We start from the raw sequence: 144,179 nt of genomic DNA, 5'->3' as shown, positions 1-144,179 counted from the left end.
CTTTTAACGAGCGCTTTTTTTTTCATTTTTAACACCGGCTGCGTTTTATTTATTCAAAGTATTTGCATAAATCAAGCCTAAATATTAATCAAGTTAATAATACAAAAAAATAGAATTATGGAGATTTTTTTGTAAAATTTTTATCACCAATAATTTTTGACGAGTTTCTAATTTCAGCCTGTCATTGTCAGAGAATATTTAAATTCGTGAACGCTCAAAATTTAATTACGCAACTCTTTAACAAGGCATTTGGCCATTAATAACTTATTGTGTCGGCGGGGAGTTGTAGAGTTTTTATTGCCGGCGCGCGAAGAAGCAGCGCGGCGCAAAAGTTTATTTTGTGTCAGCTCCTCACGTCCTACGTGGCCCACCACTCGGACGTCGGAAACTTTTCTTTCTTCGGCTTGTTTTGCATCTGCTTATGCATAGTAATGCCCGGCGGACGGTCGGCTTCAACCGCCGACACCGCCGACGCTATAAATTTTTAAACGACATGTAACGAAGAAGGCGAGCAAAAATTTACATACAGACTGTTCTAACAATAGAAAAAATACTATAAAATCTTAGAATAACGTGTGAACAATATGTTTATTTAATTATTTTTCTTAAAAAAAATTTTCTTAAAATTTTTTTATTTTTTGTGGTTTTGAATTTATTGTCCTGTAGAAAAGTTAATATTTTCAAGCAGGGCTGAATGAAGAGCGCTCGTAATTCACTTTAGACGCGAGATTAGAAAAGAAGGCATGGAAGGCACTTTGCTTCCTATTGGATGGCCTAGGCCCCAGAGTCCTCCTAGACGCCGGAGAAAATTATAAACAGCGCACATCTGAGTAACTGGGTAAGATATTGCGTTCGCTAAGTGCCAGACGCGATGGATGGCTTCCATGGTTCCGATGCATTTGCGCCAACTTGCACCGATGCCTTGCAATCAGGAGATAAGTTCGTTAAGGGCCCGAAAATTAACTTTCGTCTATTACGGCGTCGTGTTGCCATGCAACATATGGCGGAACTGGTGTTTAGTGTCTCAGAGTTGCCGGGATCAGCCTGATCGGCGTTTAATTTTACACCAATTTACACGTAATTGACTATTAACATGAATATTAATTTCAGGATGACATAGATATACAACTTGGAATCAATATTGTATAACGATGTTTTATTTAGAAATAACGATATTTAGCTATGCAATATTTTTGATTGCTGTATTTTGATAGTGATTATCTCGGAAACTAAAAGTGATAGAAAGGAACGGATCGAAAATTTTGAATCTACAGTAAATTTTCTATAGAAAAAGGTATTAAAATATTGGGTGATAAAATAATTTGGGGGTCAAAAAAGGATTGCAATAAAAAATGCAAAAATGGTCTTAATATTTTTTGCAATATTTTGATAGTGATTATCTTGGAAACTAGAAGGGATATAAAGGAACGGATTGCATATTCTGAATCCTCGTGAAATTTTCTACAAAAAATGCATTAGAATCTTGACTATTACAATAATTTGAGGGTCAAATAATAATTTTATAAAAAAATGCAAAAATGGTCTCAATATTTTTTGCAATATTTTGATAGTGATTATCTCGGAAACTAAAAGTGATAGATAGAAATGGATTTCAAATTCTGAATCTTTGTGAAATTTACTATAAGAAAATGTATTAGAATATTGTATGGTAAAATAATATGGGGGTCAAAAAAGGATTGTAACAAAAAATGCAAAAATTGTCTTAAATATTTTGCAATATTTTGATTGTGATTATCACGGAAACTAAAAGCGATAGAAAGGAACGGATTGAAAATTATAAGAATAAAATAACGTTTAATTATTTTAATGCTCTGGTAATGCTCAATAGTCCTTGAAACTATTAATATTTATTTGTTAAATTTTGACATTATTGTAAAAATGCTAAAATTTAACCTCATTGTTAGTTGCACCAGAAATAAAGTCACGCATTAAAAGTACATCTGTAAATGCTGATGGGGCAACTGGAGTATGCGTACAGGTTGCAGATCCATAAGCAACAATCCCATTCTGCACTCCGTTGCAAACCAAAGCACCTCCAGAATCACCACGACAAGAACGATTGTTCTTGTCTCCCATAGCACAAATATACGGAGCACCAGATTTTTGCAAATTTATCATTTTCATCCACTCAAAAGTGCAACTATCGGAGTCTAATATTTTTACAGTAGTAGATTGTAGGTGGTCAGGCTTTGTGTCAATATTTATCAGTCCCCAACCTTGAACCTGACATTGGGTTCCAAGTCTTGGAAGATCATTATCACTTGGCAAGTGAATAGGTTGAGCACGATCAGTATATTCAATCGGTGATGTTAGTTCAATCAATGCAATATCATTAATTGTATATTTGCTTTTGATCGGACCTGGGTTCTTAATTACTTGGTAATTATTGTGTATTGTAACATTTTTGATTTGGTGTGAAATACCAGGTTCGGAGAGTTTTGTCATGCCTACGATCATTTTTATCTCTTTATTTTTTATGTGGTTAAGAGTCACTTTATGAACACAATGTCCTGCTGTTAATATCCAGGTAGGAGCTATGATGGATCCACCACAACCGTGAATAAATGCACGGGTGGTTTTATTGTAATATTGGAAAGATATCTGATAAGGCGCTTGAGTAATATCAATATCTACTCCGCGGAAAATCTTTCTCTGTGCTGTGATAAACATTTATTATTATTATTAATTGAATAGGGTAATGTGTATTAATATAGTTTTGCTTACCTTGAGATTCACACGCGAGGACAACTACTAATATGATAGTACCAAGTTGTTTCGACATTTTGGAACTGTTCTAGTATCGTGGTTGAGATCCGTATTTATAGGTAAACTGAATTTTAATGATCATAATTTATGATTTTCAAAAAACACTAAAAAAGCCATTTTGAATGCATGAACATATAAAATGAATTCTTTCTAGATTTTATGATCAAATTCTTATCAACAAAGTAAGCACATACAATTTGTATTCAAATGCATTTGAAATTTTGAAGTACTTTTTGTCTAGGTCCCTTTGTTCATGGCATAATTATAACTATGAGACCCTTGCAGTAAAAATCTTCCGATTGTAATTTAATTTTAATAAACAGGGTTCTTGTGTCAGCTCTCATTGTTATCACATTAAATTTGATATCTGCTTTCAGGATTGATTGTTTAGATCAAGGTATAACACAATAACTTTTCAAACGTTTGAATGCTCTTGTTATTCGCAATAGTGCATGATGCTATTGTTACATTAATATTTATTTCTGAAATTTCAACATTATAACATAAATGTTAAAATATAACTTCATTGTTAGTTGTAGTAGCAATAAAGTCACGCATTTGATAAACATCAGTATATGCTGACCATGGTTCTGTATACTCTCCACAGCGTGATCCCTGTGACACAACCCCACTCTGCACTCCGTTGCAAACTAAGGCACCTCCAGAATCACCTTGGCAAGAACCATTGTTGTCGTCCCCCAAAGCACAAATGTACGGAATTTCAGATAGTTCTGATTCAACTATTTCCTTCCAAAAATAAGAGCATGTATTTGGTTGTAATATTTTTACACCAGTAGATTGTAGGTGGTCAGGTAGTGTGATATTATTTATCAATCCCCAACCTTGAACCAGACAGTGCGTCCCAATTATTGAGGAGACATCTTTACCTGTCAATCGAATGGGTTTAGCACGATCAGTATATTCAATCGGAGATGTTAGTTCAATTATTGCAATATCGTTTAGTGTATACACATCCTTCTTCCGGATCTGGATGCTTAATTATTTGGTAATTAACGTGTATTGTAACATTTTTGATTTGGTGTGAAACACCAGGTTCAGAGAGTTTTGTCATGCCGACAACTACTTGCAGGTTTTCCTTTCTTAGACAATTAGAAACCCTCATATCAACACAATGTCCAGCGGTCAATATCCATGTAGGAGCAATGATTGATCCACCACACATGTGCGCATATTTACGGCTGGATGCATTGAAATATTGCAAAGATATTTGATAGGGTGCTTGCGTAATATCAATATCATTTCCACGAAAGATCTTCCTCTTTGCTGTTATAAACATGTATTAATTAAATGTTATAAAGGGTATCAATATAGTTTTGCTTACCATGAGATTCACACGCCAGCACAGCTACTACAATAATAGTACCGAGTAGTTTCGACATTTTGGAACTGTTCTAGTATCGTGGTCATGATCCGTATTTATAGGTAAACTGAATTTGATGGATCATAATTTATGTTTTCAACAAACACTAAAAAGCCATTTTGAAGGAAAATAAAATTTCTTTCTATTTTATGATCAAATTCTAAAACAAAGTAAACACTACAATTTGTATTCAAATTTTAAAGTACTTTTGTACGATGGCATAATATAATATGAGACCCTTTCTTCCGATTGTAATTTAATTTTAATAAACAGGTCTTGTGTCAGCTCTCACTTGATGCTGCTTTCAGGATTGATTGTTTAGATCAAGGTATAACACAATAACTTTTCAAACAATGCTCTGTATTCGAATAGTTCATGATGCTATTGTAATTAATATTTAACATTATAACATAATGTATAATTTCATAGTTAGTAGCAGTAGCAATAAAGTCACGCATTTGAAATACATCAGTAAATGCTGACCATGGTTCTGGTTCATCTGCACAATCCCCTGGTCCTTGCGACACAACCCCACTCTGCACTCCATTGCAAATTAAAGCACTTCCAGAATCACCAGAACAGGGACGATTTTCATTGTCCCCCATAGCACATATGTATGGAACCCCAGAATGTTGTAAATCTGTCATTTGCTTCCACTCGTTAGTACACTCATTGGAGTCTATTATTTCTACAGTAGCAGATTTTAGGTGGTCAGGTTTTGTGTTATTATTAGTCCGTCCCCAACCTTGAACCTGACATTTGGTCCCAAGAATTGAAGAGTTATTATCACTTGGCAATGGAATGGGTTTTGCACGATCAGTATATTCAATCGGTGATGTAAGTTCAATCAATGCAATATCGTCTACTGAATATTTTCTTCTTCCGGATTTGGATCATCAATTAGTTGGTAATTGTGGTGTATTGTAATATTTTTGATTTGGTGAGGAATGCCAGGTTCAGAGAGTTTTGTCATGCCGACAACTACTTGTATGTCTTCCATTTTTGTAAGATTAAAAATCACTTTATCAACACAATGTCCAGCTGTTAATATCCATGTGGGAGCTATGATTGATCCACCACAATAGTGCGCATATGTGCGGGAGGATGATATATATTTTTGCAAAGATACATGATAGGGCGCTTGGGTAATATCAATATCAACTCCGCGGAAAATTTTTCTGTGTGCTATTATAAACATTTATTGATTAATTGGTATAAAGAGTATGAATATATTTTTGCTTACCATAAGATTCACACGTCAGCACAATAACTAATATGATCGTACCGAGTAATTTTGACATTTTGGAACTGTTCTAGTATCGTGATCGTGATTCGTATTTATAGGAGAATTAAATTTGTAAGGATCATTTATAATTTACAAAGAACACTAAAACTGCGATTATGAAGGTACGTACTTATAAAATAAATTCCGATTAGATTTTATGACCAAATTACCACAAAGTAAACAAACACCTTTTGTATTCAATCACATTTGCGACAATTCAAGTATTTTTTATCTGGAACCTTGGGCTGTTGCGTAACTATAGGTATCATCCAAAGCTCGTAGCAAATTCTTTTAAAATTTTTGGATGCTAAGGTGATGCACAATAGTTCTTGAACTATTGTTACATTAAGATTTATTTCTTAAATGTTAACATTATTACAAAGAATTAAAATGTAACTTCATACTTAGTTGCAGCAGAAATAAAGTTTCGCATTTGATATACATCAGTATACGCTGACCATGGTTCTGCATACTCTCCACAATTTGATGCTTGAGACACAATCCCAGTCTGCACTCCATTACAAAGTAAAGCACTTCCAGAATCACCAGAACAAGGACGATTGTCATTGTCCCCCATAGCACAAATGTAGGGAATTTCAGATAGTTGTGATTCAATTACTTCCTTCCAAAGATACGAGCATGTATTGGGTTGTAAAATTTTTACACCAGTAGATTGTAGGTGATCAGGTAGTGTAGTATTATTTATCAGTCCCCAACCTTGAACCTGACATAAAGTCCCAAGTCTTGCAGAGATATTATTACTTGGTAAGCGAATAGGTTTAGCACGATCAGTATATTCAATCGGAGATGTTAGTTCAATTATTGCAATATCGTTTAGTGCGTATTGTCCTTCTTCCGAGAGTGGAATATTAATTATTCGGTAATTATCGTGTATTGTAATATTTTTGATTTGGTGTGGAATACCAGGTTCCGAGAGTTTTGTCGTGCCGACTAAAACGTGTGAGTTTTCCTTTCTTGTATGATTAAAAAACCCTCTATCAACACAATGTCCAGCTGTTAATATCCATGTAGGAGCAATGATTGATCCACCGCAGTTGTGGTAAAATGTATGGGTGAATGGATCATATTTTTGCAAAGATACATGGTAGGGCGCTTGGGTAATATCAATATTCAGTCCACGAAAGATTTTTCTGTTCGCTATTTAATTATAAACATGTATTAATTAATTGTTATAAAGGGTATCAATATAGTATTGCTTACCATGAGATTCACACGCAAGCACAGCTACTAATATGATAGTACCAAGTAGTTTTGACATATTGGAACTGTTCTAGTATCGTGGTAATGCTCCGTATTTATAGGTAAATTTAATTTGAAGGAAAATAATTTATGTTTTTCAAAAAACACTAAAATGGCAATTTTAAAGGTATAAACATATAAAATAAATTCTTTCTAAATTTTATGGTCAAATACTTTGTAACAAAATAAACAAAGTAAACAATTTGTATTCGAACACGTGAATACTAAAATGTAACTTCATAGTTAGTTGCAACAGAAATAAAATCACGCATTTGAAATACATCGGTATATGATGACCGTGGTTCTGGTTCATCTGCACAATCCCCTGATCCTTGTGACACAATCCCATTTTGCACTCCGTTGCAAACTAAAGCACTTCCTGAATCACCCGAACAAGGACGATTGTCATTGTCCCCCATAGCACATATGTACGGAATTCCATCTAATAGCAATTCTATCATTTCTTTCCACTCATTAGTACATCTATCAGAATCTATTATTTTTACAGTAGTAGATTGCAGATGGTCAGGAAGCGTTTTGTTATTATTTATCAATCCCCAACCTTGAACCTGACATTGGGTCCCAAGTATTGGAGAATCATTATCACTTGGCAATGGAATAGGTTGAGCACGTTCAGTATATTCAATCGGAGATGTTAATTCAATCAATGCAATATCATTTAATACATATTGTCCCACTTCCGGAAGTGAATCATCAATTAGTTGGTAATTATCGTGTAATGTAATATTTTTGATTTGGTGTGGAACACCTGGTTCTGAGAGTTTTGTCATGCCGACAACTATTTGTAGGTCTTCCTTTCTTGAACGATTAAAAATCACTTTAACAACACAATGCCCAGCTGTTAATATCCATGTTGGTGCTATTATTGATCCACCACAATAGTGCATAAATGTACCGGTGGATGAATAATATTTTTGCAAAGATACATGATAGGGCGCTTGGGTAATATCAATATCAACTCCGCGAAAGATTTTTCTCTCTGCTGTGATAAACATTTATTAATTAAATGTTATAAAGTGTATCAATATAATTTTGCTTACCATGAGATTCACACCTCAGCACAACTATTATTATGATAATACCGAGTAGTTTCGACATTTTGGAACTGTTCTAGTATCGTGGTCGTGATCCGTATTTATAGGTAAATTAAATTTGTATTATCAGAATTTATATTTTCCAAAAAAACACTAAAATTGTGATTTTATAGGTACGTGCATATAAAATTAATATCTATTGGATTTTATGGTCAAATTTATAGCTACAAAATAAATAAATACAAAAATAAATACAAAAACTGAAACATATTCTCTAGTAATTTGAAAAATATTTTTTTGGTAAAAAACAAACTTTGCACTTTTTGCCACATTAAACAAATTACGGTGGTGTTAAAGACCTTGACGCCTTCACGCGAAAGTGAGATTTTGTGTATTCAGGATGAGCGGATTATAAAAGAAGCATAATATGTACGTGCGTACTTTTACAGGATGTTTCCTCAAAAATCTCCAAATTTTCCCTTATTCCACACATAATAAAATTACAACTCCCTAGAAAACATCTTCAATAATTTAATATTTTAACCATATTATAATATAAAATCAATTCACCTGCTTTTATAAGTTTTCCTGCCTACTTGCAACCTCACTCTAAAGTCTCTCCTTCAACTTGAGTAGATATAGCATAACTTATAGAAGAGCTTTCGGTGTTGATTCAAGTTGAGTCTGCGAGTGTGGAATATAAAGCGTTCTTTTGTCATCTTTGTGCGCATTATATTTTATTAAAAAGAAAACCGCCGTCGTGTGCACTTCTATTATGCTCGCGCTTGTTTTTTTTTTCTACGTTTTGCTCTTTGAACCGCCGCATTTTGCTGCATTTTGTTTTTGTAAATTTCGCCATCGATGCAGTCTTCGCTCCCTCGAGTACGAGTACATCCCGCGCACTTGTCTATCTAGTTTCCTAGTTAAAAGTTGGCTCAAGTTAAAGCGTCGCTGGTAAGTATATAATAAATAATAACGCCGCACAATTACGACCTTCGCGAAAGCAAAAAGACATTGTGAACTTTACGCCACGGCGCTTGAATTCCGCGAAATGTACTTTTGACAAAACAGCTGAAAACAAGGCGTGTTGAACTTTCAACTTTTAATTGTAACTTAATGCTTATTTGAGGATATATTACATGATGGTATAATATAACAAACATTGCATTGTTATTATTATTTAAATAAATTCATTAAAATGCGGAATTAGTAGTAATAATTGATAACTGCAGCTGAAAAATAACTAAAATTGTGTATTTATTAAATAAAACTTTTTTTTGTACTTCTAGCTTTAAAATGTCACTTTTTTACGGTTTTTAGACACATAAAGTACTTTAGTCACGGCCTTGGCCATCCGTGTATAAAGTACCACTTTTCATGTCTCAAAACCATAGAAAAACTGGCAAAAATACAAAAAAATATATTTTTTTTCATTAATATTTCCCGTGACTAAAGTACTTTAGTCACAGCCAAATAAAAAACACAAAAAATTATTTTTTTTAAAATAAAGACAACTTAAACGTAATAAAACCAGTAATTAACGCCACTATCTTAGAAAAAACTTGTAGCTTCTTCTCTTCGGTAAAAAAAAGATTAATGAATGTGTTTAAATATTTAAAGTTCACAAGTCACATGAATTAAACGCCTCCCGTTCCGCTTTATTACCAACTATGTTCAACTCACTGCTCACTTGGCTACAAATACCAAGAGCGCATTCGGACACTTAGTAATTAATCACTGCATAATCCCTCTTAATATTCCGACTGGAGACGAGCACGAATAAAGTGAATAAAGATCGTAATTTTCTAATAAGCCTTGATTGTTACTTAATCTTCTCCGGAGTGCCATCCGCGTGAAATCGATACTCGTTTAACGCAGAAAAAGCAACGATTAATCATTCTCACGACAATTAATTGTCAAACTTAATTAATGAGCGTGATACCTGCTCTGCGCATAAATAAATAATAATTCATCCTCATAAATTATCATATGTATAAAAAAATATATAAAATTCGTGGATTTTATGTCCGTTTATAAAAGTTCTTGACGATGACATTTTAATCGTGACATAATATCTTTATTTACAAACACGAGTTAAGCGGTTGTCATCTCGACGTCTTCATGCATCGAAATTAATCATTTCGGGTCGAACGAGACATAAATAAATAAGAATAAGCGATGTGTCTGCATTTTCTGTATTATCTTTATTTGTCTATCTTTGTGCGCTTGTTTTCGCATCTTCTGCCTTCCAGAGCAGGCAAATATTTTCGTAACCTGAATCCTCTTGCCGGCGTCGCCGCGGTGTCCTATTCGATTCAGTCAACACGTACGCTAAGAAATACACGCCGCCGCCGCGGTGATATAAATTTTATTCGTTTATATAAATCGATTCGTCAATGTCGCATTTGCGAGGGGAATATACGCGTGATACTCGCGAATATCAATAGCGTTGTCTTATTTATTCGCGTTATTTTCGCGGCGGATATATTTTCAATTTTGTTTACGTCGTTTTTGCTTTTCAAAAATAAAACGGTTTCTCATGTTGTGTGCTTTTGTTTTGTACTTTTCCCCGGTGGATACATATTTTCAAATGTATTACGATTAGGAGTGTGAAATACCGGTATTTTTATTTTGTTTTTATTTGGCATACTTACAAAATTTATAAAAATTAAACAATGGATTAAATAATTTAATTTAAGGAATTTTAGGTTCAATACCGGTATTTTTTAACACAAAAACCGGTATACCGGTATTTTTATTTTCAAATACCGGTATTTTTCAATACGATATAAATTTATTTGGTGTTTAATTTGGTTTTGGGTAAAATAAATATTTTTTTAAAATACCAGTATTACCGGTATACCGGTTTTTGTTAAAAAATACCGGTATTGAACTGAAAATTCCTTTTTCACATTCCTAATAACAGTGTAACAATGTCACGTTGTATATGAATTTCGCATCTTGTATAACACTTTGTTGTTAACAACAAAAATAAACAAATTCCTATTTTTTGCGAACTGCGCAAGTCACACTAGTAGCTGATGTTGACGATGGCATTTAGCAAATATTGATATTCCTCTGCGAACATGAGCACATTATCCGCTATCATTTTACATTTGCTAACTAAACGCACAACACTAATGGTCATTTACTATTACAACCTACCTACACCGACATAACCTATAAATTTCTCTACTCGAACATGTGTTCATAATGCATTATGCATTATTAGCCTTCAGATGCGCTCATTTTTCATTTATTTTTTTATTTTTTATTTTTACATTTGGCATTGATATGTCTAACTGTTGACTGTTGAAAATGACAATAATGCGTGTCCAATGCTAGTTTGCAAGCGTGCATGTCGTATTTTATTTATAAATTACGAGCGGTTTGTTTATAGGTTGTTTTTCTTGCAGTTTAGATGTTGGTTAACTGAGTTTTAGCTCCGGTCGTGCGCTGAAAAGCCAAAAAGACTGCAAACCGCTACTTAATAAATGTTGCGCACACGCCGCAGCTGCATTCAGCTTGTGAGCGCACATGTGCAATTGCACGCGTTGTTTGTTCAAGTTAAAGTTGCGCGCTGAAGTTTAACGAATCGCCGCCAGCCGCAATTTTGTCAATATACAAGAGCGAAACTGTGTCAAACGCGCAACTTTGATTTTGATGCGTTCGAAAAGAATTTAAAAAAATAAATAGACTTCGATCCCATAACCTAGATTGGGAGATATACTTGGACAATGCTTTGAGTTGCGGTACAATGACCGAACATACGAGAAATAATACTAGAAAAATAATTAAATAAAAATATTTAGAAATATATAAGAATTTTGAAGTTTTTACAAAAAAATTCTTAGACAATGCTTTGAGTTGCGGTACAATGACCGAACATACGAGAAATAATAATAAATAATTAAATAAAAATATTAAAAAATATATAAGAATTTTGAAGTTTTTACAAAAAATATTTTTGGACAATGCTTTGAGTTGCCGTACACTCACCGAACATACAAGAAATAATTACATAAAATTATAAATAAATTATATACTTTGATGTTTTACCAAAAGTAACAAAAATTGTCCATAGTTATGCTAATAATGTGTGATTTTTTTCCTTTCGATAAAAACTTGTGTGATTATTATTCATACGCATAACTTGCGGACTTGTGCAAGTTCGACTTAGGAAATAAAACACATTACGAGTGCTATTCATGATAAAGTGCCCTGTGGCGGGCGCGTGAAAGTTGCTGCCCAAGAAACTTCTCTGAAAAAATACAAAAACTTGATTTATAGCCGAAAAAGCACACTTACGACACTTTGCATCACAAAAACACCAAGTACGAGTAAAAGCCACTTGGGATTTTTTACAAACGCACCAAAAACGAGAATATTTCAACATCAAATCAGAACACTCGGATAATTTAATAACACCATTTAAATTAACACCAATTATTCACTATTGCCAGCAATAATAGTTGATTAGTGCCATGCTGAAATCATGATACATGTATTTATAAATTGCAATTCGCATACATTTGGGCAGTGACCGACCACTGCATGGCGGAAGCGTGTTCCACTTTAATTCGTAAATGATTCGAGTGCCACCAGATTCCATTAGTATTAGTATTGCTATTACACTATTAGTTAGTCTATTGAATTCTATTACACATTGATTATTTCACTCGGTTAAACACATTTTACGAGGCAAGTTAGAAATGCAATTAAATTAAATGCATTTTTTTAACTTTCACTTTTATAACGTTAGTTTTTCATGTTTTGAGATACAAAAAGTAATCCCTACTAATATTATAAATGCGAAAGTCCTGATGTTTGTTACACTTTTCCGAAAAAACTACTTAACCGATCATCATGAAAATTTGTACACATATTCTTAGTGGTCCCCGAATGGTTATAGGCTACTTTTTATTTAATAAAAAAAATATTTTTTAAATAAAATAAAGAAATTGTTTAGCCAATAATACCTCTGCATCTGGCTATTTGACTACTTTAACGCCATCTAGCATTCCAGCAATGAAGCTCAAACCTAAGTACTATAGTACCATCACACTGTATTATCACACTGTATTACCGACAGCTACGTCAACATCAAATCCAATTGACTACACTATGGAGACTGTACACTATACTTCCATAGACTATACTTTCAGCCATTTTAAACTACCCGCCATTCTACTTCATTGCTACTGCTTCTGTGACTACAGACGCGTACGGAAGCAACTTCAATATTTTAGATATTCGCGAGCAAAGCCGCGGGTTAAAGCTAGTACATTATACACGGGACAGGCCAAGGTGTGACTAAAATACTTTAGTCAATGAGTTTTAGTCACGCGATAAAAGTTTGGAGATTTGAGTAAAAAAATAGCATAAGCTATGTTACTAAACGTTATTATACACCTTCCGATTGATTAAACGAATGTTATTAATCAATCCCGTGACTAAAATTGCAGTTTAACCACTTGATACGTAATATACTATTAAAAATCTAATGTTTAGGCGCGTATGTGTAGTTTACAATACAGCGGAATTGATTGAGAAATTGTGCCAATAATGCAATCGATACAAAATTTACGGAGGAGCATTTAAGTTACTTATTCAACTGGAAGTGAATGTAAAGAATGGAGAAATAGGTGAAGAGGTGAACCTGTAACGCACCTCTACGTGATTATATTTAAAAATATGAGTTAATATACTAACCGCCAATAAACGTATGCCATCGTTGGTCGTAAAAAATATCCATTGTGTTTCGAACACTTGTCTATTTTAAATTACTAGCTTTAACCCACGGCTTCGCTCGCCAATATCTAAAATAATGAAGTTGTTTCCGTACGCGTCTGTAGTCACAGAAGAAGTAACAATGAAGTAGAATGGCGGGAAGTTTAAAATGGCTGAAAGTATAGTCTATGGAAGTATAGTGTACAGTCTCCATAGTGTAGTCAATTGGATTTGATGTTGACGTAGCTGTCGGTAATACAGTGTGATAATACAGTGTGATGGTACTATAGTACTTAGGTTTGAGCTTCATTGCTGGAATGCTAGATGGCGTTAAAGTAGTCAAATAGCCAGATGCAGAGGTATTATTGGCTAAACAATTTCTTTATTTTATTTAAAAAATAATTTTTTTATTAAATAAAAAGTAGCCTATAACCATTCGGGGACCACTAAGAATATGTGTACAAATTTTCATGATGATCGGTTAAGTAGTTTTTGTGGGAAAGTGTAACAAACATCAGGACTTTCGCATTTATAATATTAGTAGGGATGTTACAACGCCATCTATCGGATTTATTTTTATTTCACGTGCAGTTGATTCGTTGATTTATTTTATCTGCGTGTAATTTAAATTCGCATGTGTTTGCGCTGACAAACGATCGCATTGTTCCATTAGTGCTGATTAAATAACAAAAACGTTTCCTGTCGGCCCCGCCCCTTCGCAATTTAACTGTATGCAACCGCGGAGCATGTAACTGCAACTATCTGCTTGCATATGGGTGGGGTGGGGGTGTGATGAGGGTGAGGGTGTGCCCGCGAGCACTAATTTGGTCAACTGAATGTGACAACCGAATTACAAGCGGTAAATAGCGTCGTCCAATTTAATTTTCTGTATAATTAAACTTTCCTCGTTTACGTACACCACAACGGGGAGAATTCAATGAATTTTTTACATTTTGAGAAGTTTTTTTGCTTGTCTTATTGCTGTAATTGAAGAAAAAGGAAAAAAATAAGTTTTTGGGGTTATAAATGAGGTTAAAGATAGAAATCAATATCTAGCGGAGGTAATATAATGTGGGACAGCGTCGGTAATGCAGTGAGTGTTAATTTACAACGAGAAAAGTAGTTAAAAAAGTAAATTTAAGTTATAAATCAGAAGAAACTAAGTTAAAATTATGTTGTCAAGGTTTTCAGATGTTTAGGAAGCTTACAATTGTTCATAAATCGTTTAAAATAAAATTTTGGGGTTATAAAACAGTTAAAACTAAAAATTAACACGTAGCGACATCTAACGTAGTAAATATAATGTAAAACAGCGTCGGTAATGCAGCGAGTGTCAATTTTCATCAAAAAAAGTGTTTGAAAACGTTGAATAATCAATTTAACCTACAAACAAACAAAAACTAAAATAAAGTAGTAATATCAAAGTTTTCAGACGTCTAGGCTTAGAAAGGAAGCTTACAATAGTTCATAAATTGTTTAAAACTAATTTTTGAGGTAATAAAACAGTTAAAACTAAAAATTAACACGTAGCGACATCTAACGTAGTAAATATAATGTAAAACAGCGTCGGTAATGCAGTGAGTGTCAATCATAATGAAATAAAATTTTTGCAGTCACTGGAAAGTTTATTTAACGTACGAATGAGCAAAAAAATGAAGTAAAGTTGTTGCCAGACGTTTATACCCACATGAAAACTTTACGATTATTGATATATCGTTTAAGCATTCGCAGATGTAAGTCAAGTCGCAAACAGTTTAATTTCGCATTCGACATGTTGCATCTCCGCGACGTGATTTGTTAGTACTTCCTACAATAAACTCTCCACCAACGTATTTGCTTGTGGGCGATATCCGTTTTGATTTTTTTATTCACTTCGAAACACATTTTATTTCACTGAAAGCGTCAAAAGCCAAACCTTAGTTTAACAAGACAAGTACATGTTGCGTTTTACTTTGTGTTTTGTATTTTACCTTTTTTGATATTGACTCCAGTGGAAAACGATTTGAATATTGTATGTGTGGATGGGTTGTGTTTGGTAGGTGATGGTCGGTGTTAATGTTAACAAAGAGCGCTCAACGTTCGTCCGCACGTCGATGAGTTGCAAGTGCAATAAATTAACGGCTGAATGCGAGACGCGATCGTTCATCACGACCCACCGACGGATTAACAATGCCGCCGTTCGATATCGACCCGCCGCTGCATCCGATCGGCTGCAAAGTCCATGGACGTCATAATCGTGTTTTATTGTCGGCGCACAAAGTGATTAAAATGTCGAAGGGCCGACGTGCAGAAATTATGATTCGCTGCCATCCAAAGCGCATAAAAAACGCGATTACTTTCGATGTATCAGAGATATAAAAATGATTTCAGTTGCGTTTGATAGATAATTAAATTTTACAATAAAATCAATCACAGTATGAATGATTTGATGTTTTTAAAAGCATGATAAAAGGTTTTGAAGTTGAAAAATTTTTTTTTTTCATTTTTATTTATTTTTGTTTTTAATTAATTACGGATTAAATAATAAAATTATTATAAATATTTTTGCATTACCTGAAAGACAATTAAATTCTCCGTAAACTAGTTTTTAATGTGTTTTAATATCATAATTAATACAGTCACAATTTACGTTTAAACATAAATATTTAACAGCAAATTCAAAAAATAAAATTTGTAGAAAATATGATTCGCTGCCATCCACAGCGCATAAAAAACGCGATTACTTTGGATGTATCAGAGATATAAAAATGATTTCAGTTGCGTTTGATAGATAATTAAATTTTACAACAAAATCAATCACTGTATGAATGATTTCATGTTTTTAAAAGCATGATAAAAGGTTTTGAAATTGAAAAAAATATTTTTTTCATTTTTATTTGTTTATGTTTTTAATTAATTACAGATTAAATAATAAAATTATAATAAATATTTTTGCATTACCTGAAAGATAATTAAATTCTCCATAAACTAGTTTTATTGTGTTTGAATATCATAATTAATACGTTCACAATTTCAGTTTAAACATAAACATTTAATAGCAAATTCTAAAAATAAAATTTTTATGTAATTCTTTGAGTTTTTTATTGATATTTCCTATAGTTATAAATAAATCATCCCGACATAAACATAATTTAATAGTCTATTAAATTACCTTTTAAATCATATATAATTTGACTATATCCATTTCACAGTAATCCAGTAATATTAATTTAAACACGAACAAAAATCTGTGCATCGATTAATGTTTACAAATTGATTCATACTTTCAACGATTTCCTTCTTGCGGCTGAATCGCAGCTGCAGATGTGAATTTCCATAATTTCCATATGCAATTAATCAAAGCAGTGTGCTTGAACGCCGAAAGGCTAATCGTTCCGATCGATTTGTTGCTCGATCAACGCCAGATCAATTAATCACTCCGACTGCGCTAACTGTAACGGAGTAATTTTTTCAAGTGCGTTTCACTGTGCGTTTGTATGTTATTTCAATTAAACTAATTTTCGGCGTGCTTTGGATGGACGTTTATCAAGATATAAAACTTTAGTTGAGTACTTAGTACTTGGATATGGACAATAAAAAATAAACAAGTATAGTTAGCTTTGTTAAATCATTAAAACATAAAGATTATAAACGCATTAAGTCATTAAGACACATGGGGAATATGATATATGTGTTTGTTGGTTAGTTAGTGTTAGTGAATTGAGGTTAAGTTGATCTTAAGTGAGAAAAAAGTTTACTTTAGGAATTATTGCTTATTATTTAGTTAAGTAAGTGCTAAATATTGCAATAAATATTACGAATATTATTTATTTTATTTTTAAGTTTATTTTGTGATAATAATATTAAGAAATATTTATTTTTGATAAAATTTTTGATAAATAAATTAATTTTTTATTTACACTTCTAAAACATCAGTTTTTCTTAGTTTTTAAACACAAAAAGTGGTATTTTAAACACGGACAGCCAAAACAGTGAATAAAGTACTTTAGTCACAGGCTTTAGTCACAGGATGGAGTTAAACTTACGTTTAACCCGTTGAAATTTAATATTTACTATTTAAAGTATTAAATAAAGTTAAATATTTTATATTTTCTTTGATTTAATGATTTTTATATAAAATTCCAAAAAATTAAATTTTCCGAATATTTCCAAAATTTTTTTGTACAATTCCAAAAATAATTCCACAAATACTTGCCTACAAATCAATAGGCTATACACACAATAAAAATTCCACTTTTGAATCGTGTTGTTACTCATTTTTATCGTTCATCAAAAAAAAAAATACAGCGAAAGAATGCCCTATTATACCCGCTTTTCGCCGTGTTATACGCAGTTTTCCATTTTCCACTCAGCCCAACTTCCAATATACCGGCTTTGATTAGTTCACTTCGGCCATAAAAGGCGCGAGCACACCGCCTCCGCACACCTCCGCGTTCTTGTCTATGTAAGCATGTTGTTTGACTAGCAGCCCAGCCACCCCTCCGGCGCCGCGTGTAAAATAACCTGCGCTATATACCTCTCGCTTTCTCTCTTTTACTCTTTTTTATTTTATCAAAACCGGGCGCAGCGCAACCGACCGATAATAAAAATAAAACGCAAACTAACGCGAAACGAGCGCGATGGTGGAGGCGCCGGGCGCGTAAAGTTGTTTTACGCGTTGTGTAAGCAAGTTATTAAATTGTTGCGCGCGAGGTTTTACAAATTCACGAAATTTACTACGGCCGGAGGTGAATTATGCATTATGCAAACATGTGAAAATGCATGAGAATGTTGATAGAGTAAAAGAGTTTATTATTATTATTATTATTATCGTTATTAATATGCAGTGGGTTAATATAATATTATGATCCATTTTAAATTTTAATGTTTTTGCGGGGTTTTGAGTTAATTTTCTTTATCAAACAAGATTTATCTGAGGCAGGTGATTGTGGTGGTGTTGGGTGAGGGTTTGCGGGTCAAAAAGGGCCGGAGACTGCGGCTGGTAGTGGCAGAAAACTACAGAAACTAGTCGTAAATGTCTATTGTGGCGACCGCCGCCAGTTTGTTGCAGGTTTTAATGTAGTGTGATTTTATGTCTGTTTGTTCTTTGTTTGTTTTAACAAATTTACTACACGCCCGAGATAATGTGATTTGAGTGCGTTTTATACGAGAATTTACAGGGTTTCTCTTCAAAGTTTACTCGATTTTATTTTTATAGGTTTTTAAGCTATTTTTAGACATAACTAACAGGATATACAAATTTTATTTTGCGCATGCGCAGTAGCAGATTCGTTGCAAATAATTTTTGTTAAAAAATTTTTTTGAAAAATTTTTTTTTATGATTAAATATAAAAAATTGTTATTTTGATTTAATTTGTTAGTACAACAATTTTTCTATTACCACTTTTACAACAGAAGTTTTTCTTAGTTTTTAGACACAAAAAGTGGTATTTTAAACACGGACAACCAAAACCGTGACTAAAGTACTTTAGTCACAGGCTTTAGTCACGGGTGGAGTAAAACTTGCATTTAATCACTAGAAAGTTAATATATACTATTTTAAGTATTAAATACAGTTAAATTTTGGATATATTCTTTGATTTAATGATTTTTTTTATATAAAATTCCGAAAAATTCAATTTTCTAAAAAAAATTTTGGGAAAAATTTCTTTTTTTTTATGAGTAAATATAAAAAATTGTTATTTTGATTTAATTTGTTAATACAACAATTTATCCTCTTTAATAACTAATATTTTCTTTTTGTGAATATAATTTGATAGTTTATATTGTCAAAAATACAAAATTCAATTTTTTTCTTAAAATTTTTGTTGTTTTTCTCTTAATGTTATCTAAACATTTATTATTCAATCTAATATAGGTTTGCTCACTGTTAAAACACAGAAATAACATCCGTAAGTAAACGCAAACCTTGCGCCAGCGTCCTTGCCACCGCGATCGTTTTTTCTTCGCCATCGCCCTTGCCCAAAAGAACAAAAGCACAGCGCATCGCGCGACATGAACTCGAGGACAAAAGAGATTCGAAAATACGTGCAAGGGCCAGAAGACAAAGACGCGCCAAGCACACAAAACACACAAAGAATGGCAAAAACGAGCAAATGTAAACATTTTTGCCACATTTCTCCACAAATGTAACACAAATGTAACAATTTTATTTATTTTTAATTCTTTTAGTTCGCGTTGAAATAACATTACACAAAACAATGTAGTTAGGTTAGGAGTATACTCGTACTAAGTTAATATTGTAATTTTACTAATGAAATTTTATTTTTGATTATTCTTTTGAGTATATTCGTAGATATTGTGTTTTTTTAGTTGGTGGTGTACTTTGTTGTATTAAAGTTTGAATGAGTTGCTCATTGCTCAGTGCGGCTGCTTTTAATAAGCTTTGGTCTAACTTTTATTATCCGACCGGAATCAAACGCTAAGCTAGCGCAAAGCGGATTTTATTCTTCTGCGTATAGGAGGTACTTTGTTGGAAACTTTTGCATAATACTAGGGAAAGAGGCGAAAAATAGCTGTAAGGAAAAATGTTACGGAATGTTTATGATGAAAGGTGCTCGACGTATCTTCATATTACACGTTACAGATAAAAATAACTTTATAATTAATAATAAATAAATTATTATGTATAAAATATTGTTATGCTGTAAATATTGTATGGGTCAGAATGGTTAATTATTTATTTTGGGGTGAAATAAAATTACATTTTTGTTTTTATTGTTATTTTTTATTTTATTGTTTTTTTCTTTTTGTTAAAGAGAACAATTTAAATAATTAATTATTTTTATTTTATGTAATATTAGAAATAAATATTTATTTTGGTTGAAAAAATTAAATTTTATTTGTAAATAATGATATTATAAATATTTTGCAATTTTTGTAACAAAAATTTAATAATTATTGATAATAAACAAGTATAAACACTTATTAAATAATCCACCCGTATTAGAGAGGATAAGTTCAAGTTTATGTAGGCCAATACGCATAATAAATTTGAAGGCAGACGGGATGCCGCAGGAGAAGGTTATAAACCAGGGTTTACCATCATGTATATTACAAATTTTCATCTTATATTTTACTTTCATTAAAATTACATTTTTGCACTAAAAAGTAGTCTATGTTATTTTCCAAAGTATAAACTGTTACTATACCAAAATTTATCAAAATTGGTTCAGTGGTTTTTGCGTGAAAGCATCACAAACATACAAATTGACATTTGCATTTATAATAAATAAATATAAGTGAGAATAGTATAATATTGGTATTTATAATACGATTAATAAAGGATGATGTAAGATGCAATTGCAAAAAAAATATTCGTTGGGAAACCCTGCTTGTTTGCAAGCGGCAACTAAGTGTGGGCGAAGGCGCATCGAACCTATTCAATTAATCACTTGACAATGGCGGCAATGGCGCGTGTTCAATTAGAGAATAATGAGGATGCGCCGCGTAAATTGCGCGCAACGTGCATCCATTACTATGTAACAATCTTTAAAATAATTGAAGAGTATATTTTTAATACCGAAGTTACACTGATTACAATTTAGTGGAGGTGCCGGGTTAATTTGTGGTTATATCCCTACTAATATTATAAATGCGAAAGTCCTGATGTTTGTTACACTTTCACGCAAAAACTACTTAACCGATCATCATGAAAATTTGTACACATATTCTTAGTGGTCCCCGAATGGTTATAGGCTACTTTTTATTTAATAAAAAATAATAATTTTTAAAATAAAATAAAGAAATTGTTTAGCCAATAATACCTCTGCATCTGGCTATTTGACTACTTTAACGCCATCTAGCATTCCAGCAATGAAGCTCAAACCTAAGTACTATAGCACCATCACACTGTATTATCACACTGTATTACCGACAGCTACGTCAACATTAAATCAATTGACTACACTATGGAGACTGTACACTATACTTCCATAGACTATACTTTCAGCCATTTTAAATTTCCCGCCATTCTACTTCATTGTTACTTCTTCTGTGACTACAGACGCGTACGGAAGCAACTTCATTATTTTAGATATTCGCGAGCGAAGCCAAGGGTTAAAGCTAGTATTTATATAGAAAATCATAGTATGAAAATAACTTGTTAGTTACAGCACTTATAACTCAAGATCTGTTGGACAGATTTTGATGATCTGTAATTTATTGGATTTGTATTTGACCCGAATAATAGAATAATTATTAAAATATTAAAAATTATGTCTTAAAGGGTGTTAAATAAGGGATAAAAAGTAATATTATTTTTCTTTTTAATAAAATTTATAATTTTATAGATAAAATTGAGTAAATAATAAATTTAATTACAATAATATTTACTTGTATTTATTTATTAATATTTGTTTGCATTATATTATAATGTTTTCTGTAAATCACAATTTTATTATTTTTCAATTGAATTTCCCTGCAACAACCCAAAGCTAAACGCACGGATTACGTCTACTTGAGAGCTGTTTGAGCTTTGATTACTTGATTATTTGATTATTCGGTTATTTAGTTAGCGAATTACAGAACGAGAACACGCATGTGAAATTGAAACGCGCACCCTCACCCGCCCCTCCGCCGCGTGTATTTGTTTGTGCTCGCGAGTGCGCGCCCGGATCGGCGTCGCCTATCCAAACACGATATGATTATGATTATAGATCCATTTGTACCGTCGAACATTCGTGCGTTTGAACATTCGAACATTAATACGAGTACTAATAGAACCGGCTGGGTTTATGTTCGACGTGGAGTGGAATGTGTGACTTTGTCGGCGGCGTAAGCTTCGGCCTCGATTTGCGGTCGCATTCTATTATCTATTATCTATCATTATGCGATCGAAGCTGCTGCCGTCGCAGCGCCGGCTACATTACTGTGTAAATAATAAGTGCGGGTGTAATGTGCTTTCCGGTTTGCATGATAATTATCCTGGGTATATCAAAACAGATATTAATGTTTTCGGTATGAACGTGCATATTCTGCGGGAGTGAGTTATTATTTTTTGTGAGGGAAGCATTGTTTTAAGCTTTTTGAATAGAAATTTCAACAATTTTTTGTTTTTCACGAAAATTGAATTTTTGTTATTTTTAAAAATAATGATTTATTTTGGGCTGAAAATTTTAATGGTACTAAAATTGCTATTAAAATATAGGATTTAAATTATTGGCCATTAAATTATTTGTGTTTCAGGTCCAATAAAAGTAAAAATATATCTGAAACGTGTTATTAAACACTTTTTATACAAAAAACGTAAAAAAAATATTAAAAAATTGTTTCAAAAAAAGCTTCATCCCGTGACTAAAGTCTGTGAATAAAGTACTTTAGTCACGGTATAAAAAAGTGATGTTTTATTCACGGGTGGCTAATACCGTGACTAAAGTACTTTAGTCACAGACTTTAGTCACGGTATTAGCCACCCGTGTATAAAACACCACTTTTGATGTCTTAAAATCATCAAAATTGTCACTGTAAAAATAAAAATAAAAATTGTGTTAATATTATTTTATTTAACAATTTTTGTCCAAAATTTAAGTCAATTTCTATTTTTTCCATTTAAATATACAATTATTCTAAAATATAATTAATTTTTCACAGTAAAAACAATATTTTTCACAATAATAATAAAATAAATAATTCTTTTATAAAACAACAACAAAAATTCAATCTGTATTATTTTTATAAAGCCGGAAAATCAAAACACAAAGTTGTGTTTTCATTGTGCATTGTATTTAAAGCAAATGCAGAACGTAGAATGTATTCAACGCTCATGATGATGTTAAAGCTGATGTAGGTGGAGGTGGTTTGGCGGCGGCATGCAGTCTCGCTTGCGTGGTCGCTGCCGCTGCCGCCGCCGCCGACTCCAGTCAGTATCCCGCGAGCATTCCGGGCGGCGGCGTGCACACCGGAAGCCGCAACTACTGCGCGACACGCACGTGTGCAACACAACCATTCAAACCAGAATAATATCTCCGCAAAAACTTTTTTATCTCTTCATACTCAATATCATAAATTTTTTTACATAAAATGTTTTTTATTAAATTATTGATTTAAATAAATAATAAATAATTTGTGGTTTTGAATAAAAATAATAATAATACCGTTCTTGGTGAGTATTTATTTTTTACTATATTTTGTGGAATATTAGATGAAAAAATAAGTGAAAAATTAAATACTTCAAGTTGGGAAATTTTATTCACTTGAAGTTTTCCACCGCAGCTCGATTTTTCACTCATCGCCGAACGCCGTTCGAGAATATTAATTTTCGCTCCGTTTCATCTCGCGCGCGCACTTTAATACTTTGCGGATTTTCGGCGGAGGGTAGGTAGGCAAATTCCCACGGATAAGCCGACCGGTCGAGGCCGACGATGAAGTTTTTCCATTTATACTTTTCGCCGAGTTTCCGAACGCGGCCGGAAAATACTTTTAAACTTTCGGCGAAAAGTGGAGGAGATTTTGCCGCAGAGTCACAAGCCGGAAGACTTGCGAAAAGTTGCTTGCAGCCATCCAATCGAATACGACATGTTGTGTGGTTGCATGGTTTCGTAATTTTTTTTTGCAGAAAAAAAAAATAAATTTTCACATACTCATTTTGAGAAAATTGTAGAAAATGTTGATTTGCATGGAAACCAGAAGAAATAAAAATGAAAAAAATTCAGGTTAGGAAAACAAATTATTACTCTATAAATGATGAAAATTTGTGTGCGCTACTGCGCATGCGCAGTGAATTATGATCTTTTTAAAATAAAATTGCAGATTTTTTTTGAAAAAAAAAATTTGGAGAAAATTGTAGAAAATGTTGATTTGCGTGGAAACAAGAAGAGATATAGTTATGAAAAAGTTAGGTTAGAAAAACAAATTATTACTCTATACATGACAAAATGAATGCGCAATGAATTATTCTCAATTTAAAATAAAATTGCAGATTTTTTTAGCAAAAAATCCAAAAATTTTGAATCACAATTTACTGTATAAAATTATTAAAATAATAATACCTGCCTAAATGAAATAATAAGTAGCTTAACCAAACTTTTATATAACGTATGACAAGTTATTCAACCACTACTTACTCCTAGATGGCGTCCGTTTGAACTTTGTCGCATGTCGCATGGTAAAGCACCTGCTCGCACCAAACGAGTTGAGTTTATAATGCATAAAACGACGACTTCCGGTTGGCGTTCACCCGGCGTTCCGCTATCAGACGCTGGAGAGGATGGGCAAACATCCGACGCGGCGACAAAATCACCCCGGCCCGCCTGAGCAAGCGACTTTTATGCGTTTTCGGGGATGGCGTCGATTCAGCAGTTCGCTTTATTTCGGCGAGTCTCTTAATGCCGGCTTAGCGTTCGGCGCATTTAACAGAAAAGCAACGACGGCGAGGGTGTAATGGAGTAATGGATGCCCGGGCAGCAAGTAGTCGAGTGTTACACGGTGTTCGTTTGCGTTCGGCGCGCTCGATTAAAACGAATCAACGCGCCAACGGCCGAATGGATAAGCATTTCGGGGGGCGCTGATAAATTAGGAACGCTACACGATAAGCGCGGATTAAGCGGTCGCTAAGCGGGAGGAATTTTTTTGTTCCACGGCGGTTTTATTGTCTAATTCAATTTTTTATCAGTAAATAATGATTTACAGGCGAATTTTGATAATTTAGTTTAAAATTTAAAAAATCAAAATTTTGTGTTTTGTGTTGATGGGAGAATAAATTGCGTGCGTATGTGGATTTATTAAAAATACGCTCACGTTTGTGTATGGCCATTATTCACGCCAGTCTCGTGAAAATCACACCCAGGCGATGAATTTTTAACTCCCACTTTTACAAATGCAAACACAAAAAATATATTCACAAGAGGAAAAAATCACAAAGGATTAAAAGGAATTAAAACTAGCGCTGAATATGAAAAATAAAAATAATAATAAAGCATATTTAACAACACCGGTTTATATTGTCAATGCAAATAAAAGAATAATTCGTCAGAAAAAAAAATTTTTTTTATTATTTTTTGTTAATTTTTTTGCAAATTTTGATTTTTTTCACATAAAAATCCGAATATTTACTTAAATAAAAGATAAATTAATATTTTTATCCCTCAATAACACTAATAATATTTTTCTTGCTTGTTTCAGGTATGTTCAACTAAATAAAAACCTTTAAAAGCATTTTTTCTAAATAATTTATAAAATTATTAATAAAAAATTTAAATAATCCTTAAAATGTACCAAACATATAAAAAAGTCTTCCTCTCACAATGGTGGTTAACGTAAACAACATATCAACCCCGCGTGCCAAATTAATCAACGGTAGCCCGGCGCCTCCACAATTACCAAATCAAACTTCAAACACTGCCAAATCAAATGTTTACGCACCAAACACCTTGGAAATGAAGTACAACGTTGACAGAAACAATCTAAATAATTTACCACCGCCGGATCAATATCAACAATATGGCGGTGTTAATAACCACGGCCGACAATCGGTGGCGAATCTAGTCGCCTCCTATGGAGTATACCATGAGGTGCACGAGATGGACGACGAGGACGGGTTTGTGCCAACGTTGAATTATCCCGAAATGGTGGTGAATACAAGCGGACGCACGACACTAGCGCCGTATAACGAAAATAGTGAACGCAATGACAGAAATTGCGCACAAGAGGATGAAAACACTGCGTGTGGGTGTGGCTGTAGCTGGTGTCATTCGACAAGTTCAACGAGTGCAACTCAAGAGACGACTGGATGGCTAGACTGTTGTAAACCGAGTGTTTTGATTCTTATACTCGTCCTGCTTATTGTCGTCTTTATTCTGGTGTCAGGAGTGCTAATCTACATTAATTGTATGTTGACTAATAATTATTTTTAATTATTTTATCAATGCATGAATTTTTTTTCTAAAAAATTTTATTTTTTTATTTTTAATTTCTTAACACCCTGTATAATAATTCAGGTGAAATATGTTGCACTCCACTGGCTTGTTTGTTGTCTTCTCGAAGGGCAACGAGCTTGAAATGAACGCGTCTGTAAAGGGATGACGGTGACTGTGACGGTGACGGAAAAGTTAGGGGTTGTTTTCAAGGGGTTGTAAGAGGTAGCCAGCCACTTCGAATTACTCGTAGAAAGCATGTCGCAATAACTGTGAAACGCGTGCACATCGCTGACGACAAATTATTTTTATCTTTTTAATTTAAAAGTGGCAATAGCCATGATTTTAGGTTAGTAAAACTTTTTGTATTGCTTTGTAGATGGCGTTACTGGACAGGAAAAATATTCCGTTTGCGACTAAATTAATTTTGCATAGTTTGAGTCAACTTGACGTTGGTGAACTTATATATTAACTGCGGAACTAAATTAATTTGCATACTTTGCCAACATTCCGTGCTCGTCAAAACATTCATCGTAATGTAATTATTAACTGAGTTTTGCTTTAAAATTCCAACTCGAAACTTCTCAAAAAGATAAATTTTATAATTAAAGATTGCGTTTTGATTTAAACTTTTGCTATAATCAGCAAACTTCATTGTTAGTTGTAATTTTTTAACTAGCTGGTAGAACAAAGCCGCCGCGTGTCAAAGCGACAGGAAGGCAATAATTACACATTATTTTCCAGGCGTTCAGGGGGTGGCTGGGTTAAGCGGCAGTGTAAATAATGAGCTAGTTATAATAAGCGTCCGCCGGCCATCGATCATTCTTATCACGGCGACGATCGGCTCGAGCAATATGCGCGACGTTGTCGGACATATATTATATCCTGGGGCAGGAAACTTGCGACAGGAATCACGGGACATAGTTCAAGTCTGATTACAACAAGTTAAACTAGGATCATGGGTTAGAGTAATGGAATTTAGGGGGTAATTAATAACTAATAACAAAATTAACTAAAACTCAATCAAATATGTTTTTTATTTTGGTATATTTTGTTGTTAAAGTACTTTAGTCACGGACTTTAGCCACGGCACGCATTTTACTTGATTTTTTCAGTGAAAAAATTTTTTTTTGCTCCGTTTCGTTTAAATTTGCAGGTTAAAAGACAATTTTTTTTAAATTAACGTTTTAGAGTGTTTTTAACCTCAAATACCAAAAATTTTACGGAAAACCGAAAATTTAAACATTTTTTAAGTTTTTGTCATTTGAGGTTAGAAAATCTCTAAAAATTACCAAAAAGATATTTTTCAATGAAAAATTAAAAAAATGCGTCTCGTGACTAAAGTACTTTAGTCACGACCTAGTGACTAAAAATACCACTTTTACGTATCAAAACCGCAGAACCAACCGTGATTAAAATATGTGACTTTTTACACGACTCTAAACCACAGAAAAAAATACCACTTTTACGCTTCAAAACCACCGAAAAACAACAAAGAAAAAATATTTTTTATTAATAGAAATTTTCCTATTAATGTAATTATAATTATCTCTTCATAAATCTGTATAAAAATTACCAACAATATTGCTTGAAATTATAACCCTAAGCATATTAAAAGCTCTGCTTAAGTTAAAACTTAGCGCTTTCATATTCATAACTCTGACCTGACCCTGGGCAGGTAACTTTCGCTAATCTCCGAAACTTTGCCATTCATATTTCACGAATCCTTCCGCGCGCCATAATCTCAGCGTAGACCCGCCGCGCCTTATTTACGAGATCCACGTTTCAACAACTTTCCGACGAAAGCCCCGCCTGGCAAAATACTTCACTAAACAAAGATTAAATGAGCAGCGCAAAGACTCAACACAACTCATTATAACTTCTTGTTGCGTATCATATCGCAACGTGTGGCAACAAGGACTCTTGTTGCGAATCCTTATTTTCTAACGAATTTAGATTAGATAGATGTTGGCAACTAGTAACTAGTCGATTAAGACCGGAGACTTATCGACTTAACTTTTGTCCTTTTCGTATTTTAGTCCTTGGGTCTTACGAAAGTGCTTAAAGGACCTTTTCGACGAGTTCAAGAGTTGATTTCCTAGGACTTTTGTTAATCACTTTTAGACTACTTCTTGAAACATGAGAAATATTTTTAATGTTTTTTTTTTTATTATTTTTATTGTATTTTTATCCTGAAACAACAAAAAATGTGTTTGGGATAAAAAAAATCTTGTCCTGGACCCTTGCGAGTATGTTACTGTTATAACTTGTAATCTCCAGAGCTTGAAAACGAGTTCAATAAAAGTCCGTAACCCAGTATACATTTGCGAGTGGGTTTGGTTGCCTATACCGCACAAAATAGCACAAAGTTCAGCATTTCAACACACAGAACTCGCCGATATATTCCTCCCAAGGGGTATTCACGCCTCTCTTTCTCAACGTGCCGGGGACCAAAAACGTTCCCACGCTTTTACCCCCCTCCCCTCCACCCTAGCCAAAAACGTCCCCCGTCATAATTTGATATTTTTATCGCTGGATGCTGTTATACTTTCAATATTTTTATACGTTTTATATCTTTATACATTTATTATTACTTAGTTTTTTTTTCTGTTTCGAAATTTGTTGCAGGTAGGGCCGAAACGTATGTATAACATTACCGGATGTAATGTTTTTGATGTTTTTGATAGATTCGCCGCCAGATGATGGAGGGCATTGTGTTGTTCCATCAATATTAATGGCGAATTCTTGTTCGTTTCAGACGTCGCCTACAGGCCGAAGCACTCCTACGTGGAAGGTAAGAATTTTACGCTCCGTTCCGGTGTGTCTTGACGCTTTCCGGGGAATTATTTATTAGGCACGCGGATGTTGCCGGAGACTGGATAAACATTGGCACTTCATTTTTCCTCAAAATGTCCGAACGAATTCATTGCAGACGACATAAATACATTGGTGGATTATTCTTTAATGCTGCGCGCGGTTTGTGAATTGACATTGAGGAGAATATAAAAATGACAGCGTATTGAAATTTATTGCTGTTTTAAGGTTATAAAATACGCCAAACGAAGAAGTAAAATATATTATTTTATTAGTAGTTAATAATAGATTAAATTTATTGAAATTAAGAGGAAAAATAAGAAATTTTTGTTTTTTAAATTTTTATCCCTTATTTTACACCTTTGTGATTATTCTTTTTAAACAAAAAGTAGCCTATGTTATTTTCCATAGTTTAAAATATTTTTACACCAAAATTTATTAAAATTGGTTTGGTGATTTTGACGTTAAAGCGTTACAAACATACAAAAAACTACAAATTGCTATTTTTTTATTATTTTTTTTCAGTAATTTGCAATTAAAACACGAAATAAATTACTACCAACCAATTTCCTTTATTTATAATATTTTTATAACAAAACAAATTTTTATTTTTTACAAAAAACGTTTTATTAATTAAATTAAACACTAATTAAACATACAATACACCCTCTACTATCAATTACCGCTCCTTTCATCTCTTTAAAATCTCCATTTTTTGTTTCTCTGCACTTTTATCCAAACAATAGCAAAATAATTTGTAAATCAAAACTGGTTACAAAAAACTTACAGCGGAGCGTTTATGTTTTCCTGTCGCGCACAGAGGGGCATGTTTGCGATGGCATGCTGCAGGAATAATTACCGGCCCGCATAACGCGCCTCACGTTTCCGCTATAAAACGTCGCGTTTTCGATGAAATATAGGTGGAGTGCGGGGCGCGGGGGCGGCGCGCAGACTACCCCTATCGGCGGGCGCGCGCGCGTTTTATTATACGCGCCATTGCCGAAATAATTGAGTTCGCGGGCAGAAAGAGAAAGCGGCGAACGCGCGATTTAACGTAATCCGATTTTGAGTTATCGTTATGGTTCAAATGTCCGAAATGTCCGGCAGAGGTACGAATGTGTGTGCACCGGTAACCGGAAGTAAAATATGATGGTATTTTACCAATGCAGCAATAAGGGATGCATTGAGGATATAAATATTTGCTAAATGGGTTGTATTCGTAAATTTTGTTGATTTTTTGATTTTTTGAAAAAAATGTTCAAAATTACGGCTAAAATGTTGCAAAAATTAGTTTTAGGATTAATTGTTTAATAAATTAATGAAGATAATTGATAAAAATATATTTATGCAACTAGTTATGCAAAAAATTTTTTAAAAAAAGTTAAAATTTGAAAAAAATATTTTTCATTTTTTATTTGTTAATAACAATCAAACTATTAACGCAAAAAATAAAATTTCTTCATAATTAGATGTCAAATTTAATCTATTTTCCAAATTGCAAAAATATTCACTCTATCACACAGGGTGTTCCCATAATCAACTATTTTCCATCAAAAACGTTTTTCTAACTTATCTTATTCTATTCAGAAACTACGAGTATGTGAAAAGTCAGAGTATAAAATCCATTTTCAGCATTTTAAAGAGAAGTTGAAACCGTTACAAAAAAATGAAAGAAAAACATCAGGTGAATTGATTAATCGATCGCCTATCAATCTGCATTAATGGATTCCGGATCCGCGAGATAGTCCACCCGCTCAACGTCGATGGCGGCAGTAGGCTAGAGGGGGGGGGGGGGGGGGGGGGCGTCTTTAACGCCATCTAGCATTCCAGCAATGAAGCTCAAACCTAAGTACTATAGTACCATCACACTGTATTATCACACTGTATTACCGACAGCTACGTCAACATCAAATCCAATTGACTACACTATGGAGACTGTACACTATACTTCCATAGACTATACTTTCAGCCATTTTAAACTACCCGCCATTCTACTTCATTGCTACTGCTTCTGTGACTACAGACGCGTACGGAAGCAACTTCAATATTTTAGATATTCGCGAGCAAAGCCGCGGGTTAAAGCTAGTACTTTATACACGGACAGGCAAAGGCGTGACTAAAATACTTTAGTCACGAGTTTTAGTCACGCGATAAAGTTTGGAGATTTGAAGTAAAAAAAATAGCATAAGCTATGTGACTAAACGTTATTATACACTCGATTGATTAAACGGTCGCTATTAATCAATACCGTGACTAAAATTCCAATTTAGCCACTTGATACTTAATGAACTATTAAAAATCTATGTTTAGGCGTATGTAGTTTACAATTACAGCAAAATTGATTGAGAAATTGTGCCAATAATGCAATCGATACAAAATTTACGGAGGAGTTACTTAAGTTACTTATTCAACTGGAAGTGAATGTAAAGAATGGTGAAATAGGTGAAGAGGTGAACCTGTAACGCACTCCTACGTGATTATATTTAAAAATATGAGTTAATAATAATAATACTAATCCGACAATAAACGTATGCTAATAACGGTCGTAAAAAATTCCTCATTGTGTTTCGAACACTTTCATTTCATCCGGTTATTTATATCAAGTTTCAAGGTTGTGCAATTTTTTATTTTTCGAATTTGAATGTTTTATGAGGTAAAATTTCTACATTTGTTTGAAACTTGATTAAAACCCGTCGTGGAAAAGTGCTTTTTAATTCGAATTACGCGTTTGAAAATTGAATATCCGGTGTGTTTGGCACATATACATATTCGAGGTTGAGTCGGTCTCGGAGTTGCTCGGTGATTGATAATCCAGCGGGAAATTTAGGCGCTCGCAGAGAGCGCATCAAGTGAAAACGCCAGGCACCCCCGACGGGACGCCGCCGATGCTGTTGCATCCATCCAGGACGTATAGGTAGGTGGTAATGGCGTCGTCGTGGCGTCCGGGGTCCTGGCCCATTCCGGGCGATCCCCGATCGGCTTGTCATTAGTCAAACTCGGCGCTCGCGCGCGTTTGCATAGTCGGTTTCGGCTGCGGTCCGCCGCGGGAAACTGGAAATTTCTAGCTTGCTGCTGCGTTCGTTTATAAGCCGATCCGGCGCTGAGAGGACTCGGGGACTTGTCGTCGTCGGTTTGCTATTTTCCTATAGTCGACTTTGGCGATTCGACAGATAGTTTGAGCGATTCGAATTTAATTCAAAAGTTTTAGGTTTAGCTTCTACCACCAGACACTAGACACCAGAGGATGGGGTGGAAAATGTGTGTATGGGATTAATTGACAATAAATTATCGATTCGTACATAAATTGGCTTAATTATATATGTATTATTAAGAAATAATCCCTACTAATATTATAAATGCGAAAGTCCTGATGTTTGTTACACTTTCACGCAAAAACTACTTAACCGATCATCATGAAAATTTGTACACATATTCTTAGTGGTCCCCGAATCGCGCCTCTCTCCACGCCGCCGCCGCGGTGTTATGACAATTACACACTTCGTTTATTAACACGCGTATTGCTGACGTATTAGTGCACGGACGCAACGAATTGGCATTCGCACTAATTACGTTCCGTTTTATTGCGCTAGGTTACGAGTATTACCAGTGACATTTCTCTGTTTTCATTGCAATAATGAAAATAACGCGAAATTTTCATAGAAAACTTTTTAATCAAGGATTAGTTTTATGATTAGTTAATTGAATTTATTTGTATAATAAGCAATTAATGTATGTGATAGGAATGTAGGTGTAACATAACCTTAGCCTTAACATTGAATAAAAATAAACATTATTTGCGCAGGTAAACAAGAATATAAAACGTGCGATTTACGAGTCTGGCGGTTACGCGATATTCTTGAATAAATATTATACAGGTGAATTGTTATATTTTCTACAATTGCTTGTTTGCAAAAGTTTGGAAACTCCAACTTTGTTTTATATTACGGCAGTTCCACGCCGACTGATTTATACGCAAATAAAATTTTCATCACACAAACAAAATAATTTTTTAAAAACTCCTCCTGACACTTTGTATATACATAATCATAAAATTTAATTTGCATACGATGTGTTGATACATATCAGTCGTTTCCACCTCATAGCCACACGATTTCCGTTCGTTGCATCATCAAATCCACATTTTCCTGCGTATTTGCGATAAAACCAACGATGAAGTAATGAAGTTCACATAAAATCTAAGAATAAAATTTAATTCCATGAAATTACACACCAGCGTATGACTAACTAAACATTTGTGAAACAAAACCGCAGTCTATCATTTACTTTCCATTCACATCCAGCGTGAAATACCAATTTCTATTTGTAGTTATTATTTATTTTATTATCCTGACGTCACCCGCGAACCTACTCCACTTTCCATCCGCTTTGTATGCGTTGTGAGAAATATCTTTATCGCCTTGGTCGAGTCCACGTTATGCATTAAGAATTTGACATGGAATTAATCTCGAATTTAATGTCGTAAGCAGTGACTTCACTCATGGACTCATGGATTCCACTTGCAGTCATAGAGTGAAAATTAATCGTAAATTTCATCTTTCATCTCGGATAGCAGTTCAATTTATAGATCCATGTCACTTCTATTATTAGCTTTTGTTATAGCGTCGGGCGTTTGCGAGGCGAGGATGGAAAATAGAAGAAAATAGCAAAACTCGATACAGATTGACAGTTACTGCTTGCCGGCTGCCGCTCGACCGGAAATGAATGAAAAATTCGATTTATATTGGTCCATGCATCAAGTCAATCAAATATCTGCGCACCATTGAACCTTATGTACTTAAGTACTGCAGGTTTATTTACGGTTGTGATGATATACAGGATGTGAGCGCTGTGATCGTAAATTTATTATTGGAGGTTATGTTATAACCTGTACAGGCGTCTAATACTCGTGGACGATAAAGTTTATTTATGGCTGTTTTATAGTAACGCAACAATAAAATTGGTCAGTGGATGATTTTATGACAAACCGCAATATTGTGGTCGTAAATAAGGAAATAATTTTCGCTAATAAATAGAAAATTTAGTGGAATAATCTTGTAGGGACCAGTGATTAATGGGCAATTTATTTTAAAATAAATTTTAGTGTTTTAAATGTCACATCTTATTTTATAACATATTTAGGATGAAATTTTACGTAAAAATCTGTAAAAATTAATTTGTTTTATTTTTTGAGACACAATTTTATAATATATTAAGTATTAGCTTTAACCCGCGGCTTTGCTCGCGAATATCTAAAATAATGAAGTTGCTTCCGTCGGCGTCTGTAGTCACAGAAGAAGTAACAATGAAGTAGAATGGCGGGAAGTTTAAAATGGCTGAAAGTATAGTCTATGGAAGTATAGTGTACAGTCTCCATAGTGTAGTCAATTGGATTTGATGTTGACGTAGCTGTCGGTAATACAGTGTGATAATACAGTGTGATGGTACTATAGTACTTAGGTTTGAGCTTCATTGCTGGAATGCTAGATGACGTTAAAGTAGTCAAATAGCCAGATGCAGAGGTATTATTGGCTAAACAATTTCTTTATTTTATTTAAAAAAATATTTTTTTTATTAAATAAAAAGTAGCCTATAACCATTCGGGGACCACTAAGAATATGTGTACAAATTTTCATGATGATCGGTTAAGTAGTTTTTGCCTGAAAGTGTAACAAACATCAGAACTTTCGCATTTGTAATATTAGTTGGGATTAAGCTCCACCCGTGACTAAAACCTGTGTATAAAGTATTTTAGTCACTGCTCTGACTGTCCGTGTATAAAGTAACACTTTATGTGTCTCAAAACCGTGAAAAAAAACTTAAAAAACAAAATTTTATGAAAAAATCTCCAAAAATTGATTAAAAATTCATTTTTTTGTAATTTTTAACTTTTTAACTTAATTTTTTCTTATTATATTTAATTTTTTTACAAAAATTTAACCAAATTCCAACTTAAACATTATCTTAAATTCATTTAATTATTAGAACCTAAGTGTTTAACCACTTAAACAGTTTCCAAGACGAATAGTTTTGTTTTAAACTCAACAAACAGCAACTTTCGCCGTATTGTCCCAGCATTGTATGCAAATGGATAACAGGGATTTCCCATTTCCACTGTACGCGCCAAATGTTGAATTTTGGCGGCGAAATTTCCGACTATAAAACCCGCGACGACGTTTTATGACAATCGTGAAATCACGAAAAGTTATAATTAACTTCTGATTTTCTACCAGCGCAGGAATCACATTTCCACAGCGCGCTTAGAAATGCGCCGCGTCAAATTCTAAGCAAACTGCATTTAAGCCGTGGATAAATAATGAATTTCTCGGTACCAGAAGCGAAAACTAGAGCGAAGGCCACGCCGAGTAAATACCAAGCAGTGTTAATTTATTAATTTATACTGCGGCGCGTCTTAAATGGATAATGTAGGGATTAATTAATCAAAGAGTTTCCTCTTTCGTTTTTCTCCTTTTTCCATCATCATTTGTGTGAATATAATTTCTATTTTATTCGATTCAGTAATGTAAAACATCAGATTTCAATTTCAATTAATCAACTCGAATTAATTAACTTTCATCAAGTGCTGGTGAAAGAACGTGAAAAAGTCTGGATGAGAAGAATTTCCTTTTCTCCTTTCGTAAGCGCGCGTTTGTTTCAGGATCAGGTATGCTTTTGTAATGGAATTAAGTGAAACAAGTAGGAAATAGGGAGAGGAAAAAAAAATAACACACAGATGCACAACTGGGCGGGATAAAAAGAGGACAAAACGATGAAACAAATTGCACGTTTCGGGGGCGCGCGCCGGCCTCGTTGTGATTTATCGCTTCGCAACATATTGTTGTAATTAACCCAGAAATAAGGTCGATTTGTAGCAAAAACATGTGAACAAAGTGCGCGCACGGTAGCCAAAGTGGGCCGGGAGTTGCCGGTGAGCACGAACATTACTCGAAACAATATTGTTAGCTCGAGGCGGGATATAATTGGACGTGAACTACCGAAATTCCGTCCGGAAATACACAAAACTTGATATCATCTAGGTGACTAATTTTAAAGTTGAAAATTTCAAGTGAAATATTAATTTATACTATTTTACAAACAATTAAAAAGTCATGTTTTAAGCTCTAGGGTAGAAAAAACGTTTTTCTTCACTTTTTCTGCGAAAAATTAGGAAAAAAATACAAAACTTGATATAAACGTTGAGACTGATATTTAATTTGAAAATGTGAAGTGAAATATTATTTTAAAATATGTTGCACACTTTTATAAAGTCGTTTTTTGCGCTCTAGAGCAGAAAACACGTTTTTTTTTTCACTTTTTATGCATAAAAATAGAAAAAAATAAACAAAATTTCATATAAACGTTGTAATAACTTTTAAACATAAAAATCTACAGAGAAATATTAATTTAAACTCATTTAAAAAGTGATACTTTACACCCTAGAACAGAAAACACGTTTTTCGTCACTTTTTATGCATAAAAATAGAAAAAAATAAACAAAACATTATATAAACATCGTAATAACTTTTAAACTTATAAATCTAGAGTGAAATATCAATTTAAACTCATTTAAAAAGTGATATTTTACGCCCTAGAGCAAAAAACACGTTTTTCCCCACTTTCCGTGCGTAAAGATCGAATTTTACACACCATGCGGAAACTTGAAACATGAAAACGAAGATAAGGGATGCAAATCACGCCGTCGAATGTTTCGACCGAGCAAACTGCTCAAAATGCAAATTAAATCTGTCACACACTATTTCGACGTCATAACTTGCGTGACAGGCAAACAAGTGCACTACTATACTATGCGTTTTATAATATTTTTATAACAATAAATTCATAGTTTAATATTAATGCTTTTTCTGCTTTTATTGGTCTGTTGACTTGTGTGGTATTTGCGTGAATTAGATTTTATTTGATATTTTTATTATCCTTGCTTTTTATGCGTTGAATTTCATTATTTCAGACTCGTCTCTTCAAAACACCCGAAACCGATGCTGATAGATGTATTGTATTCTGCAGTTGCTTTATTTTCGTGTTTATGTTTATGCTAAATGGTAATAAACATTTTTCCTCTGGCCATTCACAGTAGGTGCGTATTTTGATGGCTTTTGGTAGCCTTTTTTGCGGAAATGTTTTTATTATTCGGCCGTTTTAATGAACCTGTTATTTCTTTTATGGCATCATACCTACAATTTTAATGAGCGCGTAAAATCAAAAGTATTATAACCCAAGCTGCGAGATCAAAAGAAATATTTATTCGCATTTGTGGAAGTTAATCTAGAAAATAATAACGTTGCTCTGCCAAAGCGAATGAAGAAGATTGCACGTTTTCTGGTAACTGACACATTTATCTTGAATTCGCTCATGCGCAGCATTGTACGCGTAGTAAAACGTTGCTTGTCAGCGATTTTCATCTACATTTGCTCTATTTAACTTGTCACTTAACTAAATAGTTGTCAACATGACACATCATTAACTGAAACGCGCTCAAACACGATTTATCATCTAACTTTCAACTGCATTTCATATTTTCGGATGCAGGCTGTTTAAAAATACAAAAATAAATAAATATTCTGTCATAAATTTTTTCATATTTCATCTTTAGTTATACCAGCCGTGTTACTTTCGGTGGATTACGTTTCATATTTTTTCTTGCCATCGCATTGCAGCAGGAAGGCACAACTCTATCTCGTCCTGATCTGCGTACGGTGCTGCATTCGACGTGCGACGTGCTCATTGTATGCGCATTACGTCTGCCGCGGTGTCATTTTAATTTTAAAATCTGCGTGTTGGTGTGGGACTGCAGGATTGCAGTAAATGTGGTGTAGACTGGCGTTGCGATACGGTGCATTTCGCCTCTGTGCGCCCATCTGGTCGCCTCATTATTTTCGCATCGAAAAGCCCTCGTAACGTTCGTATTCCTGCACGCCTCGTGTTTCCAGCTCGTTCCGGCTGCCTGCCCGTCGTCCGTTTTCCAGTAATGCTGGAAAATTTTCTGTTACACACGGCGCTTTGCCGAATCCAAATGTGCCTGGGTTTTTGTTCTATGCTGTTTTTTTTTCGTTTGCAATGTGAATATGGAATGTATCACATAATTCAATTTCACACATATAAAAAACAAACATTTTAAAAATATATCCCTACTAATATTATAAATGCGAAAGTCCTGATGTTTGTTACACTTTCACGCAAAAACTACTTAACCGATCATCATGAAAATTTGTACACATATTCTTAGTGGTCCCCGAATGGTTATAGGCTACTTTTTATTTAATAAAAAAAATTATTTTTGAAATAAAATAAAGAAATTGTTTAGCCAATAATACCTCTGCATCTGGCTATTTGACTACTTTAACTCCATCTAGCATTCCAGCAATGAAGCTCAAACCTAAGTACTATAGTACCATTACACTGTATTATCACACTGTATTACCGACAGCTACGTCAACATCAAATCCAATTGACTACACTATGGAGGCTGTACACTATACTTCCATAGACTATTCTTTCAGCCATTTTAAACTTCCCGCCATTCTACTTCATTGTTACTTCTTCTGTGACTTCAGACGCGTACGGAAGCAACTTCATTATTTTAGATATTCGCGTTCGAAGCCGCGGATTAAAGCTAATACGTAATAATTTTATATTAATGCGTTCTTTTTTTTTTCAATTTTATTTATGCAGTGAAATACACTCGGTGTAAATTATGTCAAAGTGTGGATTTTAAATTTATGCGGTGTTATCTTTCACTTCCACATTTCAAATGGGATAATTGCATGTTTGTACTACATGAATAATTCACAATGCAAAAAATTACGTTTGCGCAAAAATTTCAAAAAATATTGGTTCCAACTGGTAATATCCCGAAAGCTCTCGGCAAGATGATAATCTCACAACGATCGTCGATTAAATGTATATTACGCTGTTCTAACTTTTATCAGGCTAACTGCAGCACAAAAGCTGTGAAATGAATGAGTTTATGCGCGCCTCCACACCGAACGGCGTTGCGATAAATGTGAAAACTGTGAAAACGTTGAAATTACTCATAAAGGGCCTCCTCGCCACCTCTTTCCGCCGACGAGGCCTTCCGTGCCTCTGAAGTAATGCGAAACCTTTCGGGTCAGAGGCGAAAAGTCGCAAAGTCGAAATTCGAAATTGGAGAAGCGGACGCTTATTATACGCCGTATCGTGGCGAGGCGCAACCGGCGGGCCTTTTTATTTCGATTAATTTCTTTAATGATTCCGCCTTTATTGTGGCAATATCGCACGTAGCGAATTTGCTTTTATATTTCCGACCCGTCGCGGCCCGGACTCATGAATGTATGGCAATCAGGCGCACTTCGTGCTTTTTGCCGGCTTCTGATTTATACGTACGTGAATTTCATATTCATTAGCGTTTTCGCTGCGCTTTAAACTTGCAAGTTTTAATGCTTTCGTTTGTGGCTCTTGCACTTTTGCATCGGGGAAAATTATTTAGTGCACTAACGGAAAATACGTAAATATTAAACTTTTAAAAAGCAAAAAATTAAATTTTTAAGTAAAAATTTAATACCAAAATTAAAACTGTTGATATTTCAAAATTTCTATTGACAGATTTTAATCTTGTCACACTTTCAATATTGAACCTTTCATGGGAAGCTTGTTTGCGACCCTAAATATTTAAAATTCTTTACCCAACGCGTCTATTTTTGCATTAACTTGAAATTCATCGGCTGGGCGTCGATGGTTTGCATGCGCGACGTTGTTTCGCGCTGAGATTTTCCCCAATAAACTCGTTCGGGTTTGAATTTTCGGGGCCTCGAACCTGATCGCCGTCGCAGCGTGCCGCATCATCGCCGGGGCCACTCAATAATAAATCACGCTTGATGGCCGTGCGAATTGAATTAACGATTCGCGAGCGCCAAAATAACGACGTCATACATTACGCGAGAACGCCACTCTATTGCCACCGACGGCAATATCGAAATGGCCATTCATTGCCGTTTATAGCATTATCAATTTCCTTATGATCGGGCGCGCAACTATAAAGGCAAATTTTTTGAAATTTTCGCTTTGAAATATGTCGCACCATTTAACAACCGCTTGAAATTCTGACGTGTTAGGTGCGTACAATGTTATGATTCATAACTTTTATTATGTCATTGCTTACCTAGCAAATGTTAATTTGTTATGCTAATTTGTGTGATAATATTTGAGATAACACAGAAGGTTATTTCACTAGAAATATTTCTATTTCTCAACACCTTGAGATATTTGTGTTTTGTCAATAATAAAATGAATTATTTCCGTAATAAATATCAATTTTATTGACACAATTTATCGAAATTGTATTTTATTAGGTATATTCATCGATAATTCAGTGTTTATCATTTTCTCGCTTTGTGTGACATCCGGCGCAAGAAAAACAAAAGCTAATAAACGTAATAAATAGCTCATGTGGCACGGCTCGTTGCGCTTTGATGTGTCGGCGCGTCGGTTTTGCGCATTTTGATAAATGCAGGCAGGAAATTAAATTTACACTCTTTGCAACTCTTCTTCTTTCGGCTTTCGGGCGCGCCGAGCGCAATAGATTCAATAGTAGTCTGTAACGTATGGCAAGGACTCTCTAGAGAAACTAATACTGGTGTACTTAATGCACGCCTGCTTGCCGGACGATAAAATAGGAAATTTGCATTTTAAAAAAGGTTATTTATAAAATGCCTCGGCGACAAGCGGCGAGGAAAGCGAAAATCGTAAAAACTTAAAGCGAACTTGGCGAACAACCGGGATGTGTGTAAAAAGTGCATTATTATGTTAACGAAGGACATTTGTCATCGTCACGATTTCAACAGACGACATGTCACTCCAGGTTTCATATTAATAATGAAAAGACATTAAAATCTCATTGACGTAAATATTATTCATTAAAAATTTTTAAAAATAAAAAAAATTAAATTTAAAAACTTACCAATTATTTGTAGAAAATAAATTCAATCTTCAAATCCCAATTAGTTTATTTTTATTTTTATTTTTATTTTCTTCTCCGGGTAAAAAAGTTTTAATTAACGACAGTTCGTCCCGCTGATGAAACTTAATCAACTCGTATAGTTTTGTTTCAGTATTTTAAACAAGCACTAACGAATCGCAAACTTTTTCGTTGCCGGAAGTGAAAAAAACTTCGCAACTCGCGAATTATCCTCTCAGAAGGATCCGCACACGCTGCGACGCGCCGCGGTCAGAGCTTATATGCACGTCTTGACGCCGACTGTTATCGAAGCACACTGGCGACTGGCCCGCGAAGATTCCTGCGCGAGGCCTTTGGCATCGCGGCTCGATTCACGCCAACGGTATTGTGTGCACCAGATCAGACACATTCGTGCTTTGCGGGCGCTACCGTACGCTCGACACTGTTGAGGCGACAACGCGTTTGCGTTCATTCAGTGAATTTCATCACTTGCAGCAAGAGTTTTTGATGATGGAGTCTGGTCCAGGTTCAGGTCAAAGCCACTGGGATTTTACCAAAGCGCAAGATTCACGCTGTTTGCTCCGCATTGCCAAACTATTGTGAGGAACAGCTAGTGAACAACTAAACAGCAGACGTGCAATAGTCTAGTCATAGGAAGACGTCTATCGTTTAGAAACAGCTAGACGTCGAGGGAGCGAACGAAATAAATGCGCTTTTCGGTCAGACGATCATTATCCTGGCGTATTATCAGAGAAAAAAATTGATTTGTGAAAAATTGTGGTTAATATATTAAATTTTCTGCTTTTAAAAATTATTTTTAGTAATTATTTACGAGAATTTATCGAATTTGTGTTTTTTTGTTTCAATTTAAGTTAAAAATTGAAAAAAATGATGAAAAATAAGTATTATTATCAATAATTAATAATAATTCAATTTTAAATGATTAATTATTGATATTTTCTCTTGTTTTGTTTGACAACTAAACATTTTTAGTGTTTCACAGGATAATATCACAAAATATCGCATTATTTCTTAAATAAATCCACAGATATAGAATTATTTTTAAATATATTGCTAAAAGTCATTGTTATTTAACATTTTTGATGTGATTTTTTAAACTTTGCATGACATATAAGACTCATAGTGATATGCAACTAATTATACACCATTTACCACAAGAGGAATGAAACATTTCAGACGAAATAACAGTAAATATACGATATGGCCGCAATGTAAAACGAAATCACAGAAAAAATAAACATAACATAATTGAAATACATACATTTAATGGTGATGAGCTGCCTCTAATTGAACCCATTAATTTGTCTTTGAACCACACACACGCGCACCATTCTATTGTCATATTTTTGCTTAAACACTAGCAATTTTAAGTTTTGTAAAAGAAATAATTAAAACGCAATGACTTACTCACGTCTACACTACGTCTTAAAAACTAAACACTGCATGTTTATACTTGTTGAGTTTCTCAATTCTTTGTGTTTTGTTTTCGCTGTTATCTTTGTTTTGATAGATTGTACGATAGATAAAACACGACATCACGCCACGGAATAAACTCACCGAATAAATCCACAGCTGATACATGCAGCGCCCTCTGCCGCTCAAGTCTCATACTATTCTACCAAACAAAACTCTGTAATGTCCTTCACATTTCAAAACTGAATTTCAAACATTTCACGCATTCTTATCAATTATATCATTATTACAATCATTCTCAATTACTAATAATTATCTCTCTTATCTTATCTTATAAATCTAGTGCAGTTTGTACGATTTACACCTAAATCTACTCAGTATTCTTTGTGATTCATTGTAAAATGTAACAAAAACACTGAAATAACCATGAAACAAGTACGAATTTTGGTTATCGGTGATGAAGCCGTAGGGAAAACCTCCCTAATTGAACGATATGTCAAAGAAACGTTTTTGATGAACCATTCACCCACAGTGTAAGTAATTTTATAAAAAAATTAAAAGTAAATTGATAATATTTAAACTGTTTTGTTTTTAGTATCAATGAATATGTTAAATATTCAAAGTATCACGAATTGCACATTCGAGATTGTTCAGCATTACCAGAATTTAAATCACTGAGATTTTTACAATACGCTGAGGTATTATTAAATTATTATTAATGAATTAAAACAGAAAGAAAGGTTAATGAAAGAATTTAATGTTTTTTTAGGTTGATATAATACTGTTTTGTTTTAATTTGGCTACAATTGGTACATTAGACAGTTTGAAAAGCAAATGGCTGCCGGAAGTCAAAGAACACTGCGGGAATGCAATACGCATTCTAGTTGGTAATTAATTCATTAATTAATTAATAAAAACAATAATTTTAAAGATAAACATTAAAATTTAATAAATTTCAGGCTGTAAAAATGATTTGGACTCAATAATCAACGAAAGCTTCATCATAAAAATGCAAGAACATCTAAAAATCAGTAAATACGTGAGATGTTCAGCAAAAACCAATGAAAACATCGACGCTGTAATTGCAACTGCTTTAAATGCAGTTTATTTAAACAATAGACTCTCTGTCAGGAAAAGTATCAAGAAGCATTAATATCAAAATAAATTATTAATAATAAAAGTATTGAGTGATTAATCTAAGTCAATTGAATGTATACTTTTGGCAACGGGACAGAGTAATTGCTCAGTGGTTCTATTTATAGGACTAGACTAAGGCGTAATTTGCATGTACATTGTACATACTGTTGCTTCAGTTGTTTCTGGGTCTCGTGTTATCCGAGTTTCCGCATTTCGCACGTTGCGATTAATCATACTCTTGGTTTTGGGCGGTGGCTGCCTAATAAATGTGCGTCGACAAACTAAGCAAGCAAGGCTTAGCAAGACATCAAGATAATGTATTATCAATTTCAATATTAACAAAAATGAAAATGAAATATCCCCGCTAATATTATAAATGCAAAAGTCCTGATGTTTGTTACACTTTCACGCAAAAACTACTTAACCGATCATCATGAAAATTTGTACACATATTCTTAGTGGTCCCCGAATGGTTATAGGCTACGTTTTATTTAATAAAAAAAATTATTTTTTATATAAAATTAAGAAATTGTTTAGTCAATAATACCTCTGCATCTGGCTATTTGACTACTTTAACGCCATCTAGCATTCCAGCAATGAAGCTCAAACCTAAGTACTATAGTACCATCACACTGTATTATCACACTGTATTACCGACAGCTACGTCAACATCAAATCCAATTGACTACACTATGGAGACTGTACACTATACTTCCATAGACTATACTTTCAGCCATTTTAAACTTCCCGCCATTCTACTTCATTGTTACTTCTTCTGTGACTACCGACGCGTACGGAAGCAACTTCATTATTTTAGATATTCGCGAGCGAAGCCGTGGGTTAAAGCAAGTTGAATATAAAATATGATTGGATACTTTAACTGAATTAAAAATCAATACAATAAAAAGTTTTAATTTAATTCAACAGTTACATTCACTCACCGGAATGAAAATGAAATATATACTATACATATTGATGCGGAATTAAATACAATCTAAACAGTGAGCTTTGTATTCCTGCTGGGTGAAATTAACAAGTGCATTTTAATGAAATCAAGAATGTGTACTCATTGTGTTTTGAATTTCCTGCTAGCGCATCTCGCGGCTGGTGTTTTCTGCGTTCAGTGGGCGGTTCAGAAGAGTATTATGCCAACATTAGCGTTTTCCAGGCCCGCCGGCATCCCGGTATGTAATAAAAAGCCGGACAAACGGCGGCTGCAACAAAACTACGATGTGGTAATGTTGCAATGCAGGCACGAGTGTGTTTATACGCTGGCGACGCGCATACATAAAGTCATCCAAAATTATCATTTGAATAAACAAATTTTCTAAACAAGAGCAGCCGACGAACCTACAATGTTGACGCGGATGTGCAATGTGCACGCGTGTTTTTCAAAATAGTTATTTAACATTTTTGTGGATATATACAGAGTATTTTATTAATAAACTAAGTTTTAAGCTTTTTTTTATTGGAAAAATTTTGTGTTACACTTTGTATAAATGTAAATTCAACCGTTATGACAGTTTTACAATGAAGTATACCTACATGTCCTGTTATCGTTTCTTGAATGCTTGTGTTACTATTGGGATTATCGTCGTTATCAAAGAGTTGCGCTTGTTACATGCATTTTAAGTGCTTTACAAACTTTTCAAGTGTCAAGTTTGCATTTCAAAACACCTTAGTATATAATGTCATGCCTGCTGGGATCATGATTAAATTACATGGAAGTTTGTTGTGCATACTTTAAAGTGACCAAGGAAATGTTAAAAAAAAAACACAATTAAGATCAAGATAGAATTTTTTTCTTGTGGAATTTTTATTTGTATTAAAAAATGATAGAAAAATATTTTAGCTCTTCTTCTTGTTTAACATCCACTTAAACTTGCGTTCTTCAAACGCGCGATAAAAATGTTCTTATGATTTTTCTTAAAACTCTGCGCGCTTTTCTTTGCGTTACTTTATGACCGTTTTACGATAAAACTACAAGACCCATGAAAATGTCTAAAAAGACTACAATAGAACTTCTTTATTTTTAGCAAAAAAAAATTAAAAATTAAATTTTTTTAAAGTAGTTTATACAATAATTAGCCAAAACAAACAAAAGCTATACAAACAATTAACAAAAAAGTTTTAATTAACGACAGTTCGTCCCGCTGATGAAACTTAATCAACTCGTATAGTTTTGTTTCAGTATTTTAAACAAGCACTAACGAATCGCAAACTTTTTCGTTGCCGGAAGTGAAAAAAACTTCGCAACTCGCGAATTATCCTCTCGGAAAGGATCCCGCACGCTGCACGACGCGCCGCGGTCGGAAAGCTTATGCACGTCTTGACGCCGACTGTTATCGAAGCACACTGGCGACTGGCCCGCGAAAGATTCCTGCGCGAGCGCGCAACTCGCGGCTCGATTCACGCCAACGGTGTGTGTGCACCGAATCAGACACATTCGTGCTTTGCGGGCGCTACCGTACGCTCGACACTGTTTGCGTTCATTCAGTGAATTTCATCACTTGCAGCAAGAGTTTTGATGATGAGTCTGGTCCAGGTTCAGGTCCAGAAACCACTGGGATTTTGCAAAGCGCAAGATTCACGCTGTTTTGCTCCGCATTGCCAAACTATTGTGAGAACAGCTAGTGAACAACTAAACAACTTGAACGTACAATAGTCTAGTCCTTAAGGAGACAAGTGTTTGAGACTTCGAAGAGATTCACAAGTTATACAGAGTAATCAGAAAGCAAATAAATTTAAATTTATTTTAATTATTTAACACTTTGTATATTAGCAAAACATCAATAGTAAACATGTGTGCCTTGTCTGGAAATAGTCCTAGATGGATTAGATTTGTGTGTGTATTGCAACTTGATGGAAGTTGTCGGAATTTGCGAATCAAAGACGCTAAGAGCTAAGAATACTCAAAGACATTCAACGCTTCCAACTTTGACTCTTGGTTTAACGCAAGTGCACGTCTGGGAAACTCTCCCAAGAAGTATATACGCTGAAGAAGATGAAGAAGGAGACCATGACATGTTCTAATTGCAAGGCGGAAAATGCCAACACATGCTCGCGGCTTTGCAATTAACAAATTACCATTATTAACTTTGCACCGTTGCATCCAGCGCTGATAAATCAATTTCTTAATAAAGAAATCGTTCTAATTTATTGTTTCTCACTTGTGTATGTTCTAAGTGCTGCGCACGAGGGCTTGAAGACTATGAAGAGCTTATAATACGCAGAATGTTGTGTTGTTAAGGCCGTTATGTCGTCGAGAGTCGAGCATCCTTGCAGGCGTCGCGGCCTCGCGGCATTTCCCACCGGAGAAGTGTTCTCCACGCGTGTATATTCGGAAACTGTGTGAGGTTGCTGCTCGCTTTGCTCGTCTGCTCCTGGCGGTACTCCTTAGCGCATGAGATTGTTCAAGTCGAGCGCCCGTTAGGCAGCGAGGAGCGCAATTTGTTTACGGAAATTGCTTTCGCTGCGCGGCTACATGCCCATGCCAAAGTGTAATAAAATAATTAGTTTCAGTGTGCGTTTAATTATTCTTTATGAAGTTTTAATTTCCTAGCAAAAGCTTCGGAAATTTATATAATAAATTAATGTTCTTTTAATAATTTTAAATCTTTACTAGAAAATAATTTAATTTTTTTGTTTAAATTTTTGTTTTTTGGTTTGTAACATGCGGTATTTTGATATCTTGGGGTCGTTTGTGCATGCATAATGTACACATATTGCGCAAATTAAAATTTATGTTTTTTATTAAAACTTCAATCTGGTGGAGGCGCTGAAATTATTACAATATCGCGTGTTACGGCGAAAGTTTTAAATAAATTTTCGGTTTTTCTGCAGGAAATTAAAGTACACTTTAACCTGAAACTTTGCATGTATATCAAAATAAATACTCGCCAAGATAAAAGTTTAATTTGTTGAAAATTTACATGCTTCACGCTGGATTAGCACCGAATCAAAACATTTCAAATTCAACTTCACTCTCACTACCGCAGAACGCTCGCAATCCTAAACTGAAAGCTTTTCCGCTTTCCGGCCTTTCACGCCTGCCTTAACATGTATGCAAACAAACAAAAGTAGCAACCTGTCATTAATTTGAATTAACTGTCGAGTAATTTGATTGATTTCACACAATAGACGTGTTTCTATTCCAAATACCAATTTTGATTAACCAAAACTATTTTAATTATGAGCACAGTTTATAGTTACACAATGAATATAAAATATGATTGGATACTCTAACTGTATTAAAAATCAATACAATAAAAAAGTTTTAATTTAATTCTACAGTTTCATTCACTCTCTGGAATGAAAATGAAATATCCCCGCTAATATTATAAATGCAAAAGTCCTGATGTTTGTTACACTTTCACGCAAAAACTACTTAACCGATCATCATGAAAATTTGTACACATATTCTTAGTGGTCCCCGAATGGTTATAGGCTACGTTTTATTTAATAAAAAAAATTATTTTTTATATAAAATTAAGAAATTGTTTAGTCAATAATACCTCTGCATCTGGCTATTTGACTACTTTAACGCCATCTAGCATTCCAGCAATGAAGCTCAAACCTAAGGCAATTATGTACCATCACACTGTATTATCACACTGTATTACCGACAGCTACGTCAACATCAAATCCACTGACCTAAATTGGCGGAGGACTGTACACTCATACTTCCATATAGACTATACTTTCAGCCATTTCAACTTCCCGCCATTCTATACTTCATTGTTACTTTTCTGTGACTACTGACGCGTAATGGAAGCAACTTCATTATTTTTAGATATGCCCGCGAGCGAAGCCGTGGGTTAAAGCAAGTTGAATATGTAACATGATTGGATACTTAACTGAATTAAAAATCAATACAATAAAAGTTTTAATTTAATTCAACAGTTACATTCACTCACCGGAATGAAATGAAATATATACTATGCTATTGATGCGGAATTAAAATACAATCTAAACAGTGAGCTTTGTATTCCTGCTGGGTGAAATTAACAAGTGCATTTTAACAAAGAACGTGACAATAATAAATTATTTTTGTAATTGATTGTTTGACACTTGCAATCAATGAAAACGAATTATAGAACTTGATTGCAGAGGAAGTAATTGGAATTGAACAGTAAAGATATATAATTATTAACGATATTTTAAGCTTCGGTACACATTGCCACCTACAATTATTTGATTCTATACAGGTATAATAAATTATACGGTAGCACCTGGAAGCTGTTATTATCTTATTATTCTGGATGTGATTTATTATTATGATGAAATTTGTTTTGTTTTTAATTGAATTTAATTGATTCTTTGATTAGTTTAAGCTTAGTTCTTTTTTAACTGACATTTAATTGACATTTAAAGGGTAAATATTGAATTTTATTCTTTACAATTTGATTTTTCACGCAAATCATGCATTTTCTCATTTGAGCTTTGCACAATTTAACATATTACGCGATCGCGCATGAAGGTGAAGAAATTTGGCAATTGAAAGTGGGGCTTTCGCTGCTGCGCTTGAATAAGCTTATTTGTGTAGTTGACATCATGCATAAAATTTCGTACGTCGCTTGGCTGCCACCAACGGAGATGAACGCGCGGTGTTGTGACAAAAATGTAAACGGCAGACGATTTATTGCATCCTTTGCCGTGTCGAATCTGCTGAAACTGAAATAAATTCACGCTGAAGAGAAACTTAAAAGAATGAAAAAGTTGTCGTTAATATAAAAAGTCCCACATAATTCGTATTTTTTGTACGTAAAACTCTAAAATTAAATGAAATATGTGGGAAAGTGTGCTTCATGACAAGACACATAAAATTGCCAAAGTTATTATACAAAATTTTAAGTTTTAAAGTTATTTTTGAATATTTTGAATATTTTGAATCGTTTAAAGAAAGTTGTTTCAGAGCTACTGCCAAATTTATTCGTCCACATTTTAAAGTTCTGTCACTATAATAAAGTTCTTTATCACGGTACATTTGTACATTTAACAGTAAACGTGTTTTTTTATTTACATCTTCTCTCACAAGTGGTAATCTCAATCTATCATTATTATGTCAAAGCTGTATACGCGTCGCAGAGTCGTTAATTTCAACGCCTTTGATTTAGGTTTTAGTTTTTTTCAATCCAACGCATGCATGCAGACAGCAAAAACCACTCAATACATAATATACATAATAAAATTTCATTTTATTATTCCATTCATGCGTCAAAGGAGCACTAACTAGCACCGGCCGTGGGGCATCGTACGCACGTTTCTCTAAACGCCTCTAAACATTAAAATTAATTAAGTTTGTCGCTTTGAAGCTGCGTTTTGTACCGCGCCTTTTTTCGTAACACGATAGCATAGTTTCACAGCGATTAGAGTTACATAAATTCTGCGAGCGACGGATTTGGTGACCTCAGCTTCTAATGCAATTGCAAGTCGTAAACATTGTGAATCACTTCGATGAGAATAAGAAATGTTACAGTGCTTGCGACAAATAACGCAAACTTATTTTACTCATTTACTATTTTTAAATGGCGAGTGTTTTAGAAATGTAGTAGCCAATGCGTATAACCTCAGCAATGACGTTCGATTCAAGCAAATAAATCACTTTTATTACATTCTTGCCTTGGAAATGCTCTCGGATTTACAGTAAATTGTAAACAATGAAACTGTACTTGGATTTTGTTTGGTGTTTTGCAGAAATCAAATGAGTTTTCAAGTCGGAAATTGCAAAAATAACTTTGACGAAGGAAACAAAACTTTTGTGGTTGATGACAGATCATCCATTGGGAATACCAAATTGCACAATTTGTATTAACAGTGACAGGAAAACCCAAAACTTATTAGAAATTAGATTATTTTTGATTTTTTAATGTTTTATTCATTTTTATATAAAAAAAAACTAAAAAATCAATATTTTTAACTTTTATTAACTTTTTATTATAAATACTTTACTACAGGTGATAATAAAAGTAAATTAATTAATTTTACACAATTCATCTTACCAATGATCTAATATGAGCAAAATACACGAACCTTTTCATGCTTTGAAAAGAACCTTGCCATTTATTAGAGCTTAACTGCTTAACACCATTCATTAATGACATTAATTATTTTACACCTCAAGAATATGCATTTCCACTCACTAAATTCCTTCATTTAAAAAATTTACATACTCCTGCAATAAAAATCAAATTTATGTAGTGTGAATAATGCGTGGAATTTTATTTTGACAAAAACAAAATTCTCCAATATTTATTGCATGGGATTATTGAAATTCTTTCAACATTGAAACATTAACCATTGCATCGAACACAAAAGCACACCACATAATATATAGATGTGTCTTCTGGTGCTAGCACATCCTGACGTTGCTCGTTGGCCTTTTATTTATTTTATTTATTGCGCTGCGATTTAAACCGACGCGCATGGAACCCATCCGAGCCGACCCGACGCAATGACCTAAAAATATTTATCTCGTCGCATTCGAAGCAGCAACATCACTAACATGCTCTCGAAGATGCAGCGCGCCCTTTCGCCTTTGGCCGCGGGTCGACCCTGCAGGAAGAAGGAAGCAACAAGCCGATCGAACACGACCAGAACACTAACATCAACAACATACCGAAGGCATTGCAACGCGCTTGCAACGTCACGACGATTACGGCCGAGAAAACGAGTGCGTGAGTGTGCTGGTGGGTTTTTTCTAAGTCCTTGGGATCCTTGGGATCTTCGGGATCCTCGCAAAGCGTGTTACGAGCGTGTTACGTCTTAAAGCGACGTGCAGGGGAATTCTTCCAGTCTTATTTCCACATTTCCCACATCTGCTAAACGCGCGTGGAGGACTTGTAGCACGATGCGAAAAGAGTCCATAGAATCGGCGATTCTATACTCGGTATATGTTAGCCGTGCGAGTAATGCGAAAATGCAATCTTTTGTGTGAAATAAATGAGCGACGTTTGGGTCGATTTCTTCGTTTTGCGCTCGTCTTGTGCTCATTCTTCTCATTTTTTTCGTGCACTTCGATTGCGTGAATGTTTCTGAAGGAGTCTGAACATCGCGTGTGCTCATAATCAGAGGATGAAATCCAGATTTCATGCTCTGAAAGATAACAACAAAATTAACACATAAAAATATTAATAAAGTCTATAAATTCAAATTTAATTATGATGATTTCATGGAGTTGAATCACATCTTCACTTTGTTAACTAGAACATGTCTTTAACAAATAGCAATATAAGTTAAAATTAGAAATTAGTGTTTAGACGTTTAAATCGAAATTATTTGTTGATGTTGTTGTAATTTCAAGACCAAATAAGCAATACATTCCGACACAAGTTCATTGTGACTCGAGAAAGTGAAATAACTTACTGTTTTGGTAGCAGTTGTTAAACCCCGCATCTTTTATGGTTTCCTTTGATCGATTTGATTATAAATATCACAAAATTATTCCTTCGACGCCAGATGTGACTTGCATGCATGAATTTTTTCGATTTCTATCAAACGAATGTAGCTGGCATGTTTAATTGCTCTGTGATTTCATGTTCTGCTGAAGTGTGATAGCCTGATTGGGAATGGTTGTGAAATTCGAACTGAATTTGGTGTTGTAAAACGTTTTCTATGTGATGACCGAATTGTGTCAGTTCCAGTTACATGTTTAAAATTGCTTTTACGCATTTTTATGAAAATATTATGCGAAACACTTGTTTCAATCTGTTTGCATTCTGTATTTTGTATTAATACGTTAAACAGATGCGACTGTCATAGTAATACAAATATGCAAATGTAAAAGCAAAGAAGCACCGTATGCGCACTTTTCGTATCTTGATCGTAATGACCTGAAAATGCAACGAAAGCAGCATACGTGCAGTGTCATGCAACGAAAGTAATTTTAAGAGTTGAAAAGACCAGACACAAATTGGGAACCAACAGAAAAAACCTCGTTTATGCCACTCAAAATTCATAATTGAGGCGATTAATCAACCTTAGTTCTGGTGGTTATTGCACATCTCAGATTACATCTCGGCATCTTATGTTTTACATCTTGACATCACATGATTGCTTTATTAATTAGCCTTGTTTTGACCATGTTGGCAGTTTATCATGATCTCTACAAATTGAAAGCCATAAAGCAGTTTTCACCAAAATCGACAAAGTGAAAAGAAAAACAAGTTTATAATTTTACTTAAATATTTTTTATTCTCTATGCAATATCTTATTTTTAAATATTCTATTTTAAATGTCAACTAAATATGACGCCAGTATATTTATTAGATGGATGACAGTCATACTTTCATTGCCATTGTGTGCGTTATTGTTTTCATCAACTAAGCACACAAAATGCGGAGTGGACATCATCAATCATAGTTAATTCAGAAATAACCTATAGTTGCACAAGTTGAGCGACGCTATTTTCTCCCGTGTTGAAAACAATTAATTTGAATATTCCACCGTTTTCGCTTTCAATGTTTTTAATGGAGAATGGCAGCTATATAAACGGACCTCCCGCAATTCGAATTTTATTGCATGTTTTATGCATATTTAAAAATGATTCATTCATAGATTTATTACAATTCTGAATTCATCTGTGTGTCATTTAATATACCATATGTAAAATAATCTAAATAAAATTTTATTTTTTGATTATTTTGTAATTTTTAACGCACTGTATAAAGATACATTAAAATATCCGCGACCTTACTTTATGCAAATTCCATTAACTCATTGAGAAGTGAGCGAGCGTTGTTTCGGTGCTGATTACACTCACCGACTGGTATTTGGATGACATAAATAATGATATTATTTTGGCGAAACTATTTTTACGATTTCGTTCGTCGCTGGCGCTGCGAAGGCGTTTGGCGCCTATCGATGACATCATCCGTGTATTTTCGCTATCCGTTTGTATATATTTACCACACAGCATCATCATCTGCGACTGTGTGTGGCATTGATCCATTCGGTTCAGTTTCTGTTTGCGCTCTGCTCTACAATGTGAGCGCTCCGCGATTCGTACCTGCAATTCCTCAGGCGTTGCATCATGCACGCCGGACCGTTAATGAAACAATCAAGTATCGGGCGAAAACAATGATGACCGCACCATTCACGATTCTGTCTCGTGCAGTTTGTCGCACGCTTTGCGGTTTTAATGTGCTCAATTTACATTCATTATGTGCACTGCCCAGCGCGTGCTGCTCTTCAAACTTTGATAAGCTTTCAGTATTTATGAAGATTTACATTTTAAATCATTCGGGCAAGTGTTTATTACGTTCGGAAATTTGATTACTGGATTTTTAGATGAAATAAACGTTAATTTTATGTTTAAAACAAAATTTACTGAAGGGAAATGATTTTGTTGGATATTGCCTGCAATGGCTCAGATGGCACACTAAAAATAATGCTTTGCGCCTCGTAAAATCCCAGTGTTACATTTAGTTACAATGTTACGATGCACTAATCTAAAGTTATGCCCCTGCATGGCCGAGTGCATTACACTCTCGGACGTTCAGTACTTATTTGGACATTTCGCTCATTGTTATGTGCTTGTTACACATTACCGAAAGCGGCGGCCGGAACGCCTGGAACCCGTCGGTTTGAGACGCAAAAAAAGGTACAACACTCAAGGCGTTCTGTTTTTCACCCACACATCACATACACTTGTTGTGGGATATGTTGCTGCGAATGTTCACCAGCCGCAGCCTCTGCAAGTGTTTTTTGTTTTTTGTTTTCTGGACTCTATAACACTTTGTCGATCAATGGTACGATTCGTAAGCAAAAATTACTTATTGGCCATTGTATTCATGACACATTTATTCAGTGCATATGTATGCCGTTCTTGTCGTTTTACTCGCGCCGCAAGTTACGAAGACAAAAGCGTAGTTTGTCGCCATCGGGGTTTTCGCCTGTAATTACCAACGAGCGGGCCGAGTATGCATGCACCAATTATTGCTGATTTATGTCTTTAAGTCACTCGATATGCCACGCTGGAGAACAGACGAGCTTTGCGTTCGCCGGTCGTTTAGCACACCGTGGATATATGGTATACCTCTGAACGAACGCATCAGTCTGTTTAAACTATGATGAGTTAGTGTGATATCAGCTTTCAAGATGGATTGTTTAGGAGAATGAATTACATTAGTATTTATTTGTTAAATTTTGACATTTTACATGAATGCTAAAATCTAACTGCATTGTTAGTTGCAGCAGAAATAAATTCACGCATTAGCAATACATTAGTATATCCTGTCCATTGTCCTGGCATATCTGAACATGCCCCTACTCCTTGTGACACAATCCCATTCTGCACTCCGTTGCAAATTAAGGGGCCTCCAGAATCACCACGAGCAGAACCAGTATTGTAGTCTCCCTTAACACAAACGGACGGAACTCCATAATGTTGTAATTCTAATATTTGAATCCATTCAAGGCAGTCTGTTATTCTTACAGTAGTAGCTTGTAGGTGGTCCGTCTGTGTGTTTTGATTTTGATTTATATTTCCCCAACCTTGAACTTGACAAATGGTTCCAACTCTTGGATTGTTATTAACACTTGGCAACCGAATGGGTTGAGCACGTTCAGAATATTGAATCGGAAGTACTAGTTCAATTAATGCAATATCGTTTAATACATAATTAGCCCCTCCCGCACCTGGTATTTTAACTTCTTGGTAATTATTGTGTATTTTAATATTTTTGATTTGGTGTGGAATGCCACGTTGAGAAAGTTTTGTCATTCCGACAACTACTTGCAGGTATTCCGGACTTTGACGATTAAAAATTACGTTTTAACACAATGTCCAGCTGTTAATATCCATGTTGGTGCTATAATTGATCCACCACAAATGTGCGTATATGTACGGGAGGATGGTATATATTGTTGCAAAGATATCTGATAGGGCGCTTGGGTAATATCAATATTGAATCCACGAAATATTTTTCTGTGTGCTATTTTAAATATTTACCAATTTAGTGGTATGAAGTGCATCAATTTAATTCTGCTTACCTTGAGAATCGCACGTCAGTACAACTACTAGTAGAATAGTACTGAGTAGTTGCGACATTTTGGAACTGTTCTAGTATCGTGGTAATGCTCCGTATTTATAGGTAAATTAAATTTGTGTTATCATAATTTATATTTTACAAAGAACACTAAAATAGCGATCATGAAGGTACGTGAATATAACATAAATATCTACTGGATTTTATGGCCAAATTGCAACAAAGTAAAACAAATAAAAAGGCAAAATTTTGTCTTTTTTGTGTCAAATGTAGTTTTCATATAAATTTGCAAATAGGTCCTAAATGCTTAATGTTAGCAAAAAAAGTAACTAAAATAATCGATGTAGAATTAAATTATCTATCAGAATATGATAACGGAATTTTAAAATTCCAATTTTTAGTTTTCAACATAAAAAAGAGAAATGTTTTGCCTTTTTTATGACGAAATCTTTTATTTCAGCAAATGCAGGTTGTGTAATAATTAGAATTTTTAAATTCTGTTTTCGGATTCTGAAAGTAGATTAAAATCTACATCGGAAACCAATAATTCATTTATAAATTATAGCTTTATTGGCATGTAAAAATGATTTTTTTATTAAAATTGCAAATAGGGCCTAAACGGTTAATGTTGGGAAAATAATTCCTTAAATAGTCGATGTAGAATTAAATTATCTTTGAGAATCTGAAAACAGAATTTAAATATTCCAATTATTGCAGAACATGGATTTGCTGAAATAAAAGATTTCGTCATAAAAAATGCAAAAGATCACTCTTTTTTATGTTGAAAATTAAAAGTTGGAATTTTTAAATTCTGTTTTCGGATTCTGGTAGATTATTTAATTCTACATCGATTATTTTAGTAACTTTTTCAGTAAACATTGATCGTTAAGGCCCTAAATACAAATTTGAATAACCAAAAAAAAAAGACAAAAAGATAAATCTTTTGTGACGAAATCTTTTTCACCAAGTGCAGCTTCTGTAATAATTGGAATTTTTAAATTCTGTTTTCGAATTCTGAATGTAGATTAAATTCTGAATCGGAAATCAGTAACACAAGTAAAGATTAAGGACCTATTGGCATGAGAAATCCAGTTTTTCTATTAAAATTGCAAATAGGGCCTAAACAGTCAATGTTATATTCTGTTTTCGGATTCTGTAAGCTAATTTTATTCTATATCGACTACTTAAGTAATTATTTGCTTAACATTATCCATAGAGGCCCTATTAATCATAACAAACTCATGGAAATCCAACAAAAATATGGCGGGAATTGTCTATGTCCACTTTCTGCGTTCCTAATATCACGAACTGATGAGCAGTTCAATTTTCGTATTTCCTCTACCAAATTTTGTTGAGAAATCCGATGAAATTCATACACAAAATCTTTTGAATATTAGGATCGCAGAATGTGCGAGTAGGCTGCTGAATTAATAATGAATCTTATTGTAACACCCTGTGGCGGCGTAATTTATTTATTCATAAACAGATGGCAGTGGTGTCAATATTTAAATAAATTATAGTAAATATTAAATTAAAAATTGATTTTAAAGTGTTTCACGGTTGTAGGAATGCACAGTTATAAGCCATGCTACGGTAGTTGCCTAAAAATACCAAATATAAAATTATATATAACGAATAAGTCCACTATTAATTTAAAATCAATTTTCAGTTTAATATTGCATCAAAATTTATTTAAATATTGCCACCGCTGCCATCTGTTTATGAGTAAATAAATTACTCGCCACTGGGTGTTACAATAAATTTCATTATTAATTCAGCAGCCTACTCGCACATTCTGCGATCCTAATATTCAAAAGATTTTGTGTATGAATTTTATCGGATTTCTCATCAAAATTTGGTCGAGGAAATACGAATATTTTTGTTGGATTTCCATGAGTTTCAATGATTAATAGGGCCTCTATGGATAATGTTAAGCAAATAATTACTTAAATAGTCGATATAGAATAAAATTAGCGTTCAGAATCCGAAAACAGAATATAACATTGAGCGTTTAGGCCCTATTTGCAATTTTAATATAAAAATTAAATTTTACATGCCAATAGGGCCTTAACCTATAATGGTGTTACTGATTTCCGATCCAGAATTTAATCTACTAGCAGAATCCAAAAACAGAATTCAAAAATTCCAATTATTACAGAAGCTGCATTTGGTGAAATAAAGATTTCATCATAAAAAAGGCAAAAGATTTCTCTTTTTTATGTTGAACATTAATAATTGGAATTTTTAAATTCTGTTTCTAGATTCTGATAGATGATTTAATTCTACATCGATTATTTAAGTACCATTTTTGTCTAACATTGACCGTTTAGGCCCTATTTGCATTAATCACGTATATTCCGTCTAATTTATAAGATTAAATGGTAATTATCTCGACAACTAAATGAGCTAGAAAAAAAATATCAACATATTCTTGATCCCTGTAAAATTCTCGACAAGATGGCATCCTAATTGAAAAATGATAAAAATGGCACAAAAAATTTTTAACATAAAGATTTTGTTATAAAAAAGGCAAAAGATTTCTCTTTTTTATGTTGAAAACTAAAAATTGGATTTTTTTAATTCTGTTTTCGGATTCTGATAGATGATTTAATTCTACATCGATTATTTTAGTAACTTTTTTTGCTAACATTAACGGTTTAGGCCCTATTTACAAATTTTAGTTCAAACTGCATTCGACATAAAAAAGAGAAATCTTTTGCCTTTTTTATAACAAAATCTTTTCGTTAAAAATTTTTTGTGCCATTTTTATCATTTTTCAATTAGGATACCATCTTGTCGAGAATTTTACAAGGATCAAGAATATGTTGTTAGTTTTTTTCTAGCTCCTTTAGTTGTCGAGATAATTACCATTTAATTAACTGTTTCGACCTGAAAAATTTTAAAAAATAAGTTCGACCCTGTTGTTCAGGAGATTATAATTTCATTAAAAAAAGTTCGACCCTGTCTTTCAGCATAAAATATTTTTGTTGACCCTATTAAGCAATATTGAACGCAAAAATCAATACAAAATAGTCATTTTGCACGGTGATTTTAGGGCATTTCCAAAGGGTTTCAAGAGTCGTAAAAATACTCATCTTAAAGAGGAACTCTTTAACTATTATAAGATGGTGAGATAGTCCAAATTGCTTTATTAGTTCCGGAAATATAGGGTGTTTTTTACAGCCACTTTTAGAAATTTTAAAAATAACCAATTTTTGACGGCTATTTGAAGGCACTTCCCGAGGGTCTAGAAGGTCGACAAAGTAGCCATCCTATAAAGGGCCTTTTTATCTAATATATGCCGTTAAGATCATCCAAATTGCTTCATTGGTACCGGAAATATAGGGTGTTTTTCACGGCCACTTTTAGAAATGTTAGAAATAGCCAATTTTTGACGGCCATTTTAGGGCACTTCCGAAGGACTTACAAGATCGGAAAGGTAGCCATCTTATAAAGGGCCTCTTTATCTATTATATGCCGCAGAGGTAATCTAAATTGCTTCATTGGTTCCGGAAATATAGGGTGTTTTTCACGTCAACTTTTGGAAATTTTAAAAATAGCCAATTTTTTACGGCCATTTTAGGGCACTTCCGGAGGACCTAGAGGGTCAGCAAGGTAGCCATCTTATAAAGGGCCTCTTTATCTATTATATGCCGGTAAGATAATACATATTGCTATATCGGTTTCAGAAATATAGGGTGTTTTTCACGGCAACTTTTCGAAATTTGACGACCATTTTGGGGCCCTTCTGAAAGGCATAGAAGATCGGGATCGGGAAGGTAAAAAACTCAGCTTCTTCACGAATCTTATCACATTGGTTTCAGTTGCTTTATTTGCATAGATAATTACGATTCATAATACAATAACTCATTTTAATTTCATTATTAAATATATAAATATATAATTTCTGCCAGGTTTAATTTCCGTGTCTGCAATCGATACAATTACGTATCTCATCATTAAGAAAATGAAAAACTCCACTATACACACTCAGAACTAAAGAATATAAAGCACTTTTTTATAGGAGTATATAATACATCGTGTCTAGTATAAAAATTTACGACTTCCGCGTAGCCCACAGCGGGTCTAACTCGCTAAAAGGATCCACCACAACCGTCTTCTTTACCATCTCATCAGCCTTATCATTATCACACTTTATGAATCCTGCAAAAGAAAAACAAATTATTTAGTAATTAACCAAGAACGAACAAAAGAGTTAAGATGTTAATTACGTGTTAAAAAATTTAATTAAATTTTCTACATGATAAAACTTCTACGTACCCTTTCGCACGGTTTGTAAATGCTGCAACAATGTCGTGTAAACGAATTTCAAATGCTCGCGATCTCGCAGGACATTTTTCCGAGCGCAGGAAATTTTGGCCGCAATTGCAGGAATGTCAGGAAGTGGGCACGCGACAGCAGCAAACTCCATTAGCCCGGCGAGCAGCGCCGCACAAATTCCCGTCCTGCCAACGCCGGCCAAACAATGCACCAACACCGGATTGCCAATACATTTTTGTTTTTCATAGTTCTTCACCACCAGCTGCAGGAAGTCGATGAATGGTGTCGCATTCGTTGGAAACAAGCTGAAATTCCAAAGCGTTTATGAACATGATAACACGTTTTCCCAATTCGGTTCGATATTTACGACGCTCCGACAACACACACACACTGCATGTTTGAACAAAGAAAATTCAATTACCTTCCCGGCCACGCCGTATACTGAAATATGTTTATTAATCGGCTCTCCTTCTCGTCGGAGATCGTCAGCTTATGCTCGGTGAAGTGTTCGTTGGCGGAGCTATGCGCGAGGATCACGCGCCGCGTGACGTTCAGGTCCTTGCCGGGCTCCGCGGGCCAATAACATCCCTCGTTTATCTAAAGAACACACCAAAAACGCAACTTGGTTAAGCGCATGTTTGCGTAATCCGCGAAAAAACAGCGTCGAGTTTGATTAATACTAATACCATCAACATGTGTGCTGGTAAACTCACCTCGTTATCGGCTAGCAGGCAAACAACGGTCTCGATCTGCTGCTCCCACACCATGTTCCAAAACTCTTGCACCGTGTGTGCGAGCGGTAATTGCGTGAGCACAAAATCCATGCAGTACGGGCCCACGCTCACGTGCGACGCATTGATGTAATCATCTTTTGTGTTCACAAGCGCCACGCGGCTGTGATCGTAGGGCAGAATGTCGGGACTGCGATTCTTAAGCGGATAGCAACGAGCCACCGAAATGCTCTTTTTCGTCGCCTCCATGTTTTCCTGGCTTTCCTGAATCTCCTTCCAACGCAGCTCCAAATTACTCGGACCGCTTAGTGTTTTTATTGATAAGTCACCGACATATTTTTCAAACTTTTCCACCTCCGCCAGAAACTGCTCCACGGTCATAGGGTTTTTAAGTGGGTCGCCTTTCAAAAGAATTTTGTTTTTCTTTTTGACCGGAGCGGGGATTGCATTAGACCCTACCGATTCGATTTTCTTCGGGGGTGTTTGTGTTTCAATCACGTCCGCTTTCGGAGGCTCCTTCTGTTTTTGTTGTTGTGGGACTTGCGGGATGAGAGGCGCTTGATTTATCGAAAAGTCCAAACCTGCCAAGAGGTCAATACTGCTCTCCTTTTTAGGTGCAGGCTGTATTGCAGGCAACTGTGATGTCTCTGTACTGGATGCAACATTCGCCGTTGTCACTGGAGTAGCAGTAGGTGTTGGATATTGATAAGCAGCGACGCTCGGACTAGCGCCAACAGTCGCGGTATAATCATAGACTCCATTAGTGTACTGATTGTTGTAGTTGTATCCGGGCGCATTGTATCCGTAATCGGTGCCAGTTGCGGGTGTTTGATACATGTAATTAACACCACCCGCTAACGAAGGTGTCGTCGCGGCTGGCGCCACCCCCACTCCTACATTGCTAGGATATTGATAACTCGTGCTGTTATACTGCTGATTGCTCGCATAACTTTGATTTGGCGGCGGGTAACTCGCGTTGTCCGGTACTGCGGACGCAGTAGGGGGAGCATAGGGATAGTATGTCCCATAAGAATTCGCCCCTGCAGCAGGGGGTGGTGGTGTGGGTGTCGGCGTCGCCTGTGGTGTTTGCTGCGTCGGTGGTGGCGTAGAATTCGCGGCATATGGTGAATTCGGCAAGTTTTGATTGTAGTTCGCTTTTGCCAAGGCTGTTCTAACGCTTGACCTGCTCCTGCTACATTCCCAGTAGTTCCGTACATCGGTGATGAAGGGTATTGCATTTGTGGTCCCAAAACATCATTTTTTACCCTTTGCTCTTTAAAGTCTTTCCTTGTGTCTAGGTAATCTTTAAGTTTCGGTTTTGATGGTTGCTGAATATTCACATTGTTCAAAGCATTATGTTGCATGTTAATATTGTTTGTGTTTGACTGTGCTACCACACTAGTTGCATTATTCATTTCCGGTGCAGGTGCTTGCGGAACAGGTTCGGGCTGTGAATGTTGCTTGGAATGTCCGTTCTTAATCAACATCTGATCACGTTCTTCCTGCTGCACATTACAGGCGCTCTTAATTCTTCCCAATAACTTTGAAACATTACTTTCTAGCTTTGAATAGAACTCAATACCTTTATTAGCTTTCAAAATTAAATCATCGTAAGTGTCGTGGGAACTTATAAGTGCAGATAAAGTAGTGTTCCGTTTGTGAAACAAATCCTGAAGATATTTACGCGTTGGCGTAAACTTTGCATACATTTCAACCAATGCTTTACAGATATTTTCTTGAGCCAATAGGTTTTGATCAATCACAGCAGTTACTTTACTATGTTTGTCTAAAGCCTGTTGGAAAACCTCATCCAAAGACTGATCAGCTTGTTTTGTAACAATCGCTCCAGTAATGTCATCACTGTGAATAGCTTCTCTAAATTGATTCCACAGCATCATTCGCTGGTTCTTCATTTCGTCCACTTTAGACATCAAGCCTTCAATTGACTCTAAAATGGTCTCGTCCACATTCGGATCGGGGAGATTCAAAGTTGGGACGATTTGCACCAACTGATTCAACGGCTGCGCTAACAATTTAATATTTGCCGCATGCGTCGTCATTGCTTTATGAAGATTCATGTTGGATTCCGATGCTTTACCATGCGCTTCTTGATATTTCGCACTTTCCCGAGCTAAATCCGTGGCGATGATACTCGGAGGTCGCTTACCCATAATTTGTTGATACTCCTTTTCGGATTCCTCTTCGACTTTCAGCATCTCCTGAATTTCTTGCAACATTGCTTCCACCTCCTGGTACGAATTTGAAAGCTTACCCATTGCCTCAACTAATTCCTTGGTCGCATTCGGCCGTGCGACCATAGAAGCTGCCCGATCGACTAATTCCTGTGGTAAACCCTTAGCAGACTTGACGAATCCAAGAACCTCGAGCTGCATTGAATTTAAAAAGTCACAGAGTTCCATGTCTTTCTGTTCCACTCTTTCGCCAACATTACGCAACAACTGAGCCTTTTTCTCGCTGTACAACGAAGAAGCTTCGTGAGCCTCCATTGGTACCAGACGGCCAAAAATATCACTTCCTGCTACTTCAGGATCATGCACATTGAAAGGAATACCTTTCACGAGTGAGGCACCTTTTATTTCTTGTAAAGATGCAAGGTGAGGAACATCTTCGTGATAGATAAACTCGTTTTCGTTGACAGCCGCCTTGTGTTTGCCCTTCACCACATCCAACGTAAAAGCGATTGTGTCCTTGAATAAAACCTGTGATGAAGAACACATTTTCGAGGCGTGCTTTACAGCCTCATCCAACATATCAACAGCAGCCTGATAAAACGCAACACGCTCACCCATCTTCTGCTGCTCTTCGGCTTGTTGACCTTGATATAACAAAGCTATACATCGGTGATAATCAATTTTGAATTGTAAATATTGCGCAAGGTATTTATGATTGGGAAAGTGTTCAAGAACCAGACAATCATCACCGCTTTGGAAAGAGACACCAGCGTGTTTGTAATACTCGCAAAGTTGAACCGCAATTTTAGCGATAATTGTCGGTTTGCGATTGTCCAAGAGAGATTTTTCTAAGATGCACTCTTGTGCTTGAGCCAAACACATTAATTGCATTGCACGAATCTGCTCGGAAGAAATCATTATCAAACCAATTAGTTGACCGTAAGTTTCGCGGACTGTCTGAAAAGCCCACGCGGCGCATTGGAAATGCGTGCAGGACATCTTCATTCCTTCAGGCGTTGTTCTTGTATCTTCTGCGCCCAGTTTGGAGTGTATACAACCAATATTGATCAGCATACACATCAGCTCAAAGTTTACATCGGGCATATTACAAGACATTTTCGTGTAATCATCTTTCCTGTAAGAAAAATAAAGATAAAAACATGTAAAGTTAAGTTTTCTTTAATTTTTTTGATTGTTTATTTATGCCAAGTTCCTAATTATGAAAATTATGAATGTTTGAGAGTTATTGATGAAAGAAATCAATAAAGAAACTCATGTAACATTGATCAAATTGAATTAATGGAATGTCCACCACTTACCAAGCAAAAAACACTGATGAAATTTGATTCTCCTCCATGGGGAATCTGGATTTCAAAAAATGCAGCTGGCAATAGTACTTCTTCATAATCTGGCAACTGTTGATGTCAATTGATGGCCACACAGCCTGAGCTCTAAGTCCCTCAAGTGTTCTAATTTCATTATTATAACTCTCTGGGTCCTCTTGATAGAAACTTGCAATATACTATAATAAAACAATCACACTTATCAGTATGCACATTCTTATGCAATATAAGACAATACAAATAGTTCTAACCATAAACAAAGCTTACCAGTTTCAATTTCTGAGCAAATGACACTTTTTCCGACGTAGACAGCAGCTCAAAGCTGACCATAGGCAGACGAGGCAAGGCTTCCATGGTGGATAACTACACTTGATGACTCAATTTGTTTATGCGTAAATCCAATTAATACAATAATTAAATGACAGCGCACTGTCGCAAACAAAACAGTTAGGTCGATGTTTGACAAAGTTCAACTTGGAAACTGTGCGGCACTAATCACACGGCATTGTTGTACAGTATACACGCATTTTTCCAATGTAAATCACGTTCATTGTTGTACAGTTGTGGAGAAAATTGTTATTGTTATCACTATGCAGACGAAGCGCACTAAATAACGGTTGTATATCAGAATCGTCGGTGTTTTCCGCTCGTGACAAGTTCTGATTTGGGTTTGTCATTCCTGAGCCACTACCAATGGCTTCTTGCACTGTCAGTGTCATAATTCTGTTGCATTTTTGAAAAGCTTTTACAGTATGCCGATAGGTGGTGCTAGGGGTACTACAAATTGTTTAAAATTCTTATTTAAAGTGTAAACATTTTTTTGTGTTATTTTCATACAAAAAAATAAATACAATACACTAAGATATATTCCAGCTACAAAAACAATTCAGAACAGTAAAAATTTTAATTTTGTATTAGTTTATTTAATATTTTTGTAAAATATTTAAATAAACCTCAAAAATTATTCTTTATTGATGTTAAAATTATATTTCCGGTTAAATAAATTTATTATTCCGTCATTTTTGGCCCTGGGTAAAAAAAAGCAACAGCTTAGGAGGCTTTATTAGCAAGATGATGTGCGCATTGTTTCATACAGGTTTTTCTGACCTGAATAAAACTATAGGGTGCTTTGAATAGCATCCAGAATGCGTGTGCACTTCGAGTCCCACTTGCGCAAACCAGTTTGTCGAGCTTTCAGTGCTCGGTTGATAACATCCTCTATCGGTCCCGAAAGCTGCGCCGTGCAGTGCGCGCCGCGCGCGTCCTTTTCGCCTTTCGCTTCCCTATCCTTCGCGGCGCGAATGCGCCGGCACCACCGGAAAGCCAGCCCTCTGGTGTGCGCGCAAGAAAATCAACCCCTCGCTCAGTTACCTTGTGTTGCCGGTAGTTGCAATCCACCGTGCAGCGTAAAACGACTGAACCGTGCCGTCGAGCCGAGCCGAGAATACCAAAATTCAATTTCCACCGGCGAAACAAACACAAATTTGCGTTTCGAGGCGCCTGTCATTGATTATTCCCGATGACGAGAATGCATCGCGACGGCATAGTTCAGTAAAAGCAACAACCAAAACACACACACACGAAGAACAAGAAGAAGCAAAAAAAACTACGAATCGATTGTGAACACGACACGCGGCACCACCTAAACAAGTAAATAAAAACAAGCCGCCAAGGAGAGAAGTTTGAAGTTTTATGTGATATTTGTGATATGCTGGCAAAGTGTGAGATTATCAGAACCTTACAGTACAACAAACCCGACGAGTACCTGAACCACCTGAACAATCCTAAGTTTATTTAGCAATTTTAACCAAAAACGCGCACGGTGATCGAAGATTTCTTCATTTTTGGTGATAAGAGATGCAACAAGACACGACCGACAACCCGGCGTGGTTGGCAACGCTTGCATAATTTGGTAACTGAGCAGTTTCGCAAAGGAACTGGGCTGGACGCTGGACGATTGGCACGGCAACTACTCAAAGGACATCAAACAGGTGAGCGCTTCCTTTGTGTACAACCTTACATAATATATTACATCAATCTTTTGATTTATCAGTGTTTTTATTGAATATTTGCATGAAAAAAATGCAATTTTTCGAAATTTTAAATTGAAAGCTGTAAAACGCAGCACATGAACATGAACGAATCATAATTAGACCTCTGGAGCCTGTAAACTTCACTGCCAACTCCTCGAAAGTAGTAAAAACAAAGGCGATATTTGTTTATTGCTTAATCGATATGAATCCGAATAGTAAAAGCCTCGACGGCTTGCTCGGGGAGAGTTTGTTACGGCATGGCGCTCGGCGCACATCTCGGGGTGTTTTTAATAGTGCAATAATCGCGACGTTTTAAGGGCCGAAGCGAGGCGAGCGCGAGCGCGAAACGCTTGTGTGCGTTTTATGCGTGCGTACTTTATGCGAAAGTCGATATCGCGTCGTGTGCAGCTCTCTCTCGGCGGCGCCTGCACGTGTGAGTGCAAGCACCGCGCGCAGGAAATAGAGCAGGGTTGCAGGGCAGAAGTAGGACGAGAGGGTTTCACTTTCCATTGTGCGCCAGCCCCGCACGTGCGTTCGACAAGAACAACCGGCGGCGGTTGGACGAAGAGAGCGCGTGCAGCGGCGATGCGGCGGTGGCAGCGGCGTTGCGGGCGGCATGCAATCGAACGCACGGCGTGGTGGAGGCGCCGTGAGGCCAGCATAAGGGAAAAGGGTGCAGCGTTTTCAAAACGTAAAAAATTACAATCTCCAATAAACATTTTAAAAATAAATTAATTATGTTTGATTTACTCGTACTCGGGAAATAATTTAATAAATTTTTTAATATATTTTAAATTGAGCGGCATTGTTCGGCGCAGAGTGAATTAACACAAAGGAAACGACAAACGATAAACACACATTGAAGTTGAACAGCTATAGGGTACGAATTCGAGCATCTGAAGGTAAAGAACGAGGAGAGCGCACTTTGTGCGTTTGTGCGACCCGTCGTCTCCTTTCGCTCATTATTATATTACACGGTGCGCGCAAATGCACTTGCTCCAACGAACAAAGAGCATTGTGCGCCCTTTCCGTAGCGAGCGCAGGACGCGCCGCGGCCGTCGGCGGCGTGTGCGTGTGCTCCTGCTCCTGCCCCACACGTACGTGTGCTTCCGTTCAGTTTTGGCGATCAATAAATAGTCCTAATCACCGGCGTAAAACTGTACACTGCGTTCAGTACCTACGCACGAGTATCTTCCGCGCCGCGACATAATTACACCTTGCACACATATATCAACCGGGATTTATCTTTATTATCCTCTACGTACGCGGACAGGAAGCGCCGATGCCGAATGTTTACGCGCTTGATAGTGCGATAGTTACCAAACAGAGTTAAGAGTTGTACACATATTCTATTCGAATGTTAATGCCGCTCGGGATTTATTACTCCGACGGACATAATTCACTTTGTATCGAGGGGCGGCTTCCTTTTCCATTCGCTCGTTATAAATTTATTATTTGTGTTCGGGAACAGTTGTTCAACTAGCGCGACCATGAAACTTTATAGTGCGCGGAAGCGGATGAAATGTATACCTCGCTGATTGCGGCGTATTATTAGTTTTGTTACAATTTCCCAAACTAGTTTTTCCATCGGCGCGCTAAATGAATAAACGAATATATAATAGGCGAGGCGATGCTGGGCATAAATTACGCGTGGTCGAATAGAAGAAAAAAACGAAGTGAAAACGACCTAGTTACGCGTCAATAGTGGAAGCAACACGACGCGGACACGACCATGGCAACCCGACCCTCTTCTGGTTTGCTTATTAGGTCACTGCATTCATTTTTAAACGGGCCACACGCATGCGACACACACACTCACACACAAATACTGAGGACCTCGAAAGACGATGGGAAGGGGCGCGCTAAACGCCCGGGCTATTCTTTAACCTCCATTATTTGATGGTGCTTTGCGCATTGTTCAAGAGCAGCGGAAGAAAAACACACGACCTTGGAACATTTACACATAAACATATATCTTTTAAAAATATTTATATTTAAATAATTTACGCACCGTATTTGCAATTCGTGATATGATTTCATAATGACATCCTCGCTTTTTGCTCTTCTACCCCCAAAAGGAGAGGAGTAGATGAGTGCAAATAGGATGCCGAAAATTGCGACGTTTTTCCCATATTGCGCGTCGCTTCGCATTTCTGTTTCGCATTTAGCAAAGTTTCCCCTATTTATAGTTGTCTCCTCTTCCCATCCCGCCCGCCATTCATCTTCGCAGGAGCGTATAGTCTCTTCGACGTCGTCGTCGATCCTAGTGTTGACTCTTTGACTGCTTACACCCGGATGGAAGCAGGCGCAGAGGAGGAGCAGGGGTGCGCTGCGTGCTTTTCCTCATCCGCGAAGCATTAGCGTACCTTCCGAACGTATCAACCAGCAGGGGCAAGGTGGTGTGTTGTGTGTACCTACATACATCCACGCAGCAATCGACTTATGTGCACTGAACGAGAAGAAGAGACGCCGTGATTCCCGTTTTCTGCAAACGTCAAGTGTAATCCAAGTTGTTATTCGCTGAGTAATTCAAATCGTCGGCGTCGTTTTCCATTCCCTCTTGTTTCTTCTCGGTGTCGAAGAGCGTCGAAACGCTTTCTGCAGCTTTAGATATATACGAGAATCAGGATGTGAAATACGGAAGAGTAGTGTACGCCTGTGAGTATCGTTTGCTTATTCTCATCCTCTCGCACTTCTAGTGCTCTCATAGTTTTCGGCATGTGTGCGTCGTCATTTAGAGCAATAAGAGGCAAGCAATGCGAGCCGGAGACATTTTGCCACGTCTAAAACACTAAAGAGGATATCTGAAAGGCCATCCCAGTCTTCGGAACTCAAACCAAGGCAGAGGGAATAAAGATTCGACTAATGTAACGGTTCGCCGGTGGCGGTGCGACACAACACACACACACATACAGATACATAGCACCACATCCGACACTAGCTAGCGCTTTGCGTTAGGCCGGGCACATCACTTTAAATAAATAAATAGAATCATTTATTCAAACGGCCCTCGCAACCGTAACCGCCCCATCGGCGGCGGTGGAAAAGCTACGCGTATAATTTTAGCCGCGCTGCTCGATATCTATCGGACTTGCATAGAATATGCGTGAGGGAGCGGCGAGCATCACTAAATGGAACTAAATTGATAAAGCGTGCGTGTATGCATTCGTTTTCAATTCAAACACCGCCGCTGCCGCCGAATGCTCATGAGCTTGTTATGCACACTTGTATGAGTTTTGTGTGGGTGTATGCGCGCATCGAAAAGGGTTGATTTCTATTGTTGCCCTCGCCGGACCGCAAAATCCAAATTACGGCGGGCCGACTCGTCGAGGGCTAACCAGGGCTAACCATTCACCATGTAAATTTCATCTGTCCACCGGCAATACATTATCGAATAGGCTGGGATTTTTTTTCCGCCGTGGGTTTATCAGCGCTCGTTCGCTCGCGGTGCGTGAAGAGCACGGGGATTAAAACAAAAGCCCACATCATCGAATGAGGAATCATTGATTTTTTTTTCACTGCATATTTTTTGTATATTTGCCAAATTTATCGCGCGAGCAGACTGGCGAGGTTGTACCGAATACGATTTTTGGAATTTTCGACTTTGGCGGCGGCCCGGGCACGCCGGGAGAATAAAGTAATAAAGCAAAGAAGTAACAAGTGTTGCGAAATTTGTTAAGGTGAAAAACGACATGAAATAGAATTTGTGAGCGGCGCGCACGGATTTGCAATGTATTAGCATTGCGCTAATCCGCTTTTATCAGGTTAAAGATTAGTGCGCGGGCATTAAAAAGGGTGGAAATGAGATTTAGCGACTTTGATTAAATGCGCGGAATTTCTATTTCGTGTTTACGGTGTCAGACTCGTTTTTAGATATTTTATATATGCATTCGAATATGTTTCGCCTACGAACGTAAAATACGCACGCCTCGCTCATGTTACGTACAAAAAGGGTTGTGCGTTGCGTTGCAGAAAATCAATTCCGCCACGCCGCCCCAGACAGCCACCCCTCGCACACCAAAAGCAGGCGCTCGAAATGCGTATTTGAATGCGTCGCATGGCGTGATGTACGATGGCAGGCGGGCGGGCGGACGGGCGGGCGCCACCGCCACCGTCGACGAATGGAGGGAAATGGTGAAAACTGAAAATGCACCTGATTTGGCAGCCACCCTGCGTCGACGTCATGCCATGCCATGCGACTCCGAACAAAGAGCATTGTGAGCCTGTGCCCGCCCGTCCTGTGTGCCTGTGTGCCTGCGCTGCTGCTGGTGCACGATCAATAAGTAGGTTTAATCAACGTCCTCTAACAATGCCGTTTTATGTTATGCGTGTGCGATGCCATCGCGCGCTTGCATGCCAAGCGAAAGTGAAAACTTCGGACGACGGCGCACATATGCCACTGCTATATATATACATTTGTTGCGGTGTGTGCGCTTCTGGCCTGGAAAAACAATGTGCTGTCATAAACGCGTGTATCTATAGTTTGGTGGAGGCGCCGGTCGCGTGCAAAAATAGCCGCCGGGCGCCGAATTCTCACTAGCTTCGTGCATATTTAAAGAGCACTAAAAGGGAAAGTGATATTTTCATTACCCCACCACTCCTGACGAGCGCACCCACCTGTCCATCTATCTACATCCTTCTGTGCTTATTTTTGTTTCCAAAAAAAGAAAAAAAACTTACTAAGCTTCCGCGCGCGCGCGCGCCAGCAGAAAAATAGACGCACATAAAAACTTAATTTCTTTATGTATTTTATGTACTTGTAATACGCTGCGTTTGCTTTTCTTTTATTCTCTTCGTGAATACCGTCTTCGTTTTTGTGCACGCGCCCGCGTTCATTTTTAATGTCTGAATGTAACGTCTCGAATATTTTTCTTTGCGCGCTCGTCCTGATCCCGCCAGCCAGCCAGCAAGGTTGAGGGCATTTATTCTCGCGTCCTGTGCGCTTCGCTTATGTGTGCACGCACATAATAGCCAGCGACGCGCGCGGTACGTCTAAAAATATGATGTTTATAGAAATTGCGTGCGAAAGCGAAAGCGCATGAAAGCAAAACATCCACCATACAAACACAAGCAAAAGAAAGAGAAAGTGCACACACCGCGCCGATTCAGAATTCAGTCGTCGACGAATGTGAAAAGGAAAGGGAAATTATGTTTGGCGCGCTCAAAGAAGGACAGAAAAAGAAAAATTCAGCGCCGTGTTGAATCTGTTTCGATTATGTCCGTGTGAAAGCATGACGGGGGTGTTGGTATACTTGTGTGTAGGTGAGGCGCGCATAAAAGAGGGAAACCCTTCAGAAACAAAGCGATACACGCGCGCGCGCGCCACACTGAAAAGTCTCGCGCGCTGGAACAAATTAAAGAGTGTCCCAGGTTAGGGTAAAAAATACGCGCCGTCGATTTTCTACCTTCGCAGACTTTTTTTTGAAAGCGAAATGCCTGAGACTGATACCTAATTATCGCTTTTTATTATTTACCACCCCCAAAAATCATTTTCAGGCATTTTTACGATTTCATTATTAGTTTCTTCATTTCCTCGCCCCTCATAGGAAAATAAACCAACTATAGTTATCTATGCTTATAGAGTAAACACGAGTTCTACGAATAGCTCGCTTCTTTCTTCGTTCGTTCGCAGAATGTTCGCGCCGATAACTCAAATATTTGTTGCTCGGATGATTTATGGTAAACATTCCGAGGGTTGCCTGGTAGGTAGGCAGCGCGCGAAAATATGGAAATAGTTTTCGGGCAGCGCACACGCGCGCACCCTAATTAGCTCGGGAATTTGTTTATTTGAGGCGTGCTGCTCGCTTGTTGCTCCTAGCTAGACTAGATATACGATTCCCGTCGAATTACAGCTTTGCGCTCATGTTACATTGTATAGTCTTTAGTAAAACTAGCGCGGCTCAGGTACGTTTTGTTACTTAGTTAAGAGCAGCAGAGGAGTGGCGGTGTTCTCTTTTCGGGTTTCAACCCACAAGTTTACAGTTCGTCTGTAATGAAGATACCTTATAAATACTCCGGCAAATTCCCGTGCAAGTTGAATATATACATCCAACTAGTTGTTTTGCTTTGCCGAAGCCGGAGCGTCGTGTTCGTTACTACCTGTAACATCAGAACAAGCTGAATGTTACGTTAAGGTTTTGCAATTATTTGGCTTTATCTTTGATGTGCGCGCGAGCGAGCATGTGTGTGCAAAGACTAAAGTTTCCATGGAAGTTGTCGGCGGTGGCGGCGGGGCGAGCGATGTTATGAAGTATGAAGAGAATCAAGTGACTGCCTTCTCCAGGTACATCAGGTACATGGGCATTAGGCGTAATAATGAGCGGTGGGTGGTGGCGTAGCGATATTTCCTGGCAACCCGGCATCGACCCTGTGTGTGCGTGGTGTGTATGTATAGGAGGGCAGTCGAAGGACGCGCGGGGGCGAGCTGGCCACGGCATGGCGGGCAGGGTGGGGGTCGCGCCGCGACGCCGCCGCCGCCGCCGGGCTGCAGGAGCGAGTGCAAGGTGTCTGCGCGACGACTCGCCGCCGCTGCCGCCGCCGCCGCCCGCCTCTGCTCGACGAGGCCAAGGCCTACCTCCGCTTTCTCTCTTTCCTCCGGTTGCCATCGCGCCGCACCGCGTCCTTGCAGCTCGCAGGCCCAATATTTCGCATTAACAAACTGTAGCAACGCGCTGCGCCCACGAATTGCTGGTATATATTCGATGCGTGCGGAATTCTCAGTGGAAATTTTCTAATTTACATCCCTCGCCAAGTACAAGGACAACACACTATATTAATACATTTCCTAACTCATCCATTCACAATGCGTGTGTGCGTGTGTAACTAAATTCAAAACTGTCGCCCATCGCACGTTGAAAGCTCGCAGCAACTTGAACAAACACGAAACTATACCAAAACTAATCCAATTTCCATCTGTGTCCCATTTGCAACCGATTCCAATAGAATAACACCCTATTATGTTATGTGTATGACGCCTATCTTTCAATTAAATCTTATTAAACTTTTTTCTTCAGTGAATTTCTTTCGTTGTATCGTTTGAGTGAAAAGTCACTTTGCAATGAGCCGCGCAGAAACTTTCTTAATATGAACGTCACGTCCTGCTCATATTTGTAGCGCTTCCACGACGGCGCGCAAATTATTTTAATTTCAATAAGGCTGCGCCGCGCGCGCGTCGCCGGTTTAATTATAAAAGTTGCCACCAGCATCAGTACAACACACACACACTGCACATCTCGTGTATATAGAGTTACTCCTGACACGCGATTCCTTACCTTCCTGCCTTCTTCTTCGCCTCATCCTTTTGCTCATCTCGGTCGGCGTATAGATACGGAGTTATCGCTTTGTTGTCACGTTGTTATTCAAATATGCAATTATTACATTGCCCGCGTCGCCGGCGAGGAAAATTTAATATTGGCGAATATGCGCCAGAGCAAAGGGGATGAATATTTAGCGCGAGATTCGCGTGAGTGGCGTGAACGGCACCACGTCATGCGCCTCCACCCCGCGCGCGCGAGCAATATCCATTCTTAATTAACGCCGGCTTAAGATATACATTTTTTAGCGTCATCGTCGTGCCCTGCGATTATTATTTTCTTATGATGTTTAAGCGTTTTTAATTAGGCTTCCTCTCGCAGAGTAAGAAGAAAAAAACCGGGTGCAAAAAAAAAAACGAACGCACGAAGTCAGCATCCGGCGGAGGCGCCGGGCAGGAAAGCAGCGCCGAGCGCTTTCTTTCTGTAAGCGAATTTAATTAAAGTAATAACGCGGACCGGCGGGCGGCGGCTTGCTTTTCTTCGCCGCCATCCCTTAGTGGGTGTTAGTAGGAGTCTATATACCTAGAGCGCTTTTCTATATGACTTACTTTGTTATGCCTTTGCGAAATTGTTTAAACTTTAATAAACGCGCGCCGCGCGCTAATTATTCGACGATAATGAAGACTCTAATTAAGCATTTTCGGCATATTAATACTAGCTACCTCCGGCGTGCGTCGAGCCTGACGCAGTTCGCAACTAAGCAACTAATATATCTCATCTTTGTGGTGAAATATCTGCCTTTAGCCTCTTCCTCTTCTCTTCTCCGTATGCTCACTTTCAGCCGCATCAGCAACAGCCTACGCACAATCGCGTTTTTAGTTTCTAGTTTGCCGCTCAATTCAAGGTTTTAGCTAGTTTGCACGCGTATTAATTAATTAATTTCTGCTGACGCGTGCATACTTTCGCCAGCGGCCCGAGGCTTTTCATTTGTTCCAATACAAATATCGGCGCGAATCACACAAGACACAAAGTGACAGCCCGTGTTGGATAAAGGTAGCCAGGTTAGTGGGATATCACGAAAATCCCCACTTAGCTGGATGACAGCCCTTCGCGTGCCGTCAGGATGCGTTATGGCGTCACCTCTAACTTTTTTTCCACCCAAAAAATAAGGTCACATCTAGCGAGCAAAATTTTAATTATTTCTGCTCTTATCATAAAAATAATAAATGGTTTGGAAGTAATATTCACTTAAAAAAGCAAATGCATTAAACTAAAAAAATCTTGGAGTTTGTGTGTGTGTGTGGGAGAATTAAAAAGTTTCGGCTTTTAAAATTCATTCATCAAGCACTTTGCCGTCGGCATACTCTAGTCCCAGATGAGAAAAACTCTCATTGGAAGTAATTACTCCCCATTCGACACTTTTATCACACAAAAACTTTCACCAAACGCGCGCGGTGCAATCCAACACAAAAAAAAAACAAATTCAAAACGGTGATAAATTAATTAAAACGCGTAAATAAATTACTTCCGACGCATTGTAGATTTGATTTGAGGTGTGCGCGCGTGATGGTCTTAATAAAAATTTTATTCATCCAGAGCGCAATACTTAATTACTTTGCGCGTCGCGCGAATATTAATTTTTGTCCCCTGCTTTTGTTTCAGGAGTATAACAAGCGGATTGATTTCGTTCGTATGCGGAGAGTCGATTTTCTAATCCGGCGTGGAGAGATTATGTGAAGGCCGCTTATAAGGTAAGGATTTATTATTTTTACTCAAGTCGGATATTGCTCCGACGCGGGGAAGTTTTTCCGCTTTGTTTCTTGTCTCGCTGTGCCATCTCGAGTGCGTTCCAAGTTATAACCGAGCCGGCTAACCTTTCATGCCGTCATATCTATATCATTTTTGGAAGAGAAGAAGAAGCGGCACGCGCGTATCACGGCGCATCACATACGCGGAATGTATAAAATAAAAACAGCGCAGAGGGAGCCGAAAATCCAATTCGCTTAAATGAATTTGATCGTTCATTCGTTCGGGGCACGGTGTGTGTCGTCGTCGTGTGCAGAGCGCAACCTGTTTTCCGGTTGCTGCCGCCGTCAACAAAGCGATGCCAAAGTAATAAAGTAACCGGCAAAAGTGGTTTTAATAAAATAATTGATAGGATTAATTTGCTCACTCGCGGCACGGCGGCGGAGAAATGAACGATGTGGGCTTTCACGTGCGTTCGCTGAAATTACATAAGTTAAATAAGTTTGATTGGGTGGTTTAATACACATAATTATATATGGGATCAAGTTGGTGTGGATTAAGGCATTAAATGAAAAGATTTATTTCAGTGCAAAAGTAATTACACATTTTTTTCTGTTTTTCTATAAAAATTAATTAATATTGATCAGGCTATTATAATGTATACACATATCCCTACTAATATTATTTATAAATGCTCAAGTCCTGATGTTTGTTACACTTTCACGCAAAAACTACTTAACCGATCATCATGAAAATTTGTACACATATTCTTAGTGGTCCCCGAATGGTTATAGGCTACTTTTTATTTAATAAAAAAAATATTTATTAAATAAAATAAAGAAATTGTTTAGCCAATAATACCTCTGCATCTGGCTATTTGACTACTTTAACGCCATCTAGCATTCCAGCAATGAAGCTCAAACCTAAGTACTATAGTACCATCACACTGTATTATCACACTGTATTACCGACAGCTACGTCAACATCAAATCCAATTGACTACACTATGGAGACTGTACACTATACTTCCATAGACTATACTTTCAGCCATTTTAAACTTCCCGCCATTCTACTTCATTGTTACTTCTTCTGAGACTACAGACGCGTACGGAAGCAACTTCATTATTTTGGATATTCGCGAGCGAAGCCGCGGATTAAAGCTAGTACACAATAAACGATTAGTTTTCATGTTTTCCAATGAAATCTATTGTGTATAGTGATGAAAATCGGAAATTTACTTTTCCTCAACCTCAACCTCACCCTCACCTTTACCCATTATGCCTTCCCCACCGTGATGTATGAAAGTTCCACTTTGTTTATGCTCGCACCATTTACGTAAGTTTCGCAAAGAGTTAATTAATAGAGTTGTTTTCTCGCCCGCTGAAACACATGTTGTGGTGCGGTGCGCGCGCGCGCATTTTCTTTGTTCGAGTATTCGCACCTCGCGCGCACAACATATACAAAGTGATTGCGAATGCCCCGCTAATCAATTAACGAATCCAATTATAATGTTTGTTTAATTATAAACGCATTCGCGTGATTATCATTCGGCGTTCCGGAGATTAACAATGAATTATCCCTGCGCGCGCAACAAACTAACCCTTTCCAATTGATGAGCTTCCACCGGCGAAACCCTCCAGCAGACCCGCCAGACCTTTTCGCTGCTGTGTGCAGCTTGTGATATTTTGCTTTCAGGCTTTTGCTCTTGGCGTCGTGATGTAATAATTTACAGATTTGCCACCGACACACACACATTTATCCATACTGGAAGTACTTGTACTAGTGTTCAGGTGTTCGGGCGTCGGCGCGAAAAGCGAATTAAACACATCTCTCCTGCGTAGGTGTGCGTGCTCCAGCAGCAGCTACCTGTAACACGGGGGCGGGCGCATCCTCCTACCCCTCTTGCACGCTTTTCTCCGCGTTGCTGTGGCGCTGGGTGACAGGGCGGATGCGTGTGACAGTCGTTATACCAGTCATCCAGGGGATGAGGCGGATCGGGGCTTCACTTTTACCTATACAAGCCTAATACTTTTACAACTTGCGGTGTATGCGTATGAGGTATTAACTTGTTTATTGATTTGTAGCTTGTTAAATGTTTAAATATCACACGCACGATAATGTTATTTTGACGCGCAAAGTTTTAATTGAATGCTAGAAATAGATAGAAATGAAATTTTTGCACGATAATGCGTTTCGAAATTGATTAATCACTGGAATCGGCGAAGGTATTGCCGAAATTTCCGATAATCCGCGCAGATATCTCTATAAATCACTGTCGTGCAAGTAGCCCAGCGGCGCAATATCATAGATCTTGTTATGGTGTTTTTTCGTTTCGATTCGTTTCGGGCGCAAGCGAAGCGATTTTTTCGATTTAAGGGCTTCATTTCTCTGCTCGAATTATTTTTCCGCAGGTATCATGTTCATTCCAATATCGCAACAGGCCGAAATCATTTTTCTACTATTTTTTGCAATAAAATAATATTATTTCACAAGATAAACATAAAATAATCATCAAAACATCATACAAAAAATAAAAAATTTAAAAAAAACTCAATTCTATCAAAAGAAAACGCTAAAATTTCTTAGTTTTAGTTCTCACGTTTTTTACCTTGCAACGTTTTTGTGTACAAAAGTAGTTTTAGTGTCAATGTACGAACTGCAGCTCGGTACACATCCGGAACGAAAGAATTTGAAACAAAGAAAAGCAACAAACGCAACGCTGTAAGTTGTAAGTAACTCCGAGTGCATTGTCTGAATTAATTACGCGTTATTAAAAGAATATCATTCAAAAATATCGCTCTGCATTAAAACAAACGCGATTTATTATAGTTAATAAATAAAAAATGTGTTTGGGCTGGTATAGAGGAGGTGGGTCATTATTGAGTGCGTGTTGTTGCATAACTACGGCGCAGTTTTGCGCCGCAGCGCGCTAATGACTCGAATATTTCACTCGAATTCGGCCGAGTGCTGCGATTCGCATCGGCATCGAATAGAGAATTTTTGCGCGCATTTGCCAGCGCGGCCCGGCACACATTATCGCGCATCGCGTGACCTTGGCAGCCGACGCGTGCACGAGTTGTCCTTACACCAGGCTAATGCCCCCGCTCGGCCTGCGAATAGATAGCTCGATAGAACGCGCGCGTTACCCGCACACTTGGTGCAAAAATTTGCAAGCCTGCAGCCTAGGCTTCATTACGTCACCGCCGCCGCCACTAGAAAATTCGCATTTCATTTATAAACAACATCTGAGCGCTGAAAGAATGATGCCACTCAAGATGAGATGAGACTTTGACTCGCGCTGCGTGTCGTGCTATCACGCATGAGATGCGGATTCGCACAAACGTGATATCGCTGATATCAGCTTGAAGTGTGTGTGAGCGCGGCGCGAGGTCAACGCCCGCCGCGTTAGAAACGACAGCAGGAGTTGCAAGGACGAATCCCATATTACTAATCGATGTCGGCCGTTCGACAACGACGAAAGCCCCCGCGGCCCCAGCCGGAAAAAGTTACATAAATTTCATCGCCGACCGCCGGCGTCCTTGGCGAGCGCGGCACGGGGGCGGCGATAAAAGATTACAATTCCTTTTAGGGTTCTTGACCCGCCGCAACGCGCATTTCCCAGTGCCTCTCTCGCCGCCGCCCGCCGGAGCTGCTTATATATACATATTTTTTCCCTTTTTCGCAAACGTCGCCGCCAGCCGTCGGGGAGCGGCGGGGAAGTACACCGCCGGCAGTCGAAAATGTTCCGCGTTCGCTTTTGGTTCATTCGCCTCGCTTGTTTACCACGCTTAGCGAAACTTTCCCTGCTTAACTTCCTTGAAAAACAGTCCAAACGACTGGATCTAAGCCTACATACTTCCGCAGGACAACGCACGACGCACACTTGTAGCCGCTTACAAAGGATATACTCGTACCAGCAAATATCGCTGAAAAAAAAGAAGAGAAGAACACGATCTTTAATTCAGCGAGCACAGGAGATAATTTAGTATCGGCAAGGCGTCAACCCCTGCGCGCTAATTTTCCCCAACATTTACCCTCGTCCAAAGCCACGCGACGAGATAAGTAATTATTTTTTAATTTCGGTAACGTATGCGCATTTTTAAACCGCGCCGCATATAAACGTCTCGACCTATTTTCCTTTGCTTCCTGCCATTCGCCTATTTATAAAAAAGTGCAAAAACTATTTTTACAGCATCGCAAAATTTTACAGTTTCGCTTTCGGCGGAGGAAAACTGCTTACGTGTTTACGCTCGCCGAGGCGATAACAAAGTCATAAAGCATGCGTTTGGCACTATATTTTCCTCTCGCGCGCATGCAAATTTAATTAATCGCGCCAATTTAGCACTCTGCAAACAGCGCGGCGTCACCGTGCAGCGCTGAAAACAAGATAAATTTTTATCGCGCGACGCGCTTGTTTGCTTGCACAACGAAGTGCACGTGCAGTGTATTACGCAATTTGACAATAATACAATAATGGTAATCAGCCTGCAAGCGCGTGCATGCATCGTTCGGAAATGTTTGAGTGCTGCCTTGAGCATAACTACGGCGCAAAAATGCAGTGAAATGGCGATAGAAATATGAAAAATAGCTTTAACCCGCGATTTCGCTCGTGAATATCTAAAATATTGAAGTTGCTTCCGTACGCGTCTGTAGTCATAGAAGAAATAACAATGAAGTAGAATGGCGGGAAGTTTAAAATGGCTGAAAGTATAGTCTATGGAAGTATAGTGTACAGTCTCCATAGTGTAGTCAATTGGATTTGATGTTGACGTAGCTGTCTGTATTATCACACTGTATTACCGACAGCTACGTCAACATCAAATCCAATTGACTACACTATGGAGACTGTACACTATACTTCCATAGTATATACTTTCAGCCATTTTAAACTTCCCGCCATTCTACTTCATTGTTACTTCTTCTGTGACTACAGACGCGTACGGAAGCAACTTCATTATTTTAGATATTCGAGAGCGAAGCCGCGGATTAAAGCTAGTACTAAATAAATGCACGTGATGTACGAATGTTGGCATTATGATTACGGTCAAAAACGCCGAGGTAAACACAACAAAAGTGCGCCGCAAAGAAAGAGATTTATTTGTGCTCGCTTCACGACAGGCAGGGTTCAAGGCTGGCCGTCGCGATGCCATTTTAATTCGACATTCAACGCCTAAACATGCACACGAATAGAATGATTCAGAATGATTCTTGCGGCGCGAGTATGACGCAATTGCTTCTTGCAACTCCGCAGCGAAGAACTCAACCGCACATTTTACCTAAATGTATCTGCGCCTGTGAACTAGTTAATTTTTTCGCGCGCATGCGCATAGCGTACTTCCGCTCTATGTAATAATAAATTTATTATTTGCGCTGGAGATAAAAATTTAAATCTTTTATGAATAAATGATCGAATTCTTTGTTTGAAAATTCGTGGAAGACTCGCGCGCGCAAATTGAATTTGTTTCTCGGATGGCTCGTGGCGACGAACGCCTTCAATCATTCAATAATCTAATGAATAATATTCTATGCTAAATAATTCTAATGAACGCAAGGTGTGTTCGTTAGTCGCGCTGCGTGCGTGTATAAATAATTCGCTTTTCGACGATATTCATAATGCAATCGTTTTTTGGCAGAACTGCGAAAAGTAGATTGCATTTGCGTCGGAAAGATTTGAGCGTGTGATTTGTGTGAGTTTTATTGCGGAAGGTTATCATCGTCGCAAATCGGCCGGTTCGTGCTGAATGGCCGTAGTAAACATTTTTATTTATTATTTTCGCGTGTTTGCAACTCCGCAATGAATTAAACTAAACGTCGACTCACGTAAAGCGATAGCGCATAATTTCCTTTGCAGTTTTTTTTCTTTTTCTTGTCGACGAGATTGCTATCAATGTCAAAATTCGGCGAAAATGTTACCGTATTATTTTTCCGCAAAATTATTAAAATAATCACATTAGAAATGAAAAAATAACGCAAATATTCATTCAACTAAAGGTTTTTAGCTGACACTGCATTTCTAACCTCACTTTTATTCAAAAGTTCGCCACAAGAGGCGCCACAAAAGTGAATGTCAATTTCAACTGTCAACAGACCATAGGAGAAGATATGCAACCAAAAATACCATAACAAAATAATGGAATCGGAAATAACGAATTATAAATGAAAGAAGAAAAAAAAAACTCTCGGAAATATTGATTATTGATTAATGACCAGGTTCAATGTATCGCCGGTTGATGTATTTTTCACTCGGGTGCTGAGCAGCTAAATATTATCGTAACTTCCTAATTACGTTTCCGTTCGGTCTCTTCTCGTTGTACTTTTTCCGATGCGAAGGGCACACGTCGCACGTCGCTCGCTATAAGTAACTCAATAATAAACAGCAAAAAGTTTTCCTCCTCACTTCGCGTCGGCTCGGTTTCGACGGCGGTTGGAAACCGCCCTCTTTATTTTGGCGTGTACATAAAAACTATATAATTACTCTTGAAACTTTTCGACAAAGACTTGCCTGGTGCCGCCCTATGATTGATAGGCGTTCAGAAAAAAATAATTTGAATATTCTCATTGAGACACACCGCAGGATGAGAATCAAAAAGATAAAGAAGAGAATGACTCAAGACTCAAGAAGTGAAGGTTTTTTGTGATTTAGAATTACATTTAAGATGTTAGAGATACTAATAAACTTAATTTTTGATTGCATTCAGGAATTCTTTTAGGTTATGTTAGTTTTTTCGTTAAAATCTTGACGAAATGCGAAAAAATAACAAATTTACAAGGAAATACTACAATAAAACAATTGAAAATAGTTTTAGTAAACTTACATGTGTTATATGTGTCACAAAATGCAGGAATAACTAAAAATTTGTTAATTTTTATGAATCAACAAAAGTTTGCTTGCTGACGTTGCACTTCTAACCTCACTTTTCTCAGCTGTTCTGTACTGCTGCAATATGTATAACTTACAATAACTGCCACTGGGGGCGCTGCTCAAGTAAAATTCAAATTCAAGAGTCAACCGCCAACTGAAGATGATATGCAACCAAAAATACACATACATTATAACCGTTATACTTTGTGTGACAAGTCATCGTTGATGTGTGCCACAAAATGCATTATTAAACAAAGATTTGTTTATTTCAACGCATCAACGAACGTGTACAAGCTTACGACGCAGTTCCAACATCATTCTTCTCAGATGTTCAGCAATAGGTATAAAAAAATCTTTGTTTTTTACTTTACTAACCAAATCAGTCAAAAATTTCAATATCTAACCTCAAAATACCCTGAAAATCCTAAAAAATCTTCATAGAATTAAAGTACACGTAATCGTAAGTAATCTCAGTCCCGAAATATAATACATAACTCGTATAGTTAAGTCAGTGTGCGCCGTGACCGGAGAGCGTGCGGCTTGTTTGCATTAGCAACTTGGCCTTGCTAAGGCCATGCACCGCAAATTTAACTTACGTAATGAGGCCACCCAGCGCACATACACTCGCGCTGTACGCGCTTTTTCCGCGCTGCGCTCACGCTGCACACATTGGCGCATCACCACACGCGCACAAACAAATCCAAACAAATCGCACATACCGTAGGGTCCCCCGAATCGCGGCCGCGGGCCCCCCCTTCGCACAATTATTTTGGCAACTCGCGAATGGGACGCAGCGCGCACCACACCGCACGGTTGCCGGCATTTTTCCTGGTTCAACCGAAATAGCGCGGGCCCGCGCAAAAATTCGCCACTTGCATCAGTTGAATATTAGATATTGTGTTAGACGCATCACACATGCCGCCATCATTCTCTAATAACGCAACCTGCATCGCTTGTTTACATTGACGATTACTACGTACGCACTTTTGTTTCGTATCACGTCACACGATTGATTGCGATCGTTAATTATTGAGTGCAATGTTGTGCTGAACATTTTGCGGCGTCTTCTCCTCAAATAATGGAAATGAGAGGTACGTACGCCCACAGATGTTACAGAATGTAAATATTTTTAGGTTAAAAATAGTTTTTTAGTTTTATTTCGGTGAAAAACATTGAAAATGTTAAAAATTTTAATGAAAAATATAATTTTATGCAGTTTTACAGCTGATTTTTAACATAGGCAACCAAAATAACATTTATTTTGATAAATTTTTTATTTTTTTATTTATTTTTATTTAAAATATAAAAATAACAAAGAAAAAATAGGTTTTTGCTAAGGTTATGTTGTTTAAAGTAGGCAACCATATATACTTAATACATTTAACATTCAATAATTATAAGGATGTTAAATCATAGTGTCAATAAGTTGCGCGAGTGCAACATGACTAAATTCGTAACTGCGTGTTTAGCTGCGCACATGACGAGCGAGCGCGAAAACGAAAAATTATTTTTAATGCATTGCCAAGGTTATGATGAGCCTCTGCAACATTTTTCGCGTGCGCTAAATGTGCATGTGTACCGAGGATAAATATTACAACGCCCAGCGCGCCTAGCCAGTCCAAAAAAAAAAAAGAATCATTTTTTTCTGCTCTCTGGCGGCACACAAACAAATTATGCACATGTGAAACATATTTATGTAATTTTATCCATAGCAGCGCATAATTTACAATCAAAAACACGTAAAAAAACAACGCGTGTAGAAAATGTAACGAAGGTTTTTTTATCAGCGGATTTTTACATGTTGGATATTATGCGTGCGATGTTTACACGCGCGAAATAATCGATTTTCTGATGCGCCATTCAAGAGTTTGCGAGTAGCGTTTGTATACGGATATATCACTGATAAGTGATAAGCGCGCGTTTTGCGTTATTTGTTCGTAATGGCCGAAAATACTGATTGCAACACTGACACTGTGAGTGACGAATGTTGCACTTGCATATTTCCAGCGATATTTCATCATTTTAATAACTTTCGTTTTTATTTCGGCCGTTAGTGATACGTTATCATCATCTGCGAAATTTTCCCAAGGCTAAACTATCGCGAATTAAACAGGATTGTCGGCGCGAATAACAAAAACAATGTTTTCTAGCTCTAGGCTGGAGATAAGGTTAGTTTTGAGTGATCCTGTATGAATAACAAGTGCACATTGATTGCAATTTCGTGCGCATGTTAATTTTCACTCGTTGTGCGATAAAATGCGCGGTGATAAAATCAATTTTTGCACCATTTGCATGATGATAATTACGTATTGCAATTAAGCACTGCGCTGTCGATGCTGATCTGTGAGTGAGTGTGGATGTGAACTTTAATTACGCGCGGATTTTTCGTACGAAATCTAATTAACACGCATTTTTTTCTGTTTGTTACAGGTGAGTCGAGATTGTAATTCATTTGCGTTTCGCGTGTTTGACTCGTAAGTTCTATTTAATTGGCGTTGCAATTTGTGTATGTGTGTTTGTGTTGATTTTTTTCACGTCCAGCCAAAAATCGCTATTTGATGTGCGATTATTAAAATTTAATTATGCGACTGCACGAATAACCTGAGAACATTAGTCCAATTAAAGTTTAATTCTTTTATAAATTGTGAGGTGGAGAATCATTTTTTAGATTTATTTTTGTTTAAAATTGAAGAATAGGCTTAAAAATATTGGAAAATGTAGGAATATGTTGTTTGACAAGTGATTCAGAAAGTAGGCAACCCATGCAACACTTAGAAATTAATATATTGATAAATATTTACTGAATATGCAAATTATTCAATGTTTTCGAGTTTAATTCTTTTAAAAATTGTGAGATTAATAAAAATTTGTAATTTTTCATTGATTTTCATTAAGAAAAGATGAATAACTTTTAAAATATTGAAAAAAATTAAGACAAACTCATTTTTAGGTTAAATTATGTCGTTTCACAGCTGAAATGAGCGAAAAACTAAAAGTTTTCAAGTTTAAATCTTTTATAAAGTGATATTAAGAAAAATTTTTGATTTTTTAGCTTTATTTCCACTTAAAATCAAAGAATAACTATAAAAACATTGAGAAAACTTCAAAAATCAATTTTCACATAAAATTACACCGTTTGACAGCTGATTTCCTCTATAGGCAACCAAAAAATCAATTTTAAAGTCAAATATTGATTAATGTGCGTATAACTCGGAACGTGTTCGCCTGTTTTAAATATCCTAGGCACCAGCAATAAATTGTTCGCATATGCAAAGCGTTTTCGGTGCGAAAGCGCATTAGTCGTGGACGTTGACTTCGTGCAAAACGTATGAATATGATAATTAGCCGGCGATTCGCGTGCGTCCAACTCCGTGGGCTGTCTTTCGCCTTCGCCGTGAAGTTCTATGTCATTAAATGGCATCAAATGGCAACGTACGTTCCATACAGTTGACGGCCATTCGGCGATCACAACACAACACTCGACACGCCGTGAGGTGAATGCAACTCAAAGCCCGATTCACAAATCTTTTTTTTTCTAATCACAGTATTCGTAGTTGCGGCCATTATGCGATTTGGTAGGCGGCGCGTTCAGTTCCGACTCGCACGAAGTACAACACGCGTACACGTTCAACAAAAGCACCATTACGCGGTCATAAACATTTTTTGCGCATTAGATTTTTGTTTTTTTTTTCTTTCTCTGTGTGTGTGTGTATGTGCGTTTTTTTTTCGGTTATTTCCTTTTTACAGCACATCATAAGCTTGTGTGTTGTGTTGTGTTGTGTTGTAATGTGGATGATGCAGGCGGTGTTGACCCTATTTGGCCTTGCATGCCGCGCACACGTCGCGGCTTTGTGCGAATTATTTCCACCGCGTTTGGATGCGGATGGCGGCTGAGCTGCCAATGACACGCGCGCGCGCGCTCACCTTTTCCTCTTGTGTTTTTTTTTTCCTCCTCGTTAAGTTGGCTAAAAATACTAGGCTAGGCTAGGCTGGTCGGCGGTATGCTAGGTTGCGTTTTTCGATGCTTTTCGTTGTTTTTTTTTGCGCGCTGCTGGCGCGCTCGTAAATATTGCGTTTGCGTGCAGGGTTCGAGCGCACCCTCTACACACTCCCAGCCGCCCCTCACTGCCAGTGTTAATAGTGTGGCTTGTGGCATGTCGGGCATAAAATTGTGAGGCATGCAATTTCGTTGTTCATCAGGAACCCGCTGTGAAACATTTAATGATTTTTAAACGCCGAACGAACGTTTAATTTTGCATTAATCAATGTTTTCACACGCAGAAATTTATTTTTCGGTATAAAATAGAGTCAGAAACATTAAATTAGTGAAATATTGGGTGTTTATAGTGTTAATAGCCGTAAAAATGATTAAATTTGGAGATTTAATGATTTTTATTAATAGAAAATACCAAAAAGCGGTTTAAAACTGAACTAAACACTCTAAACATGTAATATGTGTTGCATAACCTGGGAAAATAATAAAAAATGCATAAAACGTATTTTTTAAATGATTTTTTGCTTTAATTCAGCGTTAAACTAAGTTTTTTCTCTGTGAAACTTAATTTTCTATATACAATTGAATTACATGCACAAAATTGCTAGAAATAACCTTTAAAACTATTAAATTTGTAGATTTAACTTATTAGGTTAATACTCAGCGCCACATAGCGGTTTAATATTGAACTAAACACTCTCCACATGTAATTTAAGCTGCATAACAAGTGAAAATACCTAAAACGCATATTTTTAAATGTTTTAATAGCTTTTATTCCCATGAAACTACAAAAACCGTGCAATAAAATGTAAAGGCATTTAATTACGCCTGATGGAAGTCATCAACATAAAAAAATCGACATGCATTAGTTGGGATTAGCTCTCCGTATGTATATCAATTAAAATTTGGTGTGCGTAGGCAGCGCAACACACATACACACACACAACATTCAAACAAATATTTATAGCGCGCGCCTCCAAATTCCGCAACAGTTTATCGCCCAATTTCGGCTTTTATGCTGCGTGCCGTTGCCGAATTTTACAGTGCGCACGTTATCGCCCTCGACCGCCGCTGTATGCGTTAGATATTCTGGCCATTTTATGTTTGCGTTTGTTTTTTTCATCCGCCGCTTGCGTTTGAGGTCAATACGTTGATTTTTTGGTTTCGCGCTGTCATTTTTGTCATCGCTGCTGCTGTTGTGTTTTCTTAGCCGGCCGCGCCCGCGTTGTATGAATTAAATGATAATCAGCGAGTCGCTAGTCAAGAGCAAGTTCAATCGCATTTCAATGCCTCGTCCGCAGAGTGCAGCGAACTTTTTGGCAGTTTGGCAATTTGGCAAAGAGAGCATTAGAGACGGCGCGGTGGCGGAACGAGCTCGAAAACGAGTTCTAGCTAATTATGCAATGATGTAATTTTATCTCTCTGCAAAAAGAACGCAGCACGCGAGCCACTTCCTCTGAAAAAATTGTTTTTTTGTTCCTGCATGTGTAAAAATCACTAAAATTTGGAGTAAATTTATTTATTTTCTCTTAAAAATTAAATTTTCTTGGTTTTTGTGAAGAAAATTAAAGTTTTTTTGTTGTTTTTCGTTTTTATTTTTTTTTTCGAGCAGGAAGCCTGCGATTTTCAAGGACGCATTACATAAGCTCCTTGCATATAAACACGTTATTGCCGGGCCTGCCATAAATGCCGCGCATGCAAAAATAACATTCGAAAAAAACAACAAATTTATTAGGCGCACAAGTTCACGCCGCGCGAGAGATTTACAAGTTCACTGCACTCTCTTAAGTCATGCGGGTTATATGCGCATGACGTATCGCAAAATAACTCATTTCGGCGATAGGCGTATTATTATCACGAATATGTTATGTAAATAATTGCCAAAACTCTCCGCACATTCTTAACGGTAATCATTTCGGTGTGTGCCTAACTGAAAAATAACAACTGTTAACATGGAAATTTAAGATAACCGAAAAGGGCTTTGATATTAGCCTAAAACGTTAAAATTTAAAAATTTTATAAGTTTTTTTATTATGAAATATTATTCATGTTTTGGGTGATTAGTCATTTTGTAAAAATGTACTTGGAAAAAAACGGTATCCGATTCTCATTGAACGTGAACTTCAATAATTATTTGCACAACGTTCACGTTCATAAAAGTTCACATATCCTAAAATCTAGCACTCGTCTGCACGAAATACGCTAATAATACATGCGAAGTCGAAATGTTAAACAAATAAATTAGGCATGCAAAAAACGAGTAATTGCAAAGTTTAAACACTAAGAGTATTGAGAAAAAAATCTATTGAAACTTTCAAAGCCGATTTCATTGTTTTTAGGTTATATTTTCAAGAAAAAAAAGTAGCCTATGTTATTGTATAAGGTTTCATTTATTTATATTTCAAATTTTATTAAAATTTATCGAGTAGTTTAGGCGTGAAACGGGAACATACCAAAAAGTGCAAAAACCTAATTTCTGGGTAAAGCAGTGTAAAATTGTTCTCTATTTATTTTTCACTGTTGATATTCTCATATAAATTCAGAAAAAATCAAAAAACTTTAATTACTTATTTCTCCCCTTTAGCTTAGATTTTCACAATAAAAAGTAGCGTATGTTATTTTCCAATGTTTAATTTACTTATATTCCAATTTTCATAAAAATTGATTCAGTAGTTCAGCCGTGAAACGAGAACAAACAAACAAATGTTTGCAAAAAGTTCACATATCTAAATATCTAGCATTCGTCTTCATCGCAACACGAAATACGTTAATAATACATACCCTGTTGAAATGTTAAACAAATAAATTACGCATGCGAAAAACGAGTAATTGCAAAGTTTAAACACTGCGCGTATTCTTCTCGGATGCTCCTCGCGCACCATCCACACGCCGGGCGTAATTCTAATTAGTCAGGTACAAATGTCGCCAAATTAATTAGCGACTAGTTACCGAGCTGGGAGAGCTGCGAGTAATTAATTAATTACTCTTCAATTTGGCCGCGCCGGGTATTTATTCGCTGCGCGCTTGTTTGCGAATCGTAATTTATTGCGCGTGCCTGCTAGGATAGCATGTTGCTGATTTGTGCAAAAGTTGATTGCGCGCGTCCTGCGAAGCCGAAAAAAAGACAAATTGCCGGTCGGGAGATTTTGGGAGGTTTTTTCAGTAGATAACGGCGTATTAAAACACGAGATGGCGCTGATATCGTCATTGGATGGTTATTATGGTAGCATGCTGCGAGGCGCAGGACGCAACACATTATGCTAACTTGCTTTGATTAATAGTCGTCGGCTGAATTATTATAATGCGCGATAAATCTTACGCGTGCTGAAATCAGAATCGTTTGAATGGAGACCAAGTGGGCAGATATAGATTAATGCATTGTCTAATGTAATGCAGAGTTAATTTCTATATTAGAAGTAGTTTTAGAGGGAAAAAATTGATTTTTGGCGTTTTCTGTCGTTAGATGTCGCTGGAAGACATAACTTTAACGGAAAAATATTTTTTCTTTCTTTTTTCAATGTTTTTGAAGTTTTAAAAGTGATTTTGAGGCAAAAAACATAAAAAATCACGAAAAAATTAAAATCTACAAAAATACTCTTTAATTATCAGGAAAAATCTTTGTTTTATTTAAAATCAGGTCCCATAAAAGCTAAAATGTACTTTTTCATCGATAGATGTCGCCTCATGAACATAACCTCTTCTGAAAACCAATTTTCTTCAATTTTTAAACGTTTTTCATGTTTTAAGAAACAAAAATCAACAAAAAATCAAAAATAATTTTTTTTATGAAAATTATGCCTTAATTTACTTCCATGTAAACTAATATCGTTAATAGTTGTCTAGTTAAAATTACGAATTGACTTTCAAAGCTGCAGCAGCATTACCAGCCTGCTGAAAGTTGTAACGAAGCGTTTAACCAAAGCGTGCAACATCAATCGGCAGAGCTTTAAAACAGTCCGGCCAAAGTTAAGTACGCTTTGCTTAACTTTGCTTAACTTGGCAGGACCGTCCCACCAACCGCAAAAATTAGAATAACTAATCTTGGGTTCGCATGCGACTAGAAGTAACGCCCTGATCTGGACCGCAGCGCAGAAAAAAATTAGCTGCTGGCAAAAATCACGTTTTTTTTTCTCGGAAAACTTGGCCGGCGGTCAAAAAAGTGCAGACCTGCCGATACCAACAATGTGCGAGTTCTTCCTGTTTCTGAAATAGTTTTAACACTATTCATTAGAATAGATTAGATTCTTATTTTAAATTTTTAAATTTTTTATTTTTTAAAATATTTTTTAATATTAAACAAATTATTTTGATATAATGCGTAATAGTCAGGTGCATGCGCTATATAAATATAATTTTTGGTTCATTTCCGTGGTCCTTGGACTAGAAAATTACACAAACGCATGTCTGGGTAATCGCTAACGACTTTGAACGCGTGTATTCTTTGTTCGAGCGGCTTAAATATTTAGTTTTAACCTTTCCGCGAAACACACCGTCGCACGCATTATTTTTTACCACACAGTGCAGTCGAGTCGCGAGACGTTGGGTATTTTATTCAAAATCATTTATTCGCCGACGCGTACCTTCGCATTTTAACGAATTCTAATTTTGTTGCTATGGGTGCGTGAGCCGCGAACGCACCGCGAACGTTTTTCCTTGTCGAACACGGTTATGGCCCCAAGTCGCCGCCGGCAATGCGTTTACGCTGTTTTTTTCATGGCCAAAAAATGTTTTTTTCGTGTGCGTGTGTGTGTGTATTCCTGCAACGTTCGAACTAGAATAATCCAATGCCAACGACATGCGAACGGCGGTCACAAAGAGGATTATACAAGGCGATGAAAATCCGATTTGAAGTTTTATCACGTTTTTATTTAATACAATAATAAAAGAAAATTTATTTATTATTTACGGAGGATAATTAATTGTCCTAGGCGTGTTAAAAATAGTTAAATATCTATGAATTTTTAAGATAAGAGACAAAAATTATATTATTTTTATTTTATTGTTTATTTTAACCCATTTTTAGTGATAATTTGTGATAAAAAATCAGTCTATGTTATTTTCCAATGTTTAATTTACTTATATTCCAAATTTTATAAAAATCGCTTCAGTAGTTTAGGCGTGAAACTGGAACAAACATAAAAGTTCTTAAAAAATTGAAAATTTGTAATTATTTATTATTTACGAAGCACTTTTTGATCACCTGCCCAAAAAAACTAATTGTCCTAGGCGTGTTCAAACGTGTACGGTGCGTAAATATTAAACAGCAAAGCAAAATATTCAAACGCACAACTATAAAGTTACTAATCATGCTAATCATGCCATTATCGACCGCAGCGCTGTTTTTTCTTTCATTTCAACTCATAAATTATCTTTCTTAGAACTGGTAGCTAATCTAAGACAAGTAAACTTACTCCTTCTTAAATTTTATGCATTATCCCGCGGGTTTTTGGCGTTTTTCGAAAAAAACCCGCACAAAAACCACAATTTTCTTCATTCCGTGCTCGACATGCTGTCCGTGTCCGTAGTTATGCGAAGAGTTTCTTTCGCTTTGTGCACGCCTGCAGAGCGGAAAGTAAAATAATCCGGGCGCAAGAGTTAAGCCCTAGTTTTTGCATTCGGTTCGCGAGGATGCGCTTTTCGCGAAAACCCTCGCGCCGAAGAAAAGAAGAAGCGATGTACGCAAGAAGTTGGGAGTTAGTTGGCGTGCATCATTAATCTTGGGCCGAGTCGGCGCGGCGGAGATAACTTTTTTACGTTTCGCGTCCTGGCGGCTGGCGGCTTTTTGCGTACGCGGGCGGTGGCGGCGGCCTTGCAGTGTGATGAAGAACCGGAGCGGTTTAAACTGATGTGGCAGCACTGCGCCACTAGCACCACTAGCGTGTGCTGCAAACTTTCGGATGGTTATATTGTTGTTGATAAAGTTCTTGTTATAGTTGTTAACCGCGGGTGGACTTTGGCCATTATGGCGGGCTTTATGACACAAGGGAAGCCGTAATAAATTGCGTCAAATATCAGAGGTACAATAAATTTGACAGGAGTTATTTAATTTTAAAAATTTGTGCATTGTTACGCCATCTGGGGGAGAATTTTTGAAGTAAAACTATGATTAATAAGCTATATGAACTTTAAGTGCTGATTTCGCTTGTTTTAGGTGATAAATTTGGTGATAAAAAGTAGCCTATGTTATTTTTTAAGGTTTTGTTTATTTATATTCTAAATTTTGTAAAAATTGATCAAGTAGTTTAGGTGTGAAGCAAAAACAAAGTGAAAAAATGTGAAAAACTTAATTTTTGCAACTTTCATAGCATATTTCACCCTTTTTAGGTTATATTTTGGTAGTAAAAATTATTGTATAATATTCTTCAAGGTTTAATTTATTTATATTCCAAAATTTTTAAAAATTGCTTCAGTAGTTTAGGCGTAAAGCACGAACAAACAAAAAAATGTAAAAAACATAATTTTTGTAACTTTCTGCAACTTTCATTGTGTTTTCACTACTTTGAGGTTATAATTCCATGATAAAAGGTAGCCTATGTCATTCTCCAAGGTCTAATTTACTTCTCTACCAAATTTTATAAAATTTCTCCAGTAGTTTAGGCGTGAAACGAGATCAAACAAACAAAAATCGTTAAAAACTCAATTTCTTCAAAACCGTGTAAAATTTGCGTGTTGACTTGATGACTGATGTTCTCTCGTGTTCCTCCACTGTTAATACTCTCATGTAGAATTCAGGATTTGCGGTTTCGAAGACTCGCGCGCGAGTCGGGGGGCGGCTGGAAACGGAAACATACTTTTCTCTCGTCGATGACTAATTAGAGCGTCATTGTTCGTCGCTCGCGTATAATTCGACCGCGCATTACTTCGCATTACGACGACGCCGGCAGCGCGCCGCGATGCGAAAGCCCCTAATTGGGGGGAGTTATGATGTTCATCGATTACTCCTGCCTGCGCTTTCCAACCCACTCGTCGCTTTGCTGTTCTTCTCCCAGCTCTCGCGCGCGCTCTCGAGGATTTCGACGCACGCTGCACGAAAGGGTCGAACGCTCTCTGCAGCAGCGGCGAATCCCTGCGAATCCGGCGTTAATCCCGTCAAAGGATTATTAATACGCGCGCACCGGCGAGTGCGTTGCGTTCGCTAGGGAATCGGGCGGACACAAATATTAATTAGCGATGCATGCGAATCCTGGCGAAATCAGAAAATGAAAAAAACATTTGTTTGCATAGGCAACCAAAAAAACACTTTTTTTTTTTAAATTTTCTATGCAGTAATGTGGAAAACACTTATTTTCCACTCTTAAAATGTAATAAAAAAATATAAAAAATTGATTTTTATGATTTTCACACGCGTATCATATTTAAAACGTATCACAAAACAAAAAAATATTTTTCTAAAAATTTGATATGCATATGCATTTTTCGCGCTGTTGTAACATTAATTTTTAATGCGTAAACGCACACGTTGCGCGATTACGCAACAGCGCAGTCAGGACCTTGAGATAAAAAAAAAACCGTCCGATTGCGTCGAGAGCCGTTGAAATTTATAACAACGCATTATTAGTGTTTAAAAATTTTCAATGCGATTTAGATTTTCGTCATTGAACCGCCGACGGCACCAACTCTCTCGTTGGAGTCAACAAATATTTAAATATGTTAATTTCGCGCCGTGCGCCGTGAAAATCCGCGTGCATTTTTGTTTTTCTCGTTTTATCCGGCGCCAAGGATAGAACACGTTGCATTACACGTGTCGCGGAAATTGAACTTTTTTTACTTTTCGCCCGAATTCGACGAATATTATCAATACATAATGAATTCATTGAGAAAAAATCGTATGTGTGACCTATTTACGCCAAGTGTGTCATCATATTTAATATTGTACGAATAAAACTTGTTGATAACGCGCTGCTTTGTTTACTTATCCAAATATGCGCGTAATAAATACGTAAAATTATCACCGTTTTCTCACTTCAAAAATGTATGGATTGATATCGTTGGATGTATTTTATTTTTTCGGTATTTTCGAATTGTTTACATTCACATTTACATTACACGTGCGTTCACGTTCACATTTTAATATCAAGTTCAATACGCGCCATAAAAACGTCCTTTCTCGGTTCAATGTTAATGTTGCTCATTGTCGACAGCTGCTGTGTTGTGATACGTTCAATGAATGATACGCGTGTGAGAATCTCAAGTGTCAATGCGTAAAATTTTAAAAATTTTGAAATTTTTACAAAAATTAAAATATCAGGAGAATTATCAAAGTTACATAAAAAATTTATTTAAATAATCTTTCTAGAATTAAATTATCTATTAAATACCGTTTAAATATATTAAAAATTTAAATTTTTAATTTTTTTTTTTGAAAAATTTAAAAATTGACAATAACTTCGAAACTAAGAAAGATAGATGAAAAGTTTATTAAAATATTTTTATTTTTATTAAATTTTACATTATTCTACATGATTTTAGATACATTTTCTTTAGGAATTCACAAAAATAATTTAAAATAATTGCATCAAGGAAACCCTGAGATATTTTTGTTTGATAACACGAAAAATTCGAGTATTTGCACGAAAATATTTATTGACTGATTGCCATTCGGTGAACGAGGAACGAGATTAGTCGTAGTACTCACCAATGTGTGACTCGATGCGTTCGATAAGCAAATATTAGATCAATAGTGATAGCAAAAAACGAAAAATGTATTTTGTACCTATTCAATTGTGAAACTTGAAAAACGCGTGTCGCGTGCGTATCACACCACCAATCAATCAATAAATCTTTGTTCCTTTTTGTTTTCGAAATAAAATCAAATTTTTAGCACTTTTGACACTTGTGGAACAAAGTGAAGTGCAGGAAAAGGTCAGTGCGTTGCGGCGACTTGCCTAATCATCATCTGTGTGCGTGCAGGCGCATGATTTAGATGTTGACGAAAAATAGAAAAATTCAGGTCAGCGCTGCGTGCTGCGCTCATTAGAATGTTGTGCGCGATCGACGCGCAGCTTTTTTACTATCGGCGCATTAAACAAAAAAAATCGTAAGAAAGCAGCAAGCGCGCTGCATTTCGCTCGCTTGCTGGGAAAGGAAAACTCAAACATTTCTGACACGCATTTCTTTCACTCAGATTTACGATACGCCAAATGCTTGATTTATTATTGACATCGCAATGATTGAGTTTTGGATTACTTTCGAATGCAATTTTAACTAAAATTTAAGTTTTTTGTCATTTATCAACGTGTTTATTTGAGATTTGCATTGTTTTCATTGTAAAACACAAAGAAACTCATTCATTTTATGCAACAGGCGTGTGATTCATTGATTTTTGTATTGTTTTCTTTTAAATACTGCAAATTTATCAAAAAATCGCCTTAAAAACATTCAAAGCCATCTGGTGGTGAAAAAGTAAACTAATTGTATTGCTACCGTTGCACCTATGCATCAAATGCAGTCTTCCAACATAACACATGTTTCTTTAGTGTTGTTTTGTATAATTTAACAATTTTTATTGAATTTTGCATTGTTTGCAGTGTAAAACACATAGAAACTCATTAATTTTAAGCAACAGGCTTGTGATTCATTCATTTTTATATTGTTTTCCTTTTAATTCAGCAAATTTATCAAAATATTTCATTAAAAACATCAGATTTTATTTTGTTTGCATATTACGCCATCTGGTGGTGTAAAATCAAACTATTTTTGATTCACAAATGCATCAAATGCACTCTTCCCACATAACACATGTTTCTTTTCTCTAGTTTCTTCTTTTTTCTGATAAATGTTGCGGTGTCAAAAGTCGTTAGTGTTTGACTAATAGAAAACGCATTTCGAATGCGTGCGAGACGCGTTGCGTGCGCGATGTGCAATCGACGCAACGTGCTTATGCATGAGCAGAGTGGGGCCGACACCGAAGCAGCGCCGAAACTAGGTTAAGTTTTGCATTTGGGGGCCAATTGACCCATTTTTTCGGCGCTGAGCGTTATTGCGCCATTGCATACGCGCATATACACAGTGCGTAACAAACGCACCGAAACAAAAATATATCAAAAATTAAATTGCACAGATAATCAACGCCCAGCGGACGTTTGCGGCGTGCGTGCGGTTACCACCGTCGAAATCGTAGAGTAGGTACACACTCATATTTTGACACTTCCACTTCCAAAACAGCACGCGTAGTTGGAGTGCATACGCATTTTTCGACTCCATGAAATTTTTGGCCAACACTGCGTTGGCAGTTGCGTGCGTCGTTGTTGAAGCAAGCGAAACTCGCACACGCACCGCTGCTGCTGTTACTGCTGCTGCTGCTGCTGTCGTCCTGGTGCTAGTGCTAGTGGCCTAGGCCGAAAAGTTTTCGGCGCTCTCGCCTGATACACAAAACTCTAGGCGGCCGCCTAGCCGTGGAGTGACCTCGCGCCGCGCGCGCTTTTTTCTGCGGTGCGTGCGTGTGCGTGTGCCGCGCGCCGTTGCGTGTGCATGCATTGCGAGAGAGTGAAGTGCTACTTTGGAGCTGGGCCTCAGTTCGCAACCAAATGTTCGGCATGGTGCGTGCGCGCGTCGCGTTGTTTGCGGGTACGAATTTCGACGCGCTCGGGGTGCATGCGGTGCTCACCCAAGGATAGATAGGCCACCATCATTACTGGATAACGCACACATTCGGCAACCCACACAACACGCACGTTTTCTGTCTTCGGACACAAGTTGAGGTACTGTTTTTGCACAATGTGTAAGTGATTATTGTTTTGCATGCAATGTTCATATGTGATTATGTGGATAGCATTTATTCTTCTCTTCGTTGTTCGGACGTAGCGGGAAGTTAGATAAAGTTTTGTAAAATCGCGGCACGCACGTTGCTAGTACGCGTGCGCACTGAACGTGGCGTGCGTACTGTACATCAAGGTAATTACCAACACTTCGTCAACTACTACCAACCCTCAATGAGTAATCAACACACCTTCTATTTTGCATAAAAGGGTTGTTTTAAATTGCATAATTTTAAAATTAGTCATAGATTGTGTTTTTTGATATCAAAAATTAATTTTTTAATTCAAAAAAATTTTGCTGAGTTTTCTTGATTTAGTTTTAAATAAAAAAAATAAAATTGCATTTCTGACAATATTTCGGTCACAATACGCATATCGAACGCATATTAGAAAGTTTTTTATGATTTTTTTCACATACATTATTACAACTAGTCGACGCTTCGATTGCTGGTTCTGTGCGTTTTTTTTTCCTTCATCTTGAGTGCGCGTTTCATTTCACCTCGAAATTACGCATACTCACACTGCGCTCGAGCGTGCGAGAAACGGTGAAATTTTCAATGATTTCAATGAATTTATAGGTGTCTATGACGGACGGACGCGGTTGCAACATGTTCCGTTAACGATTTGATTCGAAAATGCACACACGCCGCCGAAATCTACGCATATAATATATGCATATGCATATTGATTTCCTGTTCTCTTTCTGTTTCTCTTTCCGCGCGTAATATGCATTCTATTCTGATGAATCGATCATCACGTTTTCATTTTTTTTTTAATTTCATGATGACAGTTTTTTTTCGTATTTAACGCTGCGTAATGTTGGTGATGGTGGTGGAAGTCAATTAGTATTTATGTATCCTTCGAAACGCAGTGCGTGCGCGCACCATTCGCACGTTTTACAATTAGGCGCGCTGCTGCGGCGGCCGCCATTATTTTTTACTGCAATATTATTTAAATCGAGTCCGCATTAATAATGCGTGGCTGAGGCGGTGCGTAAATTAATCGTCGTGCGTTTATTAATACTAATGCGTTTCGCAAACAATGGGTGTGCACGCATCGCGACAGCGGCAAGTATTTTGGGCATACGCGTGCTGCGCATACTTTTCGCTAGTTTTGCTAATTAGGTAAATTTGCGGAGCATTCACGCGTACGATTTATTTATTAATTGAGTAGGCAAACATTAGGTGTGCGTTCAAAACTGTGCTTTATGTTTATTTTATATGAGTATTATAACTTACTTATTAAGTGTAAAGATTTTGGTTTTATGCAAGGAGTTTTTTAGTAAAAATTTTAATATTTTGGAATTAAATGCAAAATTTTAAGTTTTATTGAATAGTTAATAATTTATTGTTATTAATATATTTGAGAATAATTTTTTTTAACAATTTTTGAGGACAAAATCAAAACTATTCAAAAATTAAACAAATTTCTTGAGATTTTTAACGAAAAACTCTTTATAACAGCGAAATATGTACATCTTCATTGGTTTATATTAATTTCCTTGTTATAGCGTTACAGTTTCTCAGTATAACAACGAAAAATATTTTAATTTTTAACAATTATGAGCTAGAATATTTTTTTCAAAAACATGACATCGATGGTAACATTTGAAATATTGTTGTAATTATGATCCCAACATTCCTACAAATTGCAATGCAAATTTCTATAACTTAAGCACGATTTTTCATCAAATTTTTGGGGGTGCACGTTGCGTTACAACAAAATCATTTAAACATAACACAAGTGAATACAACTGAGCGACGCGGAATTCATATTTAGACTTCAGGAAATATTTACCGGCATTTTTACAAGCGTAATTGAGTTTAAAATCAGTTTACAAATAATTAGACAGATACATACACCATTAAAAAATGTAATTGCATAAAAACATAAGTTTTTAATTTATTTTTTGAGTAAATATTCTGTGAATTTAAAATTTACAAAGTTTTTTTAATATAATTTTCAATAAAATAAAATATACTATACAATTACTGGTGATGATTTGTGCAAATGTTTAGTTTTAATGCTCAAATAAAATTACCGGCTTGCGCAATAATTCGCACCGCAATAAATTCGCAATTTTTGACACCGTACGCAAATATTTCAAATACGTATAGAAAGTGCGTCGGCTCGCTCTTTGTGCGTTATAATAGCGCAACATTACTAATTTCATTTTTTGCGCTTGCATTGTTCACTTCTGTCCTCGAAAGACTCACCCAAAAAAAGTTTCTATTTGAAGGTTACAACTTAAATCCTTTAAACTTTAAAAAATTTAAAAATTTAAATATCTGTAGAATATTAAATAGATTAGAATAAAAAATTTAAATAAAACGTCTTCCCGATTAAAAATGCGTCAGCGATACATGCGCCGCTTAAAATAAATCATTGCCGAAGAAAAAATTGTGCGTGAATTGCTAATGATTGAATATAATGAAGTGTGTGGTTGGTTGCGCGCAGCATCATTGCGTAATTTGCATATTACGACTGCTTTAAATTAGCATATTTATTGCGACCTTTAAGATACGCAACCGGCGAATGAAAACTCCTTTTTTACAAATTTACGATGGCAATCTGTAGGCAATACGTTCGTCTAATAGGTTACGCACTTTACAACGCGCCGACCGGCCAATGCCCAAGCAGCTCAGACGCATTCGAAAAAAAAATGCGGAAATGTTTCGGTGCGTTTTTTTTACGCGCATTTTTATTGCCATTGGTTTTTGTGCGGCCATAACGCCGATGGAGATTGTATCGTTACCAGGTGCGTGCGCGTAAATCTGTCTTGCGGGCTGGGACCGGTTCGCGGTGCGTAAATTAGGCGGCGAATTTTTTTCCTCTCCCGACCGAGGCGCGGGCATCGAAATAATCGCTAATAGATAACTGCGTGTCACAATCATGGCGCATGAGGTTGCGGAATCATTCAAGGTTAGAATGGCGCAACGTCCAGTTCCTGCTAGTGTAAAATCAAAATCAAAAAAAAAAAAATTCTTTCTTTCCACGTGTACAAGATGCACTCGAGTGTGTTCTGTTGTGCACTTTCTTATAAATAAATAATGTTACACATTTCCACGATGATTACCATTAGCGCTGCAGTACTGTTAGCGCGTTCACTTGAATGGAACACGTCTAACGGCATTTAATGCGCGCTGAAGAGCCGGATGGACGGACGCACAGTGTGCGTACACACGCTCACCTGCAGCCGTGGTGCACATGCGGATGGGAAACGGCCAACCGAGCGTGCAGCAATCACGATGAAGAAGCGAGAAGCTCCGGAGCATTAGAATTCTCGGCTGCCTTTTGAATCAGCGTGAATCGTCATGATGTGTTTCCTTGATGCGCATATTACGATGCTTTTTATGCATCCCATTACGGGTAACGCACTCCTGCTAATGACCGCGCGCCAGCAGAACAGATGGAAGACATCTTTGTTCTGAAATAAAAGAAATATTGCGTGATTTTGAACTGTGCGCGCTGAGAATGACGTTTCTCACCGGATGCGATACTAGCGACACTTAGGAAATGTGTATTGTGGGTTGCATACATTATAATTTTCTTTTTCTTTGTTTTGAATTTCTTTGCGTGCATGCGAATGCATTATAATTATAACAGAGAATTTAATTTGGCGAAATTAGTTTTCGGCACGTCGCCGTCGTTTGTGTGTAGTTTGTAAAACGAGCTTTATGATGGGTGACTCCTGCGGGAGTTGGCGCGCCGTGTTGCCACTGAGGGGAATACCGAAAACTCGCATTTCCACTTTCTTGCATTAGCAAACTACACTACGCCTAACCACCGTCGTCATCACCACCCTCGGCTCGGCGCGGTGTAAACCTTGTTTCTTGAGGATATCTGTTGCGTTATTCGCTTCGTGTCTAGCGATATTTCGTGGTGTCACGCATTCAACGCGCCGAAAACCCAGAAGCTTCAACTTCAAGCTCAGGTGCGCAACGCCAAAGCTGCGTTTAATCACAAACCGAGGTGTTTCGCATCAGCGACGCACTTGCCGCCGATGAAACAATGAAAAATGTGCGTAACGACAGGCGCTCACGATGACGAGCACACCGAAAACGCACTTCGCACGCGCGATAAAGTGAAGCCAAGAAAAACAGCGTAATAAAAGAGCAATCCGTGTGCCGAGTTCAAGGCTGCCGTGGTCATTGATGCGTCAATTTGAATTTCGTTTTGGGCAGCGCAATAAAAATGAAGCAACAAAGAAATGTGCGTGGACGAATATTAAAATATTCGCATATTTATCTCATAGGTACATTTTCATCATTGTGGGGACATAAAGTAACAGGACAATAATGAAATATTGCGGGATTTAAACTGTGCGGTGAAAATGACATATCTAACAGGAAGCGACACTAGCGACATCTGGTAAACTTGTATTTTGGGTTGCATACAATGTTTTATCAATACTTTAAAAGAAAATTTAGTTTTTTATAAGTTTTACTAGCTTTAACCCGCGGCTTCGCTCGCGAATATCTAAAATAATGAAGTTGCTTCCGTACGCGTCTGTAGTCACAGAAGAAGTAACAATGTAGTAGAATGGCGGGAAGTTTAAAATGGCTGAAAGTATAGTCTATGGAAGTATAGTGTACAGTCTCCATAGTGTAGTCAATTGGATTTGATGTTGACGTAGCTGTCGGTAATACAGTGTGATAATACAGTGTGATGGTACTATAGTACTTAGGTTTGAGCTTCATCGCTGGAATGCTAGATGGCGTTAAAGTAGTCAAATAGCAAGATGCAGAGGTATTATTGGCTAAACAATTTCTTTATTTTATTTAAAAAATAATTTTTTTTATTAAATAAAAAGTAGCCTATAACCATTCGGGGACCACTAAGAATATGTGTACAAATTTTCATGATGATCGGTTAAGTAGTTTTTGCGTGAAAGTGTAACAAACATCAGGACTTTCGCATTTATAATATTAGTAGGGATTATTAAAATTCATAGTTTTTCATTCTTACTATGTAATTTACAATGTTAACACACGAAGTTTACCTTTTTGAGTGTAAAATTTATGCATTGTGTTGACATTCAGTGATTACCATTAAATGTGTACAATATACACCTGCGTAGCATTGTAAAAAGTGCGTAATGCCAACAGGACGTTGAATTTGTTAAATTTCGCAGCAATCGATGCGTTGCCACCTTGGTGCGTTTCTTGTCGGTGTTTTCATGGCCACAGGAACTGGCGTCATTCACGCACATAGTATTTCAACGCACCGCATTCAATGCATATTTCAAATTAAAAATTCGTCTTGCCTTTACTTTACTTTACTCCGCAAGATCCGAATCTGTGCTTGCTTGGTTTTACAACTTTGAATTTTGGTAGCGCTTTAACTGACGACTAATTAAAATTAATTGCGTGCGTGTGTGTGCACTTTACTTCGCATTGTTAACGAATTAATGCCGCTCATTATTTGTATTAGCAGCGTCGTGGCAACAATAACCAAATTATAATATTCATAGCGTCATCGAATAGAAAACATTATTTGCTCTAGTAGGCCGAACGAAACATTGTTTTTACTTTTTTACTGTGTGTGCGGCGCGATGCGAATGCAATAATGTGAACGCGAGCATGGATAATTATTTCTTATGAATTCAGTCACGCCACCTTCGAGAGATGTGCTTGTCGTCGTCGTCGTCCGCGTTCCTCTCGCGGCGTCTACCATTGCGTAACGCATACACGCATCCGCGAATAACCTTGCGGTGCGGTTGTTTATTGCCTGGCCTTGCAAATACCCAAAATGCCAGTCGAATTTCAGGCTCCCCGCCTGCAGGTGACGATCACTTGAGGTCTTTCGCTTACGCAACGCACGCATATTTCTAATCAAATCCACCTTAATGTCTTTGTTCTCAACGCTGTTGCCTTCTTCGGTGACCGCGCACAAGGTCAACTTGAAACATTTCAATCTGAATCTTGAATTTGCAGTTCAGGATTTAATTTGAATTCTTGTTTTTTTGTTGTTGCAGCCAACAGTTTCATAAACGGGGGCATGGAGTCGGGCGCACAACAGTTCTGCTTAAAGTGGAACAGCTTTGGCAGCAATCTAGCGACGTCGTTCAGCAATTTGTTCAAGAGCGAAACGCTCGCGGACGTGACGCTGTTCTGCGATGGCGTCTCCTTCAGGGCTCACAAGCTTATCCTCGCCGCGTGCAGCAAACATCTCGCTGATCTCTTCGAGACGGCGCCGCTGCACCAGAACCTGCTCGTTATCCTTGATGGCACATCGGCGTCCAATATGGCGGCGCTGCTCGAATTCATGTACAAGGGCGAGGTGCACGTGTCGCAGGATTGCCTATCCAGTTTTCTTAAGGCGGCCGAATGTCTACAAGTATATATTTCATAAAATTTCATTAAAATTTTTAGATTTTAATTATTTTTAAATTCAAGGTCAAAGGATTAAGCATCGAACATGAAAAATTAGTAAGGAGTCAAATGGACACATTGGGTAACGGTGAAATGGAGTCACCCACAAGTCGATCATCAGGCAGTAGTGGTGGTAAACCGATTAAAATGGAAGCCGACATGCCACCGCAGAGTCCTTCATCGTACTCGCCGGCAATGTCACCGTACATGCACCACTATCGCACCGCCTATGACCGAAGGCCATTGCGCAGTCCGACGCTGCAGGATAGAGCTAGTGTTCTTCGTGATGGCAGTAAAGCAGGGCGGCCGCAATCGCCCAGTCCAATGTCACTCGCGTACCGTCCGGCCAGCCGCTCCTCGCTGCCCCAGCAGCCGGACGCCGACGCCGCCCTGCCTGACCGATTCAATGACAACGACCCGCAAGCCACCGCGCTGATATGCCCGCCCTCGGAGAACAGCAACGCCGATCATTTACACCGCGACCCCGGCTGCCCCGAGGACCTTCGCATGAAGATGGAACCACCCGCCACGCAGGACGAGCCGCTCAGCAGCACGGCGAACACGAACAACCAGGTGAACTCATCCGGCTTGTCGGCGAACGGCGGCTTGATGACCATGTACGACGCCGCCGACTCTAACAATCTGAGTAAAGATCGCGATCTTATTCCGACGACGCTCTGGAACTCCGTCACCAACAAACTGTCCAAAACAGGTGCCATCACGACCCCAGACGGTAAGAAATCAAAACATATTTTAATTTATATTTGATTATTTTTATATTTTTTAGGAAAGAAATTGAAGTGCCCTTTTTGCGAACGATTATACGGGTATGAGACGAATCTGCGAGCACACATACGACAACGGCATCAGGGAATACGAGTGCCGTGTCCATTTTGCACGCGCACGTTCACCCGCAACAACACCGTTCGCCGGCACATCGCGCGTGAACACAAAACCGAATTGAGTCTGAAAGCGTTCCAGCAGGTGCACAACCCGTAGTACGCCAGTGGTTTGCCTCCCCTCGACGCGCAGAAGGCGAACAGCGAGGAATCCTTACCAAAAACCAGACACGAGCACACAAGCCGACGCCGCGATCTCGGAGCTGGCCTCCGGACGTAGAAACTCTCTTAAGTTGACACCGAAATTAACAAAACCAATAACACAACCAACAACCAACAAGATGGTAAGTGTGTAGTCGTTCAATTCGACGACCTGTAAGGAATAACCAGCGTCTAGTTAAACGTGTGATGATCTGTTTTGATGATGAAGTTATTTCGAAGAAACGCCGCCGCATCTACCTCAGAAACAGTACAAATATTTTCTTAGATTTAAAGCGTACACGCGTAAATTAATTAAAATAATTTATATCTACATCTACACCTTGATTGGTGACACAGGAAAGAAAGCAACACGCAATAAAACGATGATGATGATTTTCTAGTGCAATAGGAGAGCGCATTCACGCATTGAATTGAAATCGAAAGAAACGAACGAATTAATCAACTTTCACTAGACGCGATAATTGTTATGTACTCGAACTCACAGCACACCCGATCCATGAGTGTACACACTTTTACACTTTATCCACACACACATATACACACGAAAATGCCAAAATTCAAAACGAGCCGTACTTAGCTGTACAACCACACTAGAAAATGAACAATAGACGTCGCTTCCATCGGACGCCGAATGGAAGAGAATTTGTTGCTAAAATGTGAAGATTTTATAGGTTTTAAGTGTTGTATAAAATTAATTTAGTTCTAAAGCAGGACGGTGCAAAAGATTGAAAAAAAAACAGGTTGTTTGTTGTTTATGTCTCGAGATCGTTCTTGAATGCAATGCAAAAATGAGAGAATTTAACTTTTTCTAACCAAGAAACACACAACAAACACACAACAGCTCTTAAACTGCCCTGAATGTTGTATTTTTAAGACGACTCTAAGCTAATCAATGAATTGCAAAGCAATAGTTGCGCCAACAACAACCAATCGAAACGAAACAAACCAAGAAAACTTTCTACCTCACAGTTTTAAGCCATAGATATTATTTAATGCGGCGTAACATGTAAATCTATTTACAAAGTATGTTGTTGCTAGTCATACATGTGAACAATAGACCAGTTAATTGCTCAAGGAAATAATTTAAGACATAGGTATTTATGTCTCTCGATACACATACGCATATTTTTACTTCTGTCGGAAGAAGAAACGAACACAAACGAGCTTTAATATAGATTTATTTCGGCACAACAACAACTTCCACGGTTGCAACTACAAACAAACACACAAACTCAGGGTTCTTTACAATATAATTCTAGATGATACAATATTATTTAACGCGTAAATCGATAGCAAAACAATCCAATAATCTACGAACTGCCGAATAATTCACTGCTACTGTATAGCTAAACAGCCTGGGAATGCGATGTGAGAAGTATGAATGTGTTTGTTACTTGTTTTCGTTAAATATTCATCCTAATCATAGGTGCATCGCAATGAGTTTGCTACGGGTATAATTTTATATAGATATTTATGTTTAAGATGCATTAATGTTACATTTGGGTTCGGTTTGTTGTGTATGAGACGAATGAATGATGAAATGTGGCATTCTCAGGCATCCAGAAAGTTTCTCTTTCACACTACTACCTCAAATATAGTAATATCTAATAAAAATAGTAATAAAACGCATTCTTGCTGGTAATAATCACTAATCACATTGAAATGAAACGGGTATATGTTGAATTAATCTCGCGTTGTTGAGGCATTCAGGGTTAATCATAGAGAAACGTTTAGTTTAAGAGAAATTAAATAATAATTGAAGCATAGTTAAAGAATATATATGATATATGTATATGATGTACGCGCTATTTTTATTTTTAGACGTTTTAGGAGTACATTACATAAGTTTCGTTCGTACGTTTAAGCTATATATTAATATTATTATTTTTTTTTTGTTGGGTTAGTTTATCTTTTACCACACAGAAATTTCTACGCCAAAAGTCCAATGTTTTTGTTTGACTCTAAACTTTTGCGTTACCAAGTAACGCATGATTATTTACTTGGAAAAGCTTTCACACCTGTACTACTTTGGCAAAAAGCTCTTCTTTCGCCGCCCCCCCTTGACGACTGCTGAATTCCCACCAGGTGAATCACATGCATCACAAAACACCCACACAACACGATACACTTTTTGTGATCAATCTATATTAAGATGAAGTATATAAATACAATTACGACCCCAATTATAAGAGTCCGAATTTGAGCGCAGCGCCACCGTTCGTTCGCATTAGGAACGAATCATATTTGTAATAACATTCTGAGTGTAACTTACTGATGTTAGTAATGTAAGGTGATGAAACGCCGGCGAGCTGTACGGTGTGATGTGTGTGGCATGGTGGAGGCGCTGAAATTTCTAGACATTTGATACAAAAGCGATAATATAAGTAGAGGACAAACACATTAAACGCGTATTTGAATAGTGGTAGGGTTCGTTCGGGCGCCTCCACCACGCGCGCGCCATCGCACGAGCATCGCTCGCATTTTTTGATAATTATCCTTGTTACCGGTGTATTTGCTTTAAATATAATGTGTAAAGTGTCCCCTCGGGAGAAGCGTGAACACATTGCAAGTTGGGGATTTTTGTAAACTAATTTTAAGGCATTGACATGTTGCGCACCCCGTTTGTCGGTTCAACGTTTCCATTGGCATCCATAGGCGTAAGTTTTCTAGTTAGCGATTTTCTAGTTAGGCACGAGAATAAGGAAGAATGTGATTGTATTATAAGCATGCAAGTTTGTATTACCGAATTGTGGTGGGAGGCGTGAAGCGAAAGGTGAAACATTGAACCGACAAGCGCCACGCAGATATTTCTCGATATCTCTGTGGTGACAGATTGTGATGTGTGTCGAACACGTTCTTTCTCTAAACAAATCTCTCTATATTAAATAAAATGTCTGTTTCACTGCACCGTCTCACATTCACTCACAAACTTAAAGCGTAAAAGAGATAAGAACACACACACACCACATACAAAAACACACACACGAAATATGTTTAATAAGTAAGCAAACAATGTACTGAATCGGTTCCAAAATTGTGTCCCAAAACGCCGCCACCCGTCCCCAAATGGCGTCTCTCTGTGTAGTTCGGACGCTGGGGGCCGGCGTTCAATTTTAAACATAAGTGAAAAACATGTAACACTTCTATGATATGTAATTCTATTGATAAGATTAATGTAAAACGTATTTCACGACGATTTTTAAGTTCGACTTGTACATTCACACACACACGCCACACGATAATAATCTATTGCAAAGCAAGATGCAACTCAGGTATTTTACGTTATCAGGGATTATCAGTTAACTAGTTATTTATTACGTGCTGCATTGTTCACATTGTATGATGTTACGGGTATTTCATCATTTTGTAAAGCAAGTAATATCTTCAGGTGCAAACCAAAGTAACAGTACAAATATGCATCTACCTCATTGAATCCTCAGCTCATCTAAATATAACAAAAATGAAGAACCTATTATACTTACTATGATTAATTAGTGAGTAGTGAAGAATACACGAAATATATTTATGGTTATTATGCCCAAGTACAAACATGAAATAATGAACTATTATGAAATGAAACACTATAAAATGTTAACTAAATGGAAAAACTCAGGAAATTCACGTTATAAACAAAAATGGTACAAACAATTTATTCATGTAATCACTATGTAAATATTGTCCACGCAGCAATCATTCAAATTTTCGCTTCTTTGTGGAGCTGAATGTTTGATTGTAAGATTGTTGCGGTGACAGTTTATCAGGGAATCTCTACATTTACTGTTCTACTAAAATGTTTATTCTATAATGGCGATTGCAGTGGAGGATTTGGAACCATTTGGGAATTGTGAGAATGAAGTTGTAAGCAAGAATCATATTTTTAATAATGGCAAAATTTCGCACCGGTAAACATTAACTTTGAATTTGTACTTAACGAAACGAATTTATCTATCAAGAAACTTAGATAAAAACATTTGGGGATGAAAATCACGAGGGAAGAGTCAATTGATTATTCAGTACAAGTACTATTAACGATATGATTTTTGTTCTCACCTAACCGAAATTGTAAACGAAGATGAAGGATTAATCAATGCGGTTTCCCGTCTTTGGCAAAGATGGCGTCGCCCTCCGCAGTCCATTTTTAAGGAGGCGTGAAAATTGTCTGTGTATACACTCCACACTGCGATGGTTGAGGAAAGGGGGGAAACCGTGCGTGCATTGTTTGTACCGCTGGCAAGAAAGCGAAGAGGAAACAAATTACATTACATGTTGTGCGAATGCATGTTGATAACACGTTTTAACAATGTATAATGTATTTTAACGATTCGGGTTGCTGAATGAGAGGACCCACTCTCGTTGAGGGAGTCTAAATTATCAACTATATGATGTACTATTATTACATTTAATTGTATATAAGCAACATATGATGTATTTCATGTTCTGTTTTTCCTTATTAATTTTAATAAACAATTTGACGTTTAAACTGAGCATTTAATGGCGCCCCAAAACCATCTGCGCAACTTCCTATGGAGTGTTTGAATTTTTGTGTACTTTGGGTTGCCTATAGTCAACTCCTAACTGCACAGAGTACACGTTAACCTTAAATAATTCAAAAATTGTTTCCAGAAAAGTTTATTAGTGATGGCTGAAGAACAATTGCCTATTCCAACTAAATCACGTCCTCGGGCGTGTAGCAATTCACAAATCTCAACGCAAGATAGTGTTTTGTTACAAGAGTTTGTGAAATTCTGCAGCGCCGTCCGCAACTGGATCAAAAGCAACAAAAACAATCGCAGATCAGATTACAACCAAGGTGCTCTTGCACGAATCAAGTGTGCATCGTTTTATAAACAAGAGCTAAACTGTTTCCGTGAGTTATTCAGATCACAAGGGTGTAGCTCTCGCCATTGATGAGGTGGGATGTCAGTGGACCTCTGCAGGGTTGCTGCTAACTTACCCCCAGTACTTGAAAGGACAATGCTGCTCTCGTTGATCAATACTTAGGATCAGAAATCATTCCAGCTATCAACGCTCTTTTGGACGCTATCCTCAACGGTGGTGATGGTCGCATGTTGGAAAATGATATCCAATCATTTAGCGATACTTGTCACTCAGAGCTTGATGTTTAAATATTTTCGTGTTAAGAAAATAAGTTGGCTGTTCTTTTGTTTTTTGTTTAAATAAAATCTGATTGCATATAAAGTATTTTACTATCATTTACAAGACATTTCCTGTTGAATTAATTAGAAAAAGTTTTGATTAATCTAGGGAATTATATATAAACCAAGGTCTCAAAAGTTCCATTATGCACTACATTGTTTTGTATCCGTACATCTAATCGTCAGGAGCCTAAGAAAAAGTTATCTTGTTTTGTTAATAATTAAAGTATTAAACAAAAATATGTTTGTTTTCTGATCACTTCTACATGCGTCATTAAAAATTATTATCTCATTAAAAGTAGTACACACGTTTAAAGTGCAAAACACTTGATTTAATCTATTTTATTTAATTTAACCGTAGGAAATCTGAATTTATTCAAAATTTGATCAATTTTTCTTGTCTGGTCAAACAAAGATGCACGTAATTTGGTTTCTCGCCCTCTGGGCCCCTATCATGGCTATTGAGGTTCAGAAAAACCGTAAGTCTTTCTATTTTTTTGAAATATTTACAAAGTGATAAATAAATAATTTCAATATCAGATTCCCCGACTCTGCTTCCTTTGCAAACTAAACAAGCAAGAATTTTGGAGGACAAACCCATCGCTTTCTTGCAATGTCTCCGTAATACCCTCAATAATGGTGATGAAGAAATCGGCATCCCCAGCTTCAACCCTCTTAAAATTAAAGACATTAACATTGATTTAAACTGCTGCTTGGAGGTTTCTGAGCATTAAAGGTCATACTTAATAATTCGAGACACTCCAATTGTCTGAGTATTGTTTTCCCAACAGGATGCTGCAACAATTCAAGATCAGAATAACCGTCTTCCCACCTGGTGCTAAGGCTGTTGTTAAAATGTCTTGGGCCGCTGTTAATGTTTCTGGTACATACGAAGCTGATCTGAATATCTTTGGTCACACCATAGTTGGTTCCGGTTCTATTTCTGGCGATCTCTCCAAATTGGACTTTGAATTGCACCTCAAATTGAGAGCCGGGCTTAATGGGACCATCGATACTAGTTCTGACCTCGATGTATCCTTGGGGTCTTCTGAGGTAAGTTAATCAAATTACCGAATATCTTCGTGACTCAAAACCCTGGAAAAACTTTTGCCTTAAAAGTGGAAATAGAAAAATAAATTTATTGATTTGGTGGTTTTGTTGATAGCTCCTCATTGAAAACTTGACCATTGATGGTCATGACGTCAGTGGACCTCTGCAACAGTTGGCTACTCGCTTTCCCAATTTCCTGCAGGCCTACGGCCATGCCGTTGATGGTCTTTTTGAAGTCTATATCGTTCCAGTTTTGCAAAAACTTCTAAATGGTAATGTGAGTTTACCCAAAATTGGTAAATGTGGTTTCAAAGAGTTTAAACATTTTCAATGAAAATAATTTGGTTATCCTTTTGTTTTTGTGTTTAAATAAAATCTAATTGCATTCAAACAATTTTACTATCATTCACAAGACATTTCCTGTCAAACTAATCAGAAGAAAGTTTCTATTACTCCCGAGAATTATATATAAACCAAGGTCAGAAAAGTTTTCCATCAGCGTGCCGCTTTGCATCCGTGCATCAATGTCGCCAGGTAGACCAATGTGAAGAACTCTCTGGACAGAAGTTATGTGCACCGCGACGCTCGCACAGACGTAATTGGAAAGAAGCTTTGATGGATTTCCACACCTTACGCGACGACGATTAAAATAGCAAGCATTTAATTTGTTTTCCACTTTGCGACCTTGTGCAAAGCGCCACTTTTCGATTACTTTCACATGGCGAATCGATATTCGGCCGGCTGAATAATTGGGTGACCCAAATGGGCATTTTGCAAACAATGAATAAATCAATCATCTGCGCCCAGAATACTAGATTCCAAATAAACTGAGTCATAGTACAAATGCATTTATTGGATTCAAAATGGCGACAAACATAATAATCAATACGCTAGTTTAGAGAAGAATGTAGAACAACTTCGGCGTTGGTATTTGGATCACATTCGCATCGTAAATAGAATAAATTCGAATGTAAACTTTTCAAGTGCTACTTGTGCGAAATTATTCCACCGTCATGTTATATTGGCATCTAATTACGACGAAACAGAGCCCTCAACCTGTCGATGGAAAACGTCACGCAAGGACTCGGTAACAAGTGCACTCGAGGATGAAAATCGCGGTAAGCAAAGATGGAGTGTAGGTGACACCAGCGCGACGAGTTTCTTGTATTTTTCCCTTCGCATTGATTTATCTGGTAACGAAAACCGTTATAAGACACTAGTGACGTGTTACGTGTGACAGGCAAACATAATGCATTATCTCATTGGTGTGTTAAACAAAATTTCAACGCAATAAATGCTTCGAAATGAAAATTTTTGTTTGTGGATGAAGTGAAGGCCGTGGGTAGCTGGCTCAAGGTGCGTTAATTAGCGGCCCACATTCGCGCTTATTTTACAGCCTTCACTTGCACCAAGGGCGCAAACACTCACCCGCACACCTACATATTTACAGGGAGCAATTTCGACAAAAGATTACGTCCGAACGTAATTGACATTACGCGCGCAGAATTTCCCACCGGCCAACAAAGGAAACGTGTTGAATCAGGTAAAGATCGCATCGAGTTCGGCTTGTGTAATCGCCGACAGCGTTTAACTCTTCGTCGTTATGACAATAATCATGCAATGAGTTGGCGGTGAACATGAAGCCTTGCTTGCAACCAACGGCGCGTTCGTAACAATTTAACTACCCTACAGCTGAGGGTGGAATAGTGACTCTGCTTTGATGTGTTGTATTTTTTATTTGAATTTATAAACGGAATTAATTACGAAAGCGCTAATAATAAGCATGGTACAAGTTATTATAACACGTGCTTTGCTATTATTGACAATAATAATAATGAGGTGTTGGATTATGCTTTAGTTTTACGTTTAGCAGACGTAGGTGTCAATAATATTTGTTATTATGTAATGTTTTATAATAATTATCATAATGTGGTTAAATACAAGTGATTTGGATGATTAAAACTATTGGAAATGATTTGGGTAGTTTGGTTCCCAACATTTTGAATTATTTTTCATTTTTTTAAAAGAGTATAACCTTGTTTAAATCATTTTTTACTTTAAAACTATTTTTCATACCGTTTTAGTTAAATTTCTGCAACAAAAAGTAGTCTATGTTATTCTCCTATGTTTAAACTATATCTATACCAAAATTTATCAAATTTGATCGAATAGATTTCGAGTTACAGTGTCACAAACATACAAACAACATTACATTTGCATTTCCAATGTTATTTTGGATTGGGATGTCGTAACACCGTACATGTCGCCCTCTATTGGACTAAAAATCTGACCGGCTAATGTATAAACTAATATTGAATCCTAATGGTTATTAAACAATAATTTTCCTGAATGACAAAACAAAACGCATCACGTTGCTCCAGGTTCCCCACAACATGCACTCCAGAATAAGGGTCACGATGAGGACGATACAAAATGTAGCGACAGATATCACATGCAAGCGCAGGTGACTTCATGCTTTCATAAGCCAATTCAAACAAAACCATAATGAATAATGAATCTGATAGTTATTAAATCGCAAATCTTCATTAATATTAAACCTCAATTATTCGCATTATTCAGTTTTATGAATTCTCATACTTCTGAATACATCTGAAGCACAAAATATATTTATTAAGCCAATTACGTAAATGCAATGAACCGCGAAATCTCTGATTGAACTAGGTTGATACAGCTGTGAAAGTGACAATAATTTTATCTCGTATTGCGTAATCACCACCAGATGAAAACCGCGTGTCTGCTATATAAAAGTTTTCCTTCCGTCATAGGTTTTCCTGCGCTCGCCGCCGGCCGATGAGTATTTTTATTATTTACAAGATTTTCCTGTCTTTTCTTGGCTGCGTGCTTTTTTATAGCAGAAGTAGTTGAACTCGTGTATAAAAAGGTTATTTGCTGACCATTCCAGGATCAAGGAATCAAGGAACGAATCCGGTAAAATTCTGTTGTTCCGTGCGACGCGTGAAAAACAAGAAGTAAACATTTAAGAGACTACGAGTAAATTACACGTGCGGAGGAATATAATAGAAAAACGATACAAGTATGTGTTAACTGGTTATTGAACCGTAAGGAGAGAAGATTGTGATTGCAATGATTGTAATCTTTAGCAGTAAAAAATACAATTAAAATTGTCGGTTCCACAGACAAGAAAAAACGAAATAAAAATAAAAATATTGAAAAAAATTCAACGAAAAAGTTTTCCTTGTGTTGAATTAATTTGAAAATCTGATTTTCTGCGTGTGTAATTGCCGTGAAGAAAAAAAACAATAAGACAATGCCATATGGTCACGGCCCGCGCGCATTATTCGCTGAATTTCCCACGTTGCAGACTTATCTCCACCGCCGATATTTTCTCCCAAGGCCCTTGGCCGCCGCGGCGCGCGGCGCAAATGGAATGCAACAGGGAAATGACTGCGGGAAAAAAGAAGCTCGATCTAAGCGCGTGCACGCTCCGCGATCGAACATTGAAGGCATTCCGTTTGCTTCTCTCTTTCTATGCCTCGCGGGTGGAAGCGCATGTAAGATTCAAGGAATTCGATTCCACGCGCCGCTATTATTTTAGCATTGACCTATACCACGCACAAATAGCTTTAAGCACAACTTTGAGGTTAGAATATAGGAATTACAGGGTTGAGGAAACAATTAATACATAAGAAGTAAAATAAATATCTAATTAGTTAAAATTAAGAATTTTGAGTTTAATACCGGTATTTTGGTGTACCGGTATACCGGTATTTTATATAGTATTGAAAATGATAAGTATTTGAATATAACAATACCGGTATTTCGGTATACCGGTATTTTGAGTTCAATACCGGTATTTCGGTATTTTTTAATATCAAAATATTGACTTATTGCTATATATCGATAGATTGTATTAAAAATACCGGTATTTAAAAATAAAAATACCGGTATTTAATACTCCTAATAGGAATTTAGTCAAATGTCCTTCATAAGAGTCTCCTTGAAACTTCAAGCTCGAGACAATGGCATACGATCCGCTGGTAAACTATAAACAGCAGCACTTAACATTTAAAAGCACGAGTAGCATGTTGTAACCACACTTCCACACAGGGTGTTCATATAAAAACAAATTCATTAAAAATTAACCTAAAAATTTAATTTTTGAAATTTTACCTAAAAACGCATTTTAATTTATTTTGAATTAAAAGTTTTATATTTTATTTAAATAATATTAATAATACACTGTATTTTGTGTCTGTGAAATTGCAATAAAACGATAAGCATCGAAAGATGTTAGGTATCAATGCACCAGCAGGAATTTCGCATGTTTGCACTGGTGTATTTCGACACGACTCAATAAGAAGACGACAGGAATAATATTTACTTTATTGCGTTCGGCTAGTTTGGTACGAAAGCAAATCGTGTCCGTGAGCAACAATAGGAAATTTTATTTTCACCTCTCGAAAGCATCAAATTAAATTTTTCAAAACACGTGCGTTCATTGCACCTCAATGTTTGTTTTGACAGAAATAGCGTGGCTTAAAAAAACTGTAAACTGTTCCTAAATAATTAAACTGAAAACTTGAAAAAACTCCGACCTATAAAATATTTTTTGCTTTTTTTGCTTTTAATTGTGTAAAAATCCTTGATCCTAAAACATAATCTTTTTGAATTGGCGAATCTGATATCCTTCTAAATTTATCAAGCGCTTGAATTAATTCGGTCGACACGTGTCCACGCCTCATGGGCGTAATTGATGATAATTCCTCATTTTCCATATTACCAGCGCTGATAACTCGTTATTTTCATACAGCGCGCGCGCTGATTCCGCAAACATGCAAATTGCTCCATCTCCAGCTCAACACAGAGAGAGAAACGTGAAAGAAATAACGCTGCGAAAAGCAGCAAATTGCTTGCAAGTGCGTACTAATCGCAACAAAGCAAACAAGTAATGAGATAGGTACAATCATGATTCAAAATAGGAACGTGTCCTCGAAGACATTTTTACGTTCGCGTGTTTAAATTGCTTAGGTATTCTGAAGCTGAGATAAAAAAAAACGTTTTACATTATAAAACTAGATTTTTATTATGCGAGAATTATGTGGATTTTATGCAATTGCGAATCGGGTGCTTGCTTCATTGATATGCGCAAGATCCCGCCGAGATAATTTGTTTTATATTCATTGAATTGCATTAATTGAAAGACCACAGCAGCACAAACACGTGTATTTAAGTAGCACGTGAGGTTGCCACAACTGGAGCAAACGGACGGCGGCGCATGATAATCGTGTATCTTCACAATCGCGGGAATCACAATGGAAAACGTGGAAATTGATTTGTTATACATTCGAGTACAGCAACATCGGAAACGTGCGGATGGGCTACGTCTGGCAGCATCCTGCTTCCAGCACATGTTGGGATTTTCTAAATTATTACTACAATTATCAGGAATTTTATCACGTTATAGGCAAGTATTGTTACATCAAGACACAAAAATAAATAAATATTGATTTTACGAGGATTGGCAACTGTTTAATTATTTGTATACTGGTTATAAACTTAATTACTCTTGTAAAAATGCCGGTAAATATTTGTTGAAGTTTAAATATGAATTCCGCGTCGCTCAGTTGTATTCACTTGCGTTATGTTTAAATGATTTTGTGGTAAAGCAACGTGCACCCCAATAAATTAGCTGAAAAATCGTGCTTAAGTTATAGAAATTTGCATTGCAATTTGTAGAGATGTTGGGATCATAATTACAACAATATTTCAAATGTTACCATCGATGTCATGTTTTTGAAAAAATATTCTAGGTTATAATTACTAGAAATGAAAATATTTTTCGTCGTTACACAGAGAAGCTGTAACACAATATCGAGGAAATTAATATAAATCATAAAAATTATATATATTACATCGTTATATAGAGTTTGTTGTTAATTCGACGTAACACTGTATTAAATTTTAAAGTCCAATGTTGGACTTACGGTATACACACCGAACATAGGTCTCCTAATGTAATTTTTGCAACTAATTGAACATATTTTGCCGTTATATTAAGTTTTTCGTTAAATAGAAGCATGTTAAACCAATACTACTCTTTATTTTGTTAAAGAAACACCCAAACAATGAACAATTGTAATTTTTCCCAATGGAAACCCCAGAATTTGATCATTACTCATACCAAAAATTCAAAATCAATTCGAGGCATTCGGAAAATTTCACGTGACACATACATCCAATTTTTTACAAATTGTTTACAAGAGGAAATTTTAGGAACTCAAAATCTGCCCACAGAAATCACAGAAAATAAAAATACACAAAACTTAATGCGCTTTATTGTTCCACGATTGATTGCAAAATTTGCGAGTTTATTTGATTTCATCCGAAAATTGCAACCAAAATGGTTACACACACAAACACATTTCGAGAGTTTAAGACGAAACGGAAATGAAACGCAAGCAAAAACCCGAGTGGCTCGGATTGAAAAATTGTGTCGAATTTAATGCGGAACTTGCTAATCGTTCACACATGCGCTAATTTTAAGTGACCTCGGAACAAAAAGCACAATGTATACACGCCGCGAAAATAAATATTGTAAAAAGTTTGATTCAAGTTTAAAACGCAAATTTCATTCATAAGTCCAAATATCATGTTATGTTATGTTACGTAGAGTAATTGTATTCAACGAATATTTACTGGATGTCGATTAGGTTGGTGTGGAATTTGAGCTTTGACTTAAAAGCTCACTTTGACCGGATACACGCACATTAGAACATTGCATTTGTGGTGCATTCACATTAGTTTCGCCTGTTTCGAACGTTTTGTTTTTGCTTTAATGCACGCGCTTGAATTTTTCGCAAATTTAGAAGTAAATAGTTTCAGGAAATGCATGCGAGTAAATAACTAATTAAATACACAATGTTTGTTGTTGTCCATTCATTCGCAAAAATAGAACTTTTGTAATGCGCATGTAATAAAATCCGTTTGATCGCAATTCACAGATTAATTAAAATATTTTTGCGTAAACGGATTTATTACGAAACAGGAAAAATACTGTTTTGATGCGAATGCGTTGTTTGCATCACAATTTTAGATCCGTTAGGAATTTCCTGGCATGCATCCAGAATTTTTCTTTTAGTAAATGTCACCTGATTGTCAAAAAATCAAAAAATCATTTCCCAGTGAAAATACAGCTTAATTAAGTATTATTTTCATGCGAGTAGAACCAGTTTGGCCTTCAGCACTAATCATCCTCTGTTTTCAATAATTTATCTTGCAAATCTTCAACGTGCTGGTCCTTGGCACACGCCGACGCCGAAGGCGCCGAGGACACCGGTTAATGCAGCGGCTAGTCGCGTGCCGCATACCTTAATGCGCATCCTTACCGATAGTCACATACTGGCGACGCATGTAGGTATTCTTCGCGGAGAGCATCTGGCTGCGGCGGCGGCGGCGGAGGCAGCGACGCGTCGTCATGGCGACTCCGTCGGCCAGCTGGTTATATACGTCGCGACGCCCGACGACGCTCGCCAGTCGCGTTCGCAGCATCACAGCGATCACTCTCTGGAAAATCAGGGAACACGCGGAAATTTTTCATTGCGCGCTCAGATATTTACTAAAACTTTGTGATTTTTTGTGGGACTTTTAATCAAGAGAGAAAAAGCTTCAAGACTTCATAATCAGTGGTATAAAATAATCTATTGTTTAGGTAAGTTGGGACAAATATTTTAATTAATATTTATAGTAATTTAAGAGAAAAAATTAATTTTTAACAGTACAAGAAGAAAAATTAAAATAAAAAATGCAGAAAATAATTTTTTTTCATTTTTGCTCAATTTAAATTAATTTTGACAAATTTAACGCTGAAATTAACTTTAAAATATTATTTTTCTTAGTTTTTCTTAATTTTATTTAAAAATGCATTTAAATTGCATAAAACACAAGAAAAATGCTTAAAACCTTAAATTTTAAATGATTAAGTAAAACAATCCACAAAAACAAGCGCTGAAATTGAGAAAGCAGGTCCTGTTGAAGGATTACGCTGCGGTTGTATAAACCGCGCGACTCAATCGTCGCTTGAAACTCGAAGAAGAAAACGACTCGGGAATGCAAAGAACGAGAAATATTATGTACGGACGTGTTGCGGGCATGCAAATGCCGGCGTAAAAATAAATGCGAATGTAAAGGTCAAAGTTAAATCAGAGCTTTCGACGAAAAGCTAGGCAAAGCGAAAGCTTTCAGTTTAGGTAATAATCAACCTCGTTCTTCTTCATCTGTTTCCGCGGAAATTCCGCAGATAGCAACCAAATGAAACCTCAATTCTTCAAAAAATAAAAAAAAATCTTAATAAAAAAGAAATCCTAGAATTTTTGATTATACTGCTGAGGAAACTCATTATTTTAGAAAAAACTTGTTATAAAAATGTCAAAGCACATAACAGGCTGCAATATACACCTGCGCTATCCTGAATTTACAATTGCACAACAGATATCACATGTAACGTGCAAGTAACAAGCACCGGATGTGTAATACACGCAGATGAAATAAAATTGCATTTTAACGGATGTAGCGCATGCTTTTAATCAATTTTATTGTTGGAAATTCACAAAGGTGAATTAATCTCAGATAATTTAATTTAAAAATTTGATTTTTTATTGTTTTATGGCTCAAAACGCGCAATTTACGCAATATAATTGGTTTATAATCAGAACTAAGCAGTTTAATACCAGTTTCGCGTAGGAGGCACTTTAAACTAATGATCGGTATGCATGAAATTGATCTCTGGTTAATTACTTCGAATTATTAAGCAAATTCAAGCCGTATAGCGACTATTTTTAGCCCTGAATGCATCCAACATCTGCCGAATTCGCCGCGTCTATAATATATATAATCTTGTGCCAAAATAATTCAAGTTTGCATCGCTGGGGAAGCAAGTAACGAGCTGTTACCGGGGACAGCCTGATAATAACTTTGTTTTCGTTTATTTACGGCGCTCGCGCTCGCGCACGAATAAAACGCGCCGGTTTTACTACAGTAGATGCGCGAAATATTCGCCGCTTCCGAGGCGTATGCAAAACGTTGAAAGTACGAAGCTATTTGCAGCGTCTATGAATGGATCCACGTCCACGTTCGCGCATTGATTCACCGGGCGGGTTCAATTTGTTAAACAAGCGATGGAGATGACGCAAGGCATCGGAATCTTCGGGATCTCTCGATGAGATAATCCGGTGCGAAAAAACTACTTGTGATGCGGCTGGCGGTGTGCGGGTGGGAAACTACTTAGGTCCGCTGGGAAATGCGACGACACGGTGGGATGTGAAACAACAGCTTACGACGTCATGACAGGCAAGCGCACTTTTCGAAAAATCATCCCGGACAGATTTCGCTCTTCAAACGTCTATTTTTATATGTCGTGGGTTCTCACTCAAAGTAGATTCATATTTGAACATTTGTGCATGGAAATCCGATTGCGCGGATGGTGCATTTCAAGGAAAATAGGGTTTTAGTGCGGAATTACGAGCGGAAATGCTTTTGTTAAACCTTGAAAGAGATTAGGGATGGCCATGAGGTTTGTAAGTGAATATTTGATGTATTAAAGACCGATTATTGTTGTTAACAATGTTTAACCAGCATAAGTCTTTAATATTATAGTTTTATTTATTATTTTTGTCGTATTATAAATCTATTTTTGATTTTTGTAACATTTTTGCATAATCGAAATTTTAAAATGCAAATTTTGATTTTTTTATTTTTTCATATTTTGGGCTGTTTTTGGCTTTTTTCAAAATTTTTTTGACACAGAAGAAGACTAATCATCGCAGTATATGAAATATCAATTTACAAGTCACAAAAATTAAAATTGACTGAATAATTGAGTTTTTTCGGCGAGTTTTTGCCGATTCTAACATTTTCTTATATTTTACATAATAATTTGTCCCCTAAAGTAATTATACCCTCAATTATAATTTGCATAGTTGTGTAAATTGATGTTTACATAAGGAACTCCTGAATGACTGGAATCTCGGCACGCGCTCCCGCTAAAACTAGCAGCGAATTCGCGGAAAATGCACATTAGTGTACCGCGTCCGAGACAGGAAGTTTACATCAATAAAACTTGCATCGCGATCGAGTGCAACTTCGACATCGCCTCCGGCATGCACTTTGACGATTCCCGACAAATGCCTCGGCAAACGAGAACGAGGACATTGTGCCAGCATTGCAAATGTGCTTCGGATCGATTTTCATTTCATTCGACGTTTTAATTGGCTTCGTGGTTAATTTTTATAAAACCTACAAAAAAAATGTTGAGGCCAGTGACATGCTTTTTCAAAGTTAATTCACAATGATGACTTTTTTCCCAAATGGGACTTCATTAAATGAAATTTTATTCCACAAATTATAGGTCATGAACTCGCCTCCAACTCGGAGTATTTAAAAAATAAATTGGCAGATATAAATTTCAACAGAGATTAATTTAATTTGTTAAGCCAAGGAAGAAAAAACTTACCGAGCATATTAAGTAAACGTTGTACAAAATAACAATTATTCTAACCTTTGACATTACGCCGGCGGAGTTCCAAAATCGCAACAAACTTCCCAATTGTTATTTTATTCAATGAGACCTTTCATAAAACGGAAAACCGAGCCAACTTATCATCTCCCCGGATACTACACGCGTTCCAATCGACGGCTTTGCGCCAAATGGAAGACTAATTGTATGCCTAACAAGAGGAGAGCGGAGATGAGTCGATAACTTCGTTACATTTTCACGAACTGCGGCGCCTCGCAACGGCTCATTCAACTTGATACAAATCCCAGTCGGATCTTAATACATTCATAAACGCGTTTACTTTATCCGCGAAGCATGAAAAAAGTTTAGATTTAATTTGCTCAGCGCGTAACTCCCCGAAGTGTGTGAATGGAAAGGTCTTGGCATTAATTAGAAAACTTGTGGGAGATATTAACAGAGAAACAGAAAAATGGGAACGGATGCTCCCGAATGTAAACAAGTAATGAGGTTTTATTAACACAAGCAAAAGGTGGAACGAATTAAAAGGATTAAAGAAGTTCGTTGGGTTGCATAGTATCCTATTACCCTACAAACCTATTTAATACTTAACCTAATATAACCTAAAATTAAATTTTTATAAATTTTGGTTTAATTTAAAAGAGTTTAACATAAGTTAAGTAAAACGTGTGGTTTTACTAAGTCCAAGATCTAAATATACAAAGGAATTTATTTTTTCGTCTGTGAACGTAGAAAAACGACTTTGAAACGAAAAAGAAGCGACTAAAAATATTTAACGACGTTCAAACCAGCGAAAATGTCTATTTGAGTTAAAATAGTTTTGTAATCGATGAGGAAATTCGCAAATTGTTTTCAAATAAAAGCTTCGCGGAAATCAAACTCAAACACGCATTGAATATTCGTAGAAATCTATCTGGTGTTATAAAATTTCATCGAATTGCATTTACTTAGAATATTTCACATTGTTTCAAAATAAAAAATAAAAGAATAAAAATTCACAACAGTGTGTAATGCCAATAGTTGGAAAACAATGTTATCGTCTGTTCTACTATGCTTGCACAGTTTACAGTTTACGAACGTAAAGAAATGGATACATAAGACTTTTATTTTTATGCCACTCGCGAGACGCTTGGCGCCTCGACACGATGTTCATAGATTTACAGTTTTGAAGTTTTCACACTCCTACAAGCGAAATTATTAGAGCGTGCGCTTTCCACGCGTTTTTCTACAGGCAAACGTATTTATTTTTATTAATTTTATTACTTTCGTGTTGACAAATTGTAGGACAAGTCTAGAGAATCACGAAATTGATTCGTAAAAATTTTATTTTCAAGTGAAATAGTGAAAAACATTGTTTGCATGTGCGTTGAATAGTAAATTACATAGTAAGAGTAGAAAACACTAGATTATAAGCTTGTGCAGGCATTTTTTCACGTTATAGAACAAAAAATAACAAATTATTGAGATTTTACGCGTTTGGCATCTGTTTAATTTTTGTAAACTGGTTATAAACTCAATTACTCTTGTAAAAATGCCGGTAAATATTTCCTGAAGTCTAAATATGAATTCCGCGTCGCTCAGTTGTATTCACTTGTGTTATGTTTAAATGATTTTGTTGTAACGCAACGTGCACCCCAACAAATTAGCTGAAAAATCGTGCTTAAGTTATAGAAATTTGCATTGCAATTTTCCGGGATGTTGGGATCATAATTACAACAATATTTCAAATGTTACCATCGATGTCATGTCTCTGAAAAAATATTCTAGCTCATAATTGCAAGAAATGAAAATATTTTTCTTCGTTACACAGAGAATTTTGATTGTGAATAAAATATAATAGAATATTTTCAAGAATGCATCCGTCGCCGTACATTACATAAATCACATCCACCGGCGCCTACATCTGTCGCACGGCTAAGATTCGAAGTGTATTCGAAATAAAAATCGCCGTTGTCGTTGCCATAAACATCGCGCGCGTGTTGACTGGCGGCACTAATTTGTCGCGCCTTCGGAACACGTCCAGCGCGAGCTTTCGGCACACGCTGCGCTTAATCCTGATTTTTTTATTAACGCGGACATTCTTAATCTGAACTTAACGCGCGCGCGGGATAAAAATGCGCATTCGGTCCATGCCGTAAAACAGTAAAACACGCGCGCAAAAAGCAAACTGTAAAAACGCAACGATAACGAGCGATGCATCTGCGGTTAATCGGTTGCTTGTTGACTTTATGTGTTTTGACGCGCTGTGTAAATTGTATGCTTTGTCTTTTAGTAGCTACCGAGGGAACCTCTTTAATTTTTTGTACTTTATAATCATACAGAGTGTTACGTAAATCAAAACAATATAAATAACCAAAAATTTTCTTTAAAATTCGTTAAAACTACTTTTAAGGCTAAAAACTGCAAAATTTAATTTTTAAGTTAAATTTTGTGAGTTTATTTACAAGCAGCAGTAGATGTTTTTATTTTTTTGAGTGTAATCGATCAAGATGCAAGTTTTCATAACACTGGATTTAGGTAAGTGGGATTTCATCGAGTTGGAATGCAAGCAAAATGCATTTGCATAAAACCCGGCAATATACGATTATGCCAATCGGCATTCCACGCCTTATAAATATACCACACTTCACGAAACACACTTCCAACCAAGGAAGAAAATAATTCTGAGTCACGTTAACGTATTTTCTTTGTTTACAGATTTTTCACACACGCGAAATCCTTCAGAATGAAGACAGAGGACAAAGCCAACACTTCGAAGGTGCGAATTGCTGTCCTGGGCCAATGCAATGTCGGCAAATCAGGTAAAATAATAAACATATATTTATTTTACCAATCAACGTATTTCCGGTGCGATAAAAATACCGCGCGACGTCTGCGCTGGCCTCTCACTCGTCCTATGTTTACATTAATCGCTTTTTACGAAAATTTATTTTCCAATCCAAAGTCCGGCGCGACACCGCGTCGATTTGTTTGTTTAATATTCTAGTGTGTTGGCACTTGAAACGACTGAATGGCTGAAAAATTTTCGACCCGAGATTGATTTACAACTTTGCGTAAATTCGAACACTTACATTTATTAGCGAACGCTCATTGAAACACTGAAGATAATAATGATGTATCGTCCGATGGTCATAAAATATGGAGCAAGGAAAAGCGAACTGTTTCGCAAAAGCTGCGCGCGATTGTAAATCACCGTAACAAATTAAAATCGAAATAAAATCGTGAAGGATGTTCCATTGGTGCTTTATGCATACGCGACAAATACGTTTACCAGTCGTAAAATGCTAACCAGCAGTTAACTTCAATCAACGGGCTGGGTAATTAAATTAATTCGATAAATATACCTACGGGACCTTTAAAAATCCTTGAAATTTTTGTTTATTATAAATTACAGCAATATTTATATCAAGATGTTTGAGTAAACCTGTAATTTCGGAAGATTTTCACAAGTTTAACGCAATATTTTGCCTATTTTACTATCGCAGAAATAATACACAAAAATGTTTAGAGTTTTTTAAATCTGAATTAGCTACAATTAGATAATTGACCTAATTTTTAATGCGTGACTTTCGTTTATTGCTGGAGTCGTTAAATTTGATCTCCAGCCTTGAAATCTAGCAATTTCCGTCGGAAATATTCAAAGCGAAAAAATCAACACTTTTTGCCGTGGACTGATTTCAGTGCACTTTAAATTTTACGATGTGAGTGTACTACGTGTACTAAAAGCTTATTTTCTTTCTAGCCCTGACTGTGAGATACTTAACACGACGATATATCGGCGAATACAGAAGCAACACAGGTAAATACCTCATCAAAATATTAATAAATTAATTAATTCAAGTTTAATTTAAAAGGTGACATGATCATGTTTTTGATTTGTGATGAAAAAGAGTAAAGTATAAATTGTTGGGCTAACGACCCGAAAATTAACATCATAATTGGCGAAATTAAACTGTCACGAAGTCTGTAGTTCTGCACAACGCATGTGGTGCACGTTTTTGTCTCTTCGGGCCGAAAAATAAGAAGCCAAAGAACTCGCCGGAGTGGTGCGCTGTCGGTTCGCTTTCGTCGATTTCATTATTATTGTCAACACTTTCGGCGGCGGCGTAAGAAGCGCAAGAAAAAAGAGAAGCAGTGAGTAAAAACATATTTGTGCGAATATAGGTTTCGGTTTCAATGCTTTAATATGAGTTTTGGAGTCCTAAAAAGTGGCGCGCTATTAAAAGCACATTGGAAATTAACTAATAACATTTGGGCGGTTAAAAAGCCATCTGGGTTTCCAAAGAATTGCAAAAAATGACTTACAATGAGCACAATGTCAAGCTAAAATTATTTTAGAATATTCAAATCAACAGAATTTAATAAAAAACGCAAAGTTTATTTTATTTTGTAATTTAATTTTCATGCATTGAATAAACAACTTTATGATTTATAAAATTTACCAAACAATCAATCATTTAATAGAGAATCTATTATTCTAATAATCTTTTAACAAAAAAACGTTTTTCAACCTAAATTTTCACTCTGACAGGATGAAAACGAGCGCGAGTACGATCGGTTTATTCATAACTTTATTACGCTGCGTACTCCGTTCGAATAATGTTTATGTGTGTGGAGTGCGCGCGAAGACTGACAAGACCATATAAAATCGCCGAAATTATTGGTCAACCTCGATTATCCTTCCCGCACGCGCGCGAAATCGTTAAACGTGCACAAGTCAGCAATAAAGTGCTTTTCCGAATTAACGATGCACCGATTTTTTTATTTTTACTTGCAAATTGATTCCAACCATTCATAGCATACCTATATTTATATTTGAAGTTGTATATAAATATGGATCGTTAGGAAAATGAGCGTTGTGGATCGCGTGCGCGCACAAAGCAATTCAATTTGGCATGAAGACGCTTTCAGGAGACGCGCGAGCTTTCAGACACGCCACGTTTGTTAGATGGATGGAGGCAAATTAAGGTTAATTGACAATTTACCTACTTTAACGCGATTTTTAACGGATTTTTTTCGCGATATTATTTTAAAACATTGTTTTTTAGTTCAAGTGCATTCATTTTAGGTCGTTGTTTATTAAAAATATATTTTTGAGATGAGATTTATTACACGTCAATGGGAAATTTATTGCGCAGGTGCTTGGAATGCACCAATAAACATTTTTACAAATTTTTAATTTGTAAATATACTCAATGGATTTAAAGCTTGAAAACATTTTTCGGCAGACCTGTCGTTAAATCAGGCGAAAATCTAAAAGGCGGTAAAGTAAAACGTGTTTTTCGGGCGTGAACATTTTCTGTTTTTCGCACCTAAACGCCAAAAATGCCACATCGGATTTACGTCTGTCGCCAAAACGACGCCGCGACTTTTTTTAAGCCAGATATTTTTTGGCAAAGTGCACATCTTATAAAAACCAGTTAATTATGATTTTTGGCATAACTACATCTTATTATCCACGCCCAAAGTGTGTAATTTGCAGTTAGATGTTTTTCTGTGCAAATTTTTACATTTCTTAACTTTGGCGATGAAAATACGGCGTAATTCATATAAAAATAAATTAATTCAAGGTTTTCTATGGTCACGTAATAAATAAAAACACCTTTTCTGTTAAATTTTTTATTTTTACCATAAAAACAGCTCTAAAATGTCAAAAATTAGATTTTTTCCAATTTTTAAAAATTAGTCATAGAAAACACACATTTGTGACTTAAAAATGAATCAACGATAGTCAAAATGCAGTAGTAAACGATGCTTGTTTTGAGAAGCCAAGTAGCAAGCTGAAATTTATATCCTGACTCAAACTTGTGCGGTGATTTGGCATAGCGCGTGTACAAATTTACGCTGTTTTACTCGACACGTCGAAATGCTCGTCTTCATAAACATCTATCTCGCCTTGGCGTCGCTCAGTTATGAATGCATACGCGACTCTCATGTCGATGGCATGCAGCTAGGATGTAATATTCGAAACCCATTATTTATAATGCACGTTTAAGTTTGCCGTTACGAAACATGGAAGAAAAATATCATTTAAATTGAACGCAGTTTCCGCGCAACAAGTTGATACTCGTAGAAATGTATAATGCATGTTTGTTTTCGCATCCATCATGGTCACGTGTGTAGAGAAATACACACCACGTTAGAATAACACGAAAATATAAGGCGTAGTAAACACCTATGAGTCAGCGTATGTCATTTCACTTTAATTTTCAGGATTTTCGGTGATTAATAAGAATAATTTTGAAATTTTTAGATTTTTGAGGAAAATATTGCGAAATATTTATTATTTATTTGCTTATTTAACATATAATACCAAGAATTTCTCTAAATGCATTTTCAATCCGCACGTTTTTGATTGATGTTTGCTCCGATTGAAATTTCCGTCTATTTCGCAAAATCCTCGCCGCCTGAAGTATTTTCAAAGCATCGCCGACTAAAAATACGCACACCGGTCTATAATGAAACCATTAAAGCGGCATTTATTCGCCCCGGCTGCTAAAAATTGCATATTTATTTAATTCCCGCGCACACGTTTCCAACTTCCGAACTACGGCTTCTGTTTATTTCGCGCGCAGAGACGCTGACAAAATCGATGCCGACGATGTCATGTGTTCCGACATTCAAATCGGTTGCATCTCGTGCGCCGGCGAACGCAAACACGTCGAATTTATTTAGCTAATCGACGAAGAGGTCGAACCTGACAACACTCACACGCACAAATTCGCCGAAGGTGATTTATTAATAGCGATGCATTTGGAAATGCGCGGCGCAAATAGAGCGAAAAGCTTTGAAGTAGTCTTTTGTTGACTCCGTGCGGCAATGTTTTGCACACGTACATAGCGAGGACGCCGTTACACTTTCAGCGATGAGTTTATAATTTGAATATTTTCTTGTTGTTGCAGATCTCCTGTACAAGCAAACCCTGACCGTGAACAACTCGGCGTTCGAGGTTGAAATCGTCGATGTTTCCAATGGGGAATTGAGTTTTCCGGAGGAAGCGATTTACTGGGCGGATGCCTGCGTCGTAGTTTACGACATCACTTCGAGGACTTCATTTACGCAAGCGTGTAACTTACTGCAACGAGTTCAACAATTACGCAGTCAATTGCCGATGATCTATGTTTTATTGGGAAATAAGAGTGATTTGGAACATTTAAGACAGGTAAATATCACTTTAAAAAAGTTTTTTAAATTTTTTAGATTTTTTTGCGTCGTGAGTAAATTGAGAGGTCAACTGAAGTTGTATAAGGTTAAAAAGCACGAGTTTCTATTGCCACGCGCTTCCACTCGATTACAACGCGCTCGTGCGAATCGCGGCGCCGGAAATGGCGTTTTTACGCAGGTCAAGCACGCCGCTGTTTTGATCCTTTGTTTTCCTCGATTTTTCGCCGCGAGTACGTTGACATTGGTTGACCGAACGGGTGGAAAACAAACAGCACGTGTGTGATTATTGCGTGTCGCACGATTTTTCCTCCTTCTGTCTGCGTGTTTTTCTAGACGAGCGCGCGCACAACGAATGCGGAACTGTGGCGATCGAGGAAAATTCCTGAACGTGTTGCACAACGCGCGCGCTCAACGCTTTCGTCGCGTTTCATTAAGTAAGACGTCGTTTATAATATCGGATGACATCTACATCTCTCAGCCGGGGAAAAGATGCTCGGACACATGCTCGATCATAAAAAATCGGTTATAATTATCCCGGAAGTGAATTTTTATCCGTGGAAATTCCTGCGACTCCTACGAGTGTTTTTTTCTTGCATTCCTCGGATGGAGATTTCGCAAGACGTGCATTTATTAAGATGAAACGCAGCCAAAAATTTTCTCAATTTATCAAACGATTAACGAAATATTTTTTACTTAAAAATTATTTTTGTTGCAGGTTGAGGAGGATGAAGCTCGCACGCGCGCAAATCAACAGAATGTGCAGTTTTATGAATGCTCAGTGGCGGAGAATACAGATTCGATTTACACATCCTTCGATTACATCCTGAATGAATGCCGTGCACATCAACAGCAGACGAATAAGACGCGCAAATTTTCGGTGTCGAAAATGATCGGCACTCTTATTGGGAATAATGGAAAAGTTTCGCCGAATTCACAACCGCAGAGTGGGACTGTCGTCGTGTGTCATAAGTCTGATTTGTACAAGTCGCGGATCCTTAAACGACGCGCCAACTTTACGGCCACAGCGTCTCTATGACCAGAAGAAAACGTCCGCTGAATTTACCCACAACCAAAATATGCAACTATATCAAAAATAAGCCAAATAGACAAAGTCAAGGCGCAGATGCAATACTTCTCAGTTTTATGAGAAGACAGATGATAAATTTTTTGTTTCTTTTGTTTTCTTTTAAAATATTGAAGATTTTAATTACACATTTATTAAATATTTAATTAAAAGTGAATTGGCATATCACACTAAAATAATATTTCAATTTTTTATTTATTTTCTTTTAATTTTTTCATTTTTCTTGTTTTGTGAATTAAAATGTTTGTTTTGAGTGCTTGGGCGATAGAAGGAAAATTGGCTGTGATATTTATCTATTCATAATTACTGTATTTGATAAATACTCATATATATTTATAAATGAATTCACGAATCAATGAAGATGCGAGCAGAAACGTTACGAATTGCCAAAACAAAATAATAATGTAAGCTATACACGTGTAATATTAGGACTTAGTCTAAGTTTTTCAAAAGCGTAGTTTAAGAAATTATAACTTTTTATATTGTATCAAATGCCAAATATTAAATATGCAAATTGTTATGTAAAAAACATGCATGGTTTCATACCATATTTGATGAACTTTTTGTCCTCGTGATGAGAAATGTACAAAAATGTCTGAAATATCAAATATAATAAGTGTATGATAAATTTTCCTTTGTTTTGTTTAAACCCTAGTTAATAACTATAATATCTAGGCATAAACTAATTACCTTGAAGATCAAACGTTATACTTTGAGCAGGTACCGGATATCCGGTTGTTTTGACTCTTGTAAGCCTGCATCCTACTATACAGCAACAGAATCAAAAACTATAGAATAAAATATATTTAACAAATTGAATCTTTAAAAATATGAATTTCATCAATAAAATGTCTTTATAAATAAATATTTTACAAAAAAATTAAATTGACATTTGATATTAATGTGACATGTGTTAAAATATTTATTTACTTTAACCGAGAATATTTGTTATCTTTCCGAACAACATTTTAATTGTCTTTACTACGAAATTCAACGCAAATTTCTTGTACACCAATGGATTTTAAGACGTGCCAAAGAAAGTTCACAAGTGAACTGGATATATTTAAAACAACTACGAAATTGAAGCAAAAATGAATGGTATTAACGTTGATGATGGACTTTCAGCTCAAGATAATGAAACATTCCTGATTGCAAGTATGGCATTTCTTCAACAACATGCAAAGAGGAAGCTTGGTGCTTCTAAAGAATCAACTTCTGATATATCTGATGATCAAGCAGAACGCAAAAATTTAAGAGAACATATTCTAATATGTTATTATTTGAAACACCCTCTATAAGTGAGAATGGTCAAAAGGAACGATTTTATTTGAAATTGAAGAATTCAGAAAAGTTTTTAGACGTGATTAAAAACGAAACATGTTTGGTTCCCAGCAATATTTTGTCACAGGAGCAATTATTGCCTGCAAAGGTGAAAAACCCGAAAAGATTCCCCAAACTTTTTAACAGCAAATCTAAAATAAGCACGAAGAGGAAAATTGAAACATTGACACCGAGAAATTCGATTTTTAATTTGTTTCGAAGCGGAAGAAATAAAAAGTTTAAGAACTCAAGCACCACTCAGGTTCCAATTATAATTGACAATAAACACGACACAAAGAGAGTTTTTGAAAAAGACTGGATGAGTGAAATTAGCCAAAAATCACAAAAAAGTTTCAAACATAAACCAGAACTTGAATTAATATCAGAATTAAGCATGAGTGAACATAATTCGTTAAACAAGCAAAATTCAAATAAAAAATTCAGTGCAAAATTATCAGATTCGTTAACAACTGTTGAGAAATATATTTTAGAAGATAACGAAAAGGATAAAGTTCCCAATCAGTCTAATAACAATAAAATAAAAATTATGAGTCATGAATATTATTGTGTTGACAAAAGAAGAGAGAAATATAAAAGATTGAGTAGACCATTATCAAAAATATCAGTTTGTATTGAAGAAGAAGATGAAGAAGATACTGATGAAGACTATCAGTTTAACAATCAAAAGAGAAAATATCCAAGTACCAAAGAAAAACGTGATATTAATATGGAAGAGAAAAGAAGAAATATTGAAAGGACAGCAAGTCAAATATCAGGATTTAGTAATTTTTCGGATGAGCTGAAAGCAAATCTAACATCAGAGGTTCTCAACAGTATTATTTCACAAATGATTGTTTATTTAGAGGATGCACCAGAGCACAAAGATGTAGTAAATTTATAAATAATTAAAACCACATCAAAATGTAAACTTTCTATGTGACATAATATGATTTATTTTCGGTTGATAATTTTAGCACTTTTATTTCACACATTTCATAACACAATACAACTCGATCAACAATACTGTCCATAAATAAGATCATAGCACACGCCGCGCGATCGATTGCTATTTGTAATATGATTCGTAATGTTTCCCCTTTGATAAATTAGACGCGGCTTTTATTAGGTGTCCCCCGCAAAGCACAGAGAGATTATGCAAGCATAGCAAATGTAAACGATCGAATTTCGATGTAATTTATCAAAATCTGCTCGTTTCCGCGATGCGACTACAAAGAAATGCGCATAATGACACGCGGGTGATTGGTGATATTTAAATCGTCGATCACCACCAAATCTAACAGAGTTGTATTAATAAATAATAAAATAAATTGTAAAATTAGGATTTAAGACTATTTTGAACCGATAACACACTTTTTAATTAACTTAACTCATACATTTTGTGTGTTATGAATTTTTGTAATATTTTATTTTTCAAATATTTAAACCTACCCTGTGCAAAATACACAATAGTAAACCACCCGCTTGCCTATTGTGAACATTGTAACACTGTCATCGCGTCTCGATCACCATACAGGTGTATTTAAAAGATGAAAACTTATAATGTTTGTTATGCCAGGTTGCGCGAGCATTATACTTCGAGGGGGTGGTGGCGCATTATATAAATCGGTATAAAATCCGAAAATGCGCCAGATATAAATCAGTCAATTATGGAAGCTCCTCTAGACCTATCGCTTAAAAAGTTTAGTAATAATAGTGATAATAACACCTTCAATCCACCAATAAACAATGGTTTTAAGATGAAAAACCCTTCAAAGAATAAAACATTGTTTTGTCACTTTTGTTTTAAACAATTCGATCGTCCATCACTTTTAAAGCGACATATATTAACACATACAGGTAATGTATATTTACCGGTGAGATTAAATCGAATTAAATAATATTATTGCTTTATTGTTACAATAGGTGAGAAACCACACGTTTGTACTGTATGCAAGAAGGGCTTCTCTACTTCAAGTTCACTTAACACCCATAAAAGGATTCATTACGGGTTAAAACCACACGTTTGTAATATTTGCGAGAAGAGATTCACTGCTAGTTCCAATTTGTATTATCACAAAATGACCCATTCAAAGGTAAATTTTTTAAAGTTGTTGTACAGTAGAATTTAGAGTTTTAAACCGTAGATTCATACATTTTGTAGATAAAACCACATAAGTGTAACTTATGTCCTAAATCCTTCCCTACTCCGGGAGATCTTCGTTCACACATGTATCTTCATAATGGTTCCTGGCCATTCCGCTGCGTAGTTTGCTTCAGGGGATTTAGCAAATCTACAAATTTACGGAATCATTATATTGTTCATGTACGTAAATAAGAAATATTACGCCAGAAACATGAGGACAAATATTATAATGTAGTTTTTATTCTAGTTTGATTGATATAAACTAGGATTTCATAGTTTTTTTTTCGTTGACAAGTTTAACGCATTGCGCATGTTAAAAACTATTTGTCAATACAAAGAATTTTTAAATTAATACAATTATAAAAGATTAATGTGCATGTAAAACTTATTATTAATAAATTTATTAAATTCGTGGTAATATACTCTTACATTGGATTTTAACTACAAAGTTTTTTATGTTTATAGAATTGATTATAAGAAGAATAATAAGAACTATTTATTATTCGGAGCAAGTCGCTCCGCCGAGAGTTAACGATCTATGCATTTACTTTTCAGGTTGGCATTGCTGCCTTATCAGTGTACGACGCACGCCGCAGGTGCGCGAAGATGCGCGCGATGCGTTAGTCGGCCGTCGTTGCTGGTTGTCGTCGCGCGTCTGTTCGCGTCAACCGCCCGTCGCCATGTTTATTCGGCAATCTTCTCTTGTGTTTAGCAGTGATAAACGGGTGTTTTGTTTTGCTAATGGATCGCTTTGTGTGAGGTCTTCACCAACCGATACTTAGGAGTAGCAGCATGGAGGTAAGTTCAGCAATAGGAATTAAATCGAATTTTCTTGTCATTTAAAACCAGAGATGTTTATCTCTAACAAGACGTGATATCGTTGTGTGAAATGATTTTAAATCTCTTTATTTTGTTTTTTTTTAGCATTTGTCTTTGATGTGCAGTGCGTAATACACATGGTTATATTCGGGTAAGTTTTAATTAAATAATTCTTTTAATCAAAATATACGCCATGAACTTGCACAATACCATCGTTCTTTTATCGTCTCTACGTTGTTATCGATGTTTGTTTATCAACATTCTTTCATTGCTATGTGTTTTTATCGCGTTCTCTCGTTCTTGCTGCGTGTTGTTACCGTACTCCACCATTTGCATTCGGGTTAAAATATTAAATATTAATCAATTTTGAATAAATCTTGCGGCAACACCCTGTAAAAAATTCCTGAAAATTGCTAATTTTCGTCTCTTCTGAAAACACGGTGTGGAAATTGCACTGTATTTTGCGAACCATTTCGGATATTTGCCTGATTTTTTTATGATAACAAAGCGCGAGAAACATTCTTTTTAAAACGTATCAGTAATCTTCAAAATCTTTACGGCACTATAACTAAAATTCTTGAAAATTACTTAATTTTCAATGCTATTAAAACACGCGGTGGAAATTGCATCTCGCGAACCGTTTGCCAAGATATTTTGCGTGGATTTATTTATGATAACGGCGCGGGAATAATCTTTTTAAAACGTATCAGTAATCTTCAAAAATCTTTGCGGCAACACGCCCTGTAAAAAATTCTTGGCGAAATTTTCAATTTTCCATTATCTTCTGAAAAGGCTGCACGGTGGAAATTACGGCACGTATGAGCGATTTGGAAATATTTTGGTGACTTTTTTGCGTCGCCAAGCGCGAGAACCGATGCTTTTTAAAGACGTATCAATAAATGTAAAAATCGCGCTTTTAAAACACCCTGTAAAAAAGTGCTTGAAAATTGCTAATTTTCGTCTCTTCCATACGGTGGAAATTGCGCTGTATCTCGCAGGCCGTTTTGGGCCGGTGAAGCTTTTGCTGCGGTAACAAGGCGCTGAGACCATTCTTTTTAAAGGAACGTATCAATAATCCTTCAAAAATCTTGCGCAAACACCTGTAAAATTCTTGAAATTGCTAATTTTTCGTCTCTTCCTGAAAACACGCGATTGGAAATTGCGCTTGGTAATATACTGAAACCATTTAAATGTCGCGGTACGGCTTTTTGCTGATAACAAAGGCATGAGCCATTCTTTAAGACGGTAATCAATAATCTTTAAAAATCTTGCAACACACCATAAAAATTTATACGAAATTGCTAATTTCGTCTCTTCTCGAAATACGTGGAAATTGCGCTGTGTCTCGCGAACCGTTTTAGATATTTGAGTGACTTTTTTATGATAACAAAGCGCGAGAACCATTCTTTTTAAGACGTATCAATAATCTTCAAAAATCTTGCGCAAACACCCTGTAAAAAATTCTTGAAAATTGCTAATTTTCGTCTCTTCTGAAAACACGCGGTGGAAATTGCGCTGTATCTCGCGAACCGTTTTAGATATTTGCGGTTGCTGATAACAAAAGAAGATTTGAAATATTTCTACTTCTTTTGTCAGTAATCCTTCAAATTCGCGGCAACGCCTGTAAAAATTCCTGAAAAGTGCCCACAATTTTTTGTCTCTTCGAAAACACGCGATTGGAATTGCGCTGTATCTCGCGAACCGTTTTAGATATTTGCGTGATTTTTTTATGATAACGAAGCGCGAAAACCATTCTTTTTAACGCGTGTCAGTAATCTTCAAAATCTTGCGGCAACACCCTGTAAAAAATTCCTGAAAATTGCTAATTTTCGTCTCTTTTCGGCTGCGCGGTGGAAATTGCATAGCCCTCGAACTACGTTTTAGATATTTGCGTGATTTGACATGATAACAAAGCGCAAAGAACAATCTTTTAAAACAATATCGGTAATCTTCAAAAATCTTGCGACACCTGTAAAGAGATTCTTTGAAAATTGCTAATTTTCGTCTCTTCTGAAAAAACTTGCAATTGGAAATTGCGCTTATCTCGCGAACCGTTTTAAGATATTTAGGGTTGTTGCTATTAATAAAGCACGAGAACCAATCGCAAACATTATCCAGTAAATCTTCAAAAATCCTTGCAGCACACCACACCAACCAAAAATTCTTGAAAATTGCTAATTTTCGTCTCTTCTGAAAACACGCGGTGGAAATTTCTGTATCTCGCGAACCGTTTTAGATATTTGCGTGATTTTTATGATAACAAAGAGCGAAAACCATTCTTTTTAACGCGTCAATCCAGTAATCTTCAAATTCTTGCGGGAAAGCACCTGCGTAAAATTCGCCCGAAATTGCTAATTTTCGTCTCTTCTGAAAACACCGCGCGGTGGAAATTGCGCTGTATCTCGCGAACCGTTTTAGATATTTGACGTGATTTATTTATGATAACAAAGCGCGAAAACCATTCTTTTTAACGCGTGTCAGTAATCTTCAAAAATCTTGCGGCAACACCCTGTAAAAGTCGCGAAATTGCTAAATTTTCGTCTCGCTACGAAAACACGCCGAGGTGGAATTGCGCTGTATCCTCGCGGAACCGTTTTTAGATCTTGCGGCTGGGGTTATTTATGATAATAAAGCGCGAAAACCGTTCTTTTTAAAACGTATCAGTAAATCTTCAAAAATCACCGGCAAGCACCCTGCAAATTCGCCGAAATTACTTCGTTTCTCGTCTCGTCACCGAAAACACGCGGTGGAAATTGCGCAGTATAGACCGATTTTGAATGTTTTGCGTGATTTATTTATGATAACAAAGCGGGCATATTCATGCGCACCTAGGCAATATCCATTAAATCTTCAAAGAATCGCGCGGCAACTTTGTAAAAATTCTTACCAAATTGCCTGGTATCGTCTCTTCAAAACGCGGTGCGGAAATTGCGCTATATCCGCAGACCGTTTTCCGAATATTTGCGTGATTTATTTATGATAACAAAGCGCGAGAACCATTCTTTTTAAAACGTATCAGTAATCTTCAAAAATCAGCGCGGCAATAAAAAATTCTTGAAGGTATAATTTTTGATCTCTTCTAAAATACGCGGTGGAAATTGCGCTGTATCCCGCGAACCGTTTAGATATTTGGTGATTTTTTATGATAACTTCGCGCGAAACCATTTCTTTTTAACGCGATGTCAGTAATCTTCAAAAATCGCAGCACCACCAACAAATTCCACGAAAATTTATAACGGTACACCGGTAACTGAAATTACGCGGTGCGTGCGCTGTATCTCGCAAAATTACGTTTGACCTTTGCGTGGATTTAATTTATGATGGCGCAAGCGAGACGAATTCTTTAAAAATCGGTAATCTCAAAATCTTGCGGCAACACCCTGTAAAAAATTCTTGAAAATTGCTAATTTTCGTCTCTTCGAAGAAAACACGCGTGCGTTGCGCCATCTCGCGAACCGTTTTAGATATTTGCGTGATTTTTTATGATAACAAGCGCGAAAACCAATTTCGCAACGTAAGTAATCTTCAAAATTCTTGCAGGAAACGCCCATAATAAAAAAATTCGCGAAAATTTGCTAATTTTCGTCTCTTCTGAAAACACGCGGTGGAAATTGCGCCGTATCTCGCGAACCGTTTTAGATATTTGCGTGATTTTTTATGATAACAAAGCGCGAAAACCATTCTTTAACGTATCAGTGTCTTCAAAAATCTTGCGGCAACACCCTGTAAAAAATTCCTGAAAATTTAATTTCGTCTCGTCTGAAAACACGCGGTGGAAATTGCGCTTTTATATCTGCCAAACCGTTTTGAATATTTGCGTGATTTATTTATGACAGCAAAGCGCTGAGACAATCTTTTAAAACGTATCCAGTAATCTTCAAAAAATCTTGCGGCAACACCCTGTAAAAATTCGCGAAATTGCTAATTTTTCGTCTCGCTACAAAAGCTTACGCGGTGAAATTGCGCTGTATCTCTGCGCGAACTTCCGTTTTAGATATTTGGTAATTTTTTATGATAACAAAGCGCCCGAAAACCATTCTTTTAAGCGTGTCAGTAATCTTCGAAATCGCGGCAATACCCTGTATGCCAAAAATTCGCGAAAATTGCTACGGGCGCTGCATTATAAAAACACGCGGTGGAAATTGCGCTCGCGAAGACGTTTTGGGCGTAACGGTGATTTTTGCGTGATGGCAAGCGCCATTTCTTTTCAAAACTGTATCAGTAATCTTCAAAAATCGCACGCGGCACTTACCCATCATAAAAATTCTTGAAAATTGCTAATTTTCGTCTCTTCTGAAAACACGCGGTGGAAATTGCGCTGTATCTCGCGAACCGTTTTAGATATTTGAGTGATTTTATGATAACAAAGCGCGAAAACCATTCTTTTTAAAGCATTGTCAGTAATCTTTAAAATCTTGCGGCAACACCCTGTAAAAATTCGCGAAAATTGCGCCATTTTCGTCTCTTCAAAACACGCGGTGGAAATTGCTGTATCTCGCGAACCATTTTAGATATTTGAGTGATTTTTATGATAACAAAACGCAGAAACCATTCTTTTTTAAAGCGTGTCGGTATCGCTGCAAAAATCTGCGGCAACACCCTGTAAAATTCCTGAAATTTTAATTTTCGTCTCTTCCTGAAAACACGCGGTGGAAGTGCGCTGCCTTATCCTCGCGAGCCGTTTGATATGCGCGTATTTTTTTATGAAATATGGCGCAGAAACCATTCGCAACGCGTGTGTGCGCAAAAATCTTTGCGGCAACACCCTGTAAAAAATTCCTGAAAATTGCTAATTTTCGTCTCTTCTGAAAACACGCGGTGGAAATTGCGCTGTATCTCGCGAACCGTTTTAGATATTTGCGTGATTTATTTATGATAACAAAGCGCGGGGTAAAATCTTTAAAGAGCATCATCTGCTAATCTTCGAAAATCTTTTGGCAGCACCCGCAATAAAATTCTTGAAAATTGCTTTAATTTTCGTCTCTTCTGAAAACACGCGGTGGGGAATTGCGCTGTATCGCGAACCGATTTTTTGATGTTGCGTGATTTTTACTGGTGCCACGCGACAGCCATTCGCGCAACGCGTGTCACGTATGAATTTTGAAATCTTGCGGCCCAGCACCCTGCCAAAATTTAGCGAAAATTGCTAATTTTCTCATTCTCGCTGAAAGCTTACGCTGATTGCGGTAAGCATACTCGCGAACCGTTTTAGATATTTGCGGCGGTTGTTATGATAACAAAGCGAAGAACTGACCTGCGCAAAACGTATCATTAATCTTTAAAATCTTGCGGCAGCACCACAAAATTCTTTACAGGTTGCGCAAATTATCGTCGCTTTACGAAAACACGCGGTGGAAATTGCGCGTTTTTGCGTACCATTTGGATATTTGTCGATTTTTATGATAACAAAGCGGCTTATTCTTTTAAACAAACAGTAATCTTCAAAATCTTGCGGCAACACCACCGTAAAAAATTCTTGAAAGTTGCTAGTTTTCGTCTCTTCTGAAAACACGCGGTTGGAAGTTAGCGCTGTATCTCGCGAACCGTTTTAGATATTTGCGTGATTTTTACCGCCAGATATAAAGGCAAACCATTCTGCGCCCAACGCGTAAATCGAAATGCGTCTTCAAAATTAACACGGAAGCCACCAAAATTCTTTGAAATTGCTAATTTTCAAATATATTCCTGAAAACGCGGTGGAAATTGCTGTATCGCGAACCGTTTTTGGAATGTGCGGCGTTCATGCGCGATGATGGCAAAAGAACTGAAAATATGCCCAGCGCGTGTCAGTAATCTTCAAAATTCTTGCGGCAACACCGCCAAATTCTTGAAAGTGCGAAATTTTTGTCTCTTCGAAAACGCGGTGGAGAATTGGCTGCCATCTCGCGAGACCGTTTTAGATATTTGCGGTTACTTATGATAACAGGCGAATAAATTCGCGCAACGCGTGTCGGTAATCGTACAAAATTCTTGCGGAAACACCCTGTAAAAAATTTTTGAAAATTGCTAATTTCTCGCGTCTCTTCCTGATAACACGCGGTGGAAATTGCGCTGTATCGCGAACGTTTAGATATTTGCGTGATTTTTACGCGCGATATGAAGCTGCGAAACCATTTCGCGCTGGCAATATCGGTAATGCAAAATCGCGCACCCTGTAAAAATTCGCGAAGAATTTAATTTTCGTCTCTTCTGAAAACACGCGGTGGAAATTGCGCTGTATCTCGCGAACCGTTTTAGATATTTGCGTGATTTATTATGATAACAAAGCGCGAAACCGATTCTTTTTAAAACGTATCAGTAATCTTCAAAAATCTTGCGGCAACACCCTGTAAAAATTCTGAAAATTTTCAATTTTCTCGTCGTCTGAAACGCAGGTGGAAATTGCGCAGTATCTCGCCAGACCGTTTTAGATATTTTGGCGTTTTTAACTGATAACCAAGCGCGAGAACATTCTTTTAAAACCGTATCATTCAATCTTCAAAAAATCACGCGGCAACACCCTGTAAAATTCTGAAAATTGCTAATTTTTTCGCTCTCTTCTGAAAACACGCGGTGGAAATTGCGCTGCTTGTATCCTCTCGCGAACCGTTTTAGATGTTGCGTGATTTTATTTATGATATTTCACGCGAAAGGCCAATCTTTTTAAAAACTGTATCTGTAAATACTAAAAATCTTGCGTACCCTGTAAAAATTCTTGAAAATTGCTAATTTTCGTCTCTTCTGAAAACACGCGGTGGAAATTGCGCTGTATCCCGCGAACCGTTTTAGATATTTGAGTGATTTTTTTATGATAACGAAGCGCGAAAACCATTCTTTTTAACGCGTGTCAGTAATCTTCAAAAATCTTGCGGCAACTTATATAACGCAAATTCTTGAAGAGTGATAATTTTTCGTCTCTTCTGAAAACACGCGGTGGAAATTGGTCTGTATCTCGCGAACCATTTTAGATATTTGCGTGATTTTTTTATGATAACAAAGCGCGAGAACCATTCTTTGGGCTGTACATCGGTAATCTTCCAAAAATCTGCAGCAACACCCTGTAAAAATTCTTGTGAAAGTACTATTTTCGTCTCTTCTGAAAACACGCCAGTGGAAATTACGCTTTAGCATATCTCATAACGAACCGTTTTAGATATTTGAGTGATTTTTTTATGATAACCAGCTGCGCGAAACCACCTTTCTTTTAACGCGGTATGGTGTCTAAAATCTTGCTTTTAACTTACCCTGTAAAACATATACTTATATATGTTGCTTGCTTATATATGCGCGACGATGCAGGTCATAAGTCCTGTGTCAATAATATGGCACATGTATTTTTGTTGACATGTAAAATCTAAAACTTGTATTCCTATTATTTAAATAAATGGTAGAATCTCTTAAACTTCTTTGATTTTTATACCTCTTCTATCATTTCAGGAACCGGTCCTCTAAGAGGGAGTTCCTCTCTCAGGGGATGATCCACTATAAAATTGTTAGGTATCATGTGTGATTTGTCTACTCCATCTTTCATTTCAGCGACAGGTCAGAACTTTTAGGCGTATATTTTTAAGTACGCCATACTCTCTTGAGCGACTTAAAACTTAGAAATATTTGAACAAGACATATAAGGATTGTCCTTATAAGGAGTTCCCTCTCTGGCGGTGGTCCCCACCGCAAAAGTATTCGTTGATACATCTACAAGTAATTCCAGGGATGAAGCGCAGAGACATCGTAGCGCTTCGTAGGTGTTAGGGCAATGGACTGTATCGAAGCGGTGGGCGATCGTGCAGGCGCCGGAAGTATGGGAGATCGACAAATAGACTATCTTCATCGTACGATGCCAAAAAATTTAAAAATTCCGTCACCCTATTCATCTCTTTCTGCTTCTATCTCCTCTCTTCTCTACTCTGTTCTCTTCCTTCTGTCTTCACCTTTCTTCTCTGCTGTTCTACCTCATCTACATCTCCCCTATTTATTCTGTTCTCCGTTTTATACACTTACTTTTCCTTCTTATTGCCTTCGCGTATTTCAAAGAGATTTCCTGTATATATTTCGACGCATTTCTGCTCTGCCATTTAAAATTTCACCTATTATTTTTATATTTAGAGGAAAATGCGGCTGTACCTGAGATTCGATCCGTGTCTACTAGCACGCTAGCAGGTGCACGTACCCACTCGACCACCGAGTGTTTTTATCATTTATATTTGATTCTTTTATTTATGTTTCTACTTTATTCAACTTTTTAAAAACAACAACACATCAGTTTATATTATACACGCTTGACGCACTTAAGATTTATATGGAATATGATTTAAGACATCAATCCTGCAAACGGCAAAGGGGAAATCAGAAAGAAATATGAAGAAGTATTTAATATTACATTATGTTTTATTAACAACATTAAAAATTACATACATTTTTTAAAAATCGTAAATCATCAATGGCTCTTGAATCTCCTGAAAGTAAGACTTGCCTTGAAATATGCACATCTCTAACCTTTCTGCGACGGAAGCGGTAGACTCCTTGGCATAAGTACTCCTAAACTAAACTGCTGATTAAACTAATTAAACATAAATCCAAATTGTTATTAAGTATGTGTGGACACGCAGGTTATATACACATAAGTTAACACGAGTGCAATGTAATTCTACAAGCGAAAAACAAACACCGACGGCCGACGGAACATCACACGCGCAGGTGAACCACCGATAACTCCGCGATTGATGAACATTCAACGCATGCTATCTCACTAGCAAAACGCGTGATTCACTTGACAAACGAAATGGAACTGCGTATGCCTTGAGTTGCAAACACTTGAGTTGATATATAAATGTTATTAAGATGAGATGATGAGGAATATGTCTTATTGAATCTTCACCCAATAAAATTCAACCACATTGCAATACAATTAAACGTAGAATATAACTGAAATCTAAGTACACAGCAAACAGTTTCAATAAATAATAAAATTATTTTACTTACTGGTTATGGAAGACGGTACGTTGATCGACGGCAAGTTGGCAAATGCTGAAATAAATGAGAAACAAAACATTAGCTACACAATTTCCACCCAAACTTTGAATTAAAAGTCGTGTTATTCGCATAGTAATTATAGGAATGACAATATTTCCGTGGAAGCACATTGATCCATGCTCCTCTGTTTATGACAAATATATTTTTCACAAGTCAATTAATTATTAGCGTTCATAGCGTTGATATTTTCATCGGCCGTCGTCCGACGGCAACGGACTGACGAACACGTGAATAAATAAAACACGCAAAATTTACAATTACGAAGATTATACACGCGATAAATAGCTGATAAATGATCAAACACATTTATTAACACTAATTATCACCGGCGATCAGGAAATATAACACGATTTACCGAACTTACATCAAAGAATAACACAAGTCGAAAGTGTGGAATGTGCACTCTTCGTTATCGCACCGATTGAACAAAACAAAATTCTCTCGCTGGAATATTTCGAAGTGAACGTACCTAACAAAACAACAAAGTGTTTCAAACAGTGTGGCGCGCATGTGTGTCAGTGTGAAATTGTCTATGAGGCAGTGAATGGTAATGCACTTAAATAGCAGCGTATGTGTGAGACACGTACACGAAAGTGCGCACGCATCACTCTGTCTAAATGACTAGCAAATTTACACAAAAACACAATAAGCCAAATCTAGATGACGCATGATGTTCAAATTTAATCTATCAAATAACAAACACAAATCACAGACTGTTAAGTCTTTAAATCGACATGATGATGTTGACGATGACAACACACCAATCAAGTGTAAAATAAATTTATTGTAATTACGATAGTCACAATAGTTAAGGCACACAAACGTGGACGGCTGTGAGCGGCAAAAGTCTCGTACAAACTCGAAAAAACAAATATTTCAAGAAAAAGACTGAAAAAATCACAAATTTTCCCGGGTCGCAGGTCGAAGTTCTGCAACAATCAATTACAGCCCGACAGAGAATTTAATTCCGCATCAATAGATGCCACGCTGAAGTTTCTGTGCCCCAAAGTCGTGTGCAAACCCGAAAAAATACAAATATTTCACGAAAAAGGGTGAAAAAATCACCATTTTATGCAAATTTTCGCGGGTTGCAAGTCGAATTCCTGCAACAATAAAATACAGCTCGGCAGAGAATTTAATTCCGCATCTCTAGATGCCACGCTGAAGTTTATGAGCCGCCAAAATCGCGTCCAAACCCGATAAAATATAAATATTTCACGAAAATATTAATTAATTTTTAAGAAAAAAAGAGGTATAGGGGGTTGCTTGATAATTTTTCGGCGATTTTCAAAAATTAATATCTCTTAAAACTAAAAGAGATAATACCTGTGAATTGATTATGAAAGATTGGAAAATTCTCTATCAGGGTAAATAATTATATTTCCTGGTAAAAGGATTCGAAAAACGCGACTAAAGAGTTTTCAAAAAGTGACATTTGCAATTTTTGCCTATTTTATTCAATCAGAATCTCGGCAAACTAAAAGGAGATAAATAGATCTGATGCAGCGTCTTAATCTACGGACTTAAATCCTATCAGATAGGATAGTTAAAGGGAAATCTAGAGATGAAATTTTAATCCTTAGAAAAATTACTGAGAGGGTGCTTGTCTTTTTTTTCGACGATTTTCAA

The 144,179-nt window shown here is 36.8% G+C and overlaps 10 protein-coding genes across 15 annotated transcripts in view; 4 read left to right on the top strand and 6 right to left on the bottom strand.

Moving 5' to 3' along the window:
- LOC135795329 (lithostathine-like) overlaps positions 1–41,359 on the bottom strand; it is a 45,712-nt gene extending 4,353 nt beyond the window's left edge. Inside the window, exon 1 of the mRNA XM_065306977.1 lies at positions 41,111–41,359. The gene's annotated coding sequence lies outside the window, so the exon portion shown is untranslated. The remainder of the gene's footprint in view (positions 1–41,110) is intronic.
- LOC135795330 (chymotrypsin-2-like) lies at positions 1,628–3,170 on the bottom strand. The gene is made up of 2 exons (XM_065306980.1): positions 2,746–3,170; positions 1,628–2,678 (listed from the first exon to the last, which is right to left on the bottom strand). Exons 1-2 carry the CDS (start codon positions 2,801–2,803, stop codon positions 1,903–1,905), a joined length of 834 nt encoding a protein of 277 aa, XP_065163052.1. The 5' UTR covers positions 2,804–3,170; the 3' UTR covers positions 1,628–1,902.
- Positions 3,210–4,187, bottom strand: LOC135795536 (chymotrypsin-1-like). The gene is made up of 3 exons (XM_065307243.1): positions 4,130–4,187; positions 3,803–4,071; positions 3,210–3,765 (listed from the first exon to the last, which is right to left on the bottom strand). Exons 1-3 carry the CDS (start codon positions 4,185–4,187, stop codon positions 3,298–3,300), a joined length of 795 nt encoding a protein of 264 aa, XP_065163315.1. The 3' UTR covers positions 3,210–3,297.
- LOC135795533 (trypsin-like) lies at positions 4,492–6,775 on the bottom strand. Its single transcript, XM_065307242.1, has 3 exons — positions 6,675–6,775; positions 5,847–6,611; positions 4,492–5,063 (listed from the first exon to the last, which is right to left on the bottom strand). Exons 1-3 carry the CDS (start codon positions 6,730–6,732, stop codon positions 4,492–4,494), a joined length of 1,395 nt encoding a protein of 464 aa, XP_065163314.1. The 5' UTR covers positions 6,733–6,775.
- Positions 6,938–7,832, bottom strand: LOC135795531 (granzyme M-like). The gene is made up of 2 exons (XM_065307239.1): positions 7,775–7,832; positions 6,938–7,713 (listed from the first exon to the last, which is right to left on the bottom strand). The coding sequence occupies exons 1-2, from the start codon at positions 7,830–7,832 to the stop codon at positions 6,938–6,940; spliced, it is 834 nt and encodes a 277-aa protein (XP_065163311.1).
- A 1,454-nt stretch (positions 41,360–42,813) lies between the features above and the next one.
- Positions 42,814–43,721, top strand: LOC135795884 (uncharacterized). Its single transcript, XM_065307688.1, has 4 exons — positions 42,814–43,074; positions 43,137–43,239; positions 43,311–43,428; positions 43,501–43,721. Exons 1-4 carry the CDS (start codon positions 42,968–42,970, stop codon positions 43,692–43,694), a joined length of 522 nt encoding a protein of 173 aa, XP_065163760.1. The 5' UTR covers positions 42,814–42,967; the 3' UTR covers positions 43,695–43,721.
- A 15,758-nt stretch (positions 43,722–59,479) lies between these two features.
- On the bottom strand, positions 59,480–64,904 carry mop (tyrosine-protein phosphatase non-receptor type protein myopic). Its single transcript, XM_065307563.1, is given in 7 exon segments — positions 59,480–59,829; positions 59,947–60,251; positions 60,368–60,543; positions 60,660–61,832; positions 61,835–64,004; positions 64,189–64,391; positions 64,480–64,904. Coding segments are annotated over 7 exon segments (4,221 nt in total). The 5' UTR covers positions 64,567–64,904; the 3' UTR covers positions 59,480–59,722.
- A 676-nt stretch (positions 64,905–65,580) lies between these two features.
- Positions 65,581–108,772, top strand: chinmo (Chronologically inappropriate morphogenesis). 6 transcript variants are annotated; one of them, XM_065307376.1, is made up of 5 exons: positions 65,581–66,203; positions 75,161–75,249; positions 102,835–103,196; positions 103,256–103,964; positions 104,019–108,772. In XM_065307376.1, exons 3-5 carry the CDS (start codon positions 102,858–102,860, stop codon positions 104,228–104,230), a joined length of 1,260 nt encoding a protein of 419 aa, XP_065163448.1. In that variant the 5' UTR covers positions 65,581–66,203; positions 75,161–75,249; positions 102,835–102,857; the 3' UTR covers positions 104,231–108,772. The 6 variants fall into 6 exon arrangements, with proteins under 6 accessions (XP_065163448.1, XP_065163450.1, XP_065163447.1 ...); XM_065307378.1 differs by lacking the exons at positions 65,581–66,203; positions 75,161–75,249 and adding exons at positions 82,958–83,197; positions 84,537–84,580; XM_065307375.1 differs by lacking the exons at positions 65,581–66,203; positions 75,161–75,249 and adding an exon at positions 82,958–83,197.
- A 1,468-nt stretch (positions 108,773–110,240) lies between these two features.
- LOC135795530 (uncharacterized) lies at positions 110,241–110,892 on the top strand. The gene is made up of 2 exons (XM_065307238.1): positions 110,241–110,501; positions 110,614–110,892. The coding sequence occupies exons 1-2, from the start codon at positions 110,241–110,243 to the stop codon at positions 110,830–110,832; spliced, it is 480 nt and encodes a 159-aa protein (XP_065163310.1). The 3' UTR covers positions 110,833–110,892.
- A 7,125-nt stretch (positions 110,893–118,017) lies between these two features.
- LOC135796143 (ras-related and estrogen-regulated growth inhibitor-like protein) lies at positions 118,018–129,884 on the top strand. The gene is made up of 5 exons (XM_065308052.1): positions 118,018–118,188; positions 123,706–123,809; positions 124,751–124,807; positions 127,911–128,170; positions 128,888–129,884. Exons 2-5 carry the CDS (start codon positions 123,734–123,736, stop codon positions 129,206–129,208), a joined length of 714 nt encoding a protein of 237 aa, XP_065164124.1. The 5' UTR covers positions 118,018–118,188; positions 123,706–123,733; the 3' UTR covers positions 129,209–129,884.
- Positions 129,885–144,179: the final 14,295 nt, after the last annotated feature.

This window comes from Atheta coriaria, unplaced genomic scaffold (genome assembly GCF_025399875.1).
Source record: "Atheta coriaria isolate IRGN ID8LTWV9N9 unplaced genomic scaffold, Caltech_Dcor_3.1 hic_scaffold_7_pilon, whole genome shotgun sequence".
Classification (NCBI taxonomy): Eukaryota; Metazoa; Arthropoda; class Insecta; order Coleoptera; family Staphylinidae; genus Dalotia; species Dalotia coriaria.
Note: the sequence above shows the minus strand (reverse complement) of the source record. Positions and strands in the feature narration are given on the sequence as shown.

Bases quoted from the DNA above. Each gene is read 5' to 3' on its own strand.
- LOC135795530 (XM_065307238.1), top strand. From the start codon at position 110,241: ATGCTGCAACAATTCAAGATCAGAATAACCGTCTTCCCACCTGGTGCT. The intron at 110,502-110,613 runs GTAAGTTAATCA...TTTTGTTGATAG, and splicing joins TATCCTTGGGGTCTTCTGAG to CTCCTCATTGAAAACTTGAC.
- LOC135796143 (XM_065308052.1), top strand. From the start codon at position 123,734: ATGAAGACAGAGGACAAAGCCAACACTTCGAAGGTGCGAATTGCTGTC. The intron at 123,810-124,750 runs GTAAAATAATAA...TTTTCTTTCTAG, and splicing joins ATGCAATGTCGGCAAATCAG to CCCTGACTGTGAGATACTTA. The intron at 128,171-128,887 runs GTAAATATCACT...TTTTTGTTGCAG, and splicing joins ATTTGGAACATTTAAGACAG to GTTGAGGAGGATGAAGCTCG.
- LOC135795884 (XM_065307688.1), top strand. From the start codon at position 42,968: ATGAAACAAGTACGAATTTTGGTTATCGGTGATGAAGCCGTAGGGAAA. The intron at 43,075-43,136 runs GTAAGTAATTTT...TTTTGTTTTTAG, and splicing joins ATGAACCATTCACCCACAGT to TATCAATGAATATGTTAAAT. The intron at 43,429-43,500 runs GTAATTAATTCA...AATAAATTTCAG, and splicing joins TGCAATACGCATTCTAGTTG to GCTGTAAAAATGATTTGGAC.
- LOC135795531 (XM_065307239.1), bottom strand. From the start codon at position 7,832: ATGTCGAAACTACTCGGTATTATCATAATAATAGTTGTGCTGAGGTGT. The intron at 7,714-7,774 runs GTAAGCAAAATT...TTATCACAGCAG, and splicing joins GCTGAGGTGTGAATCTCATG to AGAGAAAAATCTTTCGCGGA.
- LOC135795533 (XM_065307242.1), bottom strand. From the start codon at position 6,732: ATGTCAAAACTACTTGGTACTATCATATTAGTAGCTGTGCTTGCGTGT. The intron at 6,612-6,674 runs GTAAGCAATACT...ATAATTAAATAG, and splicing joins GCTTGCGTGTGAATCTCATG to CGAACAGAAAAATCTTTCGT. The intron at 5,064-5,846 runs CATTTTAATTCT...CAACTAATTGAT, and splicing joins TGCAACTAAGTATGAAGTTA to GATCCAAATCCGGAAGAAGA.
- LOC135795330 (XM_065306980.1), bottom strand. From the start codon at position 2,803: ATGTCGAAACAACTTGGTACTATCATATTAGTAGTTGTCCTCGCGTGT. The intron at 2,679-2,745 runs GTAAGCAAAACT...TGTTTATCACAG, and splicing joins CCTCGCGTGTGAATCTCAAG to CACAGAGAAAGATTTTCCGC.
- chinmo (XM_065307375.1), top strand. The intron at 103,197-103,255 runs GTATATATTTCA...TTTAAATTCAAG, and splicing joins AGGCGGCCGAATGTCTACAA to GTCAAAGGATTAAGCATCGA. The intron at 103,965-104,018 runs GTAAGAAATCAA...TATATTTTTTAG, and splicing joins TGCCATCACGACCCCAGACG to GAAAGAAATTGAAGTGCCCT.
- LOC135795536 (XM_065307243.1), bottom strand. From the start codon at position 4,187: ATGTCGAAACTACTCGGTACTATTATTGTAGTAGCTGTGCTGGCGTGT. The intron at 4,072-4,129 runs GTAAGCAAAACT...TGTTTATAACAG, and splicing joins GCTGGCGTGTGAATCTCATG to CAAAGAGGAAGATCTTTCGT. The intron at 3,766-3,802 runs GTTAATTACCAA...CAGATCCGGAAG, and splicing joins TCAAAAATGTTACAATACAC to AAGGATGTGTATACACTAAA.